The sequence below is a fragment of the Anolis carolinensis genome, chromosome 6 (assembly GCF_035594765.1).
Source record: "Anolis carolinensis isolate JA03-04 chromosome 6, rAnoCar3.1.pri, whole genome shotgun sequence".
In the NCBI taxonomy this organism is placed as follows: domain Eukaryota; kingdom Metazoa; phylum Chordata; class Lepidosauria; order Squamata; family Dactyloidae; genus Anolis; species Anolis carolinensis.
The window spans coordinates 50439730-50541866 of NC_085846.1; the positions used below are offsets into that span (position 1 = coordinate 50439730).

General features: G+C 40.7%; 3 protein-coding genes and 1 long non-coding RNA gene across 12 annotated transcripts; 2 read left to right on the plus strand and 2 right to left on the minus strand.

The window, feature by feature from the left end:
• The first annotated feature begins 21280 nt into the window (after positions 1-21280).
• On the plus strand, positions 21281-22584 carry LOC134292411 (uncharacterized). Its single transcript, XR_009999654.1, has 3 exons — positions 21281-21458; positions 21703-22014; positions 22321-22584. It is a non-coding gene; the product is annotated as an uncharacterized LOC134292411 (long non-coding RNA).
• Positions 22585-36402: 13818 nt separating this feature from the next.
• ramp3 (receptor activity modifying protein 3) lies at positions 36403-66328 on the minus strand. 5 transcript variants are annotated; one of them, XM_062957300.1, is made up of 4 exons: positions 65802-66302; positions 42868-42897; positions 41612-41741; positions 36403-37894 (listed from the first exon to the last, which is right to left on the minus strand). In XM_062957300.1, exons 1-4 carry the CDS (start codon positions 65851-65853, stop codon positions 37639-37641), a joined length of 468 nt encoding a protein of 155 aa, XP_062813370.1. In that variant the 5' UTR covers positions 65854-66302; the 3' UTR covers positions 36403-37638. The 5 variants fall into 5 exon arrangements, with proteins under 5 accessions (XP_062813370.1, XP_062813371.1, XP_003229903.2 ...); XM_062957301.1 differs by lacking the exon at positions 65802-66302 and adding an exon at positions 45312-45330; XM_003229855.4 differs by lacking the exon at positions 65802-66302 and adding an exon at positions 44615-45266.
• Positions 66329-69456: 3128 nt separating this feature from the next.
• On the minus strand, positions 69457-92494 carry piga (phosphatidylinositol glycan anchor biosynthesis class A). Of its 5 annotated transcripts, none has more exons than XR_009999655.1 (7): positions 92313-92410; positions 88697-89480; positions 85093-85225; positions 80162-80294; positions 78410-78616; positions 77117-77527; positions 69457-73669 (listed from the first exon to the last, which is right to left on the minus strand). XR_009999655.1 is itself a non-coding variant. In XM_003222293.3 (6 exons), exons 2-6 carry the CDS (start codon positions 89415-89417, stop codon positions 77255-77257), a joined length of 1467 nt encoding a protein of 488 aa, XP_003222341.1. In that variant the 5' UTR covers positions 89418-89480; positions 92425-92494; the 3' UTR covers positions 69457-77254. The 5 variants fall into 5 exon arrangements, 3 of the variants coding, with proteins under 3 accessions (XP_003222341.1, XP_008111120.1, XP_062813374.1); XR_009999656.1 differs by having other exon boundaries at positions 77114-77527; XM_003222293.3 differs by lacking the exon at positions 92313-92410 and adding an exon at positions 92425-92494 and having other exon boundaries at positions 69457-77527.
• A 1296-nt stretch (positions 92495-93790) lies between these two features.
• On the plus strand, positions 93791-101666 carry chst14 (carbohydrate sulfotransferase 14). The gene has a single exon (XM_062957305.1). The coding sequence runs from the start codon at positions 93904-93906 to the stop codon at positions 94981-94983; it is 1080 nt and encodes a 359-aa protein (XP_062813375.1). The 5' UTR covers positions 93791-93903; the 3' UTR covers positions 94984-101666.
• The last annotated feature ends 471 nt before the right edge of the window (positions 101667-102137 follow it).

The window sequence follows — 102137 nt, forward strand, 5'->3', positions numbered from 1 at the left end:
CATATCTGTCTTGTTTGCTGTATCATACAATATAACAACAACAACAATACTTTATTCTTATAGCACTCGGGGCGGCTTACAAAGGGACCATGCCCAAACAATTATAAAAATACAACAATAAAAACAAATTCAAACACAGCAATAAATACATCAAAAAAAAGGAAGGATCAGTAAATGTTATATTGGGTATTGGAGTTAAATTTGGGATTTGTCTGGGGAGGTCATCAATGTTAACCCCCACAGAGCCAAAATGGAAGAAAATATGATACATTTCTTCTGTATAATGTTTTGATTGTATAGTTTATACAAATTGCAAGCAAACATTGTGCAATTATAAATTGAAAGATAACAGACATATATCTTTGGTCCATATCAGAACTGCTGATATGTAACTACATAACACAGCTGGTAAAATGAAATATACAATTCCCAATGCCCTTTTGGCCCCTCTTGTACATCATGATGCTGCCAAAGGAGAGGGAAGCACTGTAGATGCATACAGAAGTTCCCCTTGACTCAACTCCTGGCTTAGAAGTAGGCCTGCACAATGCCATCTCACAAGACAGCCACCAGTGGATCTCGCAAATCAAGCCATCACTGTCACCATGTTTCCTGCTCAGGCTGGACACTGGACACTTAAAGTCAAAGTGCATCCAAGCACAGTCATGTTGTGCAGTAGTGCTAGGAGTTCAGAAAGCACTTCTGCCACATGCAACTGATGGAATACAGAGGCATCTTGTGTTTATCCTGAAAATATAATGCTCAATATCAAGTATTAAGTGGTTTTAATGCTTTATATGCTTTTAATGATTGTTTTAATATAGCTGTTTATTCCATTGATGTATGTCTTTATGGCATTGAATCACTACCTATATATGTGAGCCGCCCTGAGTCCCCTATGGGATGAGGTGGGATATAAATATGGTAAATAAATAAATAAAACAGTCCAAATACATTGGTAAAGAGACCACAGGGATCTAACATACACTGTACATTCAGACTATGAAATCCCTTATGGTTACTACACAGCAGGGGTCCCCAAACTTTTTAAACAGGGGGCCAGTTCACGATCCTTTGGACGGTTGGAGGGCCGAACTATAGTTGGCCACCGAGCAATAATAATGAATAATAATAATAACAACAACAATAACAATAATAAAAAGGGGGTTGGAAGAGACCCTTTGGGCCATTGAGTCCAATCCCCCTCTGCCTTTGTGCACCGAAAGCACAAACAAAGCACCCCTGACAGATGGCTACCCAGCCTCAATGTTAATAATAATAATAATAATAATAATAATAATAATAATAATAATAATAATAATAATAATAATAAAGAGGGTTGGAAGAGACCCCTTGGGCCATTTAGTCCAACTCCCTTCTGCCTTTGTGCACCAAAAGCACTAGCAAAGCATCCCGACAGATGGCCACCCAGCCTCAATGTTAATAATAATAATAATAGTAATAATAATAATAATAATAATAATAATAATAATAAAGAGGGTTGGAAGAGACCCCTTGGGCCATTTAGTCCAACTCCCTTCTGCCTTTGTGCACCAAAAGCACTAGCAAAGCATCCCGACAGATGGCCACCCAGCCTCAATGTTAATAATAATAATAATAATAATAATAATAATAATAATAATAATAATAATAATAATGGTTGTAAGAGAAGAAGAGACCCCTTGGGTCATTTAGCCCAACCCCCTTCTGCCCTTGTGCTGTGGAGGCCAGATAAATGGCTTCGATGGGCCGCATCCGGCCCCCGGGCCTTAGTTTAGGGACCCCTGCTATACAGTCATGACAAGCAGGAGCAATAATTGTGTACAGTCCACAAACCCATACATTAGCAGCTACCCTGTTTCCCTGAAAATAAGTTGCCCATTTTTATTTTTCCCGCACTTTATTCCTTTAGCCAGCCATAGTCTCCTTTGTTTATGCCTTCCCCAGCACTTTAATGGGATAATGGTTTTGTATCGTCCTCCCCCCGACTGTATCTGATACTACTAGCACTTTTATGGCCCAGTTCTTTTTAGGAGCCAACCCAGGATTTTATCAAACATGTTGTTTTATATGATTTAATTTGTTTTATGACTTGCTTTATTGTTGATTGATTTGTTTTTATTGTGTTTTGTATTGTCTGTTTTGCCTGGGCTTGGCCCCATGTAAGCCGCCCCGAGTCCCCTTGGGGAGATGGAGTGGGGTATAAAAATAAAATTATTATTATTATTATTATTATTATTATTATTATTATTATTATTATTATTATTATTAAGATATCCCTGGAAAATAAGACCTAGTAGAGGTTTTGCTGAATTGCTAAATATAAGGCCCCCAAAGTAAGACCTAGTAAAGTTTTTGTTTGGAAGAATGCCTGCCGAACAGAACACCAGAGCATGCAGGGCCGGTAAATGTATGCACCATAGATAGTTGTACATGGAAATAATAGTAGTAACAAGATATTCTTGAAAGGATTCACAATTTGCCTGGTTATGCTGGTTTGTGATGACAACTACTGTACAGTATATGATAAATTTTCATTTTTTATTCAACAATAATATGAATTCTTCTTCATGGAAAAATAAGACTTCCCCTGAAAATAAGACCTAGCACATCTTTGGGAGCAAAAATTAATATAAGACACTGTCTTATTTTTGGGGAAACAGGGTATATGTAAAACTCCTCCCTCATAGCTACTGATTACGCCTCCCCAACCAATATGACAGGCTGAGCTAATTTTCTATATGTCTAATTTAAGTTCTCAATGCTGTGCCACTTGTGTAATGCTTGAAATTAGATCATAGTATAGTATTAAAATAGATGAATGTTTGCTTCAGGTTGTAAATAACCTAATTATAAATAGAGATGTTTAAATTTATAATGAACACAACAGTACTGGCCTAACAACAGCCTGGCAGAGCACCTGAATTGCTTTCAACATTGATATATGTACAGATTTGACCACTAATTTTTTGTACTGGCCAAGGGCAAGCAAAGATTTCAACCAGGCCCAGGTAATATCATATCAAGATCTCTATTTTTATTAAATGAAATAATGAAGAAACTTTATAATCTTTTTTTAGTAGTGTCAAATTTAAAAATAAAAATAAATAAACCAGAAATCTTGAATATAAATAATAGCTCTAAAACAGTGGTTCCCAACCTGTGGTCCGTGAACCACCAGTGGTCACCAAGAATTAAAATATAGTCCGTGGCCCCACCATTACCATATTGTTGCAAAAAGAGCAACGGGTCTTGCAAAACCCTTTTATAGTGCCAAGGCAACAGAGATGTCACAAAAGGTGCAACAACAAGCCTCCTGACTGCTGTTTCTCCTCCTCCTCCCTCTTCCTGAGTGGAGCCGTTCCACGTGGTGCCTGGAAGCATGGGCACCTTGGTGTCTTTGTTTTTAGGCCTGTTCCTGGGGTTATTTGGGGTGCTGATTCAGAAAATTGCATTGGATAGACCACACGAGCTCTAGATTATTGAATATGGTTTTCTGTGGGTGAGCAGATGGTGACTACAGATGGCATATGTTCTGTATCGGAAACTAGAGCTGATGTGGTCTATTCAATGCGATGTTCTGATTCCTCAAACATAGGCCATTTGGACTGAGGCTGAGGATTGCCCTGGCATTCACAGCCATTGAGAAAGAGGGACCTGAAAAAGCTTCTGAGCTGCAGAGCTCCTTGGACTCAAGACAACCAGAGACTGTAATGTATATTTTCCTTTACCCCTTTGAAACTTCCAGCTTATTGCCTTAAAGGGATAACCTTTTGAAACAATAAAACCAGTTTTGAGTTATCTACAGTGTTTTGATCCTTGGGAGTCCCAGCTTCCCTAAAGGAGGGCAAGAAGCAATCTCCTGGGGAAAGATGTCACGTCCATGCCTCTTTCGCTAAGAGTTATAGCCCCAGATGCGATGGCACAACCCTTTTGATCCTAATTTTGGAGAGTTGTCCCTGATCAAAATGGTCCCTAGTCAAAGTGGTCCCTGGTCAAGTGTCCCCTGATCAAAACAAGGTTAGGAACCATTGCTCTAGAGAATTTATTTCTAGAGTAATAGAATATATCAAGTATAAAATATTTGTGAATCATATTTCGAAGTGCTTTAACTCAAGACACATTTACTTAAATCTATTATGTATGAAATAGAAAACTGGGGGAGAAACTAAATTTAGCCTGGTTGATAGAATTGCAGTGTGTAAGATTCCACAACAGCTTTATTATGAGCCTTATTAATAAGCATAAACCTCCCAGGGGCTTGAAAAAAAGTATAATTTTTAAAAGCCAGGAAAGGAGGGTTGGAATTTTTTTATACAGTCATATTATGAAGCATATCAATTGTGATAAATAATGAAATGTATATAAATCTCAATTTGAATACCTGGTGTTTTTTTTAACTAGGGAAAGATGATCACCATCATGATTGTAGTAAAGCTTGGAATAAATAGTTCATTAAGTAAATCTGCCATTGGTATTTCAAAACAAATTATAGAATCATAAAATCCTAGAGTTGAAAGAGACTACAGGAGCCATCTACTCCAACACAAATGTTCCGTCCCCCAGGACGATGGTTTGCCTTACATTTTGTTTCAGCCTCTGGCTGCAAAAGCCCAGGAAAAGTGGCTTGGAGTCTGCAAGAGCTGGCTGCAGTTTTCTTTGCAATGATTGGTCAAAGAGTACAACATCTTAGGACCACCCTTTTTTACCAGGGTCTAGTCTCCATTTTGGAGCCTCATTTTGGCTATAGTCTTCCAACGTGCTGCAGCTGTGCAAGCTAACAGGGACAAATCATCCTCAAAACCAGGCCAATCTAAGCCTATCCAAATTAGATAAGTATTGAATTATATTGATCTGGAATAGGAAATCTAGTTAGAGGAGCAGGGTTATTCCGTCGCTTCTAGAACTAATCTTTGCTGTAAAGATAGGGAAGGAAAGAGTTTCTCCTTCTAATATAGACAGCGTGATTAGGGTATAGTGGTTTTATAATCACCTTTGCCTTCTGGAACCAGGGATAATTCTGTAACTAAAACCTATAGAAATTTGTTTCATTTTCTGTAACTTTAAGATCTGTGCCAGGTTTACAACCTTGTATGAATAAACATCGCTTTTTTGAAGTTTTCCAGACTCAGTCGTTCAATATTTTTAGGACAGCTTATAGGGATTTGCAGTTCGCCCGGATAAAGGACGGCACATTTCAGCTTTATAGTTTTTTTATTGTCTGGCGAACGGCACAGTTTTGAGGTCGATCAGCGGTTTTTCCGCTTGAGCTAGCCTGCACGGCCATAGAGACTTTGAATTTGTTGGTCTGTTGCAGTGAAGCTTGCTGCCAGGCCGATAGGCAAGTGAGAGAGTGGGGCTCCATTCCTTCAGCTTCTGCAGTATCCTGCTCTTCAGCTCGCGTGTGTGCGAGTAGCCCCGCGGCTGCTTCTGCAATTGCACGGCTGTGCAAAACCCAGCAATCTACCCTGAGCTCCTTCGGCGGCAGGCATCGAGCCGCGGAGCTCCAGCAGTAGTCTTTGGGCTCACATGGAGGTGGTGAGTCCAGAAGCACCAGGCCGGGACCCAGATAAGCCTGGCAACTCCGAAAGAAAGTTCTGGCTGAGTCTTCACAGTGGCTAGGATCTCGGTCGGGACAGTCGCCTGGCGGTGGTGACCTGCCTCATCGTCCGGCAGTGGTGACCTGCCTCATCGTCCTGCGGTGGTGACCTGCCTCATCGTCCTGCGGTGGTGACCCGTTTCATCGACCTGCGGTGGTGACCTGTTTCATCGACCTACGGCGGTGACCTGTCTCATCGTCCTGCGGTGGTGACCTCCCTTCACAGTGGGGAGGAGGCGTCTCTTCTCTCCTCCTTTCCAAAGCCAGCCTCGGTGCTCCTTCGGCGGCAGGCCTCGAGCCGCAGAGCACGAGGTGCTTGAAAATTTGGCGAAGTCGCCATTTTGGCAGTTTACGTCACTCGGGCAAGGGAGGTATCAAGTGGCAAGTTGCTGTCAGTTGGCATTTTGCAGCTTGCCCACCAAAGTCTGGCGCCAAAGGTCATAATCTTTGTAAAGTATAGTTACTTAGTGATATATATTGCTATGGTTAAGTGCTGTGCATTGTATTATATATTGCATTTGCTTTTATTGTAAATTTACTTGCAGGTATATTGCATTTGCCTTTGTTGTAAATTTACTTGCTACTAAGAATATATAATGTCTATGCAATTTCAAGATGATGCAGATGGTATATCTCCTTCTGAGGCTGAAATTAGGAATGAAAGGCCCCAAAGGATAAAGCACCCTTCAGCCAAGATGCTAGCCCATCTAATAGACGAAAAGGAGCTCCTCCATGTGAGGTTAGGTTCGGCATGGGAGCGCATCACAACATTGATGGGCAGAATAGAGAGCTTGGGTATTACAAGGGTGCCATCCATATTACAGACAGACCTCGAAGAGACCTTCGGTCTTTGGAGGGGTTTAGTGTCTAAGATAGTCCAGGTCCTCGAGCGCATTAACGCCAAGGATTCAGAGTTAGAAATAGTGAGTGTTTTAGCTGACACTAATGTGAAAGAAAATAGGGTGAGGGCAATCCTAGCTTCCTTATGCAGCCATGAGACCGATCTTTTAAAATCACCTGCTGTGGCACTTAGTCTTAAGTCCAACCGCTCTAGCCAGGTATCTAAACTAAGGGAGCGTGCATCGTCTAAACACAGCCACTCTAGCAAGTCTTCTGCTGCTGGGAGTGCCATCTCTTCCCTAGCTGCCTTGCACATTAAGGAGGCTGCACGTCTGGAGCTACAGAGCAAGGTGGCGGAGGCGGAAGCTGATGCAAAAGTAGCTGACCACACTTTCCACCTTAAAGAGGAGGAACAGCGACTCCAAATAGAACAGGCCCAAAGGCAATGTGAAATAGAAATGCTTAGAATAAGGATGGATGCTACTGCCAAAAAGGTAAAAGCTGAGACTTTGGCCAAGGTCCTAAGTGGGCAACTCACAGAAGAAAATGTAAGTCAGTTGCCAATGCAGGACCCTTCCTCCAAGGTGCTTGTGCATCTTAATAACTTAAACAGCCAGCTTTCTGATGAAGAACATGAAGACTTCTCTCTGCGGTCAGAACAGGGCCCTAAAGTTGCCTTCAGGCTGCCGGAAGTTCAAAGCGTCATAGCGGGGAGCTCCTCTTTGCTTAGGTTGCCTGTGCCTCCTACTAAGATCCTCGAGCAGCCAACTGAACCATCAAAGCCTATCACCAATTGGGCCCTACAAGCAAGTCTAAAGGGAACCATCGGTCCATCTACGCACGATGTCATCCCTCCAAAAGATCAAAGGTCGACGCCAGGAGCATGGTGGGATTTCTCCACGCAGCAACCAACACCACACTTGTTCCCATCAACACCAGAATCCCAGCTCGTCTCTATCCTTAGAAGTCCCAAAAGAGACCTCAAGGACAAGGGAGTTGAAAAGTTTTCAGATAAGCCTGAGGAATTCCTTCTCTGGAAGGTCACCTTCAAGAGGGCAATTAGAGACTTAAAGTTGTTGCCTGAAGAAGAGCTGACCCTGCTAGGCGCCTGGTTGGGTCCAGCATCATCTTCTCAAGTTAAGAGAATATATGCAGCCCACGTAGCTGACCCCGACAAAGCCTTGGAAAAGGCTTGGGACAGATTACATCAGCGGTATGGAGCTAGCACGGAGATTGAAGCATCTCTAATGGACAAGCTGCAAAGGTTCCCAACCTTAAAGCCCAAGGACTGCAAGCTCCTGTGGGACCTCAGTGATCTTCTTGCAGAGTTAGAGTCGGCCAAGGAGAATCCAGAGTTGCCTGGACTGCAGTGCCTCGATCAGCATCTGTCCCAGCGGCAGATTCTGGGCAAACTTCCCTTCGCCCTGCAGGAAGACTGGGGAAAACAGGTTTTTAACTACAAGGAGGCCCATTCTCAGGGGTACCCACCGTTTTCCCATCTGGTCCAGTTCATCACCAGAGCGGCCAGGGAAAGGAATGATCCAGAGACGGGCCTGCCCACCTTATATCAGGGGATCCATCCAGGGAAGGCACCTGAAGTGGACAAGAAACCACCTAGAGAGGCCAATAGACCTGTCAGCGTAAAGGCAGTCGAAACTCAACACAAGACTGACAAAACCAGGTCAGAAGTAAAAGAGTTGCTTTGCCCTATTCACCAAAAGCCTCACTGCTTGGCCAACTGCAGGGAGTTTAGTAGGAAGACATACAAAGAAAGACAACAGCTAGTTCAAAAGCAGGGAATCTGCTTTAGATGCTGTGGAGCAACTCCACACTTTGCATCCAACTGCAAAGAAAACGTCAAGTGTGAGAAATGCAACAGCCTCAAGCATTGCACTGCAATGCACAACTCCAGTGTCATCTCCCACCCCAAAGGGAACGCTTCACCAAAAGAAAAGTCAGCAGTCGAAGACACCGACAAGCCAGCCGTACCAGAGATGCAGGTGGACGTTTCAGCAGTCGCCTGTACAGAGCTGTGTTCTGACTCGCACCAGTACAGAGTTTGTCATCCTATCTGCCTAGCGGATGTATATCCAGCCAAGAGCCCTTGGCTTCAAAAGAGACTCTATGTGGCCCTAGATTCACAGAGCGATGCCTCCCTAGCTACTCCAGAGTTCTTCCGCATGTTTGACCTTAAAACCAAGATGGTCGACTACACCATGACTACATGTGCAGGAAAAAAGAAGTTGCAGGGTCGCATAGCATCTGGCTTTGTTGTCTCCTCTTGCGACCAGAAGAGACAGTTCAAGCTGCCAGATCTGATTGAGTGTTCCTCCATCCCTCGGAACAAAAAGCAAATTGTAACTAGAGAAGTTGTGGAGGCTCATCCACATTTGCGACGATTGAAGAATGCTATACCAGTATTTCAGCCAGATGTGGACATTGCCCTTTTGCTTGGTTCGGACTGCCCGAGCTTGTTTTGTGTGAACGATCAAGTTAAAGGACCTCCAGGTGCACCTATCGCACAACAATTGCCATTAGGCTGGACAGTCATAGGCCCAGTGTGCATAAACAAGATGCACTCACCATCGTCGTTGGACTCCAATCAAGCACGGGTGCTTAAAGGTGGACGTCCTACACTTGTGCGCAGTTGCCTAAGTCACATCTCAGTCTACTGCCAAGGAATAACTCCAGAGTATTCCTCCACCTTCAAAGTCTCTGAGAGAGACGAAGCCATAGCGCTCTCGAAAGATGAGCAAAGGTTTTTGGACATTATGAATGCTCAAGTCTCACAAAGTGCAGAGGGAAATTGGGTAGCCCCTTTGCCCTTTAAGTCAGATAAGCCCACTTCGCCAAACAATAGACACATGGCAGGGAAAAGACTCTGGTCCCTAAAGAAAAGAATCCATCATCAGGGTAGAACTCTAACTGAGGCAGCCCTTAGAAATGAAGGTCTGTGGGTAGTTAATGCCAAAAGGTTGGTCAACAGTTGTATTTTCAAATGTGTTAAATGCAGGCGCCTTAGGCGAAACTGTCAAAGTCAGTTAATGGCAGAACTACCTCAGGATAGGACTTTGACAGACCCACCCTTTTCCCATGTGGGAATCGATGTGTTTGGTCCTTGAGAAATTTGTTTCATTACAAGAAAAACCAGTGGTGTTGTAAATAACAAAAGATGTGCGGTTTTGTTTACTTGTTTGTCAGTACGAGCTGTCCATATAGAGGTTGCAGAGGGAATGGACACTTCATCATTCGTAAATGCCTTGAAAGGGTTCATAGCCCTCAGAGGGCCAATTGAGTCAATTTGGTCGGATTGTGGCACCAATTTTGCATGTGCAGACCTTAGCCAACCACTTTTGGAAGAGGTGGAAGGCCGAATACTTAAGCCAGCTTCAAACCAGATGACTCTAGCAAAACCCAAAGGACAATGTCAAGGTGGGAAACCTTGTGTTGCTAAAGGACAAAGACTTGCCCCGCCATGCCTGGCCTATACTAAAGACCTTTCCTTGCCCTGACGGTAAGGTTAGGAAAGTTCAGATAAAGACTCATAGTAAGGACAAAACGTCTGTCCTAGACAGACCAACCAGCAATCTCGTGTTGCTTGTCCAAAGTGTGTAAGTTTTATACTGTTTTATTGTTGTGTATACAAAGGTGTTTGTATGTTTTTGAGTGGTAAATTCCCACATCCTGGGAATTTAAGCGGGGAGTGTTCCGTCCCCCAGGACGATGGTTTGCCTTACATTTTGTTTCAGCCTCTGGCTGCAAAAGCCCAGGAAAAGTGACTTGGAGTCTGCAAGAGCTGGCTGCAGTTTTCTTTGCAATGATTGGTCAAAGAGTACAACATCTTAGGACCACCCTTTTTTACCAGGGTCTAGTCTCCATTTTGGAGCCTCATTTTGGCTATAGTCTTCCAACGTGCTGCAGCTGTGCAAGCTAACAGGGACAAATCATCCTCAAAACCAGGCCAATCTAAGCCTATCCAAATTAGATAAGTATTGAATTATATTGATCTGGAATAGGAAATCTAGTTAGAGGAGCAGGGTTATTCCGTCGCTTCTAGAACTAATCTTTGCTGTAAAGATAGGGAAGTTTCTCCTTCTAATATAGACAGCGTGATTAGGGTATAGTGGTTTTATAATCACCTTTGCCTTCTGGAACCAGGGATAATTCTGTAACTAAAACCTATAGAAATTTGTTTCATTTTCTGTAATTTTAAGATCTGTGCCAGGTTTACAACCTTGTATGAATAAACATCCCTTTTTTGAAGTTTTCCAGACTCAGTCGTTCAATATTTTTAGGACAGCTTATAGGGATTTGCAGTTCGCTCGGATAAAGGATGGCACGTTTCAGCTTTATAGTTTTTTTATTGTCTGGCGAACGGCACAACAAACATCCAGGATCGCACAATCAAATCCAGCCTTTGCTTAAAAAACTCCAGAGAAGGAGGCTCCACCACACTCTGAGGCAGCCTATTCTCCTGCCAAATACAGTAGAGTCTCACTTATCCAAGACTTGCTTATCCAACGTTCTGGATTATCCAACGCATTTTTGTAGTCGATGTTTTCAATATATCATGATATTTTGGTGCTAAATTCGTAAATACAGTAATTACAACATAACATTACTGTGTATTGAACTACCTTTTCTGTCAAATTTATTGTATAACATGATGTTTGGGTGCTTAATTTGTAAAATCATAACCTAATTTTATGTTTAATAGGCTTTTCCTTAATCCCTCCTTATTATCCAAGATATTTGCTTATCCAAGGTTCTGCCAGCCCGTTTAGCTTGGATAAGTGAGACTCTACTGTAGATCTTATGTCAGAAAATTCTTCCTAATGTTTAAGAGGAGTCTTTCTTCTCGCAATTTGAATGCATTGCTCCACATCCTAGTTCAAACATATCATGTTGGTGACTCACTTTTTAAGAGATGCAAATTAATAATTTGTGGGGTTAATTTGTGGGATAACAATAATTTAATTATTATCTCCATTAAGATATACTGCTCTGCTTGTCTGCCAAATCTATCTAATCTAAATCTAAATCCATAATAAAAGTGAAAACCCGTATATGTGTATGTGGCACTCGTGTCCGCTCACATAGACAACCTCTGGCCTCCACAAACAGGCTATACTCCCCACTGCTCAAAACCCAGCAAGTCACTACTTTGCACTGACATTGAGGTTACAGCGAGCACCATGAACATGTACCCCACCCCCTGCCAATGTCCTCCCCAAACACTACAAACCACCACCCAAGGAATACTTTCATTTGGGGACAATTTAATCCTACATTTTGCTATTTCTTCCACCACAGGCAGGCATTCCAGGGTTCTCCATTGCTATGGAATTTGCATGACCCCGCCTACTGCCCTTCCCTTTCAAATCTGTCTACAAAACAAACAACAGAATTGAGCTGCAACTAAACTTACTGCAGGAGTTTGGGAGATTTAAGTTGTAGTTTAGCCTGCATAAAGTCAGACCATTGTGACTCCTACTGGAGAATTTATAGGAGTTATAGTTCACCTACACCCAGAACGCTATAAACCCAAACAATGATGGCTCTGGACCACATTTGCCATCCATACCTGATACGCCCAGATTTGACTACTGGTGGGTTTCGAGGGGAATTGACCTGGACATTTGGGAGTAGTAGGTACTGGGATTTATAGGTCACCTCCAATGAATAAGTACTTCAAACCCCACCGATGATGGACCAGGACCAAACTTTCCACACAGAGCCCCCATAACCAATACAACCTATTGGACAAGTTGGGGGGAAAGAAAGTTATAGTTCACCTGCATCCAGAGAAACAGTGACCCCCACTGACAATGGACCACGACCACACTTAGCACAGAGAACCCACATGACCAACTGAGCATACTGCAGGTGTTAGTGGGAAGCCAGGCAATGACCACCCAATGACATATCTGGACCACACTTGGTACACAGATCCAAAATGCCCAACTTTTCATACTGGCAGGGTTTCGGGAGGATTGAGCCACGCTTCTACGAATTGTAGTTCACCCACTCCAAACACAATACATAACATTGAAAGACAAATAATACCATTCTCAAATGACCTGGGCATCGCCGGGTCCCCAAGCTAGTGTACTATAAATAAAACCATGCATTCACAGTTGCGGAGATATCAGTTCTTTGGAATGCTGTCTGCACTGACATCCTCTGGCCACTGAGAATAAAGACTGAATTTTCCCTCAACCCATCTGTGTCTCATCTGGACTTCCAGAAACTACACACTCTGTGCCCCAAACCTGTGATTTTAGCAGAGCTGAAATCACACAAGATTGCATGCATGGGAATAAATAACTATAGGCTCGCTTATTTATTATGACTTCACATCATCTAAATTACATCAAAAAATACATTAGGCTCTGTGGTGTTATCATCTCTTTTGAAAGCTATTCATTTGGTTTTAAAGTCCCTTTTTGGATGACAGACTGAAATGCCATCTGTCATCCTAAGACCAGACTCATAAATGGAATGCCATCATTGTGTTGCTGTCACAATCAAGGAGCATTGAACGCTGAGGAGATAATTGCCTTAAATGCCAATGGCTTCCGCTTGGGAAAGGTAGCAGTTTTCAGAATTAAACTCAGACTGAATGAAGGCAATTGTTTTCTTGTGTATCTTTAACTTTCTTTTCTGCTGTTTCCCCAAAAAAGAACATGGATTGAACTGTTTGTCAGTTTGCCCTTGCTTGGCTAGTGGCTTTTTTTAGAAATTGAGCTCAAGCTTAGACCACATATAAATATTTATTTCTTGATGACATCAGCAACAATGAGTCTTCACAGATTTAAAAAATACCTAATAGAATTTAAAAAATCAAATACAGTAGAGTCTCACTTATCCAACATAAACGGGCCGACAGAATGTTGGATAAGCAAATATGTTGGATAATAAGGAGGAATTAAGGAAAAGCCTATTAAACATCAAATTAGGTTATGATTTTACAAATTAAGCACCAAAACATCATGTTATACAACAAATTTGACAGAAAAAGTAGTTCAATTACTATGTAGTAATTACTGTATTTACGAATTTAGCACCAAAATATCATGATGTATTGAAAACATTGACTACAAAAATGTGTTGGATAAGCCAGAATGTTGGATAAGCAAGTGTTGGATAAGTAAGACTCTACTGTAGTTGAAAGACTAAAGGGGCCATCCAGTCCCATTACCTGCCATGCCTTTAAATTCAATCAAAGCACTTATCAATTCACATATTCTTTTCTGAGCTGAATCTATACCTACAAAATACTGTATATACTCGAGTATAAGCCTAGTTTTTCAGCCCTTTTTAAGGGCTGAAAAAGCTCCCCTCGGCTTATACTCAAGTGAGGATCCTGGCTGGCTTATGTTTGGGTCGGCTTATACTCAAGTATATAGGTAATCAGACCTAGACAGTCTTATTGAAGTCTTATTATTATTATCATAAATTACAATTTTATGTAAACATTCAAAAACATTTAACTTATTGATGCCTCAAATAATGTAATTTTATTAGTATTTATTTTTATTTTTGAAATTTGCCAGTAGCTGCTGCATTTCCCACCCTCCGTCTTATACTCAGTCTTATACTCCGTCTTATACTCCGTCTTATACTTATACTTATAGGTTTTCCCAGTTTTGTGATAAAATTAGGTGCCTCGGCTTATATTCAGGTGAGCTTGTAACTCGAGTATATACAGTAATTTGTTCTTATCTCAATTCTGGTGCTTTTGGAACACATTATATTCCTCCATTTTCATAGTGAAAGCATTTTGTTTAGGTTTTAATACATTTTTTACTTTCACACCAGAAGCAACTTGCAGTTTCTCAAGTCGCTCCTGACACGAAAAAAATCGCAAAAATCTCGATCTTTTTTTTTTAAATGCCACTTACAGCAGGAATATGGTGGGTCATTTCTCTAATTGGCCATTACAAGATGCGGACTGGAAATCCTCCTCATTTTCCACTGGAGGAAGCTGCTTCCCAGCATATACACTTCCTTCACAGATCTATTCTCCAGCACATGGAGCAAGTCATGTGGAGTATCGATCATCTGCAGCATTAAAGGCTAGTAATGCATTTGTATAGACATCTAGATAAAGTAAACTAGATAGACCCTTTTTTGTAGACAGAATATATGGACATCCCATGGATTATCATCAGCAGACATACCAACATAATGACAAAAAATGTGGATAGTCACATAGTAGACTGATACTTCTATGCAATGACATGTCCTATCCACATATTCATAGTGTGTTAAGAGTCAGATGCCAGCCAATGTAAATAACTCAGTTTATTGCAAAACAACACAAAAGAGCCCAGGAAACAATGAAAAAAGGGCTCAAAACACTTTCTCTTCAGTGTGAAATAACAATGTCCAAAAAGAACTCAAAAAACCCAAACTCAGGATATAATCCGGATTATCCTGGGAAATAATCCAGATTAAAACAAACTAAGCCGAAACGGCTGGAAACTCGCTTGACCTACTCGATGGAGCTTAACAAACACAGGAAAGCTACCAGCAACTACCCACAGTGACCAGCGGCCACACTATGCCCCAAAACATTGTTGAAGCCCAACTGCGTCGTAAAGGAGAAGTCACAGCTGCCACAACCGGTCCGCGTCATTAAGGAGAAGTCACAGGTGTCGAGTTCCAGTCCGCGTTGTTAGGAAGAAGTCACAGGCGTCGAGTTCCAGTCCGCGTTGTTAGGGAGAAGTCACAGGCATCGAGTTCCAGTCCAAGGTCAACATAAAGAGCCAAAGCGATGGAGGCAAGCCGGCAGCTAATGCATAAAACCAACACAGGACAATCCAGCACAAACCCACACAATGCCAGCCCCCGTTGCCACTGAAAACCCGGGTTAACACATCCCAAAGCAGTCTTCCAAACACGTCTTCTGAAACAGAGATCCCGAAAAGCACCCAACAAAACACCTTGCAAGGTTACATTAGCAACAAACTTACAAGTCCTCCTCTGAACTTGAGCCAGCCAACGCCCCATCCACAGCTGAACCTTGTTGCTGCAAATCCTCATCAGAGTTGGAGTCGCCCAATGCCCCACCTCCAGCTGTAGCCCTTCTATGATCTCTCCAGCCAGACCACCTTCTATCCAAACCCATACCTCCCCAGGATCCATCTGTATCTTCTCTGTGCCATCCCTCAAATGTACCACTGCTTGTGGGTTCCTCAAGAATCTCCCAGATCTCCTGAACCCTAGTCCAATCCATCTCTTCACTCCCAGAGTCTGACATCCCATCCCACTGACTCCCAGCCCCACAATCCCTTTCAAAACCCTCAAAGGAATCATCATCAGTGGGTTCCATATGTATTTCCCAGATTCTCTTCCTTTGTTGCTCCTCATCTGAGTCTTGCTCACGAGTAGTTTTCCTGCCTCTTTTAACACAACTAGTAGTATCTCTACTCGAAGACTCCATCACAACATTGTGTGTGGAAAAACTTTCCCCAATCTGCATGATACTCTCTTTTGTTCGAATATTTCTGTTTGCCTTGCTTCCACATCTCCTTAACCTCTCAGGAAATGACAAAGCGACTTGTCCTTTTCACCTGCTAACCTAAAACATTTTTTGTGTGCATACACTGTGCCTACATTCCTGAAAACATCCTGATAGCTCAGTGAATTTTTCCCCGAGTCTTATACTATAATACTGTTAGGATCCTGTCCTTAAGTCCTACCATGCTCCCTCTTGCCCTTTACTATTTATAACCATACTGAATATTTTAACTATCCAGACATGCTTCCAGACATTTCACCACATTGCAATATATATCAGCTATCTGGTTTTTTGCTTATAATACTCAGCATAATTGGACAATGGACAATGGCAAATATCATGAATCACCAATTCTCCAGAGGACAATGGGAAATCACAACAATTGTTGTTGTTTTTTAATCGTTTTTCCCCCCTTTTCCCCCTTTTTTACTACCTCTCTTTGTTTTTTCCAACCTTTTCTTTCTGACAACTCTGTCTCACTATCCCTACACAATTGTTTTCCTCGCTTTCACTGTATTTACTACAGTAGAGTCTCATTTACCCAACATAAATGGGCCGGCAGAACGTTGAATAAGTGAATATGTTGGATAATAAGGAGAGATTAAGAAAAAGCCTATTAAACATCAAAATAGGTTATGATTTTATAAATTAAGCACCAAAACATCAAGTTATACAACAAATTGGACAGAAAAAGTAGTTTAATACGCAGTAATGCTATGTAGTAATTACTGTATTTATGAATTTAGCACCAAAATATCACAATGCATTGAAAACATTGACTACAAAAATGCGTTGGATAATCCAGAACGTTGGATAAGTGAGTTTTGGATAAGTGAGACTCTACTGTACTTCATAATATACCGTATATACTCAAGTATATGCCGACCCGAATATAAGCTGCAGCACCTAATTTTACCACAAAAAACTGGGAAAACATTGACTTCAGTATAAGCCAAGATACCAATAAAATTACATTAATTGAGGCATCCGTAGTTTAAATGTGTTTGAATCTTTACATTAAACTGTAATTTAAGATATGACTGTTCAACTCTGATTGAATCATTTTTCATCTTCTTCCTTTTAATAATCATAGAGTGAAATAATAAATGTAATAATAATAGAAAATGCAGTAAAATAATACATGTAATAATAAATAGGGTAAAATAATAAATGTATTAATAATAATAAAAATAGAGTAAAATAAATGTAAAAGTAACAACAATAATAGAGTAAAATAATAAATGTAACAATGTAACAAATGTAACAATACCAATAATAATAAAGAAAAATAATAAATATACCATATATACTTGAGTGTAAGCCGACCTGAATATAAGCCCACCAGGACCCTCACCTCCTATAAGCCAAGGAGGTGTTTTTTTTTTTCAGTCCTAAAAAAGGGATGAAAAACTAGGCTTATACTCAAGTATATACAGTAATAAAAATTATTTTAAGAAAATACTAAGCATAATTGTATATTAGACTAACCATTCTTTAATTCTCATATATATAATAAGAATTATGGGTAGTGTGAGAAACTACTTGTTAGCAAAATAGTATCTTGATAGCAACCTGCATATATTTCTCTCCATCTATGTCTTATTTTATAAAAATTAAAAATCTGATAATTATAGTGTCCATGATTATTGATATAATATTTTTTTCCTCTGGAAAAAAATACTATTAAACTACCTGGGGATGCAAGCTGCAATCACTTCTTCATGCTAAAATCCTCTCTAGTTTAAGCAGCAAATTGAGAGGAGCATTTTTGAAACACCAAAGTCCTTTCTATTTTTAGTCCTTTTTAAGCTCTTTAACCTGCTATGCTGCTTTAATTCTAACCACTAAAAATAAGCCTGACTGACACAACCCAATTTCATTGAAAAGAGATGGGTGGGAAAGAGAAACATGAGGAAAGTCTTCAAGGCTGTAGGAAAGAAAGGTTTATTGGGAGGTGGGGGAAAAAGGTCATTTTATTATGGAATTTAAATCAGTAGGATTTATCCAGACGTCTGGATAAATCACAACAGAGAGAAACAGCATTTCAAGGAAAACCTTGTAAACACTTACTGAATGTTGAATAAGAATTATAGAATTCATATAGTTGGAAGCGATCACATGGACTATCCAGTCCAACCCCCTGCCATGCAGGAAAAACAATTAGAGCACGCTTGACAGATGGCCAGCCAGCCTCTGTTTAAAAGTCTTATGGTCAGAAAATTCTTCCTCACGTTCAGGTGGAATCTCCTTTCCTATCACTTGAAATATCCCAGGACGTCATCATACTGATCCCCCCCCCCCATTTTGTTCCGTTTCGTCAGCAATCACCAATGAAAATTAAGTGTGTGTGGCACACTTTGTTATTTGTTATTAACTATAACAAATATTGACAGAAAAGGGGTTTATATATATTCTTATACCAGTGTGTATTTGTTATAGTTGATATCGTTATAAAAGTAAGAAACCTGTCAGGACTTTGTACAAACAGGATACTTATGTTTTCTTTTAAGATTAATAGAATCATAAATATGTATAAGGTATAAGGTAGTGTGAATACTTTTATGTAAATTGTTTTCTTAAAAATCTTTGTTTCCGTATTACACGACTTTTCATACTTGGGCCCAACCATCTGGGGTCGGGCTGTGGTGGAGGCTGGTGAGCAGCCTGCTGCAATAAATCACTCTGACCATGAGGTCATGAGTTCGAGGCCAGCCCATGAGTTCGAGGTGAGCACCCATCAATTAAAAAAAAATAGCCCCTGCTCGTTGCTGTTAATGTGGGATTTGTGTATTGATAGTGCTTAAATGCAATTTGTGCCATGCTTGTATTGCAACTGATTGCATCATCCAGAATGTACCATAGTGTGGAAACAGTTAATTGCCAAGAAGCTATGATGACCTTGATGTGTGACTGGACTAGGGAGTATCCAGACACAAGTGTTTGTGCATAACGATTGCATCAGTTCAGTTCAGTTCAGTTGGGTTCTGTCTGCTTAGAGTTTGAGTCAAGTTCTGTTGGAGAACAGAGCAGTCCTGTGTTCTTCTGTCGTCTGCAAGTCTGTTTGTGTTGATTATTGCTGCATACAGTAAAACTTTGTAAATAGTTTTACCAACGTCTCTGAGTGTCTCTTTGTTCTGCGTTCCACTGCTTCCATCCAACTACTGCTGTGCTGCAAATACTCTGACAATTGCTGACCTAGCAACCCGAAAGATAGTTGCAGCGATCAAGTAGGAAATAAGGTACTACTTATGAAGTGGGGAGGCAAATTTACGACGTTGGAATGAGGAAGTGCCGTCACAGTGGATGATGAAGCAGCTGCTCCCCCCCCCCCCCCCGTGGTCAAAATTGAACATCCCCTCAGAAGAAGGTTAAATTGCCTCTGCGTCTGTCTCTGTCTCGGTTCTATGTGTATATGGGCATTGAATGTTTGCCCTATATGTATATAATGTGATCCGCCCTGAGTCCCCTTCGGGGTGAGAAGGGTGGAATATAAATACTGTAAATAAATAAATAAAATAATAAATCTTTACCAAGGCCCAGGCAAAGAACCCCCTGATGCTGCCACCTGCCAGCCATGGGGACAGGTGCTGGCAGTGTTGCTTGGATGTGTGGATAACGGTAGTGAGGTGGTGGCGCAGGTCACCACCTCCTGCACCTGGGATACCAGGCTGTCAAGAATTCCGTCCCTGTTTCCCCAGCCTTTCCAAATCCTCCTTCAGTCCCAGCACCGGAGAGAGCACATGACTGAGAAGAGCTGTGGGAGCACTCAGGGTCTTTGTGGCCTCTAGGAAGGGTTAGAGCACAGAGACCAGTAAGAGATGCAGTCCCAGTTGTATTTCAACAGGGTTGTCTGCACAGGGCCAAGACCCTCCAATTCCAGGATGAGGCCATGGATCACCTTTCGCTGTTCCACCAGCCACTGGATTACCAGGAAGGTGGAGTTCCAGTGTATATAGCACTGAATGTTTGCTATTCTTGGTTTTTAGAAGCTGCTTTGAATCGGGGGGGGGGGGGGGAGAGCGGGTGGGTTAAAAGTTAAAAATTATTATTATTATTTTATTGTATGACACAGCAAACAAGATAGATATGCTGGATTTCGTATCACAAAATCACAAGTTGAACACTTCCCAAGTGTCTAGGACTGTGTGATGTATTTTCGGATGATGCGTGCAGATCCCAGTAGGGTGGCCTTTTGCAGTTGACAGATCATAGAATCATAGAATCATAGAATCATAGAATAGTAGAGTTGGAAGAGACCTCATGGGCCATCCAGTCCAACCCCCTGCCAAGAAGCAGGAAATCGCATTCAAAGCACCCCCAACAGATGGCCATCCAGCCTCTGCTTAAAAGCCTCCAAGGAAGGAGCCTCCACCACAGCCCGGGGGAGAGAGTTCCACTGTCGAACAGCCCTCACAGTGAGGAAGTTCTTCCTGATGTTCAGGTGGAATCTCCTTTCCTGTAGTTTGAAGCCATTGTTCCGTGTCCTAGTCTGCAGGGCAGCAGAAAACAAGCTTGCTCCCTCCTCTCTATGACTTCCCTTCACGTATTTGTACATGGCTATCATGTCTCCTCTCAGCCTTCTCTTCTGCAGGCTAAACATGCCAAGCTCTTTAAGCCACTCCTCATAGGGCTTAATTTTGTCATAATTAAGATCATAATTTTGTCAATGTCTATTGTTTCCAAAAGCCGGCTGAGATCTTTTGGCACGGCACCCAGTGTGCCCATCACCACCGGGACCACCTGCACTGGTTTCTGCCAGAGTCTTTGAAGTTCAATCTTGAGGTCCTGATAGCGGCTGAGTTTTTCCTGTTGTTTTTCGTCAATGAGACTGTCACCTGGGATGGCGACACAATGATCCAAACCTTTTTCTTTTCCACAACTGTGATGTCTGGTGTGTTGTGTTCCAGAACTTTGTCAGTCTGGATTCGGAAGTCCCACAGTATCTTTGCGTGCTCATTCTCCAATACTTTTGCAGGTTTGTGATCCCTCCAGTTCTTTGCTGCAGGGAGGTGGTACTTGAGGCATAAGTTCCAATGAATCATTTGGGCCACATAGTTGTGCCTCTGTTTGTAGTCTGTCTGTGCGATTTTCTTACAGCAGCTGAGGATATGATCAATGGTTTCGTCGGTTTTCTTGCACAATCTGCACTTTGGGTCATCAGCTGATTTTTCGATCTTGGCCTTAATTGCATTTGTTCTGATGGCTTGCTCCTGGGTTGCAAGGATCAGGCCTTCTATTATTATTATTATTATTATTATTATTATTATTATTATTATTATTATTATTATTATGACAAAGGGTCAAAGAAAGACAGGATTGGCAAAAGGGCAAAGCAAGAGAGAAACGTTTCTACAGCAACAGAACCAGAAAGGAGAGAGAGAGAGAATCTCCAGAGAATCTTCTTCGCACGATTGCCTTCTCTGCCTTCTCAGTTGACAGTGCTGCTGCATCTCCAGCCATCCAGTTTATCTGAAGTTTTATTTGCATTGGAGGGTGAGAAAATCTATATGTGACTTAATCTGTAGTCCCTTTTAGCTTAGCCTGCAGCCAACTTATATTGATCAGGAATACTGTTTTTCGCATCAGTCTTTTTCCTTTGAGAAACATTTTATATCGAACCGAGGCTGTTCTGCTGGATTTTGACATTGTCTGTCTTCTTAATAAAGAAATAATTGTTTTTGCTTCAAAATCAGCTTGTCCCTGACCTGATTTTTGCCTTTCTTTCTGATTTTTGCAGTTTTTGCTTTTTGATTGGCAGTGGAGTGGCAGAAAAGCTGAAGCAATGCATTTGTGAAGAAAAGTGGTGACTTTCAGGCTCTCAAAACATTTCTGATTAAGAAATCGCAACTTTTGAGGGCATATCTGTGCCCGTTCTTCCTGGCCAACAATAAACTCTTCCACCCAACAATGCATTAATCCCAGCTCTCAAGGTCACCGAGTCAGTCAACTCTTTGTCTCTTCTTGGGAACCAAAGATGTTTTCACACTTGTTGTTTCCTCACCTAAAACCCATTGTGAAATCCCAGCTGACAGGATTTAAACCATCAAAGGTAATCAGTCCTTGACCTTGCCTACATTCCTTTGAGCACCCAAAGAATAAGGACACAGAAAACAGGCATAAGATTCAAACTGAGCAATGACAGCTTATTAAATTTCTTTCCAGACCAGATAAGCTGCATCAGCGAACAGCCTCCACCAATTGCACCAATTGGCTCTCAGAGTGGGAAAACTCCATTTTTTAAATCTTTAATGTATCCATTGCCTTTAAGTCAGATTTGAAAGTGTTCTCTCAATCACTTTTGGCAGGTGAATAAAATCTCTGATCGTTGCTTTCATCCTGCCATGTCTCGTTTCAGATTGGAGCTCAGGCAAGCCAGGTAATCAAACACACGGTTCAGTGGAGCAGAAAAGACAGCAAAGTTGTGAAATGAGAATACTTTTCCTAACCCGACAGTTTGAAGACTGCTGGATTCTCACCCTTCACCAAGCAATATAATAAGAGAGTCATTGCCATTCACCTGGGGATGGGGAAAAATCTAGATTTGGGGAGGGTAACCGTATTAAAATCAATAACATGTCTGAATGTTCCAAAAATAAAACTTCTCAAGGATTGCACTAGATAGCCCATGTAGTCTCTTCCAACTTTATGATTCTTTAGGAACTGGGGGAGCGACGGCCAACAGGGAGCTCTGGCGTGGACTGGTCCATGAGGTCACAAAGAGTCGGAAACAACTGAACGAAAAAGAAGAAGAAGATTTATTTACACTTCTGTCAGATTTTTACTCAGGACTAATTATTTAAAATGTATAAGTACACATGAAGAGTCCTCCCAATTACTTTCAGTGGGCAATAGCATGGCATTCATCGGCCTTGCAAAGGCATTTAACACAGTAAATCGCAGTGCTCTCTGGACCATCCATCCAAATATCAGGTGCCCTGACAAATTTATGAACATCCTCCATGATGATATGACAACAGTCTTGGACAGTAATGGCTCCCAAGGTATTTAACCTCAGCAGACTGAAAGCCAAAACCAAGGTCACAACAACTCCAATATGCTGATGCGCATTCAGAAGAACACCTACAAGCCACTCTAACACCTACAAGCCACTCTAACACCTACAAACACCTTTGCAGAAGCATATGAGAAGCTCAACTTCTCACTGAACATCGATAAAATCAAAGTGCTCTTCCAGCAGTCGTCAGTCAATCCCTTTGCAATGCCAGGAATACAGCTTAATGGTTTAACATTAGAAAATGTTGACCATTTCCACTACCTTGGTAGTGCAGCATTTCATCGAATGAAGCAGAGAGTGTTTGAGGATCAGGACATCCGTAGGGATACCAAGGTACTTGTTTATAAAGCTGTTGTCCTCTCAACCCTGCTATACCCCTGTGAAAGATGGACTGTCTACAGACATCACAGTCAACTCCGGGAACGATTTCATGAGCATTGCCTCTGAAAAATCCTGCAAATCTCTTGGGAAGACAGACGGACAAATGTCAGCAAAGACCACCAGCATTGAAGCGATGCTCCTACGCCATCAACTCTACTGGACTGGCCATGTTGCCAGAATGCCTGATCACCATCTCCCAAAGCAGTTACTATACTCCCAACTCAAGAATGGGAAATGTAATTTTGGTTGACAGGAAAAGAGATTTAAAGATGGGCTCCAAGCCAACCTAGACACCAAGAACTGGGAAGACCTGGCTCATGAGTGGTCAGCTGTTACCCCCAGTGCTGCAGAATTCGAAGAGGAATGAATGGAAGGCTTAAGGGAGAAACATGCCAAGAGGAAGGCACATCAAGCCAACCCTGGTCAGGGCCACCTTACATCTGGAAACCGATATCTTCACTGTGGAAGAACATGCAGGTCAAGACTAGGTCTTCACAGCCACCTATGCATGCACCACCAAGACACTACACCTGGAGGACCATCATCCTCGAGCTACAAGGGATCGCCTAAATGAAAGTGCTTATCCACTGCTCTTTAACCCCAAGCTATGAACTATTCATGCTGGAAATATCCGTGACTGAAAATATAGAAACACACCTTTAAAATGTCCATATTTTTTACAGTACTCAGGAGGAGGTGACAGCACTGTAAGATCAAGTTGACTAGTTCTTATGTGTCCCCATAAATGATTGACTCACAAACAGGCAGAGTCTAGTGATATTTCAACCCACTAACATCATAGTATGATTGATCTAAGCTCCATAGTTTCTGTCTTTGAGATGAAATGGATCTTCCTTCAAAAATGGACAAATTTAGGCACAGGAATTATGTAAGTGTCAAAGTGTTCCATTTTAGTCAGAACTAGCGTGGGTATTGAGTACTATTATGGGCTAGTTCTCACTGAAAATAATTAGGGAGTATTTTCTCAAAGTCTGAAAAAAAGCCTTTCACTAACTTGAAATAAATGCTGGGCGGATGCATATGTCTTTTGTCATGTAGCACAAAGCTTTCTCCCAGAAAAGCAACAGAAGGTCTACATTTGCTTTGCTAACAGCATGTACAATCATTCCACCTGAAAAGCTAAATAAGGTAGACTCAGCTGGAACTTAAGCAACTGGAATTCTCAAGCAACCAGTCAAAATCAAAGAAATAATAAAAAACAACTAGCATTTCCATGAAAAGGCTATGTTTTTATTGGGGGAAGAACTGCTTTTTAAAGCCGACTGCTCCAACTGCAGACCTGTTCATATCTGTCCTTTGTATTTAGCATTCGGATCTTTTTTTCTGTGCCTGGAGGGATTTATGCTCACGGGAGATCCTGTGAATTTTATAGCTAGAACTGGGATTTCTAGAGGGATTTTATCACACAGTTAAGGCCAAGACATAAGGTGTTTTCCACCTATAGAACCGTGAAGCCAATAGGAAATTGAAAGTTATTTGGGAAGGCCAAGCTTGAACATTGTTTCCATCCTAAATATCTTGGTGTTACCTTAGATCAAGCCATGGCAGTTAAAATAGTATCAAAATGCATTGGTTTTATCCTACAACTGGAGCTTAGGGTTCAATTCCCACTCTTTCATGGGGGTTTTGAGCAAGCCACATACTTTCAGCTTTAATAGGAGGAAAAAGCAAATTTTGTGAGAAAAGCTCTGTGAAAGGTTCTAAACTATATTTGAAACAGTATGGAAAACACAGTGTTGACCTTTCTACGTATATTTTCTACATATACTTTTTGAATATCTGTTGATTCAGATACAAGAGCAGCTAATTTGTTGTTCTTGTTGTTGTGTGCCTTTGAGTCATTTCTGATACAAAAGGACATATGATTTAAATATGATTTTATTTTATTTTTCCATTTTCCAATTTTGCAATTCCTAAGTACTACTCACTCCACTTCCACTGCAGGGGAGTCAAGCCAGCCATATGTATGAAATCCACTTTTATTAAATTATATAAAGTATATGCTATATAATCTAATCAAATTAAATCAAATTAAATGCAACTGGAACTGTAAATGTATAAATCAGTCTTGCTCATTCACATGCTTGAGGTCAGGAAAACTTTCCAGAAATGTGAAAACAGTACACAAAAACAAGACTACTGATTAATATGGTTAAATACTTTGGAATAAGTTTTTCGTGATTACGACTGCATTTCCTCTTTAGCAACACCACTTGGTGAATATATCTAAAAGCAAAGTGTGGGCAGGCACTTTGATGGTATTAACTACCGTATTTACTTGATTATAATGCTCACTTTTTTTTTACTAAATTGCCTTCCCAAAGTTAGGGTGCACATTAGATTTGTGTAATATGGTAAATACTTTTTTGAGTTTCAGTGTTTTGAAATTTGAGGTGCACATTAGACTCAATGGCACATTAAACTCGAGTAAATATGTGATAATACATTTTCTATTCTTAGACGTTTATGTTGCTTTCCCTTGGTCTGTTATGAAGTGGGAAGGCGAGCCAATCATTGACTGCCCTTTGGGGTTTTCTTTGCTTTTCCTAATTTGGTGTTATCTGCAGTTTTGATAAGCATATCTTCTATTTCATCATCCCAATAATTTATAAAGATGTTGAACATCACTGGGTCTAGGAAAGCTTTGGTCTTTCAACCAGTTTAAAATTTACACAATAGTAGCTTTGTGTAGCTCCATGACTGATTTGATGTAGGGGTCCTCAAACCTTTTAAACCAATGGCCAGTTTTTTTAAAAAGGAATTTCTAGATTTAAAATTGGGAGTTGAGATTTCTTTACCACCATCACCATGTTGTTTCACAGCCATGGCACCTCTGGTAGTCCTGGTCAGCTGTTTATGTCCACTAGCATCATATAGGATCATTTGGAGCCAACTGAAATTCGAGAAATTCTTCCAGCGATGTACTCCTCACAAGAGCTATAACTTGTGGACAGACCATAAAGTAATTCAATAGACTCCAAGGAAGAAAGTTAAAGCATAAAAGTCCTTCAATAGTTCTCTAAACAAGCCCTCCTCCAAACAACACTTAAGGATCATCTACCTGTAGAATACCCTGAAAATGTTGAGAAACACTGAAATAAGCAAGACCTCTATTGTCACAGCCTTTGAACACAGCCACTGGATTCCAAACTAGGAAACACTCAGATTGGTTGATGAGAATGATAATGAGATCCAATATATCATCAATAAGAAATACAAAGCCTTCCAAATATGGCAAAGAGACATCAACTATGCTGCTAAGAAAAAGATATACATTATTGCAAAAGCTGAGGTCCAAAGAAGAAGTAGACAAATTAAGAATATTTGGTTAACAAAAAGAGCTCAAGAAATCCAATACCTTGCAGATGTCCATTACATAGGGATTGTTTAAAGCCATAAAGGTTATTTATGACACAACAAATCATAGCATACACCCTCTACGTTCATCAAAAGAAACCAAATTTCTAAAGGACAAAAAAAATCAATTGGACTATATTAGAAAGAGCAGTACATAATCTCCTTAACCACAGTTCCAATGTGGCTGAATAGTTTTTTTCACAAATTCTACAACAAAAAAAGGGATGAGCTTGCAGCACAAAGTCAGTAAAGCCATCTAAAAAATAATAAAGCCAGTGGACCATTGAGATCCCTGTTGAAATGTTTAAAGAAAGTGGGCCCAAGCCCACATAGTTCTATATGCTTATTGAAAAACTGTGGGTTGCCAAGAATATCCCAGCAAACCTCAGGGATGCCATTACCATCACTTTTTTGGGAAAAGGGCAAAAGAACAGACTGTGGAAACTATTGAGGTATCTCTCTTTTAACCTTTGCTGGAAAAATTCTTGCAAGGATCCCCACAAATTATCTTCCACCTATTTCAGAAGGTATCTTCCTTGAAACCCAATATAATTTCCGCCACTTCAGATGAACAGTGGATATAATGTTCACTGCATGAGAGCTCCAGAACCAAGGAACAAAATCAATCTTTGTATATGGCATTCATCAACCTTGCAAAGATCTTTGAAACTGAATTGTAATGCTCTCTAGACTATTCTCCTTGAAAATCAGATGCCCGGATAAATTTGTGAATATCCAGTGGCTCCTTCATGATGACATGATGGCAACAGTCTTTGACAGCAATGGCTCCCAAAGTGACCCATTTAAAGTGGGATCAGGTATCAAAAAGGGATGCCCTATTGCCTCAGCTGTATTTTCTGTCTTTCTTCTGTTGCTATGATTCTACATCTTGTTTTACAAGCTTCCCTCCGGTGTGGAAATCACACGTGGGATAGATGGCAAGCTCTTTAACCTCAACAGGCGGAAAGTAAAGTAACAACAACTTCTGTTAAGCAGTGCTCATTTAGAGGAAAGTCTACCAGCTACTTTAAACTGGTTAGCAGAAGCATATGAAAAGCTTGGCCTTTCACTCATCATTGAAAAAACTTTGAAGCTCAACATTTAAAAAATCTTCCAAATCTCTTGGGAAGAGAAGATGCCCACAAATGTCAGCAGAACAAAAGAAGCAAAGACCATCATCATTGAAAAGATGACTCTCTACCATCAACTTCGCTGGACTGGTCATCCTGTCCAAATGCCCGATCACCATCTCCCAAAGCAGTTACTTCACCCTCAACTCAAGAACAGAAAATGAAATGGACAAAAAAAGAGATTAAAGATGGGCTTAAAGCTAACCTTAAAAACTGGAATAGAACTGGGAAGCCCTGGCCGATAGTGCTCCTATTTTTATCGGTTTTATACTTATTTATGCAATGCTTTTGATACTAAATAAATAAATAAATAAATACAGGGTCAGTTGACCAACAAGTCTATGGATTTTGAAGAGGCAAAAATAAAGAGCAGAAGAGGAAGGCACATCGAGCAAACCTTTGTCGTGTCTACCTTCCATCTGGAAATCTACGTCCTCATTGTGAAAGATCATGTGGATCCAGAATCACAGTCATCTACGTTCATCGCCAAGACTCTTATTTATTTATTTATTTATTTACAGTATTTATATTCCGCCCTTCTCACCCTGAAGGGGACTCAGGGCGGATTACAATGAACACATATATAGCAAACATTCAATGCCAACAGACAAACAACATATAAAGACAGACACAGAGGCATTTAACATTTTTTTCCAGCTTCACAATTCCGGCCACAGGGGGAGCTGTTGCTTCACTGTCCACTAGTGGCTGTACTTCCTCATTCCTTTCCTCGTGTTTTGCTGGCAGTTTTATGATGTTGTAAATTAGTTAAATAAGCCTCCCGCATAAAGCGTACCTAAATTTCCCTAATTGACAGATGCAACTGTCTTTTGGGGCTGCATAGGTCAACAGCAAGCCGGGCTATTTAATGGTCAGGGGCTTAACCCGACCCGGGCTTCGAACTCATGACCTCTCGGTCAGTAGTGATTTATTGCAGCTGGCTACTAGCCAGCTGCGCCACAGCCCGGCCCTTATCTCTGGAAGACAATCATACTCAGCCAATAATTTCCAGCAAGCTTGCCTTTTTCTGCCTTCTAGATTCGAAAAATAAATCCTCATCATTGCAGACTACAAATGTCATAATAAAATGTGGAAGGAATTTCATCTCAGCCCTAGCTAATACAAACACATAGGCATATACATCTGCCTCATTTTGCCATTTGCATTCTTGTATTGAACAACAAAATAAGATGCCCACAAGAGTTTTTGCATAAGATTTTTGTTTTGTAAGGTTTTATTTTTATTGTTAGAAACATATAGAAAAAGAGAAGGTGTGGTAATAGAAAGTCATTGTTAAGTATACATTCCCTCCTAAAATCCTATGGGGTGAATACAATTTGGCAATTTGACATGCAGAGGTTGTCTAAAAATTTCTACATGACTAGGTATAGTGCACTTTGACTAAGATGAGCACTGGCATAATTATCTGCTCTGCCTCAGGCAGCATTTTTTTTTGTCCATCCTAATTAGCTGGTTCAAGTCTGAGAAAAAAAAACCTTTTTATAGCAATGTGAATTTCTACCACCACCTTGTGGTAGAATTAATAAAGTACTACTGTACTTTCTAATGAATTTTTCAAGCCAACAGTTGTAAATGTTACTGCTAAAATACAATAGTGAGTTCTGAATCATAAAACCCAGGATCTTCATTTTCTATTTTCTTGGTTGGAAAGCTTCCTGAAATTGTTTCGATGCCCAACATGGGAAATTAAAAGACTAGACACAGGAACGTGGAGGCAGTGACAGACTTTATATTTCTAGTCGCGAAGATCACTGCAGATGCAGACCGCAGCCAGGAAATCAGAAGACGTTTACTTCTTGGGAAGAGAGCAATGGCCAACCTTGATAAAATAGTGAAGAGCAGAGACATCACACTGGCAACGAAGGTCCACATAGTTAAAGTAATGGTATTCCCCATAGTAACATATGGTTGCGAGAGCTGGACCATAAGGAAGACTGAGTGAAGGAAGATAGATGCTTTTGAACTTTGTTGCTGGAGGAAAATCCTGAGAGTGCCTTGGACCGCAAGATGATCCAACCAGTCCAGACTCCAGGAAATAACATCTGGCTGCTCACTGGAAGGAAGGATACTAGAGGCAAAGATGAAGTATTTTGGCCACATCATGAGAAGACAGGAAAGCTTGGAAAAGATCATGATGCTGGGGAAAATAGAAGGAGAAAGGAAGAAAGGCCGACCTAGGGCAAGATGGACGGTATCCTTGAAGTGACTGACTTGACCTTGAAGGAACTGGGGGCGGCGATGGCCGACAGGGAGCTCTGGTCGGAAACAACTATGTGATTGAGCAGCAGCAGACACAAAAACTGGGTTGTAAAGTTGAGCTTCATTGGTAAAATATCTTTTCTTCTCTCTGTCTGGCCTATCATTCAATTATGGGTTTCGTTTACCCTTCCAGAACTGTTGGGGCAGCATAGCAGACCATACGAGCTCCATGTCAGACCACTGACACCATATTGCATGTATGTCATGAATCACTTGAAATAGAAGAGCTTCCCTTCAACAAACCAAAATTATTTCCATCCAAGTGAGCAATGAGCACTTGTGTCAGAATCCCATAGAGCTCTCAGAACAAGCAGTTACATCAGCTGATACAATCACAGACCCTCTTGTTGAGCCATTCAATTGTGACCGTCAGCCATTCCCAACTGGGCTGGAATTGGCTTGCTGGGCTGCCCAGTAAACCACGCTGTGGCTGGATAATATGAAATGCCTTGCCATTCACAACCTAGAATCTCAAAGAAGAAAAACCATGACATCGATGTTGAAATAGATTTGTTGCCATCCACAGACCCTTAATGCCCAATCCATTGAATGACCTGAGGGTCCATGCCCAAAACTCAATCTGAAATGAATGCATACCAAATCCAAAACCAGATAGGTCTATAGCAGACAGAGTCATGAAAGTGGCCTTTCCTGAGGATCAACGATCAGCGTGACAAAAGAAAGGGCCTAGTTATGGACACCAAGCCTAAATTCATGCCTCAAATTGGGCAAATCATGGTGTCACTGGAGGGGTGTTACAAAACCATATCCCCACTCACATCCACAGCTGATCTGGCTTAGAAGACCCAATGGTCAATGGATTGATCACCTAAACTGAGATCACTGGACAAGAATTACTGCTGAAGACCATGGCATATTGTATTGACCATACATCATATAGTGAGGCTGCTTAAGATATCATCTGCAGCTATTCATAATTATCATACAGGCAATCCCCGAGGTACAAACATCTGACTTACAAACAATACATAGTTAAGAACGGGTGTGAGACAACAGAAAGTGAAAGAAATCTACCCCTAGGAAAGGGAATTCACTCCTGAAAGGGTTATCAAGGGGGAAAAGGTATCTACACTGAAGCTTTCTTGCTAATCCTTGTTTCCACAACAAGCCATATTTTTCAAAATTCAATCATTACAAGAACAGAAAGTAAGGTGAAATCTGAACAGCAGGAGAGACAGCAAAACAAACACCATGGCGGAGTTAATCATTCCCTATACTAGCCAAAGCTTAGAAGAAGGGGGGGAGAGGGAGGGAGAGAGAGAGAGGTTGGAGTTACACTTGAAAATGTAACTGTTTTGACTTACAAACAAATTCAATTTAATCATAATCCAGCAGAACGTATGTTGTGTGTAACTTGGACGCTGCCTGTATTTGGAAAACATGCAAGAAAAAAGTATGTTGCTTAAAGATTCCTCCAGCTTTTTGGTGGCCTAACAGTTGAATTGAATGCTATAACTGTTTCTCCTCTGATGCAGATTCTGACAGTGAAATCTGTGGCTGCACATAGTTGGGTGCCTATATTATTCCAGTCTGTTAGCTGTATTGTTTTTGCAAGGTCTGAATAATGAGTTCCTTTGACTTACCACTTAAGAGTCTCTCGGTATGTTTTGGAAGAATAGCTTTAGTCCACAGCAATGTACTAAAACTATTTTACTATATTAGAAATATATACTATATATTCTGTGGAGTTGCAGCAACCCACACACACAGCCTGTTGGCATACAACAGGAAAATCACAGCACAGGCATATATAACAAGTCACAGATAAAAAGGAAAAGATACTTAAAAGAATGCATCAGTTGTTCAGAAAATATGGAATTTTGTAACATCCTTGCCATTGAGAACACTGTGAAAAAAGTAATTCCTGTATTTTATCTGTATATTACAATATTTGGTGCAAACAAACAAAAAATGAAGTGTTTCAACAGAGACCAAGTCCCTTTGGAACGGTCCACATTTTTATAACTCCCATTCAAAAGAACCCATAGCAAGGCAACACATTACATCTTTCAGTCATTTCTGTGGAGTTGTTTCAATCTCATGCAATTAGCATTAATGGTTCTGAGAAATACTGGGCAGAGTCCCCATGGAGTGATTCAACAGCTTAAATCATTTCAGATTTCTTTTGTTTGCACATGAAACTGTTGTGATAGGATTTCAAATGATATGCAGTAATTGCTCTTTCATTGCAATGTGATATGAAATTAAGTGAAACTGATATGTGATATATGAAAATATTTTTGTATGTCAATTTACAATATTTGTAGTTCAGAATAAATGATGTTTTGTCGTATACTATAATGGCACATACAAGTACTGTCTCAAAAAAAAACCTTGTCTTTTTCACAGCCTCAAATTACATTTTAAATCTACTTTAAACCTTGTGCCTTTGTAATTTTAAAGTATTTTTTTAAAAAAATTAGCCACTCTGGATCCCATGCTGGTGGATAGCAGCTTAAAAGAATTGAATGTGGAGGGCCGACTGTAGTTTTCTTACTGCCTAACCGGTTTCTTACTTCTCGTTGTAGGAGGGGTGCAAATTAAGATGGGGAATACTAACTGAATTGTGGGGTGGGGTTGCGGTGGTCTATCGGGAAACCATCTGCTTGATCAGATGTCCCGTTCCACAATCTGCCTGGTTCAATTGTGTTCACCTGACGGTAGGGGACAGTTTGGGGATTCTGCTTGTGTACTGACCACCCCGCAACAGTTTTTCTGCCTGAGCTCGCTGAGGTGATCTCTAACCTGGTGTTGGAGTCCCAGCACCTGGTGGTATTGGGTGACTTCAACATCCATATGGAGTCCACCTTATGTGGCGCAGCTCAGGACTTCATGGTTGCCCTGACGGCCATGGGCCTGTCCCAAGTGATTTCTGGACCCACCCATCAGGCTGGACACACCTTGGACTTGGTTTTTGTTGTGGATGGAGGAGATGTAATTGTGGAAGAGCAAATTATTCTTCCATTATCATGGACTGACCATCACGTGATCAGCTTTAGACTGACTGCACCACCTATCCTCTGCGGGAGTGGAACCATTAGGATGGTCCGCCCCAGAAGACTTATGGATCTGGATGGATTCCTGATGTCTCTTGGGGAATGTCCTGTCATGATGGCTGGTGATCCTGTCGATGCCTTGATTAATCTCTATAACTCTGAGGTGACTAGGGCAGTAGACACAATCACCCCTGAACGTCCCCTATCATCTCGCAGAGTCAATTCAGCACTTGGTTTTCTGAGGAGCTGGCTTTGATGAAGTGGTCGAGATGGAGACTGGAGTGCATCTGGCACCAATCTCGAAGTGTGTCCGACCGAACACGGGCTAGAGCCTCTCGACTGCCCACATTGCACCTGCAATTAACAGACCAGCTGAGTTGCTTTGGGTGGTGGGGGAGCTTCTCCACCCTTGTGATGGGGAGGCTTTCCCTGACCACCTGACAACTCAATGCGGTGAGTTCACCCATCATTTTGCAGATAAAGTCGCTTGGATATGCTCCGACTTAGATGCCACCCTTGAAGCAGTACCACTGAAGGTAACCAAGGCATCTGCTTGTCCAGTTTTAATGGATTCGTTTCAGACTGTTCAGCCTGATGACATCAAAGGGATCCTTGGAGCTGTGAGGGCGACCACGTGCGCCTCGGACCCTTGCCCTTCTTGGCTATTATAATTTGCCAGTGGTGGGTTGGTAAATTGGTTTGTGAGGATCATAAACACTTCACTGGATCAGGGGAATTTCCATCTGCCTTAAAACAGGCATTGGTTAAACCAATCCTGAAGAAGGCGTCCCTTGATCCATTGGTATTAAACAACTACTGGCCAATTTCCAACCTCCCCTTTTTGGACAAGGTTCTGGAGCAGGTGGTCTCTTCGCAGCTCCAGGAATTCCTGTTAGAGACCGATTATCTTGCTCCATCGCAGTCTGGTTTCAGGTCTGGTCACTGTACAAAGATGGCTTCGGTCACCTTGGTGGATGACCTCCACAGAGAAGTTGACAGGGGGAGTGTGTCCCTGTTAGTTCTCTTGGACATCTCAGCAGCTTTTGATACCATCGACCATGGTATACTTCTGGGTCGGCTCCGGAATGGGTATTGGTGGTGTTGTTCTGCAATGGCTCTGCTCCTTCCTGGAGGGTTGTTTCCAGTTGGTGAAGCTGGGAGACTCCTGCTTGGACCCCTGGCCATTGACCTGTGGGGTCTCGTAAGGTTCCACTCTGTCTCCCATGCTTTTTAACATCTACATGAAACTGCTAGGTGATGTCATCTGGAGTTTTGGAGTTTGGTGCCATCTCTGTGCAGATGACACTCAACTACTTTCCACTGAATTCGAAGGAAGCCCTTCAGATCCTAGACCATTTTCTGGCCGTTGTGATGGACTGGATGAGGGCTGAAGCTTAATCCTGACAAGACAGAGATCCTACAGGTCAGTCGTACAGCCAATCGGGGGTGGCAACTTGTACTCGATGGGGGTCGCACTCCCCCTGAGGACACAGGTCCGCAGTCTGGGGGTCCTCCTGGATTCAGCACTGACACTTGATTGTCAGGTGTCTGTAGTGGCTTTTGCACAGTTAAAGCTTGTGTGCCAGCTGCGATCATACCTCATGAAGTCTGACTTGGCCACGGTGGTCCACGCCTTAGTTATTTCCAGACTGGATTACTGCAATGCGCTCTACATGGGGCTCAGAAACTACAGCTGGTACAAAGATCAGCAGCCAGAGTGATAACTAGCTCCACTGACTACCAATAAGTTTCTGGGCCCAATTCAAGGTGCAGGTTATTACCTATAAAGCCCTAAATGGTTCAGGACCTGCTTATCTCTGCGATCGCCTCCTCCCCTATGAACTCACGTGGGTCTTGAGATCTTCCGGGGAGGCCCTTCTCTCGCTCCCCCTGTCTCAGGTGCAGTTGGTGGGGACAAGGGAGAGGGTCTTCTTGGTGGTGGCCTCTCGGCTCTGGAACTCCCTCCCCAGGGAGATCAGACTGGCACCTTCCCTGTCCACCTTTCAGAAGTATCTTAAAACATGGCTGTTTCAATGAGCCTTAGAATGAATAGTTCCAGTTAGATATTTAACTTGACACAATTACTGAATTTTATCCATGTCCCTCACTCTTGTTGATTTTAATCATGTAATGAGACTTTCCTGCCTTCCCTGATCGCCCTATATTATTATCCTCGAGCCTCACGTAGAGTCTGTACAAGCTCACCCTTACACATTTTGTACTATGCGCTAGGTTCTAAAGACCGGATATGTTTATGCTGTTTTATGCTGTGTTATACTGTTTTTACTGTTTTATATTGTTTTAAATCATGACTGTATTTTAATGTATAATGATGTTGGGCTTGTCCCCATGTGAGCCGCCCCGAGTCCCCTTGGGGAGATGGGAGCGGGATATAAAAATAAAGTTATTATTATTATGAATTGTAGCCAAAATGGAAAGATTGAAAATCAATGGAATGTCAGAAAGCATAACAGAGCAAAAGAGGAAGAATTCATTAGGAGTTGAACATGATCAATAGCCAAAAAATGCTTGAGTGGAAACATGCCGAAAACTGAAGAATACCATATTGTAGAAGTGAGCATTCTTCAAAAAAGGCATATCTGGCTCAAACAATACCTAAGAACACACTACACTCCAATATTTTATTGTAGGTCCTACTTGTTTGAACTACTGCTGAAGCTTGAACAGAGGTGTGAGAATGACTATGAACCATGCTTAATGAAATCCCAAGATTATAAGGCATTAATCATGTTTGCATTGATTGTAAGAGGGGAATCAGTGTCTTCCATAGTTTCTTGGTGCTCAGAGAGACAATTCTGAAAGACAAGACAGGGTCTGGTAATGAACATTAGGATGCTTAATGAAATCTCAACATTCTTAAGGCTGGAACTGCCTTCTAGACAATGTCATTATCCAGAAGCTAGAAGACATAATAAGGGAATCACCTATCTCAGATCTGATTCTGACCAACAGTGATGAATGGAGTGAAAGTGGTAGCTTCTTTTGGTGGGAGCAACCATGTACTTCTTGAGCTTAATAGGGGAAGTCAAGCATGTTCGGAAATGTTTGCTAGACTTTAAGAAAGAAGATTTCAGTAAATTATAACTGCCCAATCAATTTGACACCAAAACCAGGAAAATTCTAGCTCAGATAATTAAATAGACCATCTGTAAGCACTTAAGAAGGAATGCTATGCTAATATGGGTTTCTCAAAAACAAGGAATGTCAGCCTAACATTGTCTATTTATAGTATTTATTTGTATTTTAGAAATTCTAACATCACTGAACTGAACTGGAGCTGGGTGCAAATTGCAAATTTAACAGAAAACCACATTTTACAGTAACAAAGAGCATTAACACAGATTGCATCCCATTGAAAGCATTTGCATGGAGGCTTAAAATGAACATCAGATGAAAACCTTAGCTGACAATTTCCTAAAAAGTGTTGGCAGCAGTTCCAGCTTTAGTCAATTGGGTGGCATATGAACAAAGAAATGCTGGACTGAATAATCCTAGCCCTCAGGTGTTGTTTTTTTAAGAGAAGGATATACATTTTCTTTTCCACTTTAAGAAGCTCATAGTCATCTACTGGTAATTTCCTCTCATTCTTTTTCCTCCTTTGCAGGACACCCACATCCTTCCTAAAGTTCATTCTGGAGCTCCGAGATACCATGCTTGAAGAGCAATTCTTGATATTTCCTTACATGGAGAAGAGCCAACACATCCGTGTATTGAGTCACAAGCATCTCTTGCTCTCAGTGTTTCTAACCTTCCTTTATGCAGCTGGGAAACAGAAGGACAAAAAACTTATGTTCTATAGTTATATTTATGTTTACATCTCTTTGAAAAGAAAAGTATGCTTAACTCATTAAGGCGTGTTCACAATCATATTTAAGCCTGAGACAACTACTGCATTTGATCTGTAACACACAGGGTGAATATACACTATAGAATAAATGCAATTTGACACCACTGTAACTGCCATGACTCGATGCTATGGAATTCTGGGATTTCTAGTTAAGTGATGCACCATCATGCTTGGTCAAAGAAGGAGAAAGACCTTGTAAAACTACAGTTCCCAGGATTCCATAGGATGGCGACATGGGAGTTAAAGTGGTGCTAATTATATAGTATAGATGCCCTCATAGTTACATGTGATATTAACTTTTGTGTTGAAGGAGTATCGGACAGCAAATTCAGTTCTCTCCATATGGAAGCCATTACAGAAATGTGATTGTCGGTCACTCTATCCATTGTAAAAATGATATTGGTGTTATTTCAGGAATATAAGCTATGGAAGTAGACGTTTGTGGAAGCATTTTCCGCAATTTCATTCATCTGCACATCTAAACTTATAATTATTTTGTTAATCATTATCAACAAAATATAATAAAATAAAATGATACTGCTGTTGTTGTTGATGATGATGATGATGATGATATACACTATAAGAAATTGTGATAAGGGCAGGATTACACCAGAATGTCACTTCTCTTGCTACACCATAGTATTAAGCTGATCGTGCCAATTGCCAGAAGAACTGGTGTGAAAATCAAGGTGATGAGAATTTTATCCGTTGGATCTTCCCAGTGTTCTTTTACTGAAGAACATTTTGAAAAGAACTGTCTATGTATTTCAGTGATGAAGCCCTCAGCAAGGGGATTAGGCCAAAAGCATCTTGCTGTTAAAGCCTTCTGCTCTGTACATAGGGAAAATTTGCTGTAGTACCTAAAAACAAAAAGAGCATGGAAATAAATTTGACAAATAGACACTTTAAAAGATACCTACAGATAACTGTCTCCCTTCTTTAAACACAATCCATGGTCATCCAGATTTAAAAATATAGAGCAGACCATGTTTTTGATTAAGGCAACAACTTGAAACAACTGGACAAATGCAACCCTGATAGAAGGACTAGGCTCTGTTCTTGAGTTAGACTAAGTTATTCTAATCTCTTGTATTATTTTGTGCTGATATCCATAAATGGGGCTACGACATTTGACTGCTGGCTTAAAGAGTATTTCCTTAAATGGAGTAAAACTAACACATCTCTGAGTTGATTCACTGACCATATATTGCTCATAGTGATTGTAGATGGCAGATATGTGAACCTAGAATAACCCATCAATGACCTTAGGGCCCTTTCACACAGGACTAAAACCCACACTGAAGCAGGTTTAAATAACCCGGTTCAGCATGGGTTCCAGTCCACACCTACCCACCCAAACCCAATTTTCCCAAGAGGAGGTAGGTACATGTCACCCCGAGACAAATCAGAGTGGCATGAAGCCACCCCCAACCCCCATTTAGCCCCTAAAACTTACTTAGGTCCCCAGCTGCAATAAGGTCCCAGCCCCCATTAAGGCTTCCATCAAGTCCTCCTGGCATGAGAAAATGACACCTGAGAAGATGGGAGGGGTGATGAGGAAAATCTCTTTCCCCCCCTCCCGCCCCATCTCCTCGCACATCATTTTCTCATGCCAGGAGGACTTGAGAGGAGGCTCTATGGTGGTTTGTTCCAAATTAATTATATAACCTGAACATGGTACAAAAACCCTAGATTAGACTCAGAAGAAGGTGGCAAGAAAACTGGTGGAATGACAAATCAGTCGAAGATGTGTAAATGACACACTACTAGCAGAAAATGCTTAAAAAATGGAACACCTGTTGGGGAAGATTGAGGAAGAAAATGTAAAAGCAGAGTTACAGCTGAATTCTGAAAAAACAAAATTAATAACTACATATGATTTACATTATATCAACGTCAATTTCCAACTTCTAGAAACCCTAATGTGGCTGTTTTCTTGGAAGGGTTGCCTTTGCCCTCCCCCTGAGGTTTGCCCAAGGTCACCCAGGAGGTATTCGTGTCCAGGCAGGGATTCAAACCCTGGTCCCCAGAGTCATAGTCCAACACTTAAACATTTATGGCTCTCATTATAGTTTAGCCATAAATCAAAATGGAGACTGTAGCCAAGATATTAGAATAATACTAGGACTTCGCAGAGCAGCGAAGGCAAATGTAGATAAGATCCACAAGAATACATTATTATATACCAAAGTCAGGATTCTCCATACCATCATATTTCTGATTTGTCTGAGGACAGGGCAAAAGGTGCTTTGTACCCTGCTCTTCTTTTTTCTTTCTTTTATTTTCTTTGAAGTGTTATTTTGGTTTTTGTCTGGATGTTCTAAGGGACTGCTGAGGTCTGCTAAGTCACTGACTTGCTTGGAGGAGGATATAGCAGCCCCTAACCCTATACAACTGTGGCTACATGGAGAGTTTCTTTGTTTTCAAAGGGACTTTATTGTTAACAATCAGCAAAGTTGCCATCACAAGACATTTTTGTCAAGACTGGAAGGTCCCTCTAAAATTATCTATATAAAGGCTTACAGACCAATTTCTCCCAGAATCTTGAATCATAATTGTCTCCTCATAACCCAGTGAGAAAAGAGTTTTTTCCTCCCTTCCCAAGAACTTGAAACAATTGTACTGTTTCCTGATTACACCTTAAGAATCCCTCCAAAATGGCCCCTGTACATGCACAACAAACACATATTTTCAATTGTTCCACAATGACATGACTGCAATGAGGAGTCATGACATTATAGAAGTGAGTGTAGGGTTATTTAGTTTGTCCAGAGGATTGAAAGCCAACCACTGTTTTTCCCCCTGATTTTTTTTGAGAGACACATCCATTTAATGCAATTAAAATCTGCAAAGACAGCTTATTGTTTACCGAAAGGAAAGCTATTGACATTCATTAATCCAAAGAAAGAATTTGGGTGATGAACTCCTTGAAAAGAAGTCATTATCAGCGCTAGTAAAACTGCAAACAGAAGGGAAGTGCAATCAGAGGAAAGAAACTGCACTTACAGTTCAATGGGCATATGCTACTGTGATTTAATAGATTAAATTGTTAAATGTAGACCAAACTTTCAATCATTTTCACATGAACGTAACACTTGGGCTTTGCACTTCAATCTACAAATGGAGCTACATCTATTCAGCAGCCTCCAAGAGACCTATAGCAGCTCTTTCAGCAGTTGCTCCAAAAAGCCTAGAATCTCTTCTCAATTACAACAGTGCCTGGATTTTTTCTGGTAGCTAGACAAGAAAGCTTGGAAAAGATCATGATGCTGGGGAAAATGGAAGGAAAAAGGAAGAGAGGCCGACCAAGGGCGAGATGGATGGGTGGTATCCTTGAAGTGACTGGCTTGACCTTGAAGGAACTGGGGGCAGCAACGGCCAACAGGGAGCTCTGGCGTGGACTGGTCCATGAGGTCACAAAGAGTCTTAAATGACTGAATGAATAAAGAAGAAGCAGAGAAAAATCTTATTATTCCAAAGTTGAAAGTCACAGGTGTTGAAAGGTACTGTATACTTTTCAACATTTCACAGCTAAAAGTAGGGAAACATGAGGATGCAATTCAAAGAAGGTTTAATTTTGGACTTCAACTCCCAGAAATCCCAGCCAGTTTATCAGCTGTTAGAGGGGCAAAGTTTGCCCATGCCTGATTTAGATCCTTAAAGTTCTGTATAATTTTACTTGCAGTTTTGAGTTAACTCTTTCATGAACTGCAGCACACATGTCTTCCAGCATACATTAAAGTGCTTTTGATTCCAGTGTTCTGAATCAAGAAAAAGAAAAAAAGAACAGTTGTTGATTTGACTATACTAAGACAAGTGTCACATATTCTTGTGATCTGTGCCAGTTGTGGTAGTCATACTTCAGATTCGCTTCTCATGGCCCAACAGGATTGTAATAATTCTCAATGGCAAATATTTCTACATATTAAAAAGAGGAAAAGCTTATGAGTGGATTAAATAAAATTGTATGATTGGGGTTTGGCTATGGGCCTATTAAGGCTTACTAACGCTGAAGACAGCATCCTAAGAAATTTGGAACATGGAAAACTGCATTATGGAGAAACAAATGAGGTGAAGATTGGATTAACATTGTTATGAAAAGTGCTGATGATGAAAATGCTAAACTGCTGAACTGACATAACTGACCTTTTGGTGTAAACAAAACATGTTTACATGGTCAGAGACAATATTCTTTAAGAAGAAAGTCAGAAATAATCTTCCTTACATTTAGGAAGAAAAACAATTAATGGAGCTTCAACAAGCCTTAGCTGAGTGACAGTTTGTCAAACAATCAAGAAGAACAACAGCAAAAAAATTGCTACATAAGAAAACACTTTCCTCTTCTAAAGTGTGTCGGATCTGTGAGGAATGCAAGCTGGGAAGGGATGGTGAGTGTGCTGAATGTATGTGAGTGAATGCTGAGTTAATGCAATGTTCCCCTTTGTCTGTGTAACCAACATAGCTATTATAAAACCAGTACTAGAGTATGTGTTGACTTCTTTCTCTAAAAGTGCCTGTCCCACTGGAAATGGATTAAAGAACATTTTTAAGGGTCAAAAAGTATTCATGACACTTACAGGACGAATTCCTTTATATCGCACCATTTTTTGGAGTCTACCTTGTGCATCATCTCTTCAAAGTATTTCCCACACTCAGGCAAGTTTTGTAACATGAGGGATTCATTGCAGATGCTCACTTCTTGTGCACCTGGAGGATGGAGAAGGAATTTTGCAAATCAACAAAGAAACACCAGTGATCTCTCAATTCTTTTTGAAGAAGAATACGAGAACCAACTTTTTTAGAATATTAACCAAAATAAGGAAACATTTTTGAATGGATTCTTTACATCTCAAGGCAGTTTGAAATATGAAAAATGTTTTATAGGTACTGTTGAAAAGCTGTTTCCAATGGGATAAATATGTGTGTTGTCGAAGGCTTTCATGGCCGGGATCACAGGGTTGTTGTATGTCTTTCGGGCTGTGTGGCCATGTTCCAGAAGTATTCTCTCCTAAAGGTTCATAAATTAGCATAAAGTTTTAGCCTTGTAGGTATATTGATACATGTATGCTGGGCTTACAAAAATGTATGGTTACTTCTAACCAGTTTTATTTTTATTTAAAATAATAAATCTCTGCTGAAATACAGCACAGTCATTTTGGTGTCATCCTCCCACCACTCTGCTGCATGGGACTGGAATTAATATCAAGCACCCTAAGAAGCAAGCATTGTTGTAGAAAATATATCCATCAGGCACAGAAGGGGAGAAATCTTCATGCAGGTTCTCCTTTGAGAATGTATCATAGCTGAAATGCAATTTAGTTCAATCCACAGAGTTATACAAATGGGAGAAGCAATCAGTTCCAGGGTTTTTCAGATCACATCTATTTTGTTAATAGTATGTTACTTTAAAAAAAATACAAAGGAGCATCTGCTTTGATGTGTGTGACAAATCAATTTCTTGTTTTTAGCATGCTCTTCAGTGAGATAAAGTTTGGAATCAATTTATATTTATATGAAACCATTTAGAGAAATTTATATATTTTTAAAGTATGGTTTACCCATTTTATTTTTACATATATACATGTTAGCTTCCCCCCCAGAGTACTCTCAGGAAAAATGATTTCCTCTATATGTCTTTATGGTTGTCAGGTATGAAGCAAGAATTGCAAACACTTAGATTTTATCTTGGGGAAACAGCACCCTGAAGAAGAATCACCTTATGACACAACTATATTTCTGTATTAACTTATTATCAAAACTCAATCTTTTAAAGGTTGTCATTTTAATAATATCAGTGTTAAACAAATGCAAATAGAGAAATCTGACTTCTTACCTGTCAATCCAATTGTCATTATTCCATTTACTAGAAAGAAAAGAGGGCCACAATTAAAGATATAAATTCCAGAAAATTATTACAGTAGATCGTAAAAAAAGCTTATGCAATATATTTGCAAATTTCAAGAAACACTGGGCATAAACTGTCCTAGTGTCAGCACTAAAGTCAATGTTAAAACTCCCATTACTATTCATGGTGATAAACATATTAACATTAGACATTCATAAAACACCGAAAATTCCTGTAAGACCACATAATCTATTCACCTATTCCAAACCCTCTATTTGCAAGCAGGTTTCGAATGACAATTATTTTAACCCCTTATCAGCTGATTCCAATATTATTTAAAAACAAAGCAATATTAGTGTTCTTGTGTGTTTTCCAGGATGTATGGTCATGTCCCAGAAACAATATTAGCTTGGCATTATATTCTTTCATTGCATAGTCATTACTACTACTACTGTATTGTGTACTAGTTGATGTCCTCCTTTGACTTTCTTTCTCCCAAGACTGGCACTGTAGTTTTCCATCATTTTTAGTCCCAAATTTTTGCTCTGTTTCTTTTTTTGAGTCCTAAGTCTTGATACCACAGTGCCAAGAACCTGGAAGTTAAAGAGCAGAAATATGCACTGGACCACATAAAATGTTAATGATTCAAATAGAAAAATAAATGACTACCCAGGAATGACATCTAGGTTATCACACAGAAAAGCAGAAATGTACCAGGGACCTTGGCAGCTGCCTGCTTCTTCAGTCTGCTGGGTAAGTACCTTTCCCACCCATCTCTCTGTATTTGTGTGATATATAACCGGAATGAATGCATTAATGAAGCCTAAATTCTCCCTAGTAGCTATGATTAGAACTGAAACCGACATGCATGAAACATATCGTAAGAAAACGTGACTCACTAGAAAAGACAATAATGATTTATTAAGGTAGAAGACAGTAGGAAAAGGAAGATCACATTACACATGGATAGACTCAAGGCCCATCCAGATAGGCCCCAAACCGGGGCCTGTCTCAGTAATACCAGAGACGTCCAAATGAAAAATCGAATTAATTCAGAACAAATCAGGGTCTTCCTGGTTTGTTCCGAATTAATTAAAAACCTAGTAAGATCCCAATCTTATGGTAAGATCTGGGTCTTACCAGGTGTGGCCCATGTGGATTGTGCCCGCGGACCACATCACGTGATCCCCATGTCAGACCCTGGAAGATCTTGGAACAAAAGCACACTCACGAAGGCAAATCCTTGGATACAGCTTTATTTCCTTCTTATCACAGGCTATAGAAAGCGAGCTCTGACCAGTTCCCATCAATTGCAGTGTATATCATCTAGTTGACCCTTCACCCCTTCCACTATTTATTTTCAAAAGGCTACATTCATAGAATCATAGAATTGTAGAGTTGGAAGAGACCTCGTGGGCCATCCACTCCAACCCCCTGCAAGAAGCAGGAAAATTTCATTCAAAGCACCCCCGACAGGTGGCTATCCAGCCTCTGCTTAAAAGCCTCCAAAGAAGGAGCCTCCACCACACTCCGGGGCAGAGAGTTCCACTGCTGAACAGCCCTCACAGTGAGGAAGTTCTTCCTGATGTTCAGGTGGAATCTCCTTTCCTGTAGTTTGAAGCCATTGTTCCATTCTCACAGAACACTCTGCAGTTCCCAGTTTTCCCCCTGTAGTGAAATGTTTAATTGCATGAGAGATTTTTAAACTTATTGTTAAAATTAGAACATGGCTTACCTTGCAGGGTTGGTGTGTGAACCGGCATTTTGTAATCCTTGGAATGCAACAACAGGAGAGGAGCTAATTTACATAGCAGTGACCGGATTGGTCATATGTAAATGAGCGTGTGCCAGAGTTTAAAAGTGGAGTTGGCAGTTGACAGTTGGGAGAGCAGCTGAACATTCAAAAGTTAGTTAGGTTGGGGAAAGTTAACTGTTAGGACAGGATAGTCAGGTTACCAGTGAAGATAGGATAAGGAATGTGTTAATTGAAGATATGTGCTAGAATAGCTAAAATAATAAGTTGAGAATAGTCAAAGTTCTGCCCCTGCAAAGTAAAATGTATTCTCTGTTGTGTTTGCAAGGCTGTGTGAGAGAAAGTAATACTGTAACATTGTATTTCAACTAAGAAAGCAAAGCTCCAATGTAACCAACACACTTCTGTGCCAGACAACAATAAAATAAACTTTGTTACTGTTTCATTCAAGCAAAAAACTGTGACCCTAAAACAGTGGGTGAGAGATAAAGAGAAGTTTTTCCTCTTGTATAAAGAAACCCCTGTGAAGAGGGACTTCTATATATTCATTAGTGACAGAGGTGGGATGACAAGATTACCCCCCTCTGATACTTAAAAGAAAAGAAAAGAAAAGAAAAGAAAAAGGTTCGTCGTCCCACCCCCAGTCCAGATGGCCCAATTAAAAGAAAATAAAACTTACCTGGCTGCCATTATGTTCTCGCACCTCCCCCCCCCCCCCCGCACGAGGAAATGAAGTCCCAGGAGAAGGGGGCGGGAAGAGATTTTCCTCCTCCCCCCCCCCCACCCCGGTCTCCTAGTGTGTCATTCCCTCATGCCAGGCAGGCACGAGGAAGAACATAATGGCAGCCAAGTAAGTTTTCTTTGCTTTTAACAGGTAAATTTGGAGGACTTTGGGGTGGATGCATGCCAGCCCAGTTGTTATCGGCATACCATGTAACCACCCTCCCTAGGAAAGCCCAGGATTTTTGACTCTAAAACCCGCTTTGGCACGGATTTGAGGCCTGTATGGAAGTGCCCTCTGTCAAGGAATCCACATCCCTGAATCTGCAAAACCTGAGGGGTGCTGGCTTGGGAATCCCTCATTGGGTGCCTATTGTTATGTGATTTCAGCATGCACAAGAATAGGTTTTGATACCTGCCATGTATAGCTTTCCAGAAGGCCGAATGAGACACAGATGGGTTGAAGGCAAAATCAGAGGTTTATTCTCAAAGGCGAGAAAGGATGTCAAAGGAGAATGCACTCCAAAGAACTGTTGAACTGACATACCACAACGGCATATACAGATAATTTTTCTTTCATTTGGCAGCTATTCCAGAAACCCGTGCCAGCTCCTGAGTGGGTTAGAAACTATCCAGCTAGAATCTGCATCCTGAGTGGCTGAGGACTCTGTCCACTGTCATTGATGTCTGGCTCTTCAGAATGGCAGGAAATTTAATAAATGGTCATTGGAGTATTTGAACTGTTAGTTCATTTATTGATCTGCTTCCCAAGAGGGGGCACAATCAGAAAGGAATGTGGGGTGGCATTGGGAAATGGGCTCATGATAAGTGTAACGGATTAGCCTACCTTACAAAGTTGGTCTAGAAGTAGTTGTCAGGCCTTGCTTGCAAAAACTGTTCAAATATAAATAAACAACAACTTCTTGTTTTTCCTCACATAAAGTGTCTCGTGTAATTCTCACACAGAGGAGGCTCCTGAATATAACATTGGTAGCAATATTAGTAGTGGTACCAAGTCCAAATCCTCCCTATATTAGTGTCAGTGAGTGGTGACACATTGAGTCCTCCAATATTTTGATGACAGCTGAAACCAATCCTCTGCAATAAGCTTAATGGTTTGGCTCTTGTGGGAACAATTGAGTTAGCTTAAGGGCCCTTCTACACAGCACCTAAAATGCAAAAGTTACTGGGTTAAAAAGGGGGATGGCTAAATTATGCTAGCACTAAATCTGCACTCATTCACATTAACAAAGCAAAAACATGTGGTAAAAAGGTTCTCTTATAATCTGATTTTGGCTGGAAAATGTGCATATTGGCACATATAATCTTGCAGTCATGCAAAACATGTGATTTCCTTCCCTCCCCGCTGTGGAGATTGCACCAGCGCATGTCCACTTTTAACAAGCTGGAAACGGCTGATCAGTTGATTGGGCAGTGAAATGGACACACAGCTGGTTTAAAGGAAGCACAAATGGGGAGCAATTAGAACTCCCTCAAACTCTTTATTTCACAGTTTATAATATTAAACAGAGCTTGCATTAAAAATTGGGGGAAGAGAGATTATTTATTTATTTATTTTCCACATTTATATGCCGCCTTTCTCTCTACCCCAGAGGGGACTCAAGGCAACTATTTGATGCCTTATTAAAATAGGCATTTTAAAATACATTAAACGTATAAAAACAATGCCTTCGCTATTAACCACGCTATCCAGAATCACAATCTGGGCCATTCCAATAGTCATTGCACATAATAAAAAATGTGTTTGTGTGTACATTCAGATATTCACATATACATATATCGGATCTAGTGCATAATGTGGTGATTTCTTTTTTTAAAAAAAACTGCCAGATATCCCCTGTCCACCTTCAATCTTGTTCTGATACAGACAAAGCCTCTCAAGACAGTGGGGGACCCAATCCCGGAACTAACAAGTCTGTTTGGGGACCTGGAGTCAGGTCCTGGGAATTTTTACTCCCCATTTTAAACCCGGATTTTGGTGCTGTCTGGAAATGCCCTAAGGTACACAATAGGTGCTTGTAGGTGACTTCAATTAGTGTTGCCAGAGTGAGGCTGGCTTGAGGCATGGGAGAATAACCATACCACAAATACTCCCAATTGTATTAGTAAAATCAGGAAATGGACCCAGGAATGCCTATGCAAAATCTTTGTGTACTCCTCTCACGTCTCCCATTTAATTGTGAGGGGATTATGGTAACCGAAGGGATCGTTTTCTAGGGTCTGAGTGTGTTTAGACAGCATTCCAAAGACAATTCATGTAAAAGAGTTACACTATGTGTACCAATGGGGCCGCATCAAATATATTTCATATAATTCATAATTTGGGGTCTGATTTCTCCATATCACTACAAGTTGAAGCTGCCTTGACAGCAGTTAACTGCTAGAAAGGACTTACAAGAGGACTCATTTGTTGTGTGTTGCTCTTATACTTGTGCAGTGATCCTTTTGAAACTGGGGAATAACGGGATACTTTAAAAGATCTACATAGGAACGTGTGTACCTCTTAAGGAATTATTTTCCTTGCTGCTGCATGCTAAAGGAGCACTACCTGATAATTCATCCTGATGCCATCAGTATTGTATTGTTTTCCCTGATCCTTGTTCAATATGGCTACTGGGCACTCTTTTGAGCACCGCTTAAATGTGTCAGGAAGTAGGCATCTCTCTGATTGCTTTTTAATGCAGTTGGGTGATGCCAGCTCAGTGGCACTGAGGACAGATTAAAAGAGTGGCTTGTTCATTACAATTTTGTGCTCTTATCTGGATTGTTATGCTACCCAAACTGTTGCTGCCTAGCTGATACTAGAGGTAAAACAGTTAAAATGGGTTTTTGGGAAAACCTGTACAGGACCTATTCTATGCTTTAAAAGGCAGAAGAGCAGAAATCACTCCCCTTCTCCCCCTCGCCTCCATGCTGTGCATATCATCACTCCAGGTGCTAAGCAGGTGCTAAAATTCATAGTATCTGCTTTGAACTGGATTATATGGCAGTGTAGAAGGGGCCTGAGTTACAGGTTGCTAGTTGTGAACTTTTCAGCACTTGACAAACTACGTCCAGAGATGTAATGAAGCAGTAAAATTTAGCAAATAGAGCAAAACAATAAAACAGAAATAAAATGCTGAAAAATGGATTTACAGGCTTGGAAGCGGTGACTAAGCTAGTGATAAAACAAAGAAACTATAGAGACTATGATGGCATCTTGCCTGCTTAGATGTCAAATAAAAAAATTAAAGTAGATTTGTGGGTGTTCCAGATAAAGCAAGACTTTGCCCATGCAGTAACCAGGAAGCTGAATGTATAAAACCTATCTTATTATCCTGAAGTTTTTATAAGCAGGCCCGACAACATATTATTAACCCATTACTGAGCAACTTATGTGGTAGAGCAGATCAATTCTGCAAAGTTTTTACTAGGAAATAATCTTCCCCACATGACTTTGGCCATTGCCAAGTTTCTCTTTGAGGCAGCAAGGATAGGATAACTTCCTGTATTAGACTCAGGCTGAAATTAATCTCTGTATTTATTTGCAGTGTTTTCATTATTGTTTATATGTATTTTTCCTACCGCATCTTCCCACACTTTAACCAGTTTAGTAATCTACATGCACTTCTGAATCTCTGACTGTGAGCTATTTGGGTGTTTGAATTGTAACAAAACATGCTATTGTTGGGTTGTTGAGAGTTTTTTGGACAGAATGGCCATGTTTCAATAGCATTCTCTTCAGATGTTTCGCCTGCATTTGTAGCAAGCATCCTCAGAGGTTTGTTCTGAGGATGCTTGCCACAGATGCAGGCGAAACATCAGGAGTGAAGGCTACTAGAACATGACCATTCAGCCCAAAAAACTCACAACAACCCAGTGATTCCGGCCATGAAAATCTTTGACAACACATGCTGTTGTTGCTATTATAGTCTCTGTACAAACCAGGGTTGTGTATGCTTATTTTAATGCATGTAGGGGAATTATTGTAAACATGTTATATATTTAATTTAGAATACCATTTAGCTCTGAAACTTTAGTTATCAGAGGAACATAAAGAATAGTAATGAAAAGGGGCCTCTGATAATTTGGCTGAGCCCACCAAATATAAGTATTTTGCAATAAAACACAAGAGACAAAGGGCTTATCTACCCCAGATCAGACCAGAAATTATTCCTGGATGTCCAAATAATGTCTGGTAACTTCTGGTCCATAACCCAGGGTAAAACCATTATCCTGATTTTACATTGTATTAGGAAAAGTCGGGTGTCATTATCCACTTCTTTCTACTCCTGGCTGTCATTTAATTCTTTTGCATCATTGCTCCCTTTTGCTTCCTGGCTGAATAGGTGCATTTGCTGATGTCAACAAAGGTCCCCAACAATGGCTAGAATTTCCCCAGAGCTCTGTTGTGGTCTGGCAATGGCAGACGGGGAGCACCTCAGATTAGTGGCTTGTGTCGATGTACCCAAGTTCTAAGATGTAGAATATGCGATTGTATAAGACAAGTTTTGGCCAAAACTAACAAAATGAATTTCAATGAGGAATGTAGGATAGGCAGAAAAAATGAAATGCACAGATGGATGGATGAGGCCTGGCTCAACAACAGGCTTATGTGGATATTTGGTATGGTAAGCCTAAATTAAGCACACACACACACACACACACATATATAGAAAGAAAATGCAAGTGCTTAATTTTTTCTATTGTGAAAATGATGCCTTAAATAACAATTCTGTAGGGAAACCATTGATTAAATTCCACAACAAAAAGTGAATGAATTTGAAATTCAGTTCTATATTTATGTTGAGGGAATAACTTCTAGAAAAGATCCCATCACAAGTCTCAGAAAATATCTACTTTTGCTGTTAGTGTCTGTTCTTTCTTTCTCTCCCCCACTATTGTCAGAGGGAGAGAAGAGGATCTCCTTTAGTTTCTTCTGTCTGGGTCAGATTAATAAGATTACATCATTGTTTTAAAACATATTCCATTTACATCATGGATTACAACATACATGAAGGACTGGACTAGCAAAAAAATCCCTCCAAAACCCCAGTTTTTCACCTTGAATGAAAGCGTTTGTGAAGCACAGCTATTTCTGGTGAGTATCCTAAGTTTGTTTGTTTGTTGGCTTAAACAAATTTTGCCTCGCTTTGGGCAATGCCAGGAGATACTTAATAGTTTGCTGGAAACTCCAGAGTATCTTTAGATTCTGGGGCAGAAGTGTTTATCAGACTAGATAAGAAGAGAAATGGATGTGGCCAAACAGGGTAGCAGAGGGGGAATATTATTTGGATTTATGCAAACTAGCTTAATGTCAATGAATTGTAATTTTCACCAAGGGCAGATTTTGTAGCTCCAGTATCAAACTACAACTTAGCTTCAAGAACAGGAACTACAGTAATTAATTAAAATCAATCAGAAATGAAGTTATTTTTTCTTAATTATTTCTAAGCTCATTAATAAGTTGAATGAAAGACTACTCTGAAGAACTAGCACACTTAACATTTTCTAAGTTCGTTCTTTACCCAAAGCGTAGTTCTTTGGGATTTTTCCCCCCTTTTTGCTAGTCCCTCAGGGTTAGGAAATTGTTTAGGTCACAAGATTTGAACCACTGTAAACACAGATGGTTATGGGAATCTTTGCTTATATTAGAGTATGATGCAGTATTTAATTCCAGATAATTTAATTTTATTTACTACCACTGTCTCTATTATTTCATGCTGTCTTTCCCAAGCTTACCAGGAAGCAGAGGCTCCCTTCTTTCTTCTCTTTTTCAAAACAGTTAAGCCTACATGATCAGTCAAAGACTGGGCTGAGGCCTTTCAATAGAACTGGAGTATCCACAAAACATGATTAGCATGTAACTCCACTAGTTGAGTATATCACACATCCCCAGCCAAACACACACAGCTGCAACCTTTTTCTGATTAATTATAATTTGCATCCTATTGATGGCTTTTGTTAGTGCCAATCATATTTTCATAAAGTATATCAGGGAGGGAAGGGGGTTTCTGTTTATACCTTGCATTCTTGCTTTATACTATATTCACTATTAAAGTCTTTGAATTTTGCTTGCCTCATTTCCTTTTGCATCACATTATGATTGTTCTCAATTTTTCCCACGACAGGCTGTGTTGCCTCTGAAGGTCAACTAACATAGAATAGTGAAATTATTGAGTTGAAAAACACCATAGGGGCCATCTTGTCCAACCCTCTTCCATGCAGGGAAAGCATAATCAAAGTAGTTCTGCGAGATGGTCATCCAGCCTGTTTAAAAGCCTCCAAAGAAGGAGCTTCCACCATGCTCCAAGGAAGAAAATTCCACTGTTGTGAACAGTTCTTATGATCAGGAGATTTTTTCTAATGCTCAGATGAAATCTCCTTTCCTGTAATTTAAACCCATTTCTCTGAGTTCTAGTCTCCAGGGCAGCAGAAAATAATCCTGCTCCCTCTTCCTTATGACATCCTTTCAAATATTTAAACATGGTGATCATGTTTCCTTTCAACCTTCTCTTTTAGGCTAAACATGTCCATCTCTTTAAACCACTCATCATAGGGCATGATTCCCAGACCTTTGATCCTTTTAGTTGCCCTCCTCTGAACACCTTCCAACTTGTCAATATCTCTTTAGAACTGTGGTGCCCAGGATTGGACACAGTATTCCAGGTTAGGTCTAACCAACGCGGAATACAAAGGCACCATGATTTTTCCTGATCTAGATACTATACTCCTTTTGATGCAGCCCAAAATCCCATTGGCTTTTTAAGTTATATCACATTGTTGGCTCATTTTCAACTTGCTGTCTACTATCCTGCCTGACTCCAGGATCTATTTTACATGGACTGTCAAGCCAGGTGTCACCCATTTTTTCTGCCTAAGCATAGTATCCTACAGTTCTTTTTGATGAAATTTATTTTGTTAGTTTTGGCCCAGCTCTCTAATCTGTGAAGTTCATTTTGAATTCTGATCCTCTCTTCTGGAATATTGGCTATCCCTCCCAATTTGATGACATCTGCAAATTTGATAAGCATGCCCTCGAAATCCTCATTCAAGTCATTAAGGATCTTATCACATTAGAATGAGGATTACCACACCCATCGCCTGACCTACCTGGATCCCCATCCCACAGGGAGAAGCGTCGTACCTGGCTCCCCCCCCCCCCAATTGTTCCATGGTGCCTGGCTAGAAGTTGATGTGTATCATGTAAGCATCCTTTGGGTTTGGTCGCTTAACCAATTATAAATCCACCTAACAGTAAGTAAAGGTAAAGGTTTCCCCTGACGTTAATTCTAGTCATGTCTGACTCTGGGGGCTGGTGCTCATCTCCATTTCTAAGCCAAATAGCCAACGTTGTCCGTAGACACCTCCAAGGTCATGTGGCCAGCATGACTGCATGGAGCACTGTTACCTTCCTGCCGAAGCAGTACCTATTGATCTACTCATATTGGCATGTTTTCGAACTGCTAGGTTGGCAGGAGCTGGAGCTAACAGCGGCCCCTCCCGCCGCTCCCGGGGTTTGAACCTGGGACCTTTCGGTCTCCAGCTTAGTGCTTTAACGCACTTCACCACCAGGGCTCCTCCACCTAACGGTAGTATTGTCTAATTCAGGGGTCTTCAAACTTTTTAAGCAAAGGGCCGGTCCACAATCCTTCAGACTGTTGAGGGGCCGAATTATCATTTGAAAAAAAAATATGAACCAATTCCTATGCACACTGCACATGTCTTATTTGTAGTGCAAAACAACAACAACGAGAGAACAATACAATATTTTAAAATGAAAACAATCTTAACCAACATAAACCTATCAGGATTTCAATGGAAAGTATGGGCCTGCTACTGGCCAATGAGATAGTCAAGTTAATTCGGATTGGTGTTTGTTGTTGTTGTGTGCCTTCAAAGTCATTTCAGAATTTGGGTGAGCCTAAGTCTAAAATTAATTATTTATTTACTTACTACATTTATTTACTACATTTATATCCCACCCTTCTTACCCCGAAGGGGACTCAGAGCAGCTGTATGTACATACAATATATTATATTATTAGCATAGCACAATATTAGCATTATACATTACTATATTGAAATATACCACTCTACTGTAATACTATATGTAATATATAACATAATTAATATTATTATATGGTATTATTATTAGTATTATATTGTATAACATTATAATATTATTATCAATATTATATGTATATACAATATATTATATTATTAAAACTGATATAAAAATGTATTATAAAACTGAGGATGGGGGACAGGTAAATGACCTTGGAGGGCCGCATCCGGCCCCCGGGCCTTAGTTTGGGGACCCCTGGTCTAATTCACATTTTACAATTCACATTGTTTGCAAGAGGATCATGAGGTACCTTGTCAAAGGCCTTACTGAAATCCATAGCATTCTCTGCATCTAGCAAGTTTGTTATTGTATCGAAAAAAGCAATAAGAGTATTTTGGTATGATTTGTTTTTGAGAAATCCATGTTGGCTTTTAGTAATCATAACATTCTTTTCTAAGTGCTTACAGACTCGTTAATTATCTGTTCCAAAATCTTTCCTAGTATTGATGTCAGGCTAACTGGATGGCAATTGTTTGGGTCCTCTCTTTTTTTCCCTTCTTGAAGATAGGGACAACATTTGCCCTCCTCAAGTCTGCTAAGACTTCTCCCATTCTCCAAGGATTCTTAAAGATTATTGCCAGTGGTTCCAAAATGACTTCTGCTACTTCCTTCAATTTAGTATTTTTGTTGTATTGTTTTCTACTCTTGTTCAGTCTCTGATTAAAACGTATTGTAAAAATACAATCCAAAAGACATCCACGAGATGACCAGAGTTGATGGAACAAAGCAACCTTACTCACTGAAAGGATGGAAGACATGGGGAAAGTAAGATGGTCTCTGGAGAAAATGAAATTCTGAACGGCAATAGAGAAAGAAATTAAAGCAATTAGGAAACAATTAAAGCAATTAAAGTAAGAATTCCAAACTGATCTCAGTAAGACAATACAAATTCTAAAGCGTTGAGCAGTAACGAAAACTTGATATATAAAGGGAAGAGAATAAAGGTTTTTGAAATTTCATATTAGAATCAGTGAAAAAAATCATAGTGGACACCACTGACAAGCTAAATTTCTTGTGGATCATATCTACTCTTGCATGGAGTACCCCTACATATAATTGTGGATAGAGGGAGACAATTTAATTCAGAATTCTGGAAATAGTTTCTAAGACGTGGACATTCAGCAGGCTATGAATACTACCCATCATCCACTGGCTAATGGGAAAACTGAAAGGGTAATTAGACACTGGAACAATACCTGCAGTATTATATAAACTTCCAACAGCACAGATTGATGTCTTTTGCTGAAGTTTCATATAATAAATCTATGCATTTGAGCACTGGGTACTCACCCTTTGAAATTATATATGGGTGGAATATTTAGGGTTTACTGTACTGTACTGTCAGAACTGACTCACAAAATTAGAATGATTTGCTGGAAAGACATGTACAGAATATGCTGATTAAAAGGGTGGTAAGGTAAAGGTAAAGGTAAAGGTTTCCCCTGACGTTAAGTCCAGTCATGTCTGACTGTGGGGGTTGGTGCTCATCTCCATTTCTAAGCCGAAGAGCTGGCGTTGTCCGTAGACACCTCCAAGGTCATGTGGCCGGCAAGACTGCATGGAGTGCTGTTACCTTCCCGCTGGAGCGGTACCTATTGATCTACTCACATTGGCATGTTTTCGAACTGCTAGGTTGGCAGGAGCTGGAGCTAATAGCGGCCGCTCATGCCTCTCCCGGGATTTGAACCTGGGACCTTTCGGTCTCCAGCTCAGTGCTTTAACACACTTCACCACCGGGGCTATTAAAAGGGTGGTACAAGCTTGGAATAGGAGAATGCACAAGTATAGACTTACTACAAAAAACTTACAAGCTAGATAGTTGGTAAATTTGTCTATGTTTTTTTAAAAAAATCAGCAACCCTCCAAAACATTCGTTCTGAAGCATGTGGGGCCTTTTGTGATCTAGATAATAATGAATGCTATTATTGCTAAATTTATCTTGCCCAAAAACTATAAACATTTGCATCCTGTGATTTATTTTAGTTTGCTAAAACCAGCAGCTGGTTTGAGCTTGAGGCATCAAGTTAAACTCCCATCCCCACTGCTCAAGACTAATAGGAAACAAGTCTTTGAAGTTTCAGAAATACTGGATTCACAGATATACTGAGGGAAACAGCAGTACTTTGTGAAGTGGAAACATTTCCTATCTGGAGAATACAAATGGGTAGATTCTGATGATGTTTGGGCTCTTGTCCGAACTAAAAAATGCCATGCTTAAATATCTGGGAAAACTGGCTCCTGATTAGATAGAGGTGGGGGGATTTGTTTAAAGGAGACAGAATCTCAGCATCATGTTTAAGTCGTGCCATGCTTCTTGTTGGATATGGTATTGCTATTTTGTTTACACCATGCTACTATGCTGTATCTGTTTATTGTTCACTTATAAGCATATAATTGAATAGATAGATACATAGTACAGCATTGCAGCATGGTGTATACAAAATAGCAATATATAAAATAGCAATAACATATCCAACAAGAAGCATGGCACGACTTATGCAATGATGCTGAGATGATGGGTATGGCTATGTTTTACCATGTCGATGTTAATTGCTTAAATAGAGCTTGGTATAGCAAGTACCCACAACTTCTACATTATTTTTAATTAAGAATACTTATCGTTGTTTAAGCAGGCCAATGGTGGAAAAGACCAGAAAAGATGTAATGGGATGGGACAAAAGCCCGAGTATTATTTTAATTCTATAACGTATAAAAACATGATGCTTGCAATACTCAGAGGACAGAGGACACTTGGTCTCCATTTATGACCAGGGGCTGAATTTCTTGTTTGTTCTTCCTACAATCGACTATGAGCTCCTTGGTCTTATTGATGTTAAGAACCAGATTATTGTCCCTGCACCACGAGAGCAACTAATCCACCTCATTCCCATAGGCAGAGATAAGTCCCACCACAGTTATATCATCTACAAATTTGGTATTAATATTGCTATGGTGGTCAGGGGTACAATCATATGTGTACAAAGTGAAAAGCAGAGGACTCGGCACACAGCCCTGTGGCGTCCCAGTGTTGAAAGTGAAAGCTGATGAGGTATGGTAACCCAATCTAACCCTCTGGGAACATCCAGACAAGAAGTCCATAATCCAGGAACAGATTGAACAGGACAATCCAAGATCCATGAGTTTAAACACCAGTCTAAGTGGTAGGATTGTATTAAATGCAGAACTAAAGTTTGCAAAAAGCATCCTCACATAGTTCCTCTGTCATTCCAGGTGGGTCAGAGCAGTGTGGAGCATCACACCAGAAGCGACTTGCAATTTCTGAAGTCGTTTCTGACACAAAAAAAGGCTGAAGACCACCCCCAGCCCAGCCCAAAACATTCCTGGCAGAATTAATCCACCCATTTTCCAAGCCTAAAATTGATTTAGTCACTCATTTGTATGTGTTGGAAGAATATAGAAATTCAAGACTCGGGTCCATTTTTATTTTCAAACTCACTTCGTTTATCGAAAGATCTAATCATTTACCGAGCCTAAAACTAGTCTGGCAGGAAAACCCTCAAGCCCGCCTCAATGCCCATCCAAAGAACACAATGGCTCCACACCCCTTATAGACAAAATACTTTGAAATCCTGTATTTACATTCAGGTTTTATGCTTTATTAACAAACGGGGGGGGGGGGGGTGAAGACTCACATACATATGCAAAAACTGGGGTGCAACTATAGACATATTCCCAGACACCCAAAGAAACTTGATATACTATAATGAGCTTGGGAAACTGTTGCGGGGTTAAACATCAAGGAAGTCCTAACACCTTAATTTGATCAACTTTCTTTCCATGAATCTGAGAATCACTGAAACCAGGATTAGGCTGTGACTCTAAAACCTCAGAATTGACCTTTCCCTCACCTCCTGAGCCCCACCCTCTCAGTCTCAAGATGAATAAAAATAAAAAAGAGCCTTTAAGCAATGGCTTTTCTCCCATGGTACACGTCTTCCAAAAATACTTAACACAGTTCCTTCCTGGGGTAGGGCGGGATGCCTTTTTGTCTGGCAGTTACGTGTCAGCACTGCACCTCGGACCAGACACCAGGCCGGCCTTGCTGCACTGGTGCGGGCTTCTGCTGCTCCCTCTGATTGCCTCCTGGAATGGGGCAGAGTGCCACGCTGGACTCCAATGGCCAGTGGAAGATGGCCTCCACCCCACAAGATTCCTTCCTGCAGTGGGGCGGGATGCCTTTTTGGCTGGCAGTTACGCATCAGCATTGCACCTCAGACCAGACACCCGGCCGGCCTTTCTGTGTGGGCCTTGTCTTCTGCTGTTTCCTTCAGCAAGGGAAAGATTTCTTCCTGGAATGGGACGGGTGCCTTTTTGGCTGGCCTTTGGAGGCTGGCATGGCCCCTCAGTCACCTCCCTCCCTCCTTCATTCTGCAGGGCCAGGATTTCAGTGAGTGGTCTCCAGTGTCCTGTCCTTAATTTGAGAATGGCTGGCTGCAGTGCCAACTTGCATTGGGTGGGCCGGTTTACGTGAAGTGAGAACGGGCCTCATGGTCTGGCCTCATGCGGAATGTTGTTCCAGCAGATGCATGCTTTACCATCATGCCAGGCATTGTAGTTTTCATAAGAGATCTAAGTTTCATCATGGTTCCAACAGGAAAGCACGGCATCCACAATGACGACATTATAAATGGTGTCACTCCCTTCAAGGTACAGAAACATACCTGTCTGAAAGACATAGAAAAAGACTGGATAGATGCAGTCCATAGGCTTTGTGCGGGAAGCATATATAGAATATAACATAACATGTTATGTTATGAAACATAGCATAGGAACAAACTTGGGAAGCCAGGCCAGGAGTTCACGGGGGCTGCTCGTGGAATGGACTCCTTCCTGGATGCCTGCAGCAGCACATTGGCCCGGGAGAAGTTCCTGCATCCCAAAAACACCTGGTCCTCATCGCATGGGGATGCCTCCAGGACCGCATGCCGCTCCATTGATGCATCTTCTTCCCTTCCAGCAGGCCTGGGGGCCCCAAATGAGAAAGACCTGGCCTCCACGCTCCCGGTTAAAACAGGAGACATGGCACCCGTGAAGCGTCCCCATCCTTTCTCTTGGTGATGCTCATGACTTCATGGAGTGTTGGCATGCCTTGCTTTGCCCATCTTGTGAGGTTTCCATGGCTGGGATGTTGCGGCCAATTCCTTGTAAATGTTTTCCAAGTGGAGTGGCGGCTGAGTGTGTTTGCGGCAGCTGCGGCAGCTGAAGGCGATGATGCGGACTTGAGGGCGAGAGGCCTTGTGGCCCAAAATAATAATAATAATAATAATAATAAAACTTTATTTATACCCCGCCACCATCTCCCCAATGGGGACTCGGGGCGGCTAACATGGGGCCATGCCCAGAGCAATACAACATAATAAAATATAAGAACAACATATCATAACTTCAATGTGTCAATAAAATCACGACTTTAACATCATGGAAGTCACAAAGTCCTCTCCGCTGGATTCCCCAATTCTGGGGAGCTCAGCCAGTGACACATTGAAGTTACACATAGCTTTTTTGGGTTCAAGCCCTCTCCCTCTTTTGGGTTTGTTTGTTTGTTTGGCCTCCACAAAGCACTGCGTGGAACTCATTTCCAGAAACCCTTTCTGCTGGAGTGGATTCCCTAAGTCTGGGGACCCCAGCTACGTTACACATAGCTGAATCCTTGTTTGGGTTCAAGCCCTCGGGGTTCAAGTCACAAATTCTCAGCTCCAAAAAGCCCAGTGAAACGGGAAATAACACTTTCAAGCCAGGAACAGATTTCCTTGTTCTGAGGCTGATGGGCATCTATTGGGAGTGGTTTGATGATGTGCTATGATTTCTGTTCTTGGTTAATAACTGTCACTTCCATTAGTTCTGTCACAAAAAGATGACAGAACTTTATTACACTGCCAGAACTTTGTCTTTGCACAAGGGACATGCTGCTATGATAGCACATTATGGTTTGCTGGAACACTCTCCACCAATTTTACAGAGTTCAGCTACAAAACCAAAGTTTCTGAAGTAGAACAAGGACTTTCAAAGTCAAGACAACCCAATGAAACAGGAAATAAAACTTTCAAACCAGGAACAAATTTCTGCAATTATTAAAAAAAATTAATAAAAGCTATGAAAATTCACCAAAACTCAGAGGGTAAGGGAAATGTTCTGAAATTTAGTGAGCTAGCAGTGGTAAATGTGTTCTACCACTGTAGCAAGTTTGATCAAGATAGCTCAAAAAATGAGGGCGGGAGCGTCTGCCATTAATGAATTAATTATGAATATTCAGAATATTCGGAAAGTTTCAAAATTTTTGCTTCAAAAATCGGAAATGACTTTAGAAACGAAGTGCCAGCACCCCCTACTTTAGAAGTGAGTATTGAACCATCTTTTTCATGGATCTCACATGCATAGTACACTATTGGGAAAACCTAAATAAAGGGAACTAAAGCAAAGGAGAGAAAAAGGCAGAGCCAAGACTTCACGATTATTATTATTATTATTATTATTATTATTATTATTACTATTATGATGTTTATTTACACCTTGCTTTTTCTTTCCACAAGGAGATTCAAAGTTATAACCAGCAAGCAACAACTAAAAATAATTTCTGCCAGCAACAAGTTAGTTAATAATTCTCCCCACAGCTGGTCCTTGTTTACAATTATTACAGAATTCTTTAGGAGTTTGCTAAAGTCTTATCTCAGAGTTTAACTCTTAATTCTCACAGTTTGGTGTTGATGTTATGTCCAATGTTCCACTACTTTGTGTTTAAAGCAAAAGGGTTTTCCAACCAAAACAATTTCTGCCCACAGCTTCTGAGTTCCAGGTGGCTATCACACAAGCCACTAAGCTGTTAAAAGACTTACTGTAATAGCAAGAGATTTTTTCCTAAACAAATTACACTATGTAACAAAATCTGAAAAATTCTCTGTTCCTGGTTTGAAAGTGTTATTTCCTGTTTAATTGTATGCTATTTATTTTGAAATAAGTTGTTATACTCCAGAAACTTTGTTTTTGTGGCTGTCGCAAACTTTGTTGAAGTTGTTGAAACTCTATGAGATATTCATTGAAAAACCATAGCAAAATGTGCTTCAGGGTGTCCCACAAAAACAAAGTTTTCGCAGGTTAACAAACCTTTTCCATATTTTTATTATAGAACAAATTAGTAAATTTATAACCCAGGAAAAATCATGATACATAGTGTTGTTTGTGGGGTGCTACAAGCATATGGTGGTAAGATTCCAGACTTATCAGCATAAAATTGACTGTGAACAAATAAAAAGGAGGAATGCGTCATTTAAATTTCCAGAGAAAAGTTGCAATATCTTGAGCATGTCCCTTCCATCTGCTTTCCCCCTAATTTTGAGACTCCTTAAATTTTCCTACATCTGGAAAATGATGTTCCCTGGACATCTTCCCTCAGGATGATATCATTGCTCAGAAACGTTGCACTTAATGTTTTTTATTCAATTTTTATCTGTAGTTTACATTTAATTAACAGAAGCATAAGTACATCTGCTCATATGCCTCCCTTGTTACTTTAGCTATTCCTTTTTTTCCCTTCCACAGTTAATCGACAGCTTTAATGCTAATCCTCACACTTTTCAACTTGATTATCTGATACCATTTGATGTCCACAACTATATATCTGTGTTTGCTGCAGATTTTACTACATTTTAAAATTAAAACACATTTCTAGCAAGAGATGCATCTCTCAGCAGCTGGCAGGAATATTTTTGCAAAGAATCTCACAAACCTGATCAGGAGAGCTTTTAAATAAGTTATCTGGAGGAGGGAGACTGTATTCTTGAAGGCAGAAAATCCCACAATATCTGCTTTCAACTGTGTTATCTGAGTCCACACTGCCATATATTCCAGTTCAAAGCAGAAAATATGGGATTTTATTCAGCTGTGTAGAAGGGGCCTGATGATAGAGGCAAGTGGGTATATGTACTGTGCCTGAGATCTTGCTTTGGAATACTGCACATAATTTGTCTTGGCCTAGAATATCATTCACACACTACATATCAACTAACTTGGATTTTCAACTTATACACTTGTCAGTGAGCTACAACTGTCAAGCGAATATACTTATATGATTTATGTTTCTCTATATATTTGTCGTGCATATATGTTATTTATATGTTTACAGCTTAAATATGTTATTTGTTTGAAGTATCAAATGAGCAAGAACAGTAAGAGTAATCTTTTCAAACACATCCAAGAGTAATTAGCTACTTTGCTGTTTTGTGACATTTTAGCTGATCTCAGTAATGGTACTATGGGCAGCTTACCATGACATGTGTATGTTGTCAAAGAGAAAGGTGAGATTTTCTCTATTTTCTGTGCCATATACAAATTTTTAAGAGAAAAAACCTCACCGTGTGTCAATAATCTTTGGATCAATTTTTACTTTTGCATCTATAGATGTTGTGATGCAGCAGCAGATACAATTCTATAATTATTACATCACTATCAGGTAAAACACATATAAAATACTGCAAGTAACTGAAAATGGGTTAAGGGAGAAAATAAGGAGCAGGGGCTGAACTAGGCAAAGTCTCATTTTAGGAAAGGTTTTTGAAAAACCCAACATTATTATTCCTTCATTGTGGAAAGTGTGGAAAGAAGAAACTTTGTGGTACCTTTGAGGCTAACAGATTTGTTTTATATTGAATATTTTGGACTATAATCCATCACCTAAAACTTCAATATCAAGGTGAAAGATATGCATTCATGCATACACATTTGAGGATGGGATCAGAGTGAAATGGCAGCTAGAAATCCCTTTTTTCCGACAAAGGATTCTGAAGTATCAAACCAATATAGGTCTACGGCTTTAAAGAAATCTTTTATATTCTCAAGTGGAGAAGCAAATACTATTGCTCTGCTTTGTATTGTGTTTTGCTGTTGCTGCTGCCACCAGTTGGCCATGACCATTGGACTGATGAACCTAATTTGACAGCTTGCAGATCCTTCCTGAAGAAACGATCACTTTTCCCCTTCCACCTGAGATTATATTTGTGCCTTTTTAGTTAGCCTAATAATTTTAAACTTCTCTTATAGTCCACGTTGCTATTCTTAGTATTTGTAGAAAAAGGCAGTTGTCAGACTGGTCAGAAACGTTCAGAGGACTGTGTTAGTATAAACATGCTGATATCTGGAAAGTAATCCTAGGTTATTATATGTCTTCACTAAGCTATTATAGCATTGAATGGCATTGCAGCTTCAAAGTCTGACTGCTTCTTGCCTAAACTCTAAAATCGAAACAGTAATTAAAGAACAACACTCAGAAAACAGAGGAATTCCAGGCAGGAAACAATCAGGGCCAGCTAACACCTCCTAATAAAGGATTCCCCAGGCAGGAAGCAGCCAGGCTTTGAAGCTGCAAGGCTTTTCAATGCTAATCAAGGTGGCCAACTGCAACATTCACACTTGTCTCAAGCAGACAGGAGTTCTTTCTGCCACTCTGGACTTTCCACAGATATATAAACCTCACTTGCCTAGTTTTCAACAAACCTCACAACCTCTGAGGATGCCTACCATAGAGGTGGATGAAATGTCAGGAGAAAATGCTTCTGGAAAATGACGATACAGCCAGGAAAACTCACAGCAACCCAATGATTCCAGCCATGAAAGACGTTGACAATGATACCTGTATCATTTTGATGTTTTTGTTAGTATTCCCAAAGTTAATGTACAGTAGAGTCTCACTTATCCAAGCTAAACGGGCCGGCAGAACGTTGGATAAGTGAATATCTTGGATAATAAGGAAGGATTAAGGAAAAGCCTATTAAACATCAAATTAGGTTTTGATTTTACAAATTAAGCACCAAAACATCATGTTATACAACAAATTTGACAGAAAAAGTAGTTCAATACGCAGTATTGTTAATGTTATAATTACTGTTACGAATTTAGCACCAAAATATCACGATATATTGAAAACATTGACTACAAAAATGCATTGGATAATCCAGAACCTTGGATAAGCGAGCCTTGGATAAGTGAGACTTGGATAAGTAAGACTGTACTTCAAGGAGCCTCCGGTGGCTCAGTGTGTTAAAGCGCTGAGCTGCTGAACCTGCAGACTGAAAGGTCCCAGGTTCAAATCCGGGAAGCGGAGTGAGTGCCCGCTGTTAGCTCCAGCTTCTGCCAACCTAGCAGTTCGAAAACATGCAAATGTGAGTAGATTAATAGGTACCGCTCCGGCAGGAAGGTAATGGCATTCCATACAGTCATGCTGGCCATATGATCTTGGAGGTGTCTACGGACAACGCCAGCTCTTCGGCTTAGAAATTGAGATGAGCACCAACCCCCAGAGTCAGACACGACTGGACTTAACGTCAGGGGAAACCTTTGCCTTTACCTTACTGTACTTCAAAATCAGAATCAGTTCTTTATATTTGTTTTCATACAATTTTCCTGATGCTCTTCATCACACATTTGTGATTGGAAATGAGGTGTAATTCCCCATTCCTTGCCCACAAGAACTAAGTACAGTAGAGTTTCACTTATCCAACGTAAACGGGCTGGCAGAACGTTGGATAAGCGAATATGTTGGATAATGAGAGATTAAGGAAAAGCCTATTAAACATCAAATTAGGTTATGATTTTACAAATTAAGACCAAAACATCATGTTATATAACAAATTTGACAGAAAAAGTAGTTCAATACACAGTAATGCTATGTAGTAATTACTGTATCTATGAATTTAGCACCAAAATATCACGATGTTTTGAAATCATTGACTACAAAAATGCATTGGATAATCCAGAACGTTGGATAAGTGAATATGTTGGATAATGAGAGATTAAGGAAAAGCCTATTAAACATCAAATTAGGTCATGATTTTGCAAATTAAGCACAAGACATCATGTTATACAACAAATTTGACTGAAAAAGTAGTTCAATACGAAATAATGCTATGTAGTAATTACTGTATTTACGAATTTAACACCAAAATATCACGATGTTTTGAAATCATTGACCACAAAAATGCGTTGGATAATCCAGAACGTTGGATAAGCGAATATGTTGGATAATAAGGAGAGATTAAGGAAAAGCCTATTAAACATCAAATTAGGTTATGAGTTTACAAATTAAGCACCAAAACATCATGTTATACAACAAATTTGACAGAAAAAGTAGTTCAATACACAGTAATGCTATGTAGTAATTACTGTATTTACGAATTTAACACCAAAATATCACGATGTATTGAAAACATTGACTACAAAAATGCGTTGGATAATCCAGAACGTTGGATAAGTGAGTGTTGGATAAGTGAGACTCTACTGCAGGGGTCCCCAAACTTTTGAAGCAGAGGGCCGGTCCGCAATTCTTCAGACTGTTGAGGGGCCGAATTATCATTTGAAAAAAACCAAAACAAATTCCTATGCATACTGCACATGTCTTATTTGTAGTGCAACAACAACAACAATGAAAAACAATACAATATTTAAAAATGAAAACAATTTTAACCAACATAAAGCTATCAGGATTTCAATGGAAAGTGTGGGCCTGCTACTGGCCAATGAGATAGTCAAGTTAATTAGTATTGTTGTTGTTGTGTGCCTTCAAGTCATTTCAGACTTTGACTGAGCCTAAGTCTAAAATTAATTATTTATTTACTGCATTTATTTACTGCATTTATATCCTGCCCTTCTCACCCCAAAGGGGACTCAGAGCAGCTGTATGTACATACAATATATTATATTATTAGCATAACACAATATTAGCATTATATATTACTATACTGAACTATACCACTATACTATTATATAATATGTAATATATAACATATAATTAATATTATTATATGGTATTACTATTAGTATATTGTATACTATAATATTATTATCAATATTATATGTATATACAATATATTACATTATTAAAACTAATATAAAAATATTATATTATAAAACTGAGGGCGGGGGCCAGGTAAATGACCTTGGAGGGCCGCATCCGGCCCCCGGGCCTTAGTTTGGGGACCCCTGCTCTACTGTATTTAACTCTCTTAAATGTAAGCTGAAGGGAGTTCTGTCCCGACTCATGGATTGTGCTAGAATGAATTACTGTTGGGTTTGACTGGTTGTAGATGGATTGTGGTGTGGTGTATTTGAAGGCTACTGAGTGTAACTTACAGGGTTTAATCAATGCTTTTAGCATACCAAATAGCGATGTGAAGACTTATGTCCAACTCTTGGGGTTCTTTGCTAAAGGACTCGCCTGTGGCTTTGATAACTTCTGAAGAGAAGGCAACAAAAGAGGATATTCAAAAACCTTTCAGTGAAGAGAAGTTAAAGCATTGCAACACTGCGCACTTACCGCACAGAACAGAGAGGAAAAGGCACTCTGGCCGGAAAACATGGGTCTCCATCCTGAAGGATTCAGCACAGCCACCGCCTTGGAGGAGAAGCAGCAGCAGCAGATCTTCTGAAGGCTCCTTCTTCACAGTTGTATAAAATCCACATTGAACTGTATTGTATCTGTGTTGACTCAGATAACTCAGTTCAAAGCAGACTTTGTGGATTATCTGCCGTGATAGTCTGTTTTATATGCTTGTGCCATTCTGCAGCCTGGAGGCTGAGGGAAGAAGTTCGCCTTGAAGGGCGGGGAAGGGTCGCCTTCTCCCTCCTTCCTCCTCCGTTTACTGGCACAGAGGGCCATTTATTTCCTTCCTTTCTTGCTCCTCTCCTCCCCGCCCTCGCTTCCTTGACAAAAGGGCGGGCTGTGTGTGTGTGTGTGTGTGTGTGTGTGTTGAGAATGTTATTATGGCTGGTCCGTCATCCTTCAGGACGATGCAAGGAGGAGGCCAAAAGGGGCCAGTGCAGCCCGGCCTCTCTTCTCTGCTCTGTTTGTCCGCGCCTGAGGTGGGATTCTTCCCGCTCATTTGACTCCTAAATTATCCTCCCCTCAGACGGCAATTTATTATTATTTACTAGCTTATGTACTCGGCAATGGCCAGGTTATGGGGCCCTTCCACGCAGCCCTATGTCCCAGAATATCAAGGTGGAAAATCCCACATTATTTATTTATTAATTAATTAATAATAATAATAATAATAATAATAATAAGTTTATTTATTTGTATCCTGCCTCCATCTCCCCTGAAGGGGACTCGGCTTACAGCAAAATCAAAATACAAGCGATGATAAAATATGACACATCAGAGGACAACAACAGAAACCAATAATAAATATACACAATAGGCGAAAAAAACACAACACAGAATTAAAACATCAACTTAAAAACAATGAGGTTGCAATAGTGAATAAGCAAAGTGCACATTATGAGTAACAAATTCATAAATAGATAAAGTGCAATATTTAAGGTCACATTAGGTAGGGAGGAGTCCTGAATAATATCAAGCAATTTATTTATTTAATACATTTATATGCCGCCCTTCTCACCCCGAAGGGGACTCAAGAGTGGCTTACAAATTAAATTTACATATAATATTATATTATTAGCATAGCTCAATACTGGCAATACATTACTATATTGTACTATATCAATGTATTGTAATATTATTATTAATATTACATGTAATATATAATATATAATTAACATTATTACATTGTATTATTAGTATTATATGGTATTACAAAATAATATTAATACTATATGCATATACAATATATTATAATATTATATATTATTGTAAATTATATCACAGTAGAGTCTCACTTATCCAACACTCGTTTATCCAACATTCTGGATTATCGAACGCATTTTTGTAGTCAATGTTTTCAATACATCATGATATAAATTCGTAAATACAGTAATTACTACATAGCATTACTGTGTATTGAACTACTTTTTGTCAAATTTGTCATATAACATGTTTTGGTGCTTAATTTGTAAAATCATAACCTATTTTGATGTTTTATAGGCATTTTCTTAATCTCTCCTTATTATCCAACATATTTGCTTATCCAACGTTCTGCCGGCCCGTTTACGTTGGATTAGCGAGACTCTACTGTATATATATGAGTGTGGACTCAGATAACCCAGATCAAAGCAGATATTGTGGGATTTTCTGCCTTGATATTCTGGAATATAGGGCTGTGTGGAAGGGCCCCTGGTCATTTGTAACGTTATTAGGGAAAAGCCAGACTTTGCTTTTGTTTTTTTTATGAATGCTCCCATGGGAAAATGCATAAGGATGTGGGTAAACTGCAACTCCCAATATCTTGGGCCAATCACCCCCAAACTCCACCTGTATTCAAAGTCGGTCATGTTGAGTCTGTGTGCCAATTTTGGTCCAGATCCGTCGTCCGGCTGGATTCAGTGTGCTCTGGAAGAAGGCGAACTACAACTCCCAGAATACAAGGTCAATCACCCCAAACTCCCCCAGTATGTTCAGTTGGTCATGAGGTTTCTCTGTGCCAAGTTTGCTCCCGGTCCACGAACATTTGGGTTTACAGTGCTCTCTGGATGTAGGTGAACTACAACTCCCCAAAATCAAGGTCAGTCCCCTTACCCAACCCCTCCAGTATTTTCTGTTTATCAGTTTGTTTGAATTCCATCGTTGGCGGGGTGCAGAATGCTCTTTGATTGTAGGTGAACTAGAAATCCCAGCAACTACAACTCCCAAATGTCAAGGACAACTCCCCTCAAACTCCACCAGTATTCAAATTGAGGCATATCAAGTAAGTGTGTCAAGTTTGTTCCAGATCCATTGTCATTTGTGTTCACAATGCTCTCTGCATGCTTTGAACTGAGTTATCTGAGTCCACACTCCCATACAATCCAGTTCAATGTGGATTTTATACAGCTCTTACAGGGGCTCTTGCGGTCCACAAGTTCAGCAGCTCAGCACTTTAACACACTGTGCCACGGGGGGGGGGGGGGGGGGGGCGGCAGGGAGATAAGGGTAGATGGCCCTTGTGGTCTCTTCCAATTCTATTGTCACCCCGATATCTTAAAAGGTGCAGCTTCTGATACACGGTCAGCAAGATAACCAAGCATTTCTTGCCTTAGAAAAAAACCTTATTTTGAAAAAATTAAAATGAGGTAGAAAATACAACGAACTGGAGCTCCCATGGGTGCCTCCCAAATGGGGGGACCCTGAGCAGTGATAGTACATTTGCTTTTAGAATTTCACAAGGCCTCTTGGGGAATCAATCATTTTCAGGGTCAGTTGTTTAAAAGACAATCAGGCAATTTCACGTCATGGTCTGTATCATCTTCCCTGCACCCTCCATTTGCATAGTTTTTATCAGTAGGAACTCTTCATCCCAAACCCACCATGTACAAGGGAGTGTTGATGCAAATAGACGGGGGGGGGGGGGGGGGTCTGGCAAGCCTCTGGCCAGCAGGGTGGGTTATAGAGTGCTCACACTATGATTCTATTATTTCCTAAATAAGAAGGTGAAGGACAGTTTGGTGTTGAGATAGAGTCGCCTTAGGTTCACCATACATTGGAAATGACTTGAAGACACACAACAGTAACAACAACAAATACTTAAGGTATCAGATCCTTTCTAATCTTGGAAGCTAAGCAGGGTCAATTAAGCCTCACTTTGGGGTGCTAGGGTAAGTTTGTGGAATACATACTTAACCCCAATGTGCCAAATTCTCTTGCCTCTGGAATAATGCAGCCTCGCTTGAGGGTGCTTCAGGTGAGTTTGTGGAGTAGTCACTTGATCCCAGTGTGCTTACTTGGTGCTTACATAAACCAGTAGGTTATGCTGTCCTCTCCCTGAAACAATAATTTCATATACTTTGACATTATTAAACATAAGTTTGAGGTGCTGGAGCAATTTGCTGACTGTTCTCCAGAATCCATAAGCCATATAATCATCACTCTGAAACCAGAGGGCAGACAATCATTGACCTCTGGAATACTAAACCTCACAAGGGCAAGTTCCTGAAGGGGTCAGTTCACACACCATGCCCCCAATGCCTAAGTAATATTGCACTCACTCATGGACCATACTGCAATGATGATCAGAGAAAAAACAAAACAAAACATCAAGAAGGATTGCCAAGCATTTCTAAATTTTATTTAAAAAAGAAAAGGCACACTTGGGGAGAGAGTCCCCTTGGGGAGAGAGGGCGGGTTATAAAGTGTTGTTGCTGTTGTTATGGACTGAGGATTTTGAATACGTTGAAAGCAGAATAAAATTTCATCTGAAATATATCTAGATACAACTACTACCTAGAGCAGGGGTCCCCAAACTAAGGCCCGGGGGCCGGATGCGGCCCATCGAACCCATTTATCCGGCCCCCACAGCACAAGGGCAGAAGGAGGTTGGGCTAAATGACCCAAGGGGTCTCTTATTCTCTTACAACCATTATTATTATTATTATTATTATTATTATTATTATTATTATTATTATTATTATTATTATTGAGGTTGGGTGGCTATCTGTCAGGGGTGCTTTGCTTGTGCTTTTGGTACACAAAAGCAGAAGGGGATTGGACTAAATGGCCCATGGGGTCTCTTCCAACCCTCTTTATTATTATTATTATTATTATTAACATTGAGGCTGGGTGGCCATCTGTCAGGGGTGCTTTGCTTGTGCTTTTGATGCACAAAAGCAGAAGGGAATTGGACTAAATGGCCCAAGGGGTCTCTTCCAACCCTCTTATTATTATTATTATTATTATTATTATTATTATTATTATTATTATTATTATTATTAACATTGAGGCTGGGTGGCCATCTGTCAGGGGTACTTTGCTTGTGCTTTTGATACACAAAAGCAGAATGTGATTGGACTCAATGGCCCATGGGGTCTCTTCCAACCCTCTTTTATTATTATTATTATTATTATTATTATTAACATTGAAGCTGGGTGGCCATCTGTCAGGGGTACATTGCTTGTGCTTTTGATACACAAAAGCAGAATGTGATTGGACTCAATGGCTCAAAGGGTCTCTTCCAACCCTCTTTATTATTGTTGTTGTTGTTGTTGTTAATTATTATTATTATTATTATTGCTCAGTGGCCAACTATAGTCCGGCCCTCCAACTGTCCAAAGGATTGTGAACTGGCCCCCTGTTTAAAAAGTTTGGGGACCCCTGACCTAGAGGATATTAGTTAAGAATTATCCTGAAAGATATACACCATACATGTTTAGAGTAGGTATGTCTCCTACTGAAGGAATGGAACTCCAAGGAAAAGGCCAAGGGGGAAGGGAGAGGGAGGGGAAGCAATAGTACCATTGTATTGTATTTTGTTTCAATCAAAGTAATTTCTGCAATACAATTACGGAAAAAGATCATCCTGTTCCATGGATTTTACTGTCCTCTCCGAAACCATTATTCACTTACCCCTTGAAATACAGGGTGTTTGAAAAAGAACTCCTTATTCGCCATTTAATTTAAATGGTGAATAGGGGGTTCTTTTTCAAACACCCGGTATTAAATCTAAATTGAGGGTTGAGTCCAGTTCTTGAAATGGTCACTTTGTCCAGCTGTGCCTACCACCCCCCGCAGATCTTAGAAACATTGTCTTGGAAACATTCTAAACATACTGTTATCCTCAGGAAATCTAAAGATGACATCCTCAGGAGATAGCAGGGTTGGTGAGAAATCTGTTTCCTCCCATCCCATATCTGGGATATTTACATCCCCGCTCTGCCATTCCCTTTTGGTGATGTTGTCTTCAGAATGATCTGAAGATGACACCATTTGTGGTGATGTCTTCAACACCATCATTCCCTTGAATCTGGAATGATTAAACCTCACCAGGAAGGGGGTACTTGAAATAAATTATGGGGGTGGGGGAGGTGATCTAGAAAGTAGTTGAGCAGAATGTGTACACTTGGTGGAGACTGGTATGATCTCCAAGGCCATGTCCAATGCAACATCAAGTACTCCAGTTGGGTTGGTGGCAGAGTGTCAACTATCTCCCCATCTGAGCATCTGGGAAGCAGAGGATGAGGGTGAGCCTCCAATGTTTTCACCAATTTATGATATCAAGGCAACTGAGGGGTGAAGGAAGTCCAAGGTGACTGCAATCATTGAGTGTTCTGCCGGTGTTGGGGAACTAGGCAGAGATGCAGGTTTCATTTCTGGATGAATTTTCTTCTTATGCTTTTCTTCAGTGTAGTAAATTCACCCATGTCCATCGAGCAGCTCGGACTAAGGAGCTTGTGAGGTACAGTGACGGGTCAGTTTCTTGGCCTTTTTCACCTGAGATGATTTTGATTCCTGTAATGATAACTTGATGGTGAACCAGACTGACAATGTCAATGGAGGCTGAGTCAATTAGATATCAATGTCAGTCTTCACTTCGATGATGGTACCAATGACACAGACATATCAGTGATGCTTATGTGGTTTTGAAGCCAACTTGGAGGTGGTGGTTGTGCTTGAGACCAGAGGCAGAGACATTAGAGGATGCTCATATAGAAAAGTCCTAAGGTGAGACTTCTTGTTATGCCTGGCCTGGAGCATAAAGACAGCAGGTTTAACCAATGTGCCTTCCCAAAAGACACAAGAAACATTTGTAATGCCTATCTGTGTCGGTGATTTAGTTTTACCACAATCTGCACATTTCTTGAAGAATGTGGTCAATGACCTTGAGAGGTGGTAAGACTAGTAGGGTCAGGAATGAAGGTCAGAGAATAGAAGATATGGGCTGAGATCAAATCTAGAAATAAACATGGAACAAAGAAGGGAGTACACAAAAGAGTAAGCAGAGAATAGACCAAGTCACGTAAAACCAGAGGAGGCAATCAGAAGCAAAGCTTTCCACAGAAAGTATGAAGAGACACAAAACAAGCTGAGATTCCTAATGTGCTGCTGTAGTGATGGATGAAAAAGAACTGAGGATTTGCCTGCAACTACCCTTATATGTTGAACAGGTGGGTGAGGTTGCAGTCAAAAATTGTTTCTTTAGAGCAGAGGTTCCCAAACTTTTGCAGTCATGGAACCCTAATTCTATCCCTGGGTTTTACTGAGTATTGGGAACCCATAAAGTCCTCCTTTTCTCTTTACTGCTATTGCCTGAGTGTTTTTTTTTTATAACAGCAAGTTTGGAAATAAAGAGAAAATACTGAGGTTGCTCTGAACTGAACTTAGTTTAGGGAGCAGTGGTATTTATAAGACAAAGAACATTCTGGATGTTTCTAGAAAAGCCTAGAGTGCTGTAGTGTGTGCACAAGGAACTTTCTCAGAACATCCATGCACTTTCCCTGGAGAGATTGCGAGATTTGAGATGCCGGCCTGTGATAAAATAACCTCTGTTGGCAAGTAGGTTTTTGGCAACAAACCACGCTCTCCCTTCCTTGGCATTAGATATAATCAACTAGTTAGCTTTCAGTGGTTTTATTTTAAAATCTATTTCAAATTAGATTTTAAAGATTTTTTGTAAAAACCCCTACAACGCTTTTGTAGAACCCTAAGGTTCCATGGAGCAGTTTGGGAACCACTGCTCTAGAGTTCTAGAAGGTTCCAAAGTGCATTGCATGAGTGCAATAAAACTCATTTGTGCGGTTCACAGACACCATGAAGAACAACAGACACGTGTGTTTGTGTATGCTTCAACTTCCAGTTGATGACCTGGTTTCATGTCCAATACTATTATAATCAAAACCAATCCTAAAACTGTCATTGGGAATCTGTAGCCTATAAGAATTGATAAGGTTTACTACATGAATAGAGTACATTTGTCATTAATCCATTTGTTCAGCAATCATTTCAAATCTTTTCATCAGAAAAGTCTTGTCTTTTTTTTCAAAATTCACTGATGTGCATATTACAGCTAACCATCATGTTTAATCTGATTTGGAATTGGGAAGAGAAATAGGCAACAATTAGTTACACGTGAAAAAGAGGTTCTTAGGATATTGTGTCATAGAAAATATAGCAAAACACAGTTTTTAGTCATGGAGAAATATATCTAGACATGTTTATAGAATTCTCATAAATATATGGTAATCAATATACATAAGTAAACATATTTTTCCTTTAGGGAAAAAATAGATAAACAGTAGCAAAATGAAGGTGAAAAGGATTTTGGCAGACAATTTTTTAAAAAAGTATTTGAAAAAGACAGTGGAACATTTTTAAAGTCAGTAAATATTTTAAAATAAATTATTATACCACAAATATAATTTTGTCAGTTGTTTGTTTGGTGATACTGCATCATCATAATCATGATCATGATGGTTATTTCTTTCCACAGACATCCCTTGCCACCTCATCCAGTCTGTTAAATTTCAAGATAAGTGATTTTCCTGGTTGGAAAAAAAAAACATACATTGTCTTACTCTGCACATGGCAAGGTATATTCCCAATATGGCATAATTCAAACTGATGGAGTCAACCATGTAAGTAGGAAATACTGATTTACATTTCACTATCTTTAATATTTTAATGTGATCAAAGTATTATCACTGTACATTTAAAAATATTGTCTAATTGTGTATCTCAGAACACCACAACTCTTAAATACATAATTTGGAAAGAATTCTAGTTAAGATGTTCCAAGATTATATTAAAAAATAAAATAATTGAAGGTGCACAGTGGAGCAAGATAGGATGCAAACGGAGTATTAAGTTTTGTAGACAACTTGTTCTTTCAAATATTTCCTTCAATACACTACAAGCATGTATCACAGCCATTTGATCAAGAGACCACTGGAATGCCCAGTTGAATGGGAGTGTATACAGTTTAAATAGTGGACAGAAAATGATAACTTGTAAACATCTTGGCTAAATGCTACACGATTATGGAATAGCGCTTACCACACAGAAAATACTGTTAGTAACCAGGTGGACCCAGAAAATGACACTCTTCCTTTATGTTTAATGCTATCAGTACCAGCCAATTTAGATTGATGACAGACATCAACTTAAAAATACAGTCAACTGAGATCACCTAACAATGTTCACATAGTTCAAACAGGTGTCTAAAACCTATCCTTCTGATAGCCTACTGCTTTTGTAACTGGCATGCATTAGGAAACTTTTATTCTACATTTATTTCTTTTTAAAGTATTTTAATTGTGTTGGTTTTAAATACATGCTTTACAATATCACCTAACCTTGTTTGCTCCAACTATACCAGTAACAATTGACTGCTGTTGTGTTTCTTTTCGATACTGAACATAAAAATTTGGATTTTCAGTGTTAGAAACACATTTCTAATTTGACCTCAGCTAGATCTGCTAGATCAGTGGTTCTCAACCTGGGATCCCCTGATGTTTTTGGCCTTCAACTCCCAGAAATCCTAACAGCTGGTAAACTGGCTGGGATTTCTGGGAGTTGTAGGACAAAAACATCTGGGGCTCCCGGGTCGAGAACGACTGTGCTAGACGATTTCTTTAAACATGAAGCAATTCTTTGGCTTTGAAAACAACTTGACTAACACTGGAAATCAGCGTAACACTGAAAGTAGCATAAACACTTTTTTTTATAAATATGTCATATTAGCAAAAACAATAATATTTTTCAGTTTCTCGCTTAGTTTGACACTTGATGAAATACAGGCAGTTCCCAAATTACAAACCTCCAACTTACAAACGACTCATAGTTAAGTACAGGGTGAGACAACAGGAATTGAGAGAAATGGGGGGACGCCTGGCTCGACAGCAGTACGTGTGAAAAAGATTTTGGGAGTCCTTGTAGACAACAAGTTAAACATGAACCAACAATGTCATGTGACAGCTAAAAAAGCCAATGGGATTTTGGCCTGCATAAATAAGAGTATAGTGTCTAGATCCAGGGAGGTTATGCTACCCCTGTATTCTACCTTGGTCAGACCACACCCGGAATATTGTGTCCAATTCTGGGCACCACAATTGAAGGGAGATGTTGACAAGCTGGAATGTGTCCAGAGGAGGGTGAGTAAAATGATCAAGGGTCTGGAGAATAAGCCCTGTGAGAAGCGGCTGAAAGAGCTGGACATGTTTAGCCTGCAGAAGAGAAGGCTGAGAGGAGACATGGTAGCCATGTATAAAAATGTGAGAAGAAGTCATAGGGAGAAGGGAGCAAGCTTGTTTTCTGCTGCCCTGGAGATTAGGACGCAGAACAATGGCTTCAAATTACAGGAAAGGAGATTCCACCTGAACATTAGGAAGAACTTCCTAACTGTGAGAGCTGTTCAGCAGTGGAAGAAGTTCCTTCTTTGCGGGCTTTTAAACAGAGACTGGATGGCCATCTGTCGGGGGTGCTTTGAATGTAATTTTCCTGCTTCTTGGTGGGGGTTGGACTGGATGGCTCACAAGGTCTCTTCTAACTCTTATGATTCTATTAAATCTACCTCTGGGGAAGAAAATTCACTCCTGAAAGATTTCTCGGGGGGAAAGGTGTCTCCACTGCAGCTTTCTCACCGATCCTTGTTTCCACAACAAGCCACATTTTTCAAAATCCAATTATCATAGGGAACAGAAAGTAAGGTGAAATCTTCTGAACAAGGGCACAAACAGCAAAAGAAACACCAGCAGGTGTTAAAAAGCATTGGCAAACTTTGGCTGGCCCAAAGAATTACAGCAGATTGTTAACCAGGGCTGGCTAAAAGGAGTACAAACCCCTGGTTGTAATAACTCCACTAGCTGCCAGATTGTTTCTAGGCACAATTCAAAGTGCTGGTCATGATCTATAAATCCCTATATGTCTCATGTCCAGGCTATTTGGCAGATCGTATCTCCTGCAGCAAACCAGCCCGGGCTCTGAGCTCTCCTGTAGCTGGGTAAAACCTGCTTATTAAGGCAGTCTTTTAAAGAAGAAAAAGCGAGCAAGAGGAGTGGTGTAGGGTATCTGATTATTCAAATTGTTTTAAGGAATTTTAATTGACTGGTTTGTTTAGTAACTATTTTAATATTTATATGATGTGAATTTTAGTCTGCATTTTTTCAAATGTTGCGAGCTGTTTTCCATCTAAATCGAGGTAAAAGACGGATGATGATGATATAGTATACAAAATAATGCTTTATTTTAACTCACCATGGTTTCAATCAAATTTATGCTTATGTCTAAATAAGCCCTACTAAGTCAAATTAGATTCACATCTGAGTAGATATACATTGTTAATATAAAATCATGGTTTGATCCTGGTTTAGTTCACAGGTAAAGGAGAGTTGCAATTTAGCTAAAAGCAGAGGTATCCAATCTCTTCTTGTGAGCAACGAGGCAGCAGGTAAGGGTGACTGAGCCCATGGTTTGTTGGAGATACTATGCTTTCTTTATATTTGAATCAATTTCAAATCAGACAAGAAAATAAGCAGGAAACAAGCTGAGGTGAATTTCAAATACAAACTTAAGGAAGTATTAAAAATATAATACGTATGTTGGAACATGAAGCATAGATTGTCTAAATACAGGCAAGATCTGCTCCATTTTATAAGGCATTCATCTCATCTTTGGGCCTCACCCTTCTAGTATCCTACATTCTTGAAAAAGGCATGACGTTTAGGATAGGAAGAGCAATGATGAATGTTGGCAACAGTAAATAAAAAAGAAACAGCACTAAACCAGATCTGCTCACCTATTTACTCCTTTACTTTCTCCCATTTTTCTTTCATTGGCAGGCACAAGAATATTCTGCCCATTTATACAAAATAATTAAAATAAATGTGAACAGCCATTGCTCCAAATCTTAGCGATCATATTTATCTTAAGCCACTTTTAGGCTATCCTAATCTGAGGTAGAACATTTTATTTTTATTTAATTTACATACCACCTTTTGCACAGAATGGGATCCAAGGTGGCCATATTTCCTCCAAATTATTTAGAAAAGCTGTCCATCCTGAAATATTTTCATTTGGTAAACGTCACTCCAACACTCAGTGCAAAAACTGTGGGAGAACCACGTCCTCTCTCATATTGTAGCATCTCTAGGAATTTGAACTCTTTCCTTTTTTTTTGTATTGGGAAAAAGTTGTTGTGTCCACACTCCATTTAGGCCTGTGGCATCTACTGCAGAATCAATATGGTCATCCGGTATCATCCATCTCAAGAATACAAGGAAAAGAAAGCTAAGCACAGCCAAAACTGCAAAAATACAGCCTGTCACAGGGCCACAGTGAGAAATAAGCCTGTCAAGCCGTTTGGACATTGGCAAAACAGTTTCACTTGCCACTCTGTCATACACCTAAAAAAGAAAAAAAAAATAGGTGTAAGATTTATTTGCAGCATTTAGTCTGTCTCATCTAACAGTCTACCACTCTTACCATTGATTAGGTAAAGAGCATTTCTATACCTGCTTGAAAGGAAGTATCAGGAAAAAGTTTTATATAGCATTTTCCCTGTCCCCAGCACCAGGTCCCCACACAGACACACAGTCGGTGAAGATAACTTCTTGATTTACAAGAACTTTGCACTTTTTTATCATGCCAGAAGCGACTTGAAAACATACTACAAGTCGCTCCTGGTGTGAGATAATTGGCCGTCTACAGAGACATTACCCACGGGGCTCCCAGATGTGTTACTGGGAGGCTTCTCTCATGATCCTGCAAGTTAGAGCTGACAGCACTAAACAGATCTGTTCACCCTGCCTCAGGGATTCGAACCCGCAACCTTCAGGTCAACAGTTCACAAGGATTTAATTTAACCCATTGTGCCACCGCAGCTCCACAAGAAGCTGAAAGAGCCATATACATATCCTGCATCTTACAGTGCACAATGCTACATGTAGGATCTGACTGTAATCTAAACAAATTGAGTAAAAGATAATCACATATAAACAAATTTCAACACTTAGAAGTTATACAGAGAAGCTACTTGTAGAAAGCATAAAATTTCCAAATATGAGCGTATCAATGAGTGATACAAGTTATGCTATCAACACAACGAATTTGGGGACTGACGCTTTAGTTAAAATAGTGCATTATATAAAATATGCTCTCACTAATTAATCTTTAGACTCCTCCAGTTTAAAAAATATTCAGCTGGTCTTGCTGACCTCATTAAAATGACACTTTAAAGAAGGATAAAAGTATAGGTATAGGCGTTTCAAACATGGAAGTTTGCCTACTTTTTCAGTTCTCCTTGCAACATTTCTCCAAGTGTAGAAAGTTTTAACCTTGTTATGTATGACTTCAGGCAATGGAAGTGATCCTGACTTCAACTGGATAATAGCTTTTTCCAGTCCACTACACAGAGAATTCACAGAAGGTTCACATAAGATTATAAAATCATCAGGCAACACTTCAGGAATCCCACCAACTTTTGTGCTTACCACCTACAAGGGAAAGAAAAGTATCTTTATGTTCACAGAGTAATAATATCTAAAAATATCAACCAGACTTAAATGTTTGTTTCATCTAAAAATGTTATTAAAAATAAAAATGCTATCTGTGAGGTAGGCTAGTTTGACACTATATAAAGCCCAACATTAATGCTTAATAATAGAGAACCTTTCTGGTCCATGACAAGATCAAGCTAGGCAACACATCTTCAAGTGTTGCTAGATGACTACTCTCGTCAGTCCTACCTAGAACCACCAATGGTCAAGGATATGAGAGGGTCACAAAATGCCTACCTGAAGTAGACCCTCAGATACAAAACTGTTGCTCGTTGGCTTCTTTTCTCTCTCTCTTCTTTCACCCCCACCTTTTCAATCTGTCATTACAAAACATTACTACTTGTGACTTTTTGTTTATTCGGCTCCGCTAACCTTAGTCTTCTATATGTATCTTGTCCCCACATTGTTATTTCTCTTTGTTCTTAAAATCAGTTTTTAAAATGCTCAGGATGGAGGCTCTGCTATTAAACATCCTTCTAATCAGGACAATGAAATAATGCTGATTGTTTTCACACATTAGGGCAAGTTTCTGTGATTTGCTTCAAATAGGAGGCAATTCTCTACAGTACTGGAAACAGGAAATTTAGTTAAACTCTGCCCATTATAATCAACTCATGGAATAGCCCTGAGCAAGATAATAACTTGTTCTCTCTTGTCAGTTGTCAGCCTCTGGATCCTTCTACCACAGCAGAAGAGACAGCCAGTTTCTCATTTTTTGCCTGCTTCCTCCAGATTCTCTTCACCTCTTAAACTCATTAGTGGGCTGGCTACAGGCGACTGAGGTCAGGAAGTGAAGATGATCTGGAGAAGGCAAAAAACCCATCACCCCTCCAACTGCAGTAGAGGGATCCTTGACACATTTGTCTTCTCAAGAAAGGTGAGGAGGAGGAGGAGGAGATAAGCTTGTTGAGTTTGTTTCATAACTTCTGCCTGCCTTCTCATCCTCTTCACCACTCTATCCCACTTGCAGGCCAGCTACAGACAACCACACGTGAGAAGCGTGGAGGGGATAGGCACTACTTTTATGTCTTCCTTGGATGGACAACAGCAAGAGCTCAGTCAGTCTGGAAAAGGCCTACCATAAAAGAAGCACTTCTGTATTCCTCACTGCAACAGGGAAGCACCAAAAAGCTGCTGTGCCATTATTTTTTTCAAACTGGCACTACAAAAGGTCTGAACCAGTGTCACAATAGGTAGAAAATACTGCACTGACCTGTGTATAAGCTGACCCAATTTTTGGGGTCACATTTTTGGCAATCCCCCCCCCTTCCCACGATTGATACACAAGTAAAAACAGTAATAACTCCACAGAAGAGGCAACCGCTTTTTCCAGTAATTTACAGTTAAGAAAATTATGCTCCAATTAAAGTGAGATTAATGTTTACTTGAAGTCTCACTTACTTCACTAAATCTAATCCAACAAAAATATTTGAATAACGTATCTTTAAATATTTTCTATGAAATAAGGACATCAGTTTTTACCTGTAACCCACAACTGGCAGCTTCCACAATTGCCATGCAAAATGCTTCAGTGAGAGAAGTGTTTAGAAAAATATGTCCCTGGACTAAGACATTCCGAACATCCTGATGTTCCAAAGCTCCCAGAAGACGAACTCTGCATAGTTATGGGAAACAAAATTTAAATTAATATTTATAGAAGTCTTCCTGGCATGAAGCATGATCACAACCAATGCTAAACAATGCTGAGTTCCATCTTGTCTCCTATGCCATCAGTTGGAGGCTCCTCCCCCATCACCACCTGATGCTCTGGGGCCAGAGTGAAGAGGGGACCCAGGAAGACAGTTCCATCTTGTCTCCTATGCCATCAATTGGATGCTCCTCCCCGCATCACCAACTAATGCTCTGGGGCCAATATACAATATTCTATACATTAATATATAACAATATAATATATTGTATATACATATAACATCAATATTATAATGTAATACAATATTATACTGATAATAATACAATATAATAATATTAATTATATATATATTACATGTAATATTAACAATAATATGATAGTATAGTGATATAGTTCAATATAGTAATATATAATGCTAAATCAGATTGACTACATCCTTTGCAGCCAAAGGTGGCGGACATCCATCCAGTCGGTGAAAACAAAACCTGGAGCTGACTGTAGTTCAGATCACAAACTTCTTATTGCACAATTTAGAATCAGACTAAAGAGAATGGGGAAAATTCACAGACCAATTAAATATGATCTCACAAATATTCTTAATGAATATGCAGTGGAAATAAAAAATAGATTTCAGGGACTAGACTTGATAAATAGAGTCCCAGAAGAACTATGGACAGAAGTCCACAACATTGTTCAGGAGGCAACAACAAAGTACGTCCCAAAGAAAAAGAAAACCAAGAAGGCAAGATGGTTGTCTGTTGAGACACTGGAAGTAGCCCAAGAAAGAAAGAAGGCGAAAGGAAACAATGATAGGGGGAGATATGCCCAATTAAATGCACAATTCCAGAGGTTAGCTAAAAGAGGCAAGGAACTATTTCTAAACAAGCAATGCATAGAAGTGGAAGAAAACAATAGAATAGGAAGGACAAGAGACCTCTTCCAGAAAATCAGAAACATCAGAGGTAAATTTCAGGCAAAAATGGGCATGATCAAAAACAAAGATGGCAAGGACCTAACAGAAGCTGAAGAGATCAAGAAAAGGTGGCGAGAATATACAAAAGATCTGTATAGGAAAGATAATAATACAGAGGATAGCTTTGACAGTGTGGTGAGTGAATAACAAGGAAGCAGGAGACAACGGGATCCCAGCTGAGTTGTTTAAAATCTTGAAAGAAGATGCTGTCAAGGTGATGCATGCCATATGTCAGCAAATATGGAAAACACAAGAATAGCCATCAGATTGGGGGAAAAAATAATTTATATCCCCATACCAAAAAGGGAAACGCTAAAGAATGCTCAAACTTTCATACAGTGGCACTTATTTCACATGCCAGTAAAGTAAGGCTCAAGACCCTGCACGACAGACTCCAGAAATACATGGAGCGAGAGTTGCCAGATGTACAAGCTGGGTTTAAAAAAGGCAGAAGAACGAGAGACAAAATTGCCAATATGTGCTGGATAATGGAGGAAGCTGGGGAGTTTTAGAAAAACATCTATTTCTGCTTTATTGACTATTCTAAAGCCTTTGACTGTGTGGATCATAATAAATTGTGGCATGTTCTTGGTGGTATGGGGATACCAAGTCACCTTCTTTGTCTCTTGAGAAATCTGTATATAGACCAAGCAGCCACAGTAAGAACAGACCACGGAACAACAGACTGGTTCAAGATTGGGAAAGGAGTACAGCAGGGCTGTATACTTTCACCCTGCCTATTCAACTTGTATGCAGAACACATCATGCGACATGCGGCGCTTGACAAATCCAAGGCTGTAGTTAAAATTGGTGAAAGAAACATTAACAAACTTAGATATGCAGATGATACCACTCTGATGGCCGAAAGCGAGGAGGAGCTGAGGAGCTGAGGAGCCTTATTACCAAGGTGAAAGAAGAAAGTGCAAAAGCTGGGTTACAGTTAAACATCAAGAAAAACAAGATTAAGGCAACCAGACTGGCAAATAGAGGGAGAAAACGTGGAGGCAGTGACTGACTTTATATTTCTAGGCACGAAGGTCACTGCAGATGCAGACTGCAGCCAGGAAATCAGAAGACGTTTATTTCTTGGGAGGAGAGCAATGGCCAACCTCGATAAAATAGAGAAGAGCAAAGATATCACACTGGCAACGAAGGTCCCCATAGTGAAAGCAATGGTATTCCACATGGTAACCTATGGATGTGAGAGCTGGACCATAAGGAAGGCTGAGTGAAGAAAAATAGAACTTTGATGCTAGAGGAAAATCCTGAGAGTGCCTTGGACCGCAAGAAGATCCAACCAGTCCAGACTCCAGGAAATAACATCTGGCTGCTCACTGGAAGGAAGGACATTAGAAGCAAAGATGAAGTATTTTGGCCACATCATGAGAAGACAGGAAAGCTTGGAAAATATCATGATGCTGGGGAAAACGGAAGGAAAAAGGAAGAGAGTCCGACCAAGGGCAAGATGGATGGATGGTATCCTTGAAGTGACTGGCTTGATTTTGAAGGAGCTGGGGGCAGCGACAGCCAACAGGAAGCTTTGGCATGGACTGGTCCATGAGGTCACGAAGAGTTGGAAACGACTGAATGAATTAAACAACAAAACAACAATGCTAATATTGTGCTATGCTAATAATATAATATGTTATATGTACATATAATTTGTAAGCCGCTCTAAGTCCCCTTTGGGGTGAGAAGGGCAGGATATAAGTGTAGTAAATAAATAAATAAATAAATAAATAAATATACAAACACATTTTGTGTCATTCATATTAATGCAACATATTTATGAATGTGCATATTGTACCTTGTTGTCTTTAACTGTGATTCATTGTACCAAACAACAAAGTTGTACAATGCTATTCAAAAATGATTTCACTGCAAATTAAAGGTAAAGGTAAAGGTTTCCCCTGACGTTAAGTCCAGTCATGTTTGATGGGGGTTGGTGCTCATCTCCATTTCTATGCCGAAGAGCTGGCGTTGTCCGTAGACACCTCCAAGGTCATGTGGCCGGCATGACTGCATGGAGCGCCATTACTTTCCCGCCAGAGCGGTACCTATTCATCTACTCACATTGGCATGTTTTCGAACTGCTAGGTTGGCAGGAGCTGGAGCTAACAGCAGATGCTCACGCCGCTCCCAGGGTTTGAACCTGGGACCTTTCGGTCTGCATGTTCAACAGCTCAGCGCTTTAACACACTTCTCCACCGGGGCTCCAATTTCACTGCAAATTATAAATACTTATAATCAAGCATTCAACCTTAAGTGTCTGAGGAGAGAGCAGAAGCTGAGCTGTGTTTTGGCAGTCATCCTTGACTAATTTTTAAAGGCTTGTGTGGGGGCCTTTGTTTGATTTTGGACATGTACTTTCCCTTAGCTCATGCTCATAGGTGGGGCTTCTGCTGAGCTACTGATTTCTTTGGGGACAGAAGCTGCTATTAGATCTGTGTCACTGCTACCTCAGTCTGTAGAGATCAGTACCTGAGATCCAGCAGCACATATATTAAGGCCTTTGCAGTCATAGCATTAGAAGTTGAACAATGGATCCACTAATGGGCATTTTACTGTTTTATAGATATTATTTTAGTATTATCTGTCTTAATAGTGGAAATATTAAGATATAATGTATCTTAGAGTTGCATGATCTTTCAGTGTCATATCCTCAGGCAAAACTGTAACATAAGTTACAGATGCATTTATTTTGTTTATTTGAACAAACCTTACAACTGCCTGTAAAAACAAAAACAACCTAATATATTTGTTGGAAATAGCAACCTTCTACAAACCTCCTATACTAGTTATTTGTTATGTATATAATTGAGATTGTTTACTATATTGTATGTATATATTGGTATGCAGTTTTACCTTAACTCTGTGTTGTTTGAAGTTGTGAGAGAGACTACAGACCATGTGACTCAGATCTGAGAATGTTCAGAGTGAGACTCCATTTTAGAATCCGTTTGAATCAGAAGTCAGTTAATACAGTTGATGTCTGATAGAGTATGAGTCCAAAGTATTCTGTTTTTCAGATTTAAAAAAAATTGGAATACTTGCATGCACATGATGAGATATCCTGGAGATGGGACCAAAATTTAAATGCGAAATTCATTGCTGTCTCATATATATGTAGCCTGAAGGTAATTTTATACACACTGTTTTTAATAATTTTGTGCATGAAACAGAGTGTGCGTACACTGAGACATCAGAAAGCAAAGTGGCAATGATTTTGGAGTATTCTGGATTTCAGAATTTCGGATAAGGGGCACAACATCTATTAAAATATTTACATCCCATCGTCTATCACAGGATCTGAGTGATGTAAAAACAAAATCACTATTAGCAGTTAAAATGCAAGCATTTAAGATCCAAATAGTCTTTAAAAGATAGTAAATACTGCAACCAGTTTAAAATGTCAAAGCTATGTGCATGCTGTGGAATAAATCAAAAGGCTTTATGTTTTTACTTGATGCCCAAGTAAAGCCACCTTCAGAGCTAATCAGAGAAGGATGTTCCACAAAAGAGAACATACTATCAGGTGCAGCACTGAATCTGGCAAAATCAGGGAAATGTATATGCACTGCATGCCTCTTCTCCTCATACGCTTGCCCACTCCCCATTTCATCTATCCCTTTAATTAATAATAATAATAATAATAATAATAATAATAATAATAAACATCATCATCATCATCATCCTTAATTTATAACCTGCCCTATCTTCTCGAGGGGACTCAGGGTGGTTTAGTGTAGATTAACATATCCACACTAAAACAAGTCACACAGCACATACCTATCATGGAGCTGGTATCTTTCCCGTACCTCTTCTAATACAATTCGCTTTGGTCCTTCTCCTCCAATTAAGAAGTGCAGATCTGGATACTTCTGACAAAGCTCAGGAATTATGCCACTAAGCAAATCTATACCTGCAGGCATAATATATAAAAAGTATTGCTATTTCAGTAGAATTGTTAAAACAGTCTTCTTTATGAAGTGTTTAATTTTATAAATCAGTTTTATAAGAAAGACATTTGTTAATCTGGAGTTAATATATACAGCAGATTCTCAGTTAACTGGAACTCAAACAACTTACAGCTCTTAAGCAACTGACAAAAAAATCGAAGAAATAATTCATTAAATAAAATTAAAATCAATTTTAGCAGAAATGTACATTTATGTTAAGTTTGCCTTTATTTGTCTTAATTTAGTTTTAATTACTGTGTTTCAATATTAATATCAATACAGAGTTTATGATGATATAGTATAGTAAGAAATAATAAAATATAATACTATCGAATTGGAAAATATATTCAGATAAAAAACAGTATAATATAATACAATGCAAACAGATTAATACCTATAGTTAAAATATACATGATCATAGAGCAATATTATGGAACTACGGCATAGACCTCCCGAACCCAGGGAAGTCAGAATGGCCCCCTCTCTGCTGTCCTTCAGGCACCAGTCTAAAACCTTTTTGTTCAGGCAGGCTTTTAAAGAATGTGGTTTTTAAGATCAAGTCAGAGGTGTTTTGATCAGTTTTACGGATTTTAATACATTAATATTTAATTCTGTGTTTAATGTTGTGTGTATATATAGATATATATTAAAGTGTATTGAAATGCTTGTAATGTAAGCAGCTTTGATTCTCCTTTCTGGAGAAAAAAAGCGGGGTATAAATAAACATAATAATAAACTAAAATTCAAACAAAAAATTACAAGAGAAAGAACAGTCCAACATGTTCTGGGAGGCAATTTCAAGAGTATGGGGGTTGGTGCTCATCTCCATTTCTAAGCCGAAGAGCTGGCGTTGTCCGTAGACACCTCCAAGGTCATGTGGCCGGCATGACTGCATGGAGCGCCGTTACCTTCCCGCCGGAGCGGTACCTATTGATCTACTCACATTTGCATGTTTTCGAACTCCTAGGTTGGCAGGTGCTGGAGCTAACAGCGGCCGCTTACGCCACTCCCGGGGTTTGAACCTGGGACCTTTCGGTCTCCCGCTCAGTGCTTTAACGCACTTTGCCACCGGGGCTCATGAAACTTATAACGCTGTCAAAAAGAGGATGGGGGAGAGCCTAATTAGCATCGCTTGTTTTTGGAAAAAATGTGCTAGTTCACAGTATCATTTTCCTCTTTTCTAAGTGCTCCTAAGTCTGTCCTAGAACCTTTTCTGGTATCAATGTTAACCTGACTGTTCAGTAGTTGTCCGATCCTTCCTCTGCATTTGAAAACAACATTGCCCAGCTCCAGTCTCCTGGAACTTCACCTGTTTTACAAGAAAATTACAGACAGCAGTTCCAAGATTACATTTTGCCAATTCTTTGGGTATCTTTCAATGCCGTTCATTTTGCCCAAAGACTTGAATTCATTTAAGATAGGCATTTTATAATCAGATGTTATCTGACAAATTCTCTTTTCTTTCACATCTTGCTTTCTGTAAATGTCATGTAGTCTTAATAAATCTACTACAAGGATGACAAGGTAACTAAGTGTTCCTATACTGGTATCTAGCCATTAGCCTAGATTCAGCAGTAACAGTCTGACAAGAAAACTGTTGATCAGATGGAAAAGACCTTTGAAGACATCTGCACCTAGACCTTGTATATACCCTGTTTCCCCTAAAATAAGACATCCCCAGAAAATAAGACCTAGTAGAAGTTTTGCTGAATTGCTAAATATAAAGCCTCCCCCGAAAGTAAGACCTAGCAAAGGTTTTGTTTGGAAGCCTGCCCGCCGAACAGAACACCAGAGCATGCAGAATCGGTAAATGTATGTACCATAGAGTGTTTTACATGGAAATAATGGTAGTAACAAGAAATTCTTGATTCTTCACAGTTTGTCTGGTCATGCTGGTTTGTGATGACAACTACTGTACAGTATATAATAAATGTTCATTTTTTTGTTCAACAATAAATATGAATTATTTTTCATGGAAAAATAAGACATCCCCTGAAAATAAGACCTAGAGCATCTTTGGGAGCAAAAATTAATATAAGACCCTGTCTTATTTTCGGGGAAACACGGTATGAAATATCAACTTGTATTGTGCAACTACAAGTAAAAGCAAACATTGGATACTACCTTTCCCCTAGGTGCAGATTCTATCCTTCTCCATTATCTCCACATGAACAACCCTTAGATACAAATTGGCTGAAAGATATGACTGACTCAAAGTCATTCAGTGAATGACACAGTAGAAAAAGATTTGAATGTAATTGTCTTTTTTGCTAATGATCAATAATTATGGTAGGTTATGTAAAGATTTCCTCCATTCAAAGCTGTGCTATACCAATGCTAGAGAGACTTTTTCTTCAAGAAGCAGCTAATGAAGTAAAATGTTCATTACTTTGCTGCTTGTCTTAACAATTATTCAAAGTGTCATCGAAGGCTTTCATGGCCTGAATCATTGGGTTGCTGTGAGTTTTCCAAGCTGTATGACCATGTTCCAGAAGTATTCTCTCCTGAAATTTCACCCACATCTATGGCAGGCATCCTCAGAGGTAGTGACGTCTGTTGGAAACTAGGCAAAGGGAGATTTATATATCTGTGGAATATGTCCGGGCTTGGAGAAAGAATTCTTGTCTGTTTTAAGCAAGTGCGAATGTTGCAATTGGCCACCTTGATTAGCACTGAATAGCCTTGCAGCTTCAAAGCCTGGCTGCTTCCTGTCTGGAGGGACTCCTTTGTTGGGAGGTGTTAGCTAGCCCTGATTGTTTCCTGTCTGGAATTCTCCTGTTTTCTGAGTGTTGTTCTTTATTGAACACTGTCCTGGGCCTCCAGCAAAAGTATATCACAGAAAGTAAACTATAGGATTGCACTGGAGGACCCTACAATGCCTTAGCGTGATGAAAGTTGACCAGAAAATCACACTGGAGTCCTGTGCATGAACATCAATGAGGAAGGAGTGAAAAGAAACCTCTTCCTCAGTTATTCTCATTCAGATTTCTCTTCAGCCACCAACACATTGAGTAAAGAGTGGATAGTATCAGAATCATTAGAATGCATGGTGGCCTCCATGGCCAAAAACTTCCTTAACCCTTTTCTAGGGATTCTACATGTAACAGGGCACTCTCAAATCAACATGATGCCATGAAGTCAAAAGGTCTGTTTATAAGCCCCACATACAAGTTTCAGTCCATACAATCGGCAATCCCATATGTTTCTGGTCCAATTGCAAGTTTTTCCATCAATGACTGTATGGTTTCTATCAAAGATTTAATCAGAATCTTAGGTTTATAATTAAATAAAACTACAAAACCTTTAAATCAACTTCCAAATAACTTAAAAGCACTGAAAATGCAAATCAACACAAAAGAGTATTTTGTTTTTATCATCTCCATCATATGTCAGAGAAAAAGAAACTGCACTTAGATGGAGCTTATAAATCTTACCTTTTCTATACACAAGCCTGCTGACAACAACAATAGTTATTGTTTTATTATCCGATCTAGATGCATCTGGAGTGAAGTCGGTAGGATCAACAGCATTAGGAATAACGGAAACTATCTCAGGATTTAGTGCCGCTCTCAACACAGTGTTCTCCTTGCTAGTGTAAGAAACACATATTATGTGATTTGTATCACATAGCGATACAGTCAAGAGTTTATTTGTGAGCACTGAACTGACATCAGCAAATCCAAAAAGGGAATGGTCTGTAAAAACTGTCCGTAACTGCATTGTCTTGGCATGGAACAGTGCATCATGAGCCATTGCAGAAAAGGAACTATGAGCATGGATGATGGTGACTCTTTCCCGCACAAATATATACCTGAGCAAAGGCAAGCTGTGGAATAGAGTTGTTGCTGTAGACTGGTTGTACATGACTCTTAATGGCAAATAATAGACTTTCAATCCATTTGTGAGGTAACGAATGCCTTTCCGGTCTTCATAAGCATGGGTAACTATGATCACTTTGTGTCCTCTTTCAATCAGGCACTGTGACAGTTGGTAGATGTGGCTTTCTACTCCTCCCATATTTGGATAAAAAAAGTCAGACACCATGCATATGCTATGGCTTCGACACGGGTGCGTTGAAGGCTTATGAGAGTTCACAGTGGGAGAGGATGTGGAGGAGAGAAACTGTCTGTGATTTCCTCTCCTTCTATTGGCCATATTAGATTAGCAATCCATCTATGTGACAGCCATTCAGTATGAAGAACAGGCCCCATTCATTATCTGTGTCAGAAAACAGAGGGTAAAACGTATTACATCATAAGACTCAAAACCTCCACAGGTATCTTTAGGTAAAATTACAACATTGAACTGCACAAGCCTATGCATGCTTATTCAGAAGTATACAACACCCTATTCAAGAGTTAATTTTCACCTCTAGTGAGTAGGTTAGAATCAGTCATACATACAGAAGGCCCATTGCAATTATTGGGGCTTATTTGAAGTATGACAAATACCAGATCAAAGCCAGATTTGCTTGGATTACAACATTAGATGGGAAGTAAATAATAGATTTCAGCACACAAAAGAATTCAGCTGCTTTGAACAAACCATCATATGATTGCAAGCAAAGTGATGCTCAAGTTTTTGCAACAAATGGAGTAAGGAATACCAGTGCCCAAACCGGGTTTTGAAAAGTAAGAGCAATTACAGATATGTTTACTAATGAAGTGCCCCAAGGGATTTCAGAAGAAAATCAATCTATGTTATAAAAATTATAGCAAAGTCTTTGATTTTTACTATTTGTACAAACCATGTATCGCTCCAAATAAATCAGTGTGCAACAATATGCTCTAAACAAGAGCTCACCATTAGGGCAGAATATGGAGAAACAGAATGGTTTCCAACTGGGTGTGACAAGACTGAATTTTATGATTCTACTGAATTAATATATCATAGTTGGTCCTGAAAATGTCTGTTTGCTTGTTTGCATACTGTAAGTCGCTTCTGATGTGAGTCAGCCGTCTACAAAGACGTTGTGCAGGAGACGCCCAGATGTGTTACTAATGTCTTACCTGGTGATCACAACCAGATACAGTGAAGACATCTGCACTTGGTTATTCTTCTGCTTATGCATGCCCAGTATGGAATATGTCTCACCACGCCAAAACAGTGGATGTGGTTCTTAATGAGACATGCCCTATTATCACAGCCATTGACATCTCAGGCCCATCCTCTGTTTGGGTATCAATCAGCATGCCAACAACTTAAATCAAGAAACAGCTTCCTAAGATTTACAGAGATACTTGCAGGAACACCTCATCAATTGAGAGTCCAAGAGTGGCAGGTTAAAACCCTGAACCCCAATCAGTGGCTGATACCGAATGAGAAACTCTCTCCTGGGCGCACAGAAGACTAGGCAACTTGGAAAGTGCTGAAAAGACTGCACTCTGGGACCACGAGGTGCAGAGCCAATCTTAGGAAATTGGGCTATAAAGCTGAGTCCATGACATGAAAGTGTGGAGAAGAGCAAACCACAGACCACTTACTACAATGCAGTCTGAATCCTGCCACATACACAATGAAGGACCTCCTTACAGCAACACTAAAAAGGTAAAGGGTTTCCCCTGATATTAAGTCCAGTCATGACCGACTCTGGGGATTGGTGCTCATCTCCATTTTTAAGCCGAAGAGCCGGCGTTGTCCATAGACACCTCCAAGGTCATGTGGCCGGCATGACTGCATAGAGCGCCGTTACTTTCCCGCCGGAGCGGTACCTATTGATCTACTCACATTTGCATGTTTTCGAACTGCTAGGTTGGCAGGAGCTGGGGCTAACAGCGGGCGCTCATTCCGCTCCCGGGATTTGAACCTGGCACCTTTTGGTCCACAAGTTCAGCAGCTCAGTGCTTTAATGCACTGTGCCACCAGGGGCCCCACAGCAACACTAGAGGCACTCAAAGTGGCCAGCTTCTGGTCAAAGGAAATTTATGGTGGTGTAGTGGATAAAAGGCTTGTGACTTGAAGGTTGGGTTGCTGACCCGAAGGCTGCCACGTTCGAATCCAACCCAGGGAGAGCGCCGATGAGCTCCCTCTATCAGCTCCAGCTCCATGCGGGGATATGAGAGAAGCCTCCCACAAGGATGGTAAAAACATCAAAACATCTGGGCGTCCCCTGGGCAACGTCCTTGCAGACGGCCAATTCTCTCACACCAGAAGTGACCTGCAGTTTCTCAAGTCACTCCTGACACGAAAAAAAACCTTTGTGATTTTTTATACATTATAACTGTATTCTCAATTTGCTTGATACGATAAATAAATTGAATTTGTATGAAATAGAATCATACATTCTCCCCCATAGAGAATTACGTGACATGTTAGTTCCTTACTAACTAGGGCCCTTCCACACAGCTGAGTAAAATCCCACATTATCCGCTTTGAACTGGGATATGTGGCAGTGTGAACTCAGATAACCCAGTTCAAAGCAGATATTGTAGGATTTTCTGCCTTGATATTCTGGGTTATATGGCTGTGTGGAAGGGCCCTAGGAGTCAAACAGATAACACCACAGGGCAATGCTAGCACAAAATCAAGCTCAAATAGTACAATTCGAGGGATCCTTAGTTACAAGTAAGAAATCTATATATATAAAAGAGTGATGGAATCCTGGTGACCGACAAAACAACAAAACTAAACACCCCACAACCTCAAAAATTGACAGCACAGCCCCTCATCCATGCCTCTAGGTTGATACAACAAAAAGAAAAGAAAAATAAAGTCCTAATTAGAGGGAGAGGAATAATTGTTTTTATCCAATTGCTGCCAGTTAGAAGGCTAAGCTCTACCCACTTGGTCTCCTAGCAACCCATTCAGCCCAGGGGACAGGCAAAGTTAAGCCTCAGGCCTCTTCCACACTTCCTATAAAATACAGACACCACCAGGCAAAGCCACAGCAACGCGTGGCCGGGCACAGCTAGTACTCCATTAAAAGGTGTTTATAAAGAACTAGGTCATCTTAGGGCCCATCTACACTGATCATTTGATGCAGTTCAAAGCCAAGAAACTCAGTGCATTGAACTTCTTTTTTCAGTAGCACAACATATTGAGAAAACATACATCCTGTTGTCATTCTAACTTGGAGAGTGTTTCATTAGAAAACCCAAAAAGAAGCTCGGAGGCTTTCTGCTTCCTTCTCCCTCTGCTACGCGCCATGCTATCCCTCACTCACCTGCTGCCGGAGTCTGTCCCATTTCCGGGTTCACTCTAGGAGGGAGTGCTCTTTCGTCATCTGAGCACCACCCACTCGCCCCCGCGAAGATTTCCGGGCGCCTAGCGATCCAACCACTCAGAGGAGAACTCGCGGTGCACGTGATCAGAGAAGAGCCAATCCGATGAGGCTACATTCAGGCAGCGTCTTTAAAGCGAACTGACAGCTCAGGCGGCATGTGATTGAACGCTAGAGAGCCAGGGTTGGTGTTTTTGAGAGCCTTGGAAAGACTGACCTTTCTCACAAAAACCAGAGGAGGGCGACTAAAGGCTCAGTTCTACTGCCCCTGTTGTAATGGTCACATGATTTTTATTGTTTTAATTTGATTTGTATATCGCCATTTAATTGTGTTTTATGTTTGGTTTTACTACATTTGTATTGTATGTGGCATCTAATTCTGCCATTGTGTAAGACCGCTCTGGGTCCTTCTGGGGGAGAAGAGCGGTATATAAATAAATTAAATAAATAAATAAATAAATAAATAAAGGAACAAAGGTCTGGAAACCGTGCTTAAAGAGCCCTGCAAAGTAGGACTGAGAGCAATGGGTTCAGATTGGAAATGATATTCTGCCTGAATATTAGGAAATGCCTACTCTATCGTGAGAGCTGTTCAGCTGCAGAACTCTCCGCCTTGTATGAAAGCTCCTGCTTTAGAGACTTTTGCACAAAACTTTGAATGGCCATCTGTTGGGAGTGCTTTGATGCTACTTGTCCTACAGGGCAAGGGGGTTCATTTATTTTATTTATTTGATTTGTAAACTACTCTGAGTCTCCTTGGGGTGAGAAGAGTGGGATATAAATGTAGTAAATAAATGTAGTAAATGAATAAATAAATAATTTTGGACTTAGGCTCGCCCAGAGTCTGAAATGACTTGAAGACACACGACTACAACAACACTCCTAATTAACCTGACTATCTCATTGGCCAGAAGCAGGCCCACACTTCCTATTGAAATCCTGATAGGTTTATGTTGGTTAAAATGATTTTCATTTTTAAATATTGTATTGTTCTTTCATTGTTATTGTTGTTGTTTTGCACTACAAATAAGATATGTGCAGTGTGCGTAGGAATTTGTTCGGGTTCCCCCCCCCCCCAAATGATAATTCGGCCCCTCAACAGTCTGAAGATTTGTGGACCGGCCCTCTGCTTTAAAAGTTTGAAGACCCCTGCTCTAAAGTTTCCACGTGAGTTTGATTCTGTCTCTTAAAGGGGTAGTCACCCATTCTTTCCACTCTCAACGTGATGAGGTGGGAAGTCTGGAGTCACTTCTGCCAGATTGCCACAGCGCCTGCGCGGGGATAGCAAGGGGGCAGGGCTTCTCGGGAGGGAAGGGGCGGGGCAGGAGTGCTCCCAGGGAAGAGAGAAGCTGGGCCGAAGCGCCGCCCTCCTCGCTCCGCCTGCGGAAGCCGGCCAGTGGCGGCCCTTCCTTGGTCCAAGCCATGGGGCCTGCTTCTGCCCGCCGGCCGGCCTCCTGCACCCGCGGGCCTCGCTCCCGAGGCGCCTGCGGCGGCGGCCTGATGCTCCTGCCTTCCATGCTGATGTTCGGCGTGATCGTGGCCTCCAGCGGCCTGCTCCTGATGATCGAGAAGGGCATCCTGTCGGCGGTGAAGCCCCTGCCGCTGCCTCCCTCTCGGGCTGAGCTGTCCTGGAGAAGGGCCCCGGGAGCGGCAGGGGAGGAGGACGGGGATGCGGGGCTGCGGGTGCTGCAGGACACCCGCAACCGGACGCTGCGTGCCGTGTGCGGGCAGAAGAGCATGCCTCGCAGCGCCTGGGACCTCCCCGCGGGACAGAGGAAGACGCTGCTCAAGCACATCCTGGTCAGCGACAAGCACCGCTTCCTCTACTGCTACGTGCCCAAAGTGGCCTGCTCCAACTGGAAGCGCATCCTGAAAGTCTTGGACGGCGCCCTGGAGAGCGTCGAGGTCAAGCTGAAAATGGACCACAAAAGGGACCTGGTCTTCCTCGGGGACCTGAAGCCCGATGAGATCAGCTACCGCCTCAAGCACTACTTCAAGTTCCTCTTTGTGCGAGACCCCATGGAGCGGCTGCTGTCCGCCTACAGGAACAAATTCGGAGAGATCAAGGAATACCAGTTGAAATACGGCGTGGAAATCGTCAAAAGGTATCGGAAAAACCCCGGGAAGAGCACGGGGGACGACGTCACCTTTTCCGAATTCCTCCGCTTCCTCTTAGACGAAGAGCCGGAGAGGATGAACGAACACTGGATGCCCATTTACAACTTGTGCCAGCCCTGTGCGGTGCGGTACGACTTTATCGGATCCTATGAAAGACTGAAGGAAGATGCCGATTATGTCCTTGAAAGGGTCCAAGCGCCTTCTTTTGTACGCTTCCCTGAACGGCAGTCGTGGTACAAACCGGTGACGCCTGAAACACTGCATTACTATTTGTGTAACACGCCAAGGGACCTGATAGAACAACTATTTCCAAAGTACATACTGGATTTCTCTTTGTTTGCTTACCCTCTTCCGAATGTTACAACTGAATCTTGCAGGCAATGAACCTTTCCCATTGTACATCCTATGCAATTACCCCTTTAGGAGCCTTCGGTGGCCTAGGGGATAAAAGCCTTGTGATTTGAAGGTTGAGTTGCTAACCTGAAGGCTGCCAGATTCGAATCCCACCCAGAGAGAGCGCGGATGAGCTCACTCTGTCAGCTCCAGCTCCATGCGGGGACATGAGAGAAGCCTCCCACAAGGATGGTAAAAACATCAAAACATCCGGGCGTCCCCTGGGCAACGTCCTTGCAGACGGCCAATTCTCTCACTCCAGAAGAAACTCAGGTTGCTCCTGACACGGAAAAAAAAATTACCCCTTTGAAAATATTCCTGGCACAGGCCTGAATTCCTTGTTCTATGTACAGTAGAGTCTCACTTATCCAACATAAACAGGCCAGCAGAACATTGGATAAGCGAAAATGTTGGATAATAAGGAGGGATTAAGAAAAAACCTATTACGTTATGATTTTACAAATTAAGCACCAAAACATCATGCTTGACAACAAATGGATAGAAAAAGTAGTTCAGTACATGATAACGTTATGTAATAATTACTGTATTTATGAATTTAGCACCAAAAGTTTGCAATTTATTGAAAAATTGACTACAAAAACATTGAATACCAAAAGGCAAACTGCGTTGGATAACACAGAACGTTGGATAAGTGGAGTTTGGATAAGCGAGACTCTACTGTGTTGCCTTTGCAGCAAGGGTAGCTTTAACTTTTATACAATACGCGTTGCTGTGGCGAAGTATGGTGTTATGGGAAATATAGTATTGAGGTAGTTAAGGTAAAGGGTAAAGGTTTTCCCTGACATTAAGTCCATTATAAATGGCTTATAAAGCTGTGTGGAAGGGCCTTGAGTCTACACTGTCATATAATCCAGTTAAAATCAGATAATCTGTATTTTATAGGCAGTGTGGAAGAGGCCTAAGTGAGGCCTAACTCTGCCTGTCCCCTTGGCTGAGTAGGTTGCTAGGAGTCCAAGTGGGCGGAGCTTAGCCTTCTAACTGGCAGCAATTGGATAAAAACAATTATTCCTCTCCCTCTAATTAGGGCTTTATTTTTCTTTTCTTTTTGTTGTATGAACGTAGAGGCATGGATGAGGGGTTGTGCTGCCAAGTTTAGTGTTTCTGGGATGTGTAGTTTTGTTGTTTTGTCCTAGGCCGAAATTTCATTACCCTTTTATATATATAGACTAGCTTGGGTACCTGGCATTGCCCGGGTTATTTGAAAAAGTCCTTTTTAATTGTCCAAAGTGCATAAGGTTGTGGGTGAACTACAACTCACATCATGCCAGGTTGACCCAGAAACTCCATCAGGGATTAAAGTTTGTCATGTTGAGCAAGTTTGCTCTCTAGATGCATCATCGGTGGGATTCGGTGTGCTCTCGGGCTGCAGGGTAAACTACAACTCCCACTATGGTGGGTCAATCCCCCCCAAATCCCTCCAGTATGTTCTGTTCATCATGGGGGTTTTGTATGCAAAATGTGGTCCAGGTCCATTGTCGGTGGGGGTCACAGTGCTGTGTCTTGATGCAGGGTGGACTGCAACTTCCATTGGTGGCTCCTGAGCACTGGGAGTTGCAGCTGATTGTGGAGGCAGGAGCCTGTCTGTGTAAATGGACACCCGTGCCACATACATACAGATTTTCACTTGTATTATGTGTATAGATAGATGTATATATGCTGCTGCAGTAAGCACAATACTTTTTAAAATCTTTGCAGGGGGTATATTTTAGGGGAGGAGAGCATTTGTATGTAGTTTTTAGAGTATCAACTGCAGGGCAGTCAAATTTTGAAAAGAAATTGCAAATACAAACACCAGGTAACTTGTGAAGAGGGCTCAAGTATCTGCATATTTGTGCCATGTCTCCACTCAGTGGTATATACTATATAGAGCTGTTACACGAGGACAATCATTTTATACTGTTTCTATTTTTATTTCAATACTAGCTTGGGGACCCGGCAGTGCCCGGGTTATTTGAAAAAGGCATTGTTTATTTTTGGATGTTAGGTAATATCACTTAGGTAATCTGTACCGCTATTTATTAGGGGAAAAAAGCCAGTCTTTGCTTTTGTTTTTTATGAATGCACCCATTAGAAAATGCATAAGGATCTGGGTGAATTACAGTTCCCAAGATCGTGGGGTGGGGGGTAGAACTTTTCATAAACACACCGTAAACCATTGTTAAAAAGGAATCGGTGAAAAGATAATTATTTTCCATCATTAGTTGGATTCAGAGTGCTCAATGTGTGAGTGAACCGTAATTCCCAACATCCAAGGTCAATCACTCCCAAAGCCCACCAGTATTCAAAGTTGGCCATGTTGTATTTGTGTGCGAAGTGTGCTCCAGATCCATCTTTTGCTGGGTTCAGTGTTTGCTCTTGGCTGCCAGTGACAACATCTCCCAAAGTCCACCAGTATACAAAGTTGGCTGTGTTGGATCTGTGTGCCATGTGGTCCGGATCTGTCATTGGTGGGATTCAGTGGGTGAACTATAAATCCCTGATTTCAAGGTCCATCACCCCCAAGGTCCACTGGTATGCACACTTGGCCATGTTGTTTCTATGTGCCAAGTGTGATCCAGATCTGTCATTGGCTGGGTTCAGTTCTCTCTGGATGTGGGTGAACTACAGCTCCCATATTCCAAGATCAACTGCTTTCGAACCCTACCAATATGCACACTTGGCCATGTTGGGTCTGTGTACCAAGTGTGGTCCAGATCTCTCATCTTCTGCGTTCAATATTCTCTGAATACAGGTGAACTACAACTCCCGGATTCCAGATTCACTGGGGTTAGAAATACAGGTGGTGCAGTGGGGTTAAACCACTGAGCTGCTGAACTTGCTGACCAGCAGTTCGAATCCAGGGACCGGGCTGAGCTCCCACTGTTAGCCCCAGCTTCTGCCAACCTAGCAGTTTGAAAACATGTAAGTGTGAGTAGATCAATGGGTAAAACATGCAAAGGTGAGTAGATCAATAGGAGGTAACAGCACTCCATGCAGTCATGCCAACCACATGACTTTGGAGCTGACTACAGACAACACTGGCTCTTTGGCTTAGAAATGGAGATGAGCACCAACCCCTAGAGTCAGATACGACTAGACTTCATGTTGGGGAAAACCTTTACCTTTTAAGAACACAAGCCCACCGTGAAAGTGAAAAACTGTGAATACATAATTTGCTATTTTTTGTACTTGAGGAAATGTCACTTTAGGAATTTCTTGGTCTTTCAGCACAATCCTATGGTCAACTTCCACTGGAAACTAGCCATAGAATTGGATTTGAGGAACTAGAGATTCCTAGAGAGGATTCTCTCGGACCCTCTAGGTCAGCTGTGTCAAACTTGTGGCCTCTAACTCCCAGAAGCCCTAGCCAGCTTGTCCAATGGCCAGGAATTCTGGGAGCTGAAGTCCAAAACACCTGGAGGAGGGGGCACAAGTGTGACACCACTGCTCAGGTCCTCCAGCATGATTAGAGGAAGTCAATGAGAGAGTCACTGGAGGACCTAGAGATTCCTAGATGAATAATCAAACCCACAAAAATCAAAACCTCAAATGTTTACGGATAACTAGGTAAAGATAAAGGTTTTCTCCTGACGTTAAGTCCAGTCGTGACTGACTCTGGGGGTTGGTGCTCATCTCCATTTCTAAACCGAAGAGCCGGCGTTGTCCGTAGACTCCTCCAAGGCCATGTGGCCGGCATGACTGCATGGAGTGCCGTTACCTTCCCGCCGGAGTGGTACCTATTGATCTACTCACATTTGCATGTTTTCGAACTGCTAGGTTGGCAGGAGCTGGGACCAACAGCGGGCGCTCATTCCACTCCCGGGATTTGAACCTGGCACCTTTTGATCCGCAAGTTCAGCAGCTCAGCGCTTTAATGCACTGTGCCTCCAGGGATAACTGTAGAGTTATGTAAAAGCAAGTCCTAAAGAGGTGGGCTCTTTAGGATTTACAGAGCAAACATATGGATGTGTAGTGAGAAATTACACCCCACTGTGTTTACTGGATTATGTTTGAGCTTTAGGGGAGGGCACATTTTCCAGTGGGAAAAGCTGGAAAATATGGGAACACCAACAATTGGCCTGCATGACAACCAAAATATTTAGATAATCAGACGTTTAAAAGCATTATATTGTTTAGACTTTACAGAAAGGCTAGGTGCATTTGTATATGTATTAATGGCATGCATTCGGGTAAAAGCTTGTCCGGTTTCGTTTCTGGCTTTTGTTGTGGGGCCCAATCCATTTTCAGAAAGCCTCCTGAAATTGGGAGGGTTGTTTCTAGCTGCTTTGTTTCGGGGCCCGAAAATTGGCCCATTATTGGCGGGGAGGCTTCCCACCCACTGGCTCTTCTTCCTGAGAAGCTCGGCTGCCTGGCAAGCATTGCACTTCTTCTCTTCCTCCTCCCCCCTCCCTCCCTTGCACCCGCAATGTACTGCATTCATTCACGGGAGTCATAGCCAGGCAGCCCCACATCCAGATCTCAGCAAGCAAGCAAGAAGAAACCACCACCCCTCCCTCCTTTCAATTCGCAGTGTGGTGGGTAGCGGGGTGTGTGTGCAGAGACGGTCTAACAATGAGGTGAATTAGGCGGTTGCCTGAGGTGCAGACCATGCAGGGGCGCTGTCGAAGCAGCGGCAGCGGAAGGCCCAGCCACCCATCCGCGCGGCCGCCCTCCTTCTCTCCCTTGCTGTCTGAGGACTCCTCACCTGCCGCCCGCCCGTCAATGGGCCTGTGCAATGGGCCATGTTTTTTAGGGTGATGAGCCTGTGCGCATGCTCAGGCCTTCCAATCGACCACGCGGTCGATTGGAAGGCCTGCGCACACGCACAGGTCCATCGACGGGCAGGCGGCGAGCGAGGAGTCCTCGGACAGCGAGGGAGAGCAGGAGGGCGGGTGGCTGGACTTTCCGCCGCTGCCGCTGGTATTTATCAGCAATTTGGGGAGGGGGTGCCAAAATTCAGGAGGGGCGCCAAAATTCCAGTCGCCTACTCCCAAAAATTACCTCGGGATGGCTCTGTGTGTGTGGTGGGCTGTGTGACTGTGCAGGCACTCAGCTGCAGGCAGGTACCGAGAGGCACGTGCAAGCTTTCCAGGCCTGCCTGCATGCCTCATGCCACACACACCCTCTCCCTAGAAAGAGTGTGTGTGGCGAGGAACAGGCAGGCCTGGAAAGTGCACGCACACCTCTCAGTGCCCTCCTGCAGCCGAGTGCTGACACAATCGCACACACACACATACACTTGGAAAGGAGGGAGGGGAGTGGTACCTTCCGCCCTGATGCTGAGGTCCAGATGTGGGGCTGCCTGGCTGCAACTCCCATAAGTGAATGCGGGGCATTGCGGGTGTGAGGGAGGAGGAGAAAGACAAGAAGAGTGCACACATGAAATTTCGGCTCCACATGAAAATAGGCTTTCATTTCGTGTGGGGAGGGGGCTTCCTGTTTCGTGCTTCCAAATAAACGAAAGACATGGAAGAAATGGTAAGAACCAATTTTGTGCACGTCTAATATGTATGTGCATCTGTATATGAACGTACATCTGAAATTTTTAGAAGCTTGGGTATACTCTTAATTTAAATAGTTTAAATTTCTTGATGCAGTAGTTTGGCAGTTTCTCTAATTTTTAATTTTTCTTTCTCTAAATATGTTTTACTTGCCAGTGTATTAAAATTTAGTATCTTCTTCATTTTATCAGAAATATGGTAACATTACAGTGTATTCAACAAGCTAGAAAACCTGAATTCCTAAGTTGAAGAAAAGTTGTGTTTGTGTTATCGACATGCACATGGTGTTCAGAGCTTTAAATTTTGTTGCTCTTAAACATGAAATAGAGTGGACAATATAGTTCTCAAAAGTTTAGATGCTATATAAACTTTAATAGTTTTTTTTTCCGTGGTTCCAATTTTTATTATGTGGGTTAAAATATGACAGAGATACACAGCTTTTGTAATTTGTGGAGGTCACTATTCTGACATGGTAGGTAAGAAAGCTGATACTATTCAGAACCCGCCAACCTGTAGCCATAGAATACATAGATCACTTTAGACCAGGTGTTGTGACTCAGCTGGAACCTCAGAGTGACTCTGATGGGGATTATGGGATTCAGGTTCAAGATTATTCTGATGGGAATTATGGAATTCAGGTTCAGAGTGTTCCTGCTTTAGAAGATGAGGAACAGGAAGTCTTTCCCACAGCAGGGAATGGTGTTGATGATACTGAAACTAGCCAGGTGCTAATTGACTCAGAAAAGGAGGATAGTTTTCAGTCTGATAGCCGCCAGCAGATTGATGCTAACGAGCTGGCTGGCCTTGACAAAATGGAATCTTTACATCGAGTTGGCTCTTTGGAATTCAAGGTTTGCAGGAGTGTTAGAATAGCAAACAAGGAGGTCAGAGGCCAAAGAAATGCTTTCATGCTATGCAAAGTGTATTAAAACTGTGTTGGGAAACAAATCTTTGTCAAAGCAACTTCTTGCTCAAGCCAAGAAGCAAGCTCTCATTTTCCTGGATTATCTTGCAGCCTTTGTGTGTTCATGTTCATGGGATTTTGTCATGTGTTAATGGAACCTTGTTTATTCATTATGATTTCTTGGATTTGCAACAATCTTTTGGAACTTTACCTTTGCTTTTTAAGAACTGTTTATTATCTATTTTCTAATAAACTACAAAAGACTTCAACCTGTGTGCAGCCTGGTGTATTAAGCAAGGTGAAACTAGCCTGAGGTGCGACACCAGGGGCGTCAAATTTGTGGCCCTCCAGATGTCTCAGAATCCAACTCCCAGAAACTCTAGCCACCTTGTCCAATGAATGCTGGGAGCTGAAGTCCAAAACACCTGGAGAGCCACGAGTTTACCACTGCTTTAGTCTAATTTCAGAAGCCTCCTGCTTGTGATCAGTTCAAATAATTTCTTGACAGTTTATTGTGTGGGGAAGAAGTCTGAAGAGAAGGGTTGGAAATAGAGAAGGGGAGAAAATAGATCACTCATGAAGTAGGGTGTCCCCCCCCCCCGAGAAAAGCCTTCCCACCCTTGCTTTATCTTCTGCTTCTCCACTTCTCTACAGTTAACTCCAACCACTCTCTTTGTCTATCTTTTTGAACCAAAGGAATACACTGAGTTTCTACTTACCAGAATACAATAGTACTTCGG

Bases quoted from the DNA above. Each gene is read 5' to 3' on its own strand.
- piga (XM_003222293.3), bottom strand. From the start codon at position 89,417: ATGGCCAATAGAAGGAGAGGAAATCACAGACAGTTTCTCTCCTCCACA. The intron at 78,617-80,161 runs GTAAAAACTGAT...TTTCCCTTGTAG, and splicing joins CTGCCAGTTGTGGGTTACAG to GTGGTAAGCACAAAAGTTGG. The intron at 77,528-78,409 runs GTAGGCAAACTT...TTTCTTTTTTAG, and splicing joins TTGCAAGGAGAACTGAAAAA to GTGTATGACAGAGTGGCAAG.
- chst14 (XM_062957305.1), top strand. From the start codon at position 93,904: ATGGGGCCTGCTTCTGCCCGCCGGCCGGCCTCCTGCACCCGCGGGCCT.
- ramp3 (XM_062957300.1), bottom strand. From the start codon at position 65,853: ATGGAGACCCATGTTTTCCGGCCAGAGTGCCTTTTCCTCTCTGTTCTG. The intron at 42,898-65,801 runs GTAAGTGCGCAG...TTTTCTTTCTAG, and splicing joins TTTCCTCTCTGTTCTGTGCG to TAAATGGAATAATGACAATT. The intron at 37,895-41,611 runs GTAAGTGTCATG...TTTTGTTTTTAG, and splicing joins GATATAAAGGAATTCGTCCT to GTACTACAGCAAATTTTCCC.